Here is a 144,179-nt window from a genome sequence, read left to right as displayed (position 1 = left end):
GAAAGAGACATCGTTCCCCTCACAGCTGAGTCACAGAAAAATCACCCAACTCTCAGCAGCTTCTTGTCAGTCTCACCATGCCAACAGACTGTGTGCCCTTCACTTTGTCCCTGCTCCCAGTTAAGTGCACTGGGATTACATACAGAAAGCTGTGCACAGTGCAGGAGCTCATACCTAACCCCACAAGTGTGATTCCCTCTGAGAAGCCTGTAACACAACACCTGCTGAGCCAGATAAGCCCTCAGTCCTCCCTTTTTAATTCTACCGCTATTATTTGAATGTGTAATATTACATGAGCGGAGGAAAGAAAAAGTCACCATGAAAGAAAAGCTGCAAGCAAATGGAAATGCTATTATCCATACATATGTAATATTCTGCATGTTGCATGCACTGCAGGATGTGCAGCAGGTTAGTTGTCTCTAAAAGTTTACGAGTAAAAAGCTAAGCGATTATTCCTCTGACAGCTGTTCTTTTCAGTTTTTTTTTTTGCTATCAAGGCGGCTGTGATGTGATGGTGAGAGGAAATTTGACAGCACAAAAAATAAAAATGGGGGTTTGTTGAATGATGGCTACTAATGGATTTTTCTTTGTTCGTTCTCATGATTGCGTCCAGAGGTTTCTTCGAACAAGCTAACCTAAAAGTCAGTCATCCTGTGGATTCGTCCATTGACAAAACAGCTCAGACCTTTCAGCTAACCAGGCAAAAATAAAAATGCATTGCTGAGTTCTCAGTGAAAAAAAAAAAAAAAGTTTAAGGTACAGAGCTACATTTCATTTAACTGTGAGTCCAGGGCCTGATCCCTGACTGACTGACATGATATGATACGGTTTAATCTCCTGACTGCACCTACTAATGTTCATTGCTCTGCATCTGTCCTACTTGATTAACCACCTAGACCTATTAACAAACCATGAGAGTGTTTGATACAGCAAAGAGACGCATACATTTTAAAGCAGCATGGTGCTATATTCCAGCTTTGAACTTTGACTTTGGGAGCAGGCATTGCTAATAGTCAGGAAATGTTCGCTCATCACAATCCTGTGCTTCCAGAGCTCCTGTTGAGAGGGTTCAGTGGAGACTGAGCACAGAAAGCTTCTCTGACCTGAAATCCAATAAGCTAACCATGGCATAATTTAATCACATTTTAAATGTGAAAGGACCCCTGGCGTGTACAACATAAGGATGAAAGTGGTAGTGATTAGCTTCACAGACCTGAGGTTTATAGAAGCAGATCTGACCGAAGGTGCAGATGGTGGACAAATTGAGCAGAGCATACATGTTTTTAAGATCAATGGATGAACTTGAGACAAGTAACGTGTTTGATGCAACAAGCTTCAACCAGGCTGCAGCTTTGAGAAGACAAGGTTCCATCAGTATGATGGAAAGCAAGCAGTCCAGTTCGCTGTCTGTTTTCAGTATAACTTACTTATTAAGCATTTTTTTTTAAATATTTGCTTCCTCAATTTACTCAAGGATAATTAGGTTGTGTTTTAACTGCAAGTACTTTTCCTGCTAATTTTAAAGCAGGAAACAGGGTCGAAATAAAGGTGTGTGGGACTTATTTTACTCTGCAATAGATGCCAACTCCAGGTGTGATACGTTCACAAAACAACAAAGACTTTGGGGACCTTGCAGCACAATTTTCTGATCTCTCGTTCTTGTAGCATTCAAAAAACTGCAGTAATAATCCAAACCATCCCTATGCAAATTAACATGCTGAAGGGAAGTAGTGGCTGTCCATTTTTCCATCATACACCAGTCAGCTAAGGATTTCAAACTGGTACAAAACTGAGTTCATGGATTAGATATGAAAACGTATTAATGTGGAATTTCTGGTGATGTATTAAAGAGTGAACATAGAGTTATCCCCAGCTGTGACATGTTTTATTCAGAGAAAAAAAATGGCATGGTATAACCACTCGAAGCTGTTCTCAAGAGGTGTGCAGATCAGCAGAAAAAATTGCCTTATGGGTCTTTGGAACAAGTTGGAAACTCAGGCAGTGTTTGACTGGAAAAACTCATAGTCCTTAGTTTGATATGGCAGAGTAGGAAAGAGAGAGTGGGGGATGAAATGTGGGAAAGGAGCCATTGGCTAAACCCAAACAAGGGTCACTTACTTGGAAAACCATATCCTTCCAAAATGGGGTGCAAGCTAACTGCTAGTCCTTTTAAACAAATGTTTGGGGAGTACAGGTCCCTGTTACTTTTGGTGGAAAAGCAGTTTTTACCACTTTTTTCCCAAAGATGTTTTCAAGCCATAGAAAGGTAAAACATGTCTTATTGGTTCAAGGTTCAAGGTTGTTTATTGTCAAATATGCTCCATGTTAAACATACAGCACAGATGAAATTGCAATCCCCCCCCAGCCCCAGTGCAAACCTGCAGTGCAAAAGAAGAGCACTAAAAACTAGCAATAAAAAAAACAATACTATAAAACAGATAACTTAACTAAAGACATTTGGACAACAAATAACGAACGACAGACAATCGACAGACAAGGGCACTTGTGAGTATTTCACCATGAGGTAGTATGTATGTAGATAAATTAAAATATTAACAATATAAACAGAGTGCAGATTAAGCTAAAAAGTGAGGTAGTGCGTTGAAAGGTGCAATAGCATAAACAGTATAAACAGTAAACGGCTGTGCAGAGTTTTTTTAGGGTGCGTGAATTAGTGGAGCACGCGGGGGGTGGAGGTGGAGGGGGGGTGATGACCGATGCAGTAGGGGCTGACTGTGGCAGGGTGCAGGGGGGGAGAGGCAGAGGGTGGGAGGAGGGCTGAGGGGACGAATGGGGGGGAGAGCAGGGAGGGAGTTAAGTCTCCTGACAGCCTGGTGGAAAAGACTGTTCTTGAGCCTGCTGGTACGGGCACGGAGACTCTGCAGTCTCATCCCAGATGGCAGCAGGCTGAGGAGGCTGTGAGACGGGTGGGTGGGGTCACCTGCAATCCTGGTGGCTTTGCGGGTGAGACGTGTGTTGTAGATGTCCAGAAGGGGGGGAAGAGAGACACCAATGATCTTCTCAGCTACTCTCACGATGCGCTGCAGAGACTTACGGCAGGCCACGGTGCAGGAGCCGTACCACACGGTGATGCAGCTGGACATGATGCTCTCAATGGTGTCTCTGTAGAATGTGTGCATGATGGAGGATGGGGCTCTTGCTCTCCTCAGTTTGCGGAGGAAGTAAAGGCGCTGGTGAGCTTTTTTGGCCAGTGATGCAGAGTTCAGGCTCCAGGACAGGTCTTCGGAGATGTGCACACCCAGGAACTTGGTGCTGCTCACCCTCTCCACTGCAGCACCGTCGATGGTCAGAGGAGCATGCTGGGTGTGCGTTCTCCTGAAGTCCACAACAATCTCCTTCGTCTTCTCCACGTTCAGATGGAGATTATTGTCCTTGCACCACAAGGCCAGCCTGTTCAACTCACTCCTGTAGATTGTCTCGTCGTTGTTGTTGATGAGACCCACCACAGTCGTGTCGCCTGCAAACTTAACGAAGAGGTTGGAGCTGGAAGATGGGGTGCAGTCATGGGTCAGCAGAGTGAAGAGGAGGGGGCTCAGCACACATACTTGGGGGGCCCCCGTGTTCATCATGATGGTGCTGGAGCTGTTGCTGCCGACCCGAACTGCCTGTGGTCACCCTGTCAGGAAGTCCAGCAGCCAGTTGCACATGGAGGTGCTTAGGCCCAGGTTGTCCAGTTTGTGGATGAGCTGCTGCGGGATGATGGTGTTGAATGCTGAGCTGAAGTCGATGAACAGCATTCTGACGTGGGCGTCCTTGGTCTCCAGGTGGGTGAGGGCTGAGTGGAGGGCAGTGGAGATGGCGTCGTCGGTCGATCGGTTAGGCCGATATGCAAACTGGTAGGGGTCCAGAGTGGAGGTGAGGGCAGACTTGATGTGCTGCATGACCAGCCGCTCGAAGCACTTCATGAGGATGGGGGTAAGCGCGACCGGGCGGTAGTCATTGTAGCAGGATGGAGACGGCTTCTTGGGGACCGGGATGATGGTGGTGGCTTTGAAGCATGTGGGGACAACAGTTTGGCTCAGTGAAGTGTTGAAGATGTCGGTGAGGACATCTGTGAGCTCCTCAGCACAGTCTCTCAGGACACGTCCTGGGATGTTGTCAGGACCTGGCGCTTTCCGTGCATTTGTTGAGGGATCTCTTGAGGGATCGCTTCACGCTATCCCGGGAAAGCGTCAGTACCTGGTCGCCAGGGGAAGGTGGCGTCTTCTGTGCTGGAGTGCTGTTGTCTGCTTCAAAACGAGCAAAGAAATTGTTAAGGTTGTTTGGCAGAGAGGTGGAGCTGTCACAGGTCTGCGGAGGGGGCTTGTAGTCCGTGATGGTCTGGACCCCCCCGCCACAGGTTCCTGGTGTCTCTGCTGTCGGTGAAACGGTCTGCGATCCTCCTGGAGTATTGCCTCTTGGCCAGTCTGATGCCACGTGACAGGTTGGCCCTGGCAGTCCTTAGGCCCACCGCGTCCCCAGCTTTGAAGGCAGTGTTCCTGGCCTTCAGGAGCCTGTGGTGCTTCAAACATCAGGCAATCAACCAATAAATAGATTGAAAGCAGGAAAAGTAAAGGTAAACTGCAAAATGAGACAACTTTCTTTCTTATCAGGGATTATGTCAAAGTGGTGCATTTAGCTAAAGGCTTTGAAACTTCCATACTGTTCATCATCTCATCCATGTTTTTCAACAAGAGTAGCCGGCTGACTGGCTGACAGACAGACAATGGCAGACAAACAGCCACGCTGCTGGACTGAAAACAAATACAGGAGCAAATAATTTTGAACATTTTAGATTCTTCCATAGGAGGTTATGTCTTTTCTGTCGATTCAAAGTGCAGCACTACCTGTTTTGCTTCAAAAAATCCTGCCACTTTTCTCAATGTCTCCCCAAAGTTTTCTATTGTTGCATATCTCTGCTGATACTGAGTCAATATCTGCCTCTTAAGTCTGTTGAGTTTCGAACAAAATCAATTCAGTTATCGCAGACAAACAAGTTATACAACCTACAATTACTGCATAGAGAAACACTTTTTCTGATCCTGCATGCCAAATGTAGACCAAATATGACATTGCAATACCAAGAAAAATATGTAGCTTTCTTAGCTGTCAGATCCTGTTTACTGAATGTCAATATACCATACACTTTCTAAAACTTTCTAGGTCCTGAGGCTATTAGAGAGTTACACTACGGAGTCTCATGACTTAAGCAATTAGAGACATGACAGCTTGTCAAGCGAATTTAAGCTCATATGCCAGACATGTCCAGATTTCTTCCTCTGCATTCCTTTCTTCTTGTTCCAGAAACAATTTTTGTTTAATTTCCGCCTGTGATACTTAAAGCATTTCTGTGTTTGGTTTCATTTCTGCTTTTGCAGTCGAACCTCAGTCCACACTCAACCTCAGCAAGTCCAAGACACTCCAGAAGTCCACCATGCCAAAAAGTCTGGTTTGTAACCTCTGTGTTATCTGCAGCATGTAATTTAAAACTGGATTGTTAGAGGTAGCTGATTTGGGACCGAAGGGCAGATCCAGGCTACAGCTGTTATTTTGTTGTGGTTTCTTGGCATGATGCTAAGCTAATTGGCTCCTTCTGGTAACTGTTGTGGTTACTCTTCAGAAAAAAAAGACGAACATGTGGAAGAGAAGGGAGGATAGCTGGAGGAAGAAGCAGGGGAAAGATGAGGAGGAAAACAAGGACAATTTGATAGGATTATAACGAAGACAGACCATATATGCGAGTCTCTGATTATTGTTAATGGCGGGCCAAACCAAAATTGAGAATCTATATTTTGTCCTGACACTGCTGATGCACACACACGCATGCACACAAACCAAAGTTGATGCTGAAACATTTTTTCTCCCATTTCAGGACATCTGTTTCACCGCTGCACAGATTACAATTTACTGACCTAATAGGACTGACCAACCAGCCATCCACACATTTAATGGTCACAACAAATTGACCAGTAACATTGTATTGGGGGTGCTCATAAATTTCACGTTAAGTCTGGTCAGGCCCAAGGCCCGATCAATAACTTTGTCTCGTTCTTGTGGACAATACATCACAAGACCAAAAGAACAATACACATTTACCTACAAGCAATGGAACGTCATTGACCATGCCTGACTCTGTAGGCTTCTTCGACACAAAGCAATACGATATTAAAATGTCTTAAAGCAAAGTGTACTATGAATAATTAATACAAAACAAGTTGTCGGTGCATTAGTTGGCATAATCCAACAGAGATAAAATCTCAATTTGCTTCTGAAACAAATTATAGACACAAAGTTGTGAAATTCAAAATTTGGAGTCTATGCTGATTTATTTACCTTATTGAAGCGTTCTAAGCTTCCCTTGGTTTACTGCATGAAAGTATAACACAGATACACATACAGGTCTTGGAAGATGGAATTTTCTTTTTTTTTTTTATGGCTGTCGCTCTCAGCAATGTTTACCTCTCTTGAGGCAGCCTTGCTGAAAATTGGTAGGGGGAATTTAGTCTTGGTTTGAGACCCTCATTCCTAAAGGTGTGAAATAGTTTCCCCTCAGATTTCAATTTAAGTGTCTATCAAGTTTAGAATTAAAAAACTTTCCAGATGTTTAGTTTCACATCTTTATCATCTGATAAACCTGATGGTAAATCACTCGGTGAGAAATGGCTCTTAACCTAAGGTAGGTGCTGAAATAAATGACGAAAATAATACTGATAGTATATAATACAGGCAGCCAAAAAAAAGTTTGTAGACTGTGTGTGTGGAGAAAACAGAAACGGAAAAAGACTAACCTGCTGTGCGGCCCATCAGGACTATTTCCACTGTAATCAGTCATGTTGGAAAAGAAACACAAAAACAATATCTTTCGGCTCTGACCTCAGAAGATAGTTCCCCAACACTCTCCCATCAACTCTACCATCAGGCCGACCTCCTGCAGCATCCACTTAGAGAAACTGTCACAAAATGATACAACCCTGTTCAAGAAAACAAAAAAAGAAATACAGTTTGGCAGAACACTTTGGAAACTTTTTCTCTGTTCTTTCGTGAAATGATGCAATGTCAGGCCACCTCATGATAGGGTTGAAGCCCGAGCGAGAACACATTCTGTACCTTCGCTGTCTTGTGGGACCAAAGACGATGATGCGAAATATCTGATCTCTCTCTGTCAATCTCTAAGGAGGTGGGGGAAAAAAAATGCTGTAAACATTCTCTCTCAGCTCTGACTGCGTAGGATCTTGTTTTATTTCTCATTTCTGATTTTCTTGGTGTGAGCATTCTGTTATGTCTCCTGTTATTCTAATTGTCTCTGGCCCTCCTACAGAGTGTGAGGCGTTCACAGTTGGATGGCTGTGAAGTTGTTTGCCCAAGATGAGTCTCTGTGTGGCTCAGTGTGTGTTTATAGTGTGTCACAGAAGTGCGAGAGAGAGCATTGTGAGCGTATGATAAAACTGTGTGTCGGGATGCATCAATACGGATCTTTGTGCGCCAGCAGCCATCAAACATATTCCCAATCGTCCAAACATTCAGAGTGAAGAAGGAAAGGGAGGTGATGATTCATCTTAATGCTGTCATATACTGATTATTCTCCTTTTACATCTTCTCTGTCCTTGAACCTAGTAGTACAGCAAAACCTGTGGGAACAGACAAACACATTTTGCCTTTTTTTTTTTCTCAGGGGAATACATTATATGGATTCCTGGGAAAGCAAATGGCAATACCCAATGACTGAAGAAACAGTTCATGAAGTAAAAGTCCCTTACCTGCCATGCCTTGTAAAATAGATTTTTTTTAATTTTTCTTTTAATCGAAGGTAGGCTGCCCCAACAGCAACAAGCAGGACTGGAATGTCCTTGTTTAGTACACTCACTGTTTCACATAGTGTAGTAAGTTTATGATGTTAGCTAAAGCCATTATCAAACTAATGATGAAAAGAAAACCTTCAGTGTCAATTTCAGTTAGCTCTATGACATTTTCTATTGAGTATTTTTTTTTCACTATGTTCTCTCTGTACAACAGAAAAAGTTGTTACAACCTGACTCAATTATTTTTACAATATGAAAAGATAGAATATATAGACAGAATATACAAAATGTGTTTTTCAAACGTTTTTTTATGCGTACAGCTCCTCCCAAACAACTGGACATTCAACACTGCGCTCACAGATCTACTTATTATCCATGAGAATAGTTACAACCCTGCATTGGTTGACTTTGCAGCTAACTAAAACTGTTAGTGCTTCTGTTGACTGTTCCCCCCCCCCCAAAGGCTATGAAATGTTGCATGTCCAAACTACTTCACACCCAACATTGCATATTCTCAGGTACACCGCAATCCATCTGCCAAGTGTGAAGTTGCTGGAAGGGACAGCTGTCAAAAGAAAACAGCACTAAACAGAGACACTGTATGTTTCTTCTGTGCATCTGTGCCATATTGGAGAGATAAAGATCCAGCAGTATACAAATGAATCGCCATGTATAACAAGTTATGTTAGTATTTTAATGACCATATGGAGAGGTCGAGAGCTGCTGAATGTTTTCTGTAAATGATATCTACATTTTGTCATCCAAACAAATTCACAATCTTTGAATTTGAATCCGCAGGGGGGCATAGACTCTGAATCTTTTAAAATGTGTTTATTGGCAAAAAATATGCTTGTGAAAATGCTTTTATGGGTCATCTGTCATTATACAATATGCTGTGTGAATTAAAGCATTCCAAATGACTGTGTGTCACCAACTTCAAAAAGAAGAACAACAAAAGTCAGCAACAAGCTGGAGAAGATTATCATTGTTCTCATAGGTTGGTGGAAACCAAAATAGAGCTAAACTGAAAGTCAAGGGACTCAAAAAAAAACAGAGCAAACAGAAATTCAACACTTTAGCAGATGCTTCTGTCCGAAGTGACGTGCAGTATATCACAGAGTAGGTTCAAAACAGACAAGGATTTGGAAAGGCGGAAACAATGTCAGTAAGTGCAAAACAGACAGCTTTATCGGACACGTGCTGACAGGCATTGCACAGAGGCAAAGCAGAACTGCTGTTTTTTACTTAATATATCAACATAAACAACGACGGCTGCTTTTGAGGTTTCTAATCAGCATTAAAAGCATCATATATACATGGTCATATAGTTGTAAGTAGTCAGTAGTTTTCAATGAAAGACCATGGGTCTTCAGTGTTTCTCTTAGAGATGCAAAGGAACTCTGCAGGTCGAATGGATTTTGCTTCATTTCATCACCAGAGGGCAAGAGAGAAGAAGAGTCAAGTTAGAGACTCTGGGGTCCTTTTCTACAGATTTTGACCAGGCACCATCATTGGCAGAGCCTAGTGGGTGGGAGGGAGGGTAGAACTGGATGGGAGTTTTCTAAGGGAGCAGCAGATCAATTTTAGATTTGATGTGAGCAGTAACTGGGAGCCAGTCGTTAATTGAACAGCGTAGTGAAGTGTGTGTGCTCTTTTGGGTATCGTATAATACAGTATAGGTACAGTATAAGACCTGTTTTAGATCATCTGCAGGGGTTTGATAGTGCATGCAGGAAGACCTGCCAGTATGGAGTTCTATTACTCAACGCGTGATGTCACAGGAGCCTAAACCTGCGCTATAGCATGCTCTGACAGATAAGGTCTGATCTTCCAGATGTTGTACAGGGCAAATCGGCATGACAGAGGGTTCAGGGCAGACCTTTTGGACATGAACTAGGTTGCACCAAGCCTGATTTTAATCTATGGTTGCATAGAGGGACTGGCTGGGATTTGGTATACTTGGTTTATTTGCCCCCTAACAGCCCCATTAAGAGAGACTTAACAGTTATCTGGGAAACTGTAGTTGGCTTTAACTCTATTATTTAATCACCAAATCCCAGCTCCATTAATGCTCAGAATGATGATACATGTGTTCACGACAAGTGGCTGAGTATTTTCAGACCACGAAACAAAGAATCCAAGGTTGTCCTACACATTCTACCCGACACAGTTCTTCACATATTGTTCTTTATGACTTACGTCTCTGTGCTATGATTTTTTTTTTTGCCTTGATGCAGTCTGATAAAGCAACACCAAGAGAGAGTGGTTATTAAATTAAGGCTTAATTTCTTCAGTTACATAACTTTTTTAACTATCCATCCCAATCCACTCTGCTCAGGCCCACACATACAGACAAGAGCAGCAACACTTCAAAGGGGAATCCTCCCACTCTAGTTAGGAACAGTGTGCTCTATAGAAGCCCTTCAAGTCCTTTTTAGAACAAGAGATGAACATCTGTTTTTCTGTCTTATACTGTTTTGCTGTTTTTAACTGTACATTGTGATTTTTACATGTAAAGTGCCTTTGAGCTCTTGTAAAAGCGCTTACAAATAAAATGTGTTATTATTTATTATTAACATGTCAATGTAATTGAACAATTATGGATTTAAAGAGGAATATTTATCCGATGGTATTCACTTTATGTTTAATGTGTTTTGTTTATACATCAATGAATAAAAACAAATGATTCAGCCATTTTCATCAATGCCAAAGTGACCTTTAATGTGAAGAATTGTGACACATTATTCACTTTGGGTGTACACGTTCCAATCTTTCAATTTGTTCAATTTACTTCCACGGTTTTCATTCATTAATTGTGCGCAATAGAAAGGTTTGAATAATGATTCAGCAAGAGAGAGAGAGAGAGAGAGAGTGATAGATACATCGCCCATGAGGAGAGATGTTTGTTTCCACACACTTTCGGCTGGTCTGGTTGTTCCACACATCTTTCAAAGTAAACATTGAAATTCTGAATATCTGAAAAGGTACAGAAACCCAAAAATACATTTTCCTGCTGTCCAGGCACTCACTCTTTCTCCTCATTGAGAGTGGTGAGATAATCAACTAGCTGCAGTCAGGTGTGTTTGTGGCTGATTGGCTTTGATTAAAACCAGGTGTGTGGAGCTTATATACGCTCTGGGTCTCCAGTGTTCTTGCTGACTCATTATTTCACCTTCAGAGGTAGTGAGAGGTTCGCTCTGTGTTTTCTATCTAAACACCAACAAAGAACTATATAAGTTTTCAACTGATAGGCTCCCAGAGTATAACTGGGGCGTGGGGTGTTTTTCTTTTTTTTTTCCATTGGCTTCTAAAGTATTTTCTCTTACCTGTTAAGGCCTCCCCAGTGTCAAGGAAACTATTGGGACTTGACTTCACACAACAAGACAACTTAGACTCGGATGTCAACAGTATTTTATACATCAGATGAATACTCAAGGAGACGATTCATTTTCATTAAAGCCAAAGTGACCTTTAATAAGACGAATTCAAATAAATTCTACCCTTTTGTCACTTTGGATGTACACGCCCAAATCTTGAATTGAAATGATGAATCCCTCAGATTGATGCAAAATTAATTCATAAAGTCAATTTGTAACTTTTTTTTTTTTTTTTTTTCCACTTTCTGTTTAGTGATGACGCAGCACTATAAAACCCCTGACACTTTCCCGTGTGACTGGAGGATTGTCATAGCTTAATCTGTATTGATTAAAAACCTCATGTATCACATCCTAAAGCATGCCAGCTGGTGTGGACCATTTCCAAATGCCCTAATGGTCAGTTGTTGTGTGCATATATTCTGCGTTTAAAGATTTATGGGTAAAGATTCTGGGCTTTTTGTCTTTATCTATCTACCTCCATTAAAAAAAGACAACATGCTGTTATCCTACCTCCAAGCAGTATGACAGAAGGATATTTGATTTGACCCTTCCAGAACACTGAAGGTGAAATGATTAAAAATAAATAAATAAAAACACAAGTGAGCTTGCCAGGGTTTTTTCCTGCATATAATAATGAGCCATCGTAAAGTCTGACAGGTGTTTCATTTCAATATGGGTTTCAAATGACAGCACTGCACAGCAATCAAAAGAGGATGGGACAAAGGACCCAACTAGTAGTAAGAACGTTTCATTTTTTTTGCTTTATCTACACAAAGACATTGAGAGATGTGAAAGCCCCTACAGATCACAGTGATGAGTCTAGACTGACTGGTCCTTTCTTAGCTGGAAAAAAAAGCAGGCATTAGAACTGTGAAGATGAAGGTTGAGGTGTCCATAAGAGTGTGCACTGCAAAGTAACATGGTTTGACTTTTGCAACAAGCGAGATAAGGGCACATTTTCAACTCCTAAATGCATCTTCAGTCACATGTTGATGGAAAGGATTTCTTGTTTAGATGGTTGGTAATCCAATCCAATCCAACATTATTTAATTAAGCACTTTAAAACAACCACAGCTGACCAAAGTGCTGTACAATAAGTTAACAAAAAGTTAAACAAAAAAAGGTGTAATACACAATAATTTAAGATATATAAAAACATGACTCATGGTATGCTGTGAAATAAATAAAATACATAAAATATAAAATAAATAAAATCATCATCTTACTCAGTGTCAACGGCCAGGGAGAAAAGATGGGTTTTAAGAAGTGATTTAAAAACAGACAGAAGGAGACTGCTGCAGATTATTCCAAAGTTTAGGAGCTGCAACAGAAGGCGCACGCATAGTAAAGCATATAAGGAGAATATGACTGTATATTATTAAAATGTAAAACAGGATTTTGCTTGTATAATTTTCTGCTGATTTAGCTGGTCATATAGCCATATGAAAAGTTAATTTTCAAAAACGAGTTCTTTGTCTTTTCACTTTTTTTAATTCCTTTTTTTTTAACATTAGCTGTGCAATGTTGAGTCCAACGAGCGAACAGAAACACGCCACAGAAAAAAAGCTGCACTTCTCTTCCAGCTCTCTTGCTTTTCATGGCTGTCATTTTTTCCACAGTTTTGTGCACAAAAGAGAAGTTCGAAGGACGCTTCTGAGATAGAGAGACATAGCCCATGGGGAGAGATGTTTGTTGCCATACACTTTCAACTGGTCTGGTTGTTCATAGGTTTAGGTTGATCGGCAGAAGCTCACACATCTTTCAAAATGAACATCGAAATTCTCACATGCAAATATGTTCACTGAGCATCTCAATGGGTACAGAAACCAAAAAACACATTTTCCTGTGATTTAACTGTGAGGGCACTCACTCTTTCTACTCTGTGAGATAATCAACTAGCTGCTGTCAGGTGTGTTTGTGGCTGATTGGCTTTGATTAAGCCCAGGTGTGTGGAGCTTACATAAACTCTGTGTCTACAGTGATCTTGCTGACTCATTATCTCACCTTCAGAGGTAGTGAGAGGTTCTCTCTGTGTTTCTGCCTATCTAATCACCAACGAAGAACTGTATAAGTTTTCAATTGATAGGCTTCCATAGTGGTGCTGGATTTTTTTTTTTTTTTTTTGTTGGCTACTAAAGTATTTTATCTTAACTGTTAAGGCCTAACTATCAAGACTTCACACAATAAGACTCCTTAAACTCGGGTAGCTTACTTCGATGAGTTTATACACCAGATGAATACTCGCTGAGATGTGATTCAACATCACTCTTGTGGTTCAGTGTCACGCTAAAACACAACTGCCAGACACTTCCAAAGGCTCTCCATATATCCCAAAAGATATTATCATTAGACCCAGCTAGGTTAATCTGTGACATCAAGGAGCTTGGAGCAAACACATTTTTACAAACATCCTTACAGATACAAGGAAGAGCTTTTGAGACTCTCAAAGCTGTCCTTGGTTTCTAGACGATGCCTGACTGTATCAGGTCTGACTGACATTAGGACCAGTGAATTAACATAATGATTTTAGACATTTTAAGTAATTTCTGAAATTCCTCCACATCCGAGAGCCTTTGCTTTTTGATAAGTGTTTTCTGGGTCTCCTAGACAATTTATTTTGCTCGGCAGCAGTGGATTAGCTGATAGTTCTCAGTGCATTGTTTTGTTTAAAAAGCTTGTTCTGGCTCTTTTCCATTGCTTGTAATGTTTGTAATTATCTTTGTATGATAACTTTGAGACACCCCGGGCTCTGCACCTGCGTCCCACTCCACCCACCTCCTGACCTTTTATAATTCATTTTCATACAGAACTGCTTAAAGTTACTAAAAGCATGCAAACTTTTCACTACAATACTGTACATTTCAAAACTTAAACCCACACATTTGGTGACTGTCACAGTTCATTGTTTATATTCCAAGTCATTTTGAATTCTACCACGGCAGCTTATGCCTCATCAATCATGTCTGCTTAACTTAGAGGACATAAGCATTTAATTTAGTGCCCAGGACTGAACAAAATGACAGTAATAACTTTATTTACAATGCCTTTTATTAGAATCCCACATACTTATTTCTCATTCTTTTCCGTCTGTGTAAATTCAAGTGATTGCTTTTCATTCAAAGTGTCTGTGTGGACTTATTGTGCACAAGAGGATTGGCCTCCCAATGTCTTAAAACTTGGTTAAAATCAATGTAGTTACACACTGTGACCGCATTAAGACTGTAGTTTAGATACAAGCAGAAACGGCTAGTTGGCTAGTAGTGCGAAGTCCTCCATTTTTATACGATAAAGATAGAAAAAGAAAAGTTATTGAATACCTTACAACAGATTATTGCACATTTTGGTTAAACCTGGCATAGATGCTAAACCCGATTTTTAGTTACAACAAAAACAGGCAATATCTCTAAATGGGCTCATTATTTTATTCTAAATGATGTTGCATCCCTTCCCATTCGGGTAGGTACCTCAGTTTATTGACACTTGAGTTGGGCATCAGGTGGTCGCTGGAATAAGTCCCAGTACTGTCCAAACACACCCACTTAAATTGCTGATCATTTGGGCTAAATACAACCCATATAATCTCTAAACCTAAGACACTCTTCTTGTTCTTTCCATTGGCAAGTAAAAAGGATTATTTCATATAACAAAATAACCATGATTAAGCTGCTAATTTCATTTTCCTAATTCATTTTCCATTTTGCGATAGCATCAAGCTAACAAATGAAGATCCTGGTCCATGTAAGAAAGCAGAAAGTGGACCAGAAGGGAATAATAAATGGCTACAAAATTATACCTCAGTGATCACATACTTAATGGAGACTTGTAGGTGAAAATTACATTTTAATTAATGATAACAATAATCAGTTTGGGAGGGATGGCCAACTATACAGCTGTGATGTCATATGTATGTGTATATATATATCACCTCAGCCCAGGACCAATCACAGAATGAAACAACGACACAAGTGAATACATGAACACATTTTATAGGGCTGAGCTTTTATCAGTTTTGGGTTTTTTTCTATTATGCTTAATGTTCTAAGTTAGCTGGACATCCAGGAATGATGTTAAATATTTCACAACAAAGCATTTTAAAGTTGATGTGTTTTCTTCATCAAAAATGACATACTGAATGCAAATGCTTCAAGACAAAAACTGATGGCAGAGAAAGGAATCAATAAAAGCACCAATGATATCATAAATCTTTATTTCCCTTCCAATTCTGCCACACGCACAAACACATACTCAAACTTTAAGTAAGAGCCATTACCAGATGCCAACCTGGTAAGCGATTTCAAAAGGGAAATTGGCTGATGCCCTTCTAATAGCAGGGTAACATAAAGAAAACAATATCCTAATGTGCTGATGAATGAGAGGTGAAAGGCAGACACTCAATGACAGCGAGGGACGTGACGTGAATGCAAGATCAGATGCCGCTGTGAAACAAGACTCCCCTCAAAATGTGATACACTTTTTAGAGACTCTTCAATGCATATTAAGGACCAAAAGTTCAGGGACGGGAGTGGACAGAATGTGTTGAATTGGAGAGAACATGTTGCTCAACACCTCAGTACACAACATTTGCAACATTTTTGTCACACAGTAGTATAAATGGAAGGCAGGTCTGTTAACAATGGGTTTTCAAGTCATGTTTTTTACAAATCAGTCTTTATTTGTATGGATCTTATTTGTGAGTAATGTTATCTCGTGACACTTTACAAAAAGCAGGTAAAAGATCTCTCTCATCGCTATATTACAAATACCTGACCTTAATCCATCATAAGTACAACACTAAGAAACATTTAGCAAGTTATAGGGGCTAGAAAAAAAACGTCCCTTTTTTAACGAGGCAGACATCTTGGGCTACAGTAGACTCGGTCATCTGCTGAATTTGTGCCAGTTTTGGGGGGGAAAAAGGGATGTATGGGAGGGAGATATAGGAACAGGGGATAGGGACAAACGGAAGGATCCAGATCATCAGGCCGTCCCCACCAACAACCAAGAGGAGCCTACGAGACGACAGAGCTCGGAGGAGTACTGTGTAGTTTTACAACAATGCTAAATAAAAATGTCACTTTAAAGATGGATGACGTTTACAATAAGTCTTTCTTCCAGTGCAATGGTTGCCTTCAACAAACATGAAGTTCAAGACTACCTTTGATCACCTTTTGAGCAAATCCTCTTTGTTTAATGAAGGATGACTTTCATGAGAATTGATTGATGGCTAAAAAAGAAGCTACAATTCATTAAACTTCACTTATAAAGTACAGTTGCTCTCTATAGCATTATTTGCAAAGACCAAACCTTATAACAAACATTAGAATGCAGTTGGCAACAGCAGGAGTGAAAACTACTTTTGAGCAGACAGGCACATTAAGTAGCACCTGCAGGAAAAAAAAGGCATGCTGTTGTGTATGACTTATACACTACATGAATACCATGATAAGAACGTGGTGACCTTATACGCATTGTAATAAATTTCATTTGAACCTCAAATTCACTGTCACTAACTCATGCCATCATTTTAGCCTTGATGGATTTTCTTATCAACATTCAAAAATGTCTCCTGAAAATTATGACCTTTTTCTCTGTGTAAGAAATAGTGCGGATGCGTCGGCTTGTGAGATAATTGAAGGAAAACGGTTCTCCTCTTGTGGTTTCGGCTTATCTGACATTAGTATTCGTCAACTGGTTCACACACAGACCGTGTGTATTTCTTCCAGGCAAAATCACTGAAGTATTGATCAGCTGCTTTACATGCTCGCTGTTGTTCTTGGGCAGATTCGGAGCGAGACACTTAGCGGATCTATATCGAGCAAAAAAATAAATACTTCTTTTGTTCTCTTAGTCCCATTTACTTCATTTTTAAAACTGTTGAGTTGTTTGGGTTTTGCACTGAATGTCCTTACACAAAAAAATCCTGCTTCTAATAAGAAAACCAGAATTGGTTTAAAACACACAAGCAAGTCATTTTGTTGTTCAAAATAATTCAATGGACTCTTATTTCCTCCACAGGCAGAATCCACTAGAGCGCACAAATCACAACTCTATGAAGTTAAGGTGCAAAGGACTTACGTTTTGATTCCATGTCTTCCTGAGTGAAAACAAAAAAGTAAATTCGTCTTTTGATGCGTTTTTAACCAAAAAAGGATCCAAATACAAAATGCGATAAACACATTCATAATCGACAGACATCAGTGCAAAACCAGGCTGGTTATCGTCAGTGATTCCTCCTTCTGCATCACGTTTTACAGCAGAAGCTTCATTCCCCTGGCTGATGTCAGGGTGGAGTAATTAACATTTGTCAATCTCAAAGTGAGACCTTTACTCCACGAGGGGAGAACGATGTGGTAACCTGCTGTGGCCTTTTACTCTCCCACTGCTGTGCTCCTTCAGACATTAACCAACAACAGGCAGTCCGGTAAAGAGCTCAGATCAAGGTTCAACTACCATCATGCTGTTATACGCTGCAGAGCAGCTAACACTGAGAGACTGCAGTTTCATTTGGCAGCTCGCTAAGTGCAAAGTTCATGACCAGAAATGCAGCCATTGGATCTACTATCTGCAGACTTTAGTAATGTTGTATTGTGAATACAAATAAAATTATAATTCCCTGAACATTAAGATACATGTATTAAAAAGTAGGCTGAACAGACTAATCTTTGCCAATTCATGATTTCCTTTTTCTTTAGTGTTTATTCCTTGTTGTCGCTTGGTTGTGATTTAGTTCTTTTAGTTTATCTTTGTTGTATTTTGTAGATATTTCCCTTATATCGTTTCTAGTCTTACGTCTCTACCTCTGAGTCTGTCCCTAACTTTTTGATTGCTTTCATACCTGTCTTGTCCCTCACCTCTGTTTGCATGCTCCTCTGTTAGTCTCTGTTTCATTCCTTCTGTGCTAGTTCATTGTCAGATTTTCCTCGTGAGCCAATGTTTGTCATTGTTGCTCATTCTGTTTTCTCAATTGTTTCATGGCCGTTTTTATTTGTTGTTGGAATTTTTAAGTCAGATTTTTTGCTTTCTCCTTTTTGTTAAATAACTTATTTTACGTTTGTCTGCACAATAGGCCATGACAATAATGGTCTATAATCAACTGTCCAGAATGAACCCAGCAAAAAGATTATTTTATGTTGATTTACATGAGGTTATTTATACTTTCACATGCCTTTTTTAGAAATGACTTAAGTGTCTTTTGTTGTATTGAGGGTGAGGCAGCCATTATCACGGCTCAAAGGGAAATCCTTTGAACATCATGGCTCAGACACGTACTACCTGAGTGGACAAGATATTTTTTAACTTCCCCTGCTTATCCAGTTGTGTCTCAGCATGCTCCTTCATTATTTTAAAGACATTGGCTTTAATCACACTTAACTAGTAAATGCTGAAAGCTAGATGTTTAGACACTGCTTTTACTGTATCATCTGTTGCAAGTCCTGTCAAATATGGTTCAGAGTGGCCTTATATAAAATCTGGAATCGTGTTCAAGGGATTGATGGTGATAAAAGCTAATTTCCATTTCCACTTGTTTTGTTTTCATAGCAGGCTTCTACATATCATCCAAATCTGTATTAGCTAGTTGATAACCAAGATCAATTGAGTTTCACTTGTATTGCTTAGTCTACTTTTAAAAGCTTCAATGTGTCAATGCAAGCAAAAACACAAGTAGTTAATCAGACCTGAAATGCTTCTACCTGCAAACGATGGAGAACAAATTTTCTTATCATGTTTATAAAAAGGATGGACTATTTTCAAGACTTTTCCAAAAGCTAAGAGAGGGAATGTGTTTGCAGACGGTGAAAGCCCAGTGAGTGTCTGGGTAATCCTTCCCTCTGCAGCCCCAGCCCAACATCATTCCCCACTGTATTCTTGGCTAAGTGGTACAGACAGCAACAGATTGCCTTACAGCCCATTTACCCGCAGACGCAAAGGCCTCGGTGATCCACTCAGAGCTGTTTAGAAGGCCAACAGCAGCACCCTCTACCTGTAACCTCAATCGCAAATCAGGGATTAAATTCAGTGTGTTCATATTGTTGTTATCCAGTCAAGAAGATGTTTTAGAAATATTTAGAAACCAGGACTGACAATGTCTATCAACACATGTTCAACTTTGAGGGACAAGATGGATGGATAGATAGATAGATAGATAGATAGATAGATAGATAGATAGATAAATACATGGATACTTTATTGATCCCTAATCAGAAAATTAGATGAAACAGTGGAAGAAAGGGCGTACCAAAGTGTTTACCATCCAGTCCCCCATGTAATACAGTATGTCACTAACATATGAAGGTGCTGCCGTGGAAGACGTTTCCTCTTTGATCTACCCATGTGTTGTACTAAATGAAATAGCTACTAATAATCGGTGGATAGCCTCGTTGTTTGGTGGAGACGCTAATCTTCTCCCCTGGATTAATTGTAATAACTTTTGTGATCCTCTTGACTCTACTCTTTCAGATTTAAGCCAACATTTCATAAATATGTTTATTAAATTTACAGTGACAAGTGGAAGCCCTTGGGTGCAACATCTACACAGAGTATCCAGATAGGGTTTGACATCAAATCCAACAAGTGAAAGTGGTGAAAATAGATGTTTGCCACATGCACGAAGAGATGCCTTTAGCATTGAATTAATGGCTTCTTATGGGAGGTTTGGGTTTTTCTGTAGGATCAGTAAAGGTGAAATTCATCTTAGTAATGAATGGTAAGGGCATCATAGTCGGTCTCAGGTGGGGAAAATGTATGCATCAGGAAGGGTTACACCTTCTATCCTGCAAGGCATATCATTATAACATATCATAATTAAATCTTTCTTCAAAAATGGACTGAACAAACTGGATAAATGGAATGGGTCCACAGCCTTAACATTTTCAAACAATAAAAGAATAGAATAATGAAGACAATCTTTATTTGACCACAACCTTTTTGTTCAACAGAAATCTTTCAAGTAGAAGCTTGACATGAAGGAGAAAGTGACCCAGACAGTATTTAAATGAAAGTTTCAGGATTTGAGCAGGAGACAGTCAAAGGTACAAATAATAATTGGGGGCATGAAGGAGTCAAAGCCACCTGGCTAGTTAAGTCTTACAACTCAGGGCTTCTGGGTACATTCTATATAACTACTTTGATTTAAGAGACATTTTACTCCCTGACTAATCTGAAGGTGCAGCAACAGAATGAGAAAATAGTCATACTTAGAAAGAAAAGTTGTCATTTTTTTGCATGGAAAATTATATATAAAACCATCTCTACATTATTACCAACCAAAAAATAACTACAAGAAAACACGATTGATCTTGACAGTTGTCTAATAAGGTATTGGTTACTTTTTAATGAGACTAATCAGAAAAATTTGAAAACATTTATTCAGTTTAACTGTTCGTTTTATTACATAGAGTGACAAGATTAAATGAATAATTAATCATTCCTATTTTGTTTTCATTATTGGCCAGTTTTGAATTTTAAAGCTGCAGGGATTTAAAGTTTAGCTATAGAAAGGGGTCGTTTATGAATCGATATTTAAACCCTTGACGTCATGTTTTTGATTTATCTCTCATCATGTTCAATATAGATGAACTTGAGCTTGAATACTTATTTTCTAGTCTTCTGACTGCTCAAAGTGCTTTTAAACTGCATGTCACATCTACCCATTCACACACAGATGGCAAAGGTTGCTGTGTAGAGGGACCAGAAGTAATGTCCCGTTTCTACACAGGCATACACCGCTGAGGAGCTGGAGCAATTCAAAGTTAAGAGTCTTGCCCAAGGTCACATTGGACATGTTGCTGCAGGAGCTGAGGCTTCAACTTTACCGTTGAGAGATGAAAGACTATTAACTGAACCAAAGCTGGACCAGTATAATCTCATTTACAATATGGTTTGTTTAATTTCATAGATTAATCTCTTGTAATGCAATAATAGACAATGGTATCAAGTTGTTAAAAGCGCAAGCTGGCACAGTGGAAAAACATCGACTCCTTTTTTAAGGAGTACAGTCTGCTGTGAGGACCGTCTATGCTTAGATAATAAGAAGGAAGAAATATACATGTAGGAGATAAAAGCAAGGCTATACAGAGGAACTGATGCCAAATGACGCACAAACATCTGAGTTGTCTAAGTTCAAATGAGAACAATAGACGGACAGTATTTTTATTTTTAAGTATGTGCGTGCTGTGTTAGAAAGGGAGAGGAAAAGAACCAGCGTGCCTGAAGAGGCTGGGTCACAGTCTGAAATTCGCGCACAACACAGGAATAATTAACTTCTATACCAGAAGCCAGTGGCCAGATTTAGGTTAGACGGTGTTTACACTGGTCTTCCTGATCATGAATATATTACCCCGGCTGTAACACTGGGGTTCATAGAGAAACACGCACGAGTTGCAGCAAAGAGGTTTTAACCAGTAAAACCCTGGATGCGACGGCCCAAAAACAAGCAAATACAGTGGTATGCAGATGTTTGGGCACCCCTGTAATTTTCATGATTTTCCTTTATAAATCATTGGTTGTTTGGATAAGAAATGTATTCTTGCACACTTTCTGTAAATCATATGAACTTTATTTCACTTCTCAAATATCACTGTTTGTCTCCTATATGATATATTTAACTGAAATTTCTTATCCAAACAACCAATGATTTATAAAGGAAAATCGTGAAACTTACAGGGGTGCCCAAACTTCTGCATACCACTGTATCATGGTTTCACATTATTTAACACACTCTCTAAAGCTAACTGCCCAGACCTAATTGGGCCTTACAGGTAAAACCATTATGTCCATGGTTGAGTGGAGAGGTCCAACAATGAAACCAGATCTCCAGTCTGTTCCCATGCAGATGAGTTGTAATGGCGGTAGCGATTCCCAGAGAATGAGCACATGAAAATTATTGGTGTGTTCTCTGTCGAGCGAGGTCATCTCCGTTGCAGGATGGAACAAGATGGTATCTTTACAATCTCTAGGTCAGCTGTTTTTAATGCAGTCTATGAATAAGACACTCTATCGAAGTACGTTCAATGGATGATCTGAACTCAGGATTCGGAAAACTGTGCTTGCTTTAGGCCTAGGATTACCTGTGCACCAAAACATTTAAACAAAGAGAAGCATACTGTAAAGTGTGAGGTAGAAGTGTATCTGTGGGACGTGTGACGACAGAATGATCAGTGGGTGTCTTTATTAGTATAGAGTGTCTAGATATTTGTGACCTGGAGCTTCATTTTGGGGGATGTACCTTCGGTCTCCTCCAATGCGAGGAGAGAGATTTCGGGTCATCTCTTCACTTGACACGTAGGTATGAAGTATTGCAAAGGCTTCTGGGGGTACGAATCCTTTAGGCCTCTTTGTGATCCCAGTGAATAACTATAGTCAGGCTTCTCAGCTAGATTCAGGCCCAAGTCCTTTGTTTGCCTGTGTTCAGCCTGGATGGCCCAACACTTACATTATAGTTACAAGTTGCAGCATATGAAGCAGCAACTATAAATGAAAAGGAATGTGGACAACATGGATTGGCTGCATTAGGTGACGAAATACAGGTTAGTTTGAAAGTGATGTTCACATCATTGACATATCACCTCACCTCACACAGAACAAGTTGTCTGTATTCATCTATAAACATGCTTTTCCATCTGATACATGTCCCTGGATAACTTTTGTCAGTGCTTCAACAATATCTCCTGCTCTGCATCCTCTCTGTTTTTCCACATTAAGCCCCTCTGTGACTGGCTTTGACAGCATCTATGTTTGAGCTGATGCAACATCCTTCCGTTTGATCAATGATACCACTAATAATAACCGCTATGCTGTCACCTCTGCCTCATCATCCCAACCGGCAAAGCTCGGGGCAGCTCCCTGCAGTAGCCTCCGTGATTAGGACTCCATTAGAAAAGCTATTTACCCTCCTTTTTCCCCCTCAGGCTTCTCCTCACTTTGTTTGCCCACCAAAAGACACCATGGAGGGAACTCAAACAGAAATGTCTGCTGTATGTGTCAGACTTAACGTTGAAGAAATGTTGAAAAGTAATATAGACAAAGTATATTTTTAATGTATGAATGTGTGCATTTTCTTCAGATATTATTGGCTTAAATCTCTGGTACAACCCTCCAGCCTGCATTGAAAGCATGAACCTAGGAGGCGGTTCTGCCAATGATGCCCATGACACCTCACCCCATTACAGCATTCACTATAACCACTCACGACAGAATAACCATTGCATCACTGACCTCCTTCATTATAACCACTTCCTGCCTGCTACCACTATCCCACCAAGGCTTTATATGCTATTGCATTAAATGCCTCAGATGTCAGGTCTCTGAGCTGCCACCTTCTCACCTCAGCTAAAGCTGGTCGCTCCATTAGCCTAAATTAAGCACAAAAGTAGTTGCAGGCGATTGGGCTGGTATGAATCATTTTATTTGGTCTAAATTTAGCCAACAAATTGTTGTTCTAATTTGGCATTGTTTGGACCTTCTCATTCCGTCCAAATATAGCCAATGAATAGTCTTTTGTAATTGGGCTGTGTATTGTATGTCTCATGTGGCCCAAATTAAGCCCAAAATTGGTCATTAAAAGTTATCTTTTTTTCAAATTCTTGAACAGTTCAAAACAAAAACTGGACTTCTAGTTGTATGGTGCACTGAGCAATCGTATCCCTTTTCAGCTATTCAACCTTTAACAATGGAAGAAAATAACAAACTCCTGTGACCTTAGAAACGTTTGAGTTGTACTCTGTATCCTGTTCCTATTTTTCACTGCACAATAGTCCTGATAAAACCTGACATAGCCTTCTTTATTAATCACAATGGAAAGTTCAGTAAAAAAAGATGACTTTGGATACCCAAATCTTTGGAAATTAGTAAAAAGATTATTCATAATAACATTGAGAAAAAGAGACATGACACTGTTTACAAAGATGTGTGTTACAAAGCTTCCCTGCCCTGCATAATCCATATCCACTTTTTTTTCAAGGTCATAAAGAAATGTACACACTAAATTTAGTATTTTATTTGAATGAATAAACATACGTACAGATTTTATTTCAATACGTACGGAGAAAGAGATTTGTTCAAAACGTGTGAATTGGAGTTGGAAACACTGTTTCTGTAATGTACATTCTAAGTTATACAATTTAGCGCAATGAACTCTGTAAATTCAATATTCTTTGAACAGGGGATGATTTGTGCAGGTTTCTATAATGTATTGGGGAAAACGTAAGACTGAGTTTAAGATATTTTCCAGAATCTCTCTCATTCAGTGATTCAAGAAATTTATATGAAATCACAAAAAATAAATAAATGTATGCTTCACAATATATAATTTTCAATGATAATGTTACTCCTGACTGCCATATTATATTTTCTCCAATGCCAATTAGTCCTGAAGAACACAGATAAATTCTCTTGTCCCTAGCTGGCTGTTATCTGAGGAGCTTCTCTCCTGGTAATTTTACTGCAGCAAGTGTTCCCGGAAGACAGAGTCAGCAGAGAGAAATGAGAGAGAAATGTCATATTCCCTCCACCACTCTTTAATTCATGAGTCCTCTGCCTTATCAGACCACTAGAGTCCTGACCTGTTTTACTTTCTGCAGGCATCCATTGTGTGAGTGGGTGTTCTTCACCCTGAATACTTCTTATTTTCCCTTTGCCAACTCGCAGCTGGTCGAGGTTTCTGAGCCTCCCCTGAGGGACTGATAACGCCTCACACATATGAAGTCAAGGAGTTAGGGTGGGATGTTAGAATTGGTGAGTGATTGACTGTTAAGGGCCACATCAAACACATGTTGGAATGTGCAATCACTCCTGCAAGCCCTCTTCACAAAATACCTTTAACTAAAAAGTCAGACCATTAGATTAAAACACACAAACCTAAAGTAGAACACATTAATAAAGTATCAGGTGTAAATATAAGCATAATCAAAATCCTTTATATTGTGCATGTCAAAACATTCCTTTATACCAGGTGATCAAACCTTATCTGATTTTTTTTAAACAACACTTGAGTAAAAGTTCAAAAAAGGCCTATTATTCTAACACTGACTAAGAGGCAGAATCAAACGCATTATTATTTTCAAGCAGGTTTCATTTCACAGGACATCTGTCAGCATCATAGAGGTACTCAAAAAGATAACCAAAAACATAACCATGTCAGATCACAAAACTCACTGGGAACTTGTACAAAAGCAAAGGCAGGGAAGCAAGCACAAGGGATCCGAACTAACTGGCACAGAAGGTGGGGGAACACAGAGACTTTGTACTCTATGGAAGGTGAGACAAAAATGTGTTTTTACAGAGTGTTACAGGTAATCACAGAGGCATAAAACACAGGAGGGCAGGAAGTGCAGGATCTAAAACAACACAAATGTGAGTACCAACATGAAGCAGGATGTGGGCGTCATAAGCTACAAGGACAACAAAAAAAGAGAAAACTTGTAAAGACCTGAAACATGACACCATCAGAGAACTGAAACAGTGTTAAATAGTAATATGAGACCATTGTTCATTTGACCAATTTTAACTTATATGCTCTACTTTGTCTTTCTTGGTGTTGTTTTGCAAATGAAAATGATCACTGTCAGACTTATTAATCCCTCTTTGTTAGATTTTCCAGATCTATTATGTTTACAAGCTCTCTCATGTTCTAACTTTCATGTATCTTTAATGTGTAGCCTTGAGATAATTGGTTAATTTTGTGAATACAGCTTCTTTTATTCCTGATAAAAAAGTTTATGGTTTATGGTAATGATCTACCCATATCATAATCATGTCTCTGCTTTTAGTCTAATCAAATAAAACGGAGCCCTAAAATTTATAATTTAGAGGAGAATTAGATTGAAGCTGAGCTTTTATTTAAATTCAGGAGTTATAAAACTGATCAGAGCAAGAACAAAAGTTTGCAGCTGTCTGTGAAGGAAGCCAGATGGATTGATGGCTAGCTTTCATAAGCACTTCTGCAGTAAATTTAGTTTTAAAGGATTACTAAGTTTTTTTGTTTTGATGGATGCATGAGGTACTTTTCAATAGCTAGTGTACTACCATCAGGAGATGGCAGTCAGCTTGGACCTTTCGTTGAGAAACCAGTTATAGTGCTTGCACGGACACTAGGCTCGACGGAGCCATTTGTACCATCTAATATAGTTGGTAAAAAGTGTACACTGCTTCAGTGCTTCACTTTTGATTTGTGTTAATGTAACTTTTTATTCTCTACTTTTGCACACCATACATATCTTCTTCTGCCGACAGCACATCGATAAGCAGCTCGGTTTTGCAGGCTTTGAAAGACAAGAAATATAACTTAGCTTAGTGTAGAAAACCAGTAAAGCTAAATGGTATCCAAAGTACATTTTCAGCAGGTGTTGTCATAGCTTGTGTGACTGTATGTGTATCAAACTGCACTAATGAGCTAATATCCAACACCTGTGTGTTCAACGCAGCAATTAAAGGTTGCCCCGGTGATGGTAACAGCTGTTTGACTCCTGGGTCAGACAGTTGGCCTGTGACTGAATTCATTGCCTACGAGATACTTAAAGAAGTATACTGTGGCCCTTTCCAAATAGCCACAGTTCAATATGCAGTTCAGACTGTTCAATCGGGAGTTTTAAAAGAGTGAACCGTCGTGGCTATTTAGTGGGCATTTTTTCTGTGATGCCAAGTTTTATTTTCAGGCTGATTTTCCTGCTGATTTTCAGGAGGATGGGGTCGGAGAGTGGGGAGAAACATGCCGGAGGGACCGCCACAGGCCGGACACGAACCTGGATGTCTGCGTGAGGACAGTGCCTTGATACCTGGGGACGCGCGCAGTGCCACTGCGCCACCCCCAGATTCCTTTTACAACATTAAATAGGTGTCTTTCTCTCACAACCTCTATTATTGTCTTTTGTCACTTTGTGCCTTTTATATTTGTATTGTATTTGTCTTTCTCTGTTACCTGCCTAGGCACACAAGATGGAAACTAGCACTTCTGCTATAATGTGGCATTATTTATAGCTATCTATCTAGCTATTTATCGCTTATGTTGTTGGTTCTTCATTCCTGTCTGATCATGAGGACACAAATTCTTCAAATCATTAAATATCTGTGAATAAACGTCTGTTTCAAAAATGACCATGCTGTTTTAAACAATAGCCCACAGTCCAATATCAAGCACATCAAACAATTTCAAAGATTTAATTGCTGTCTGGTTCCTATCAATCCCTCTTTAGCTCCCACTGCTAAAATTCTCACATCCTCAAAATCTATCCCTTCTGAGCTCCTCTGTCAGGCCAAATGTGAGGAATTTGCTGCATTCATTTAAGAAATACTTTCCAATATAAGAGATAATGTATTAATTTCCCTCAAGAACTCGTCTGATCCTCCCACACATTTGGGGAACTATACTGCCAAGAACTCAATGTCTAAAATTTCCCCTTATTACCTCATCCAATCTGGAGGAAATAATTAAGCACTTGAAACCAAGCACCTGCTCTCTAGATCCTATCCCCACCAAACGTTTTCAAACTCTAATACTAAAGCACATTGAGCTTACCTGTAAAGAAAAGTGCTTTATAAATAAACTTTCTATATCTCTTCAGCGTTACTGCTGGAATACTATGAGGACAAAAGCTAAAGGGCCAATCCACTGTCTGCAGCAACATCAAGAGCCTGAGCCACCCATCTTTGACTCCAGACATTGGCTTTATGGCAAGAAGCAGATGAAATTGCGGAAACTATGGTCCAAACATGTAGCTACATATTTAACATCTCTCTTGTTAACACTCAGTCCAATCCAGCCAACATACTTCTTTCAATGCACCTTAATCGAGTCTATTGATTTCTATATATTAAATACGTAATTGCTTTTGGAGCGATTATTTTTTAGAGGAAAAGAGTGTGCGCTAATGATCAAACAGTCCTAAGGCTATGTCATAACAAAAGCAATTACACTCCAGCTCTGTTTTTACTGTTGCCCACTCTGCATTATGTGTCTTCTTTTCCTCCAGCCTTGTTTTGTGTGGATTGAGAGGAGGACAACATAAATGCGACTACTGCTTTGTCATCCCGTATGGCCCCAAGGCAAACTTGACCTTTTCAAACAGGGCTTGAATGTATCACTCTAAAGACAGATATTGAAATTGCCCCACTGGCCACAAATCAGTTCAATGGATCGGCCTTTATCTCACACAAGGCTGTCATCACTCTGTCGTAGCTGGAAGGGGAACCAGGCCATTTAAGAGCCAATCCTGAGTTTCTTGCTTGACCGCCCGGTGACCAGGAGCAGCTTGACGAGGGCCAAACCTGTATACCAGATTGACTGTTTTTTTGGGGGGGGGTTTTTGAATTTCCCAAATCTCTTACATCACACAAAAATGACAAAATGCTTAAGGTAATGTCACAATGGTTTTGTCAGAAATCACACACTCACACCGTACTCACTTCATAGGGAGTAACATGTGGTGTACTCTACTGTATAGTGCACTCTTTCTGAAAGAATAGAAAACATTTTGGATACTACTTTGCTGACAGTGACTTCTTTACTGTCACACAACTAAAACCCATGCACTAAAAATATTAAAAACAATACACAATATAAAACATGTTTTATATGTTATGAAGCATATTTAGTTTTGTTGGATGGACCCAGACGTTGGAAGATGAGGCCCAGTTAAAGGACTATTGGACGGGTTTGGAGCAGGTGTGGAACAGTCCCAAACCTTAGGGCTAGCACAGAGCCTGGGCCAATCCTAGTCATCCTTGTGGCTGGATTGCACGATTAACGATGCCGGCTCAGCAAAAACGGAGGGACCAAGCCAGGGGATTGTTGTGTTATTGTCGAGGAAGCTTGTGCAGCCATCGAGTCAATAAGCTGTTCTCCCTTGTGGATTTCATAGAGACTGAATATCCGGCACTTAAGTTCAGCTAAGGTGTAGGCTACAGTAACCGGCTTAAGGTGAGAGTTCCGCTCTACACGCAAAGTCTCTTAATTGACTTCAGTTAAGCAGACTTGCTATGTGTAAATGTTGTATTACACAATCAGTGACCCAAATTTTAGGGGTGGCAAAAAATCAGAAACATTAAAATGGTTAAAAAGAGCACTAAATCTAGCGCAATCTGGTAGAAGCCAACCTTACAGCGTCTGGCATCATCTTCAGGGATAAGAAATGGCTGATGCGTGTCTTGAATCTAGGAATGACTTAAGATTGTGTGGCCATGTGCCTATGATGTCATCTAGTAACTTGAAGTAGAATGATGAGTGTGCTTTTGGCTAAGGCCTTTTGCTCCCACTCCCTCATATAGATGAAGGCATATAGCGGTGCATATTGATGTCCCATGGCTGTCCCCTGTACCTGTAAATAGAATTTATTATTAAATGTGAAATCATCGAGCCATCCAGGAACCTATCCATATCTTTCTTCACTGATTGTAGTCCTGCTACCGTGTTAATATTGGTATGTAGACTCTCTATTTCGATAGTAAAGATGCTGGCCTGCTCTGGGATCTCGAGTGAACAAACTTTGTTTAAGCAAGCATAAGTTTCCCTAAGATAGCTATTATTTCTGCTGGAGAGAGGTCCCAAATGTGAATATGTAATTTGAGATAGAGGAGAAGTGCTGCTGTTGCAGTCTGAAATAATAGGCCTGCTGGACAGGATTATGTTTGGGGCAGTCCAGTTTTGTGGTTCTTTGTGTATTTTTGGAAGTACATAAAATCATCTAGGGTAGGTTGGACCATACAGTTAAACGCTCTGTTTTGCTTTAATGTAACCCTGCGAGTATAATGATCTTGTTTAATCTATGAGTGTACCTTGGGTTGTACGCTTTCTTGTATAGGTATTGCATGTAGTACCAATGCACCAAGACAAATTATTTGTATATGTCAATGTACTTAACGATAAAAGCTGATTCTGATTTGAGTGTTGTTTGATGAGAAGTTGATGGTATGCTTCAAAGTTGTATTATTGTTTGTCCATTATTATTAATTTTAAACCATTGTTTGCAGGTTGTATAATGTAATAAAATTCACATTTGACAATAGTTGTTTAATAGCTTGTCATTCTGCCATAGAGAGATTATCTGTGCGATCCATCTGTGGAGGGAGTCGTGAATGGGATGTAACTTTCTCTTTGGATTAACTTGAGAGCATTGTGGGAAGCACGAAAATCATTTGAGTTCTATTGAAATGTAAGAGGCTGACTTGTGCATCTGTTGGATCAAATAAGGTGGACAGGTTCAAGACATTGGCTCCTGACTCCCAGGACCCAGTGCAGGGCCCTGAGGTAAATTAAAGGAGGGTATGGGGGGAGGGTTAGGATTAGGAAAGGGAGGGTGCGTGGTTAAATTGGGAAGGGTGAAATGGGTGGAGGAAGATGGGAGATGACTTTACTGGATGAGTTTCAGTATGTATGGTATGGTGTCCTTAGACAATTTAAGCAACAAGTCCTCCAAACTATACGACCGTAGAGGTCATCTGTCATGTAAAACCACCCATAGGAGCGTTTCCTAAATTAGCGTCCCTAACCCTAACCGGCGAATGGAGAAATGTCAGTATATTGTAACCCTGCACCGTCACACTGCTTGATGCACTTACCAAGGTAAGTGGTAATTAACTATTCTTTTGGGAAAAAAAGTTAGCTAGCTTGGACTTGGGTTAGGTTTAGGCAAAAGCGCAGCATCCTCTGGGGGACGCTATGGGGAGCAAGGGCTCTCAGGGGACCATCGGTTTTAATAAATATTTAAGAATTTACAATTAAAACCCTCCTTAAAAACCAACAAGGTGTTGACTAAAACCCCTTTGAGACAATCTTACATTTTTTTGGATAAAAGGGTAATTGGACCACCGTGCAGGAGAGGTAGGTGGAGCTCGGTATCTGATTAAAAGCCTCGCATGTCCCAGGGCCTCTGATAAACCCACCTGAGGAGCTAAATGACTTTTATTGTCCTAAAAGAAGGTGAAAACTAAATAATAACAATATAAATAGATAGATATAAAAGGCCTGATATGAATCAAATATATATATTAAGTGCTAAAAATGATGAAAGGTTAATTTATAAATATATAAAGAGCATAACTCCAATAAAATGTCATCAAGCAGGACAAGGTGTCTCTGAAAAGGTTGTTTTTATTACTTATTAAAGGTGTTTTAAGGCGCGCCCTCTAGTAATTGTAATAATTTATAAATAAATTGTAAGTTAAAATAGATTTTAAAAGTCCAAATCCTCCTCATAGAGGTCTTAAAGTGCTGAAATGTCATGCAAGAGAAAAGTGCTAAAATGTATTTTTAAATCATCAATAATTGGATATAATTAAAAGGTGTGTGTGTGTGTGTGTGTGTGGGGGGGGGGGGGGGGTGTTAAGAACATGCATGAGACAAAATGGAATTAAATAATAGTAAAACATAAATAAATTATGATCCAATAGAGGAGGAGTAGAGTATAAAATCAATATTTAAAAGATAAAAACCGAAGTTAAAAGAAGAAGGGTAGCCCAGCCCACAGAAAGTCGACCTGTTAAAACCTACAGGAGAGGCCCTGTGAGGTCAGGAGGTCAGCCTTTCTAAGGAAATGGATCCACCCCAGTATTTTTCATTTAGACCTGTGGGTTCTACTGTTTTCAAGAGGTGGATCCATTTCCTCTTCGCCGCTCGTCTCTGGACAGTGGTCCACTTCCTGTTGCTCTCCAGGCCCATGCTTTGAACATTTTGTTGGCCGTGGAGTTTAAAATGTGCATACAAGACAGTGGTGCCGTTCCCAATATTTATTTGATAAAAATGCTGTCTTATTTATGCTGTAATGTCATTTCTGGTCTCCCCCACATAGTCTGTGGCAGGCCTTGCATCTTATAGCATAGACTTCATTAGTTGTCGTGGGTTTTAAGGCCTGCCACAGGTTGGTACTGACTCTGGCATATGGGTTAAAAATATGGGGGAGACGGATAAAACCAATGTCTGAGCCTCGAGACGCTAACCCTATCCTGTTCATTTTTATTTAAATTTGTGTGCACCGGGATGTGTTTAAGATTTTTGTTCCTGCTGAAGGCGGAGGTCAGCCGGCAGTTGCCCAGCACATCACAGCCCTCCCTCGCCCCCTCAAAATTGTTTTTTATAGTTGATAACAACGTTTGTAAATTCTCACAATAGGTTGCTACCATGGGGACGAGAGTAGGACCGGGCGGCCGGGCGCTGGGATTGTCATACCTATTGTTAAAGGTCCGGCCAACCTCCGCCTTGAGGGTTCTGAGGAAGCGTCTCGAGTAACCCCTGGGCCTGAGCGCACTAAAGAGGGTGCTGGTGGCCTCCTCCACATGCTCCGGGAAGGTGCAGATTCTATGGAAATGTATCGGCTGGGATTTGATCAGACCTCTGTATGTGTGCCTAGGGTGATAACTCGTGGCGGTCCGTGTCTTTAAAGTATACTTTTGTGGCCAGTGTTTTGGACTTGTCACTGGAGGCACGGAAGAAGACACAGGTGTCCAAGAACTCTACTACTGATGTATGAATGTTGTGTTTGAGTGTTATTTTGGGGTGGTGTGTGTTGAGGGTGTCCAGGAAAGTCGTAAAAGTCCTGCTGAGTGCCGTCCCAGAAGCCGAAGATGTCCAGGTACCGGAAATACAGGAGGGGTTTGGTGGGGAGTTTGGTAAAAGCTGTTTCCTCCCAGTGGGCCAGGTAGATATGTGTTCGCTGAGTCATATTTCCGGCCCATCGCACAGCTGGAGATAGTGCTGGTTGTTAAATGTGAAGTCATTGCGGGTGAGGGTGATGTGCAGTAGCTGTAGAAGGTGGCTGTCGGGTCTGGATGAGTCTGGGCGTTTATTGAAGAAGTGTTGTATTGCAGCTAATCTGAGTGGTGTTTCTCTATTAGTGTAAAGTGACTCTGTCTATTGAAAAAAGGTGTGACCGTATACCTGAAGGTGTTATTTTATTAATAAAATCGTAGGAGTCCTTTTATATAGCTGGGGTGCAGTTTGGCAAGTAGGTTGATGAAGTGATCTCTGTATTCCGTGATGGCGTATGTCTCTGAGTTGCAGTCGCTAACAATGGGGCAGCCAACCGGAACCACAGAGGGGACTGTCCAGGTGTCAGGAGGCTTGTGGATTTTGAGGAGCAGGTAGAAGAGACGGGGCCTCGGCTCACTGGGACCGTCCAGATATTGTTTTTGTTTGAAGGTGAAGAATTTTTGTCTGTACAGTGTTTCTGTAATCTTTCTAATGTTTGTCTCTACGGCTGTGAGGGAGAGGGTTATGGTTAGGGTTCAAATATCAATATCATCCAATGACGAACACACATTCAACGGATCAAAGTTATTTCTATGTCTTCTAGAGGTCGCTTGAATCTAAAACGTAAATATGGGTTTAATTTGGTGGAGGACAGGCTCAATTTAAGTTGTTGAGTTGATTTCTAATGACATTGCATTGAAGTTTTGGTCAGTTAAATATTGTTGAATTGTTATTTTTGGGGGGCTTTTTAATACCTTTTATTGGAGTAAAAGGGACAGTATATAAAGTTGGAAATCAGGGAGAATTAAAAAGTGGGACTGACATGCAGTAAAAGAGCTACAGATTGAATTTCAGTTTCAGTTATAATACATCCTGCAAATTAATGAAACAAAGGCAATATCCTCATGTACTGTACTTACAGCATTTGTTGATGTTTGGTTGTGTATGTTGTCTTCTCTCTAATGTCTCGTTACTGTCTTGTGTAGCTTGTTACCGGTACTTTAGAAAGAAAAATACTCAGACTACCTATTAATAACAAGGAAAACAAATCCTTCAAATAAGTTGTTACAAGGAAGTTCATCATAAAACTCACAGTTAACAGTTTATATAGTTAATAGACACTAATACTCATTTTTTAGGCTTCTACAATCAGATTTCTATTATCGTATTCCTATTTCAACTTAAACGTTTACACCCCTTAGACCTTCCTGGTGGGGTCTAATGCACAGGTCCTTTGCTTTGACTCAATAAGGATTCAGATTACATCTGACTTGAATCACAGGTACTGTAAGGGGGCTATACCAGAAAGGCCACATTCACATGTCATAAAACCAAACTAAGATTACAGAAAAATATTATATAGGGAAAAGGTCAGGGATTTAGTGGAAGAATACTAATAGTCTGGGAGGTATGGAGAATGTTTAGGGTTCTGGTCTGTTGACCCAGAATATTTCAGAGAGCTGATAATGGTACACAGATGACAGTCGCAGGTATAATTAAAGTGTGTTTAAGTTTGTTTAATGGAGATGATGGGGAGGGTCACTTTGCTTACCTTTATCCTTGCCTCTTCTGAAACAGCAATACAAAATGTGTTTTAAAAAAATCTTTTTTCTCTTACTGTTAGTTCTCATAATACTGGTTTTATCTGAAATGATTTTATCTGAAATCAAATGACACCTATAAGAAGCCATTTTTTGCAAAGCTCTTCATCAAAATACTTCTTTTTTTTCAACTATTTTTTACATAAATGTGTTGGGATGATAGCCGTAGAATCGATTTTCTTACTGGCTTTAGATGACAGCTTTAACAACTGTCAACAACAGGAGAGTCATTTTGATATTTGATAAGGCCACTGTCTCTGCATACTCACTTAAACCTGTGAAATGATCACAACAACACAAACAAAGAGAACAGAGTCAGCCCAATGAATCACACAACCACATGAAAGAGAAGAGTCACTTTCAGTTTTAATTAGCCCAGCAGCCAACTGTAAAACAGAAATAGAAAATGATGGATTCAACTAATACTGACATATGACTAAAGGAGGGAGGAGTTCAGACAGTTTGTGAGATTGTTATCTCACTCTATTGACTCCTTTGGATGCAAAAAATGGATGGTAAAAATAATATGTGCCATCTATTTTCCATTTAATTCAGAATTTCAAACTTGATTCATGTAAACATAATCCAAACATTGGGCTAATACAGTGATTGTCTATTATTTCCTCGATGGTAATTAGTGTTTTCTGTTGAATAGGATGCATTTTTTAACAGTTAGAACAGACCATAGCAGCACTTTAAATAGTGAACCTCCATGTGAATTCTGCAACTGAATCAAAATCAAAAAGGGGTTACTTAAATAATGACATAAATAAAATGGGTTGGATCTGGGGGGTTGTGTATTGACTAAAAAACCCTTTTGACCAATAATGAAATATACCAAAACGGGCTAAAAAAATGAACTCCATGATGATTGAATGCAAAAATATGAAACCAACATGTCTCCAGAGATATTGGTTTTAGATATCTACACACCTTCATTTCAAGTAATTTCAAGTAAGATCACACATGTGAGTCCTCTTTCATGTCATCATGCATGAATCTGGTTTTTGGAGACAAAACTTGAAAACTAAACGACAAACCAAACCATAAAACTAAACCAAACATCACTTTACAAAATCGTACTATACATACAAAACCTCCAAATCAAACTCTGTAGATATATATACAATACAAAACTGCCTTAAACCCATCTCTTATATAATCTATATTTGCTGACATGTTATACACACCATCTCTTGAAAAGTCAACAAAACACCAAAAAGTACAACAAATAAAATGTGATGATTTAAAAAAAAAAGGAAACTTAAAATAAACTACATGGCACATAGAAAAGGAAACTCAACATTGATAAAAGACAAACAACATACATTTCATTTAATAAACAATATCAAGTGTACTTTTCTCCTCTTTATCACTTTGCTGTGGTGTCATTTCATGTTGTGGTCCATTGCTCTAACCATTCTGAGAACTGTGGTGGAAACGGCAAAGGCTGAACTCACTCTTCTGTTGTTATGATAAAGTTCAGGTTAACAAGTCCCAGTCTGCTTTATGCACCTCCATTATTATTATCCTGTCCTTCCTCCAACCCTTTTTCCCTCCTTATTCTGAAGGCATTCAGGTGAGTGTCTCTTTAGTCCATTCAAAACCCGAAGTACCATCTATGCAATGTTCTTAATTGCATTTTCGTTAAGCTTTTCCATGTAGTTCCTCAGATCCTTTGAGTCCCCAAGCTCGATGTCTGGACAAACCCATTTTATCTCACTGGTCTGCACTAGTGCTAATGGGCTGATCACAGGACATCCATTACTGGACTTGACATTGGAAAAGGTGGTGAACTTCACCCTCTTTCTTTTGGTGGTTGGTGAGTTTAGTGACTCATTCCTGTGATCCCTCCCACTGCAGCCACCAACACCAGTATTACCACGCTGTATGCCTCCATTTAGTAGTTGACTACCTTCCTCCAAGGTACAGCCTAGCTCATCCTGCTGTTGCTGCAGGCAAAGACCCTCCTCTTGACCCAGCCAAACCCAGTCGTGGGCATGGGGCATTGCCTCCGGGGCTTCCAAGGATATGTGCTTGCTGCGGTACTTGTATGCATAAGAGATACAGTTAATGAGAAAAACCAGGATGGCCAGGCAGAAGACTCCCAGCAGGGCGTACATACCAATTTCCAAGTCAGTCAGACCTCGTCGAGATGGTGAGAAGTCCTCATTAGTGCTGTGGCTACGAGGGAGCTCTGACTGGTTTGGATATTCAGAGAATTCACTTGGGGCTCTAGCCCCACTATCCACCGTTTGACGGCCCCCATTGGGTCTCACAGGAACATGACCCCTGATGGTAGTAACTCCACGGTTTAATATTCCTGTCTCCATGTCGGAGATAGATCCACCATAATATGGAGGATCAGGACGTGTTCGCCGGTCTGCTGGCTGTCTGTATTGGTCCTCCATCTGACCAAACCTTACCTGTATGTTTGCCTTTCCAGTGGCTAAAATTGTTTGTCGTTTTGCCTTTTGGCACACATCTGATTGGCTCATTTCAACACGCAGAAGTACGCCCTGACCTTTACCTTTGGCAACAACGACAGGCCACTTCCATGTTGCACTCCGCCGCACTACCACCACCTTTTCATCCAATGAGGTGGCTGTTAGCGTGAAATGGGCAGGGTTGTAGTTGTCTAGTGGAGTCATGGAACCATCACTGAACTGGAGCCAAGCACTGATGAGTGACTCCTAAGAATGCACACATGCAAACTGCAATCAGTACCAAAACCAAAGTCAATGCTAACATTAATTCCAAAGACAGAAATATGCACATTTCCAGCTTATGCATGAGGAGACTACAAAACAAAGGAATAGGGATGCTCATGAAAAATAATTACATAGATTTGATATGAAACTATTCTTGTTAAAGACAAATATTCCATACTCTCAAAGGAAAGAAACAGTAGCCCTTTTCTTTGAAATTATAATTACAAGAACAACAGAACTCTTGATATGCAAATCAAAGACATGGCTTCACTATTTCAAGTGCAAATACATTAACAAAGGAAAAATTGTACCCCATAACATAGAGTCCATAATAACCCTGATCGATGTCTGGGACGATACTATACTGCACAGAACAGTTAACAGAGTAAAGGCGAGACTTATCTCACACATGTTGAAAGATGTTTTCGATTTCTTGAATCTTTACCTGAGTGAGTGATTGAATGACTTCTTGTGTGGTTGCGGTGGCAACGATGGCCTTGTTGCTTCCTGGGCTGAGCTGCAGAGACAGAGAGAGTCCAGACACCAACTGCACCCCGAGCTCCGTCACACTCACTTTATCCTCCAGTACCTTGATGCTCCTCTCAGCCAGGATTGAAGATGTGAGAGGGGACACCACCTGAATCACACACAAACACCTGTTAATCATGATACACCGATAAAATCCAAGAAGACATTGTTGGCCTCACGGCTCTCAGAGAGAAAAAAAATATTGTCCGTGGTTAAACAAATATCTGAAGTTTGATCACTGTTGTCTTGTTTCTATTTTTAACTAATTTGTCAGCAACAAGTGTGCTGCATACTCTCCTTGCCTGCATGCATTCTTATGAAGTAATTAGGCTGAATGAATAAACTGCTGAGCTCTGGTGTCTCTAATAGTCCACCAGCAGCCTGTTGGGCTTAAAATAAAAGAAAAGAAGAAATGACCTGTGAACACATTTTAATGTATCCACTAGTTTGTGAATTGAAACAAATAGAAAAGAGAACTGAGGGGCGATGCAGCGTAGATTGGATCATAGCAGTTAATAGCACCATAAAATGTGCATCATTTGCTCCTGCTATCTGTTCCATCTTAAGTTCCATTTTACAACATTTATTGCACCAATGATAATCAGCCAAAGACATGCCCGTAAAGTTAAGTGGCTCCATGAAATTTGCTCTGGTTTTGTGTTTGATTGTGAAGAAAGGTCTGCAGCGTGTCTCCTCTCTTACCAGGGGTGGATAAAAGGAGGAAATCACGTGTGGCCAGGAGCCAGTCCAGAAGTATGATTGGCTATCCCATTGTTTCCCCCCAAAACCTTCAACTATGAGTTGTCTTGTGAGATTAGATAATAATGTTACACTTAACTTATGTTACACACTTTGTGTTGCCTTGAAGAGTGATTTCTGTTCTATACTGATGCTGTAGATTGTATGGTAGACTTCTTTCAAAAGGACTCTATATACATTACTAACAATAAGTTAGGGATATTGAGAGGTCCTCAGTGGGTTTCATACATAAGGTGTTTGTTTCACTTAAGTGACTTTTGGAATAGGGAGGCAGTTGTATTAGGGTGATAGACACCTATGGAGGAGTGGAACGCATTGCCTCAGAACAACATCGTGATGCTAGTTAGGAGCATGAGAGCTGTCATTGTGGCAATTCAATTCAAAAAACTGTATTTGTCCCCTGGGGGCCATTCAAGGGCACACAGAGCAGCAGATAACAACAGTGCAACTGTTCTAAAACATAAAAGCTTACTTTCTATACAATGAAAATCTAACATATGAAAGATGCTACATCCAAATCCCAATACCATAGCTAAAGGTTTAGATTTAAGCACCAACTTTCAACCATGGAAACCAAATGGAGTTGAGTAATTTGTTCCACTAACGTTTGTTAATGTCTCTAAATCATCATATTGAAAGTTTGGCAAAAGTTCAAAGGAACATCTGTCAAATCCACAAGGATTTCTTGCATGTTCTACTGACAGGCCTTTGTCTGTCATCTTCTTTGTTGCTGTTTTCAGTTAGTGTGACTAAGACGATTACACAAAGAAAGACAAGAGGTTTGTTCAGCTTTTCCTCAAAAACAACGTGAATTCAGCAGTAAAAGGAAGTAAAGGTCAGCGGAGAGGTTGATAATGAAATGGTGTTTCGATGATTTTAGGAACATTAACAACACATAACTGGTGTTTCTTTGAGCTGATTTGAGTGTTTAGCTGACTGCTCTGGATTAAGCTTGAAAGCTTTCTCCCAAACCAAGCACAGTTTTTTTTTTTTTTTTTTTTTGACAAACTGAAAAATCATGTAACATAAAAGGGTGTGCTGAAAAATATATTTAAGTATCCAATCCAACTTTATTTGATTAAGCACTGTAAAACAACCAGGCTGACCAAAGCGCAGTACAATAAAATAGCAAAGCAAGTTAAAAGGCAAGTAAAATAAGGCTACCCCCCACGCCCACCATACTGTTTACATATATTTATTATATTGAATTCTTCTCCTCTTCATGATCAGCTTGTTCATTGGATGTCTGCTGCAGACAGATACTGTGGTACACATGGAGGTTTATCAGATCATTTTTACTGCAAAGTGAGGGCGTCGAGAGCTCTGTTTACATGCATTAATTTAATATTTCGAATTTATTCTCGTTGGCGTTTTGCACTTTCAAACACACAAACTGCGATTCAAGCCACTGAAAACACACTATTTGAAAAACTCCTTCCACGGTGAAGATTTCCAGAAACTCTGGTGTTTATGTGTAGAGGGAAAAACAGAGTTCTGGACTTGTAATATCTTACTGTGTGCCGGTTTATCTTCCATTTGACATTATTGTGTATCACTGCTACTTTCATTGACATGATATAAGTGCGATCGCTAACTCCTGCTATGTGGACGGGCAGAGGCACCTGTGTGGACTACTTTGTAAATGAAATGGCCATTGAAAAAGGAAGGGAGAGAACGTTTTTTTCATGTCAAAGTCATTGTTTTTCACTTGGCATACAGTGGGTTTTATGTTTTCATGGACAAAGATGCTCTTTAACAACTTAGCATTTGTGGACAGGATTCTGTTTTTCAACACAGGAGAAAAACCTCCTTTGTGTGGACTCGGTATTAGCAATCAAATTATAAAGCCAATCAAGCGAAACCCTCTCTGCCAAAGGCCCACACATAAAGAAATGAACAAATTATCAAGTAAACTTGGTCACAGGTTTCCTTAGTCGTCAGGAGCTATTGATTGCACCTGTGATGTTCTCCCTCAGCTGACGGCTGATGACAATCAGCTGGGCAGGAAGGCTTTATAGGGACGTGGAAGTTCCCCTGCTCAGATGATTGTATGTAACCAGAGAGTCAACACCATCAGTTGGCTGTCTGTTTTTATTTTTTATTATTAGACTGAAGAAGTCAGTTGTTTGTATGTTTTTTTAGTGATTCTGTGACTCCTCCATTACCTATCTTTTTTTTTTTTGACTTACACTTATCTTTTGTTTGGGATTCCAATTTTATTTTTGTCGATCATTTTGATAGTTAATAAATGGTTTTGGAAGGCTATGTACGTCTGCCCTCCTAAAGAAACCCAAGGCCCACTTAAGTGGAATCTTTTTATAGAAGGTTCAAGTGTTTTGTTAGTTCCCCAAAATTTCTTTTCCAAGTGGAACCCGATGATGTCCTCTGGAAAACTGATCTTCAGCATTACAAATCTCTTGCAAAGATATTATTTTGTAATGCATTGTCTAGTAAAGTTATACATTAACAACATGCTGATCATTTATTATACACAGTTAATTTAAACTGAACTATCATTTGCTGACTTTGCCAACCAAGGCTGGATTCTTATATGATATAGTGAAAATGCAGCATTAGCTGTTCACGAAACCATTGATGCTTCTCTACGAGTGTGACTGTTAGAGTTTTAGTTTAAATACTTTTTCTTTTTTCTTTTTTTGTTAAGGGCCAGGCTCCATTCATACCATCTGCAACAATCTAAAGAATTAGCATTGAGGAAGTGTCTGATAACAAAGGGAACAATATTTTCAGACTTGGAGTGTTTTTTTCTTCCCTTTTTGATAAAAAGGCAGGCTCACACATCTTTACAGCCACTTTTTCTTCCATTCAAACAATATCCTGACTAGCAGTAAAGCAGTGATGGATTTCTTACACACACTCACTAAATTGATCGCTCACAGCTCTTTAATGAATAACAAAGAAATGGAGATTATTTTTTCCAGCCGGCTGCTTAAACAATGTGTTTTCATGTTTTATGCCATCATGTAAATTGATGTTCATTGAGATTGACACACAGGGCAAGCCATCCTGAGCTCAAACCAGATTGTATCATTGGATAATATTCTAGTGTTTTTTTTTATTGACTATAATCAGTTGTCTACCCGTGGTCTGTGCAGCCTTAAAGTTCTATGTTGGGGATTCATTAACTGTATGTTGGTGAGATTGCATGCATGTTTGTTTTGGGGACATAAAGAGTGAGACAAGTGAGGTTTTAGATGTGAAGTCTTTAAGATGACATGCCACAGAAGCATGTTTGTCTATCAGCTCCCGACAGGTCAAAGTTTCTGTGCCGTGCAGCAATGAAGTCAGCTCATTTCTGACTTCACTCCCACTTCACACTACCAGACTTTTTGTCTCATACTTTCCATTCATGCAACAGTTCTAATAAATGTTTGTGTTTCAACTTGTTTTAGTGTCTAAAAAGGCAAATGTATTCCCATAATTCAAGTTATCTTTCTTTTTGGGCACTTGGAGGCAGGATAGCTCTATAAAGACCTAAAAAAATTATAATTTAAGATTCTTTTTACCCAATAAAACTTTAAAAGATTGACTTTCAAATCAACCCTTCTTTGAGCGTTTTGTCCCAACTAATGTCTGGGTTTTATCTCCTGGTTTCTGCTACATTGTCAGCTTGTTCATTGTCTGTCTGCTGCTGACAGATAGTGCTCATGGAGGATTATCAGAGCATTTTTTTGCGACAAAGTGATGCTGGTCGCTTCACTCCTAATTGAAGTGGAAAAGAGCTTTGAGAGAAAAAGAGGGTTGGGTGATCGTTCTCATGCATCTACAAGAGTCAATAGGGACCACTTTCACATTCGCACATTGATGCAGGAAATATAGATTTTTTTTTAAAAATTCCACTCTTTTAGACTCTTTATTTATATATATATATATATATATATATATATATATATATATATATATCTTAAGTTGGACAAAAAAGAGGACACATCTGTCAGTATTGACTTTCAGGTTATAAGATACATCTTTCTCAGCTGTTTCCAAAATATTACTCTTGCTCATGATATCTGCATTGCAACTGTTAAATCAGATTTCCATTTATAAACATTCCAGTAGGTCAGGGTTTTTTTCCCCTCTAGCTGGTTAGATAATCAACCCAATTGGAGTTTTTCAGGCAGCACTTTAAAAAGTGATGTTTTTGTACTTTGTAGTAGAGTCAGAAGACAACACGTGAAGGGAAATGCAAACAGAAACTGCAACATTCATGAATTTGATCCTTCTTAGTATAGATGGCCCCATCCCTCCTTACAAACCTGCTGCAACATGGGGGAAAGAGACAGAAACCCCTGTTAATATAAAAAGTAATGAATGTTGTTTTAATGTATCCACTACATCCTGTAATTTGTCTTTTTAATGTTAATTTTATTGATGTAATAGTTACTTTATAAGATCTCAAGAGTTTTAAAAGGTTCCTTTTTAAATAATATGCATTATATCAGAATGTCTTTCGTTGTTTGAAGCTTATTTTACCACATTTAATGTTTGCTTCAAGCAGTGGTTCCAATGCACTATGGTTGTATGTCTATGTGAAGCCCTGTGTGTACCTTGCATCTTTTCTGGGCAGAAAAGAACAGGCTGTCCGCTTGGGAGTGTGCGTAAGAAGCGTTTGTTGGCTGAGAAGAAAAGCGCCGCATGTCCGATGGGATGGACTTTTATTTAAAATTTTATGGTAGGTATCAACTGGTCAATTATATTCTAACCGGCTAATTTAGCAGTGACATATACTGTATGTAACACTAGTCAAGTGTCAGACTAAAGAATGACTTGAAAGTTCCTATCAAATTACCAAAACAAACATTCATTTAACCTGCAGTTTGGTGCTTCCAGCGCTCACTCCGATCACAACTTGACCATCCAGCAGTTGTGCAACCTTTGGGTCGGCCATCCTCAGAGAATCCTTGACCAGCTGTGTCACCTCCACCTGCCAGTCACTACCCAGGAGGAAGTTCTGCTGGCCCAGCCCGTCCTCCTCCGCTGCTCCTCTAACTTCTCCTGTATCCACCACAAAGTGTGTGAGGACACGCAAGGCGGTGCTCTGATACTGAGCCACACAGCCGTTGTCCATCCTTGCCTCCGCTGCATCTTCTCCATCTTTGTCATCAGTAACCCGCTCATACCTGCAAGAAATGGAAAAATATGTGCTGATGTAGAACCGGAGTAAAAGCCTGGACCAATAACAAAAAACCTAGAGAATTTTACACTGTACTTTACTTCAGGATTTTCCTTAGACGACTATTACTGGTGTAAGTGTACTTTTCATCTCACAATATATGTAATTTACTTTTTTCTTATTACCAAGAATGCCCATGAAGTCTGAAGCCTCTACTGTCGGTTGATCTGCAGTTTTCTCTGACCTCCTGAAAGTCACAGGCTCCCAGTGTTTTAAAAAATCCATTAAAAACAGCTTGCAGAGACAAACTGCTGCTTTGCTTGCTTTTTTTTTCTTTTTTTGAAGAGCAACTGATATTTTGTGTATGCCTGCTATTTATATAACCAATGGCAAACACTGTTTAGATACTGTACAGCCACTCAGGATAAAAAAAGTGATTATCTGCAAACCTGGTAATTATGTGACACATTTGTTCAGTTTGTTTCCTTCAATGTATTATATGGTTCTTTACCACATGAAAAGACGCTTATTAGGGTAAATGAGGAGGAGACAACCTTTCAATTGGGGTAATTGTAGGAATAGTGTTAAGAATGTGTACAGATGTGCTCCAGTGGATCGTACCAGACATCCAGACACTGAAGATTTGCCACCTAAGTGTTCGATACAAGTTCAGCTGAACATTTGATGAACAAAAAAAAAAACAGGAGCAACAGCAAGGCTAAAATGTTGTCAAGACTCTGGGTCTTTCTTTAGGGTCTACTGTGTTAATGGAGAAGAGAAGAAAAATATGGCTACAACACATTTTACAGTAAATTGATCCATGCTCTTTAACTTCCTTAGCCCGCTCTGTGTTGTTCCCCTGAGCTTTGTCATGGTCATTTTTCTGTCTCAGTCCATATTTCTCACATTTCCAGCTTGACTTCTCCTGTAATCCCTTTTTCAACTCCCTCCTGTTCTTCTCTCTCTAACCTTTATTTCCCTACTGTTTTTAGCTCTGCCTTCGGCAGGGGGGAGTGACAGTGACAGTTTCCATTAGGTTTAATGAGGCATGGCCGGTCAGGCTGAAAAACAGGCTGACAGGTTAACATATTGTGGTCCAACGGCTCGGCTTAGTTCCTAGCTTCGCTTCACCCCCCCACTCCTCTTCTCATACTGCACATCAGGGAAGGGACGGCAGTCTGAACCGAGGCGACATTTGTGGCTGGCAGCAGAAACACGAGGTCAGGTCATGTTTGTAACAGTGAGTGACAGGTCAGCCGCGGTTTTGGAGTGTAATGAGGTGGCCTATATAAGCTTTTGGAGAATGTGATTGAGAGCATTCAAGGTTTGAGCACATTGAGAAGCTGATGCCATAAAAAGAAAACCTACTTTACTGATTTAATTTACTCTTTAATAAACATGCCAAAAAACCTCACATATGCTTTCTTTATCGCTACAAACAGGACTTCATCGCCATGTTATCATGCATGGATAACGGGGAGTGTTTATAGTGCCACACTGTGTGTTGGATGATAGGGCGAAATTACACTCAATTACATTTTTTGTAGGAGTTAATTTAAAAAAAAAAAATATGGACGTTTAGAGAAATTAGCATGTAAATCACCTTTACACCTTTACTACTGATGCTAACATTAGCTTAGCCTCCTCAAGTGTCCAATCATTAGAGCATGTGGGAAATTTAGCTCATTTTCACATTGTACTTTGTTATTGGCTTTACAGACTACATTACAGTAACTAAAATAGCTATAATTGTATGTCAATCAGCTTACATTGATGCGTGCATTTTACATTTGTATAAGCATATTTGTGTCTTCATAAGCAGAAGAATATTGTTTGTACATTTCTCACAGATACTGTAATTGGACTCAGTGTCACTTCCCAGACTCGTCAGCCTTGGGGGAATTTTCTCCACGCTCAAAATTATTACCCATTTCTTATTCTGCATTAAGTACATAGTCATATTGGGGGAATAGTTAAATGAAATATGAGACTCTCATTATAATTCTTCAGCAGCTGCACCTACACTGTGTGCCTCATACAGTATGGCTGCTTCAACTCTATAAAGCCAATTTATTAGGCCTCCATTTGTTATACCAAGTGAAGAATGGGTTTCAAAGTCTCTCACAAGGATTGTTAAAAACCCAAGAGGTTAATAACTAAAATGAAGAATAAAGAAACTTAAACATATCCTAGAACTATTCTAAAAGGGCTAACTTGTCCTGTAATGGCAACATTTGCATGTGGATTCACTGTTTTATTCTAGTTTAAGAAATATTTACTTTTGTGTGCTTTAAATAGTGTCCTCCCTTGTGCCAGGGTAATAAATTAAAGCTAGGCACAATTTTAACAATGACACATCGCAGAAATATGCAGTGATAGAAATACCTTCTGTTGCCCACATTAACAGGGACTCTCCAGCCCTTTATCTGGCTGAGCTCGGGGTCGGCTACGTCGATTAACAATGGCAGGAGAGGCATCCATACGCTCATCTCCAACTGAGCACTCAGAAAACTGTACGTAAAGTTGAGCATCACTCGGCTTTTCCCTCTCGACTCCTTTCCATTGACGTACACGTAGTCGCATCGCTCTGACACCTGGAGAAAAAAGGAAAACCCAAGAGATGGACCAGGATTAGAGCAGAGAGTGATACAAAAAGAAGAAACTGAGTCTTCGAGATTAAATGTTTAAGACAAGGAAACTGCAACTACGAATGTTAATTTCAGTTAATTTTGAGGCAATATTTTAAAGCCTTTCCCAAAATGCTGGTGGGTAGAAACACTTGGTAGTCCTTCACCGAATCTTCTGGTGTTAGTTCTTCTGTGTGTGTCTATTGTGTGATGAGGCAGGATAATTGGTGCATAAGTAGAGTGACTTTGGAGTTGAGTAACAACTCGCTGAATAGAGTACCGATCCAATCCGTGACTGAGGTTCCTCTGAAGCCTTTCTAAATGACTATGAACATCAGAAGTGTGTTTCATTCTAGTCTAAGAATCATAATCTCTTCATCAAATGGTTGATCTCCCTGAGAGACTACAACTTTCAACAATCTCATGAAGTTTCGTTTGTATTAATTTCAATTCATTTTAGTCTCAAACACCAAGAAGATTGGCACGAGCAGTAATTTCAGCTAACGTTCTCCGTACTGTCAGCTGCTACTTCAGAACAAACCAGCCACATGAAGACTGTCATCTGTCTCCATGTCTTTGCATAGAACTTGGCAGCATACTCCCATATGATGTCAAAACCAGCTCCGATCTCTAAAAAACTAAACTGACAGCTTGGTGTCTGTCAATTCTTTCCCCCTCCTCCTCCTCCTCCCTTTCACTCTCCTTTTCCTCTTACACTCCTCACTCTCTCAGCCTCGGTCTACTAAATTATTACCGTTCCCCCTTACATGTTCAGTCTTCCTCTAATGAGACGATAGAAGATAGATAGAAGATTTAACTTTTTGTTCAAATTATCATGCAGTTCTAGAGATCAAATGGCAATCTATGATCGAGCTGCTGTTAATAAAATCGAGAGAAACTTAAATCCACCCATCATTATTAAAGTCATTTTGAGAGCTCGACAGGATCAATATCATCCTTGTTGTCTAAAATGTAAAAAGTCCGTACAAATATTTTTTCGGGGTTCGAATAGTTTATGTAAACGTTTCCAGGCCTCTCGACCGCTCTGAAAACTAAGATGGACTTTAGCCCCCGTGACCCAGAAGGCGTGTAAAATGAAAGATAATGGATGGATAGTAGGTGGACGGTAAGGTGCTGCAGAATGGACCTTACCATCATGTGTCATTTCAAGATCGAGGGGAAAAAAAGGATATCTCTCCTAGCAGTTCCTGCAGCAGACCACTGTCATAAAGCCACAGGTGGAGATGTGTGTGACACTGCCAGGCAGACAGCAGGATGATCAGGTGTGTATCATAGAAGCAGAGTACGGCTGTAATGATGCCAAGCGTCAGAGTTAATGATATTCTGGCCGAGAGACCAGAGAAGGTCGGGCGTTTTAAGGCAACTCCACACAGCTCTATTTGGACACCCCTGTGTTTGCCATGCAAATGGCAAACCAACAGATCTTGCAGGCAAGCGAATGGGTTCAGATGTAACCGATTCTTGCTGAAAATGTTTGCATAAGTTCAACAACGTAGAAACATGGGAAAACTAGGATAAATGTTGGGGAACATTTAGAAAAAATGTAAAAGTTCGAACACGGAAAGATTTGAAGACGGATGCGGAGCTAGCTAAACACTGAAGGTTCTGTGTCCCCTTGGCATCAACGCTAGAAAGTGTGGAGGGAAAGCTCTGTCTAATGTAATACATTTGGACTATTGATATGTGTAGTTATGTATTTGGAGCATGCTAGAGCTGTTCGGGTGTTCCATATTTTTGTCTGCACTGGGACTCGAACCGACAACACTCCAGTACCCAAGCCAAGTCACTACAAATTGAGCCAAACACATGGATGCTGTACAACAATTCTACGTTCGAACGATTTTGAGCCAAAAATTCCTGAGCCAGATTTTCTGCCCAGTCCAGTGGTGCTTCATCTTTTATTTTTTTCCCCTCAAACCAGACGTACGGGTGTGCCACAGAGGTCAGCGTCACACTGTGTGGCGCTACTTCAGCGGATAATTAAACCCTTTGAGAGATCTCCCTCTTCTTTTCTCTCTGATATTCATGTTCATAACAGGAAAACAAACTATCTGGCTGCTCTGTATAATACACACTGGCATCTATAATATTTTCTCTCATACATACAATTAGGAAGAGTCTATTAAATCAGTCACTTTTTCTCTTGCTTCTTTTTTTTTGGGGGGGGGGACATGTTGAAGGGCAAACACTCTTAAAATGATTATGCCTCATCATTTTTGGAGTAGCAACAAACTGTGTAACATCATTCAATAAGGTTGGAGATAAATCACCAGAAAGTCGAGTGAAATCACCTCCGAGAAAGTTGATATATGTTAAGGATTTGGAATCAGTTAAATTGGACCACGTGGCACCTTTTTGGTTTTTCAGATTTCTTCTATTAGTAAGTGCTATGAAAGTTTCAAAATCACTGTTGAGAATTGACCGACACCGTAAATGACCTTGTAATATAAAACCAAAACAAAGGCAGGCACTTAACAATTAGCATGCAAAAACACGCCGTCTCTGAGATTGCTAATCTTTGTGCGTCAAACATTATCAGGAATATTTTCTTTTTTCAATCAGGCACGTTTGCACCACCGGACACACAGTATACCTTACAACAATAAGCAAAGTAAGGCAAAATGCTGAGGGGAATGTTCTCTTCCTGCTGCATGAAGCTTGAATAAATCCTCCCCCCCTCCCTCCTACATTAGGCGAACTTGGCTATAGATTTGAGATTTGTGACCTGAGAAAAGGTTCTCACTTTCTCTCTCACTCTTTAACAAAAACAAATATGCCATGCTCTATCTTGCTGGAGGAAATGTAGCACCTGCTTTCTACATGAATGGTTACAAACCACTTCCACACTACAATCACCGTTTGTACATTCTGTTCATCCACCCACACACCACTAGAAAGCTGACCATGAAGCAGACTACAATAAAGACCAAGCTAAAGTAAAAAGCAGCTGCTCAAAACACCTCCTACTGACCTTGATAACCTGTTCATCTGTTGACCTGCACTCCACTGACTCGGTTACATCAGAGACCGCTCCATCTGTTCCCACGGTGACCACTTTTACTGGAACAGCAACAGTACGCCCAGTGAGGACGGCTGTGTTGAGGATTTCTGTGTCCTACAAGAGAAAACACAAAGACAAAAAGCAGTATTAGTTGATTGTTGGGAAAAATGAAAAATGTTTTTTTGTGAAATTTTGGGTTTCATTTCAATATCCACACAATGTTATATTAGGCCCAGAGTCTACCTAGCATTTTTTTTTTTCAGGCAGAAAAGCTTGGAAGCGCTTTTCCGAAGTGTTACTGCACTAAGAATAAAACACTGCTGCAGCTCTGTGGCTTTTTACTGTAAGGTTTTTATTTAAGATTTTAAGTTTAAGTTTTTCTTTCTCCCAGATCAGACAGGGAACTCAGAGGATGAGGGTACAAGCAACAATCTGTAAGATCCAAACATTCACATGACATTCAAATAAGCAGTGAGCACAGCATGTTATTCCTCTTTTTCCCCAGACTCAATTAAACCACTTTTATATGCAAGGCGATGAGCCATCCCGCCTGCCTGAACACAATGCTGATACGGCTCAGGCAGAGAAACAGACAGCGGGACTCGGGTGCCACACTCATTGTAGACAGTCATGACTCTCGTATATACTTTCTCAAGTTCTTAGAAAGACTTGGACGGTAATATTGTGTGACAAAATATAAAGATTCAAGATATTTCACAAGGAACACTTGTGAACAAAAGGCTACAGGAACAGGAAGAAGATTAAAAAATCAATTAGGACAACGTCTGGTAATCCTTGAGCGCTCACAAAAGCTGCTTCTCCAGACGAGATGTGATAGCAGAGGATCCTGCACATCACAGCTTGGTTCAATAAAAGACTGTGAAGAGGCCTAAACCTTTGAAAGACAAAGGGAAGTTTGTCTCCAGACAGCTCTTTGTTCATCACCACTATTGCCCCTCTGTTTGCTTAGTTTCTTCATCCTTGTGCTCCTTGTATTAAAAGCGATGCATCATACAGCTCAAAAGTACATGAAGAATTCAAAGCCTGTTAAGAGGTCTCCTCTGCCTCGTCCCTCTCACACATCATGTTCTTCAGTTTTCTGAAAGCTGTCTTTGACATCTGCAGGGGGGAGATTTTACCAAGAATGGTTACACTGTGTTACTCTTATAAAAATTTGTCTTAATCCCTGTGTCGCCAGTGACACAGCAGAGTGATGACAGACAACAGCAGGGTCTATAGGCTCTTTTCTTTGCTTGTAAAAAAAGACGTAAAAAAGAAAGTGGACACAGAGCAGAACAGAATCAATGTGAGAGGACTAAATCAAACCGTTGCCATGCTCTGACACAGGCAGTGTTACTATCTAAATCTATGACTTTAATTCAGGGTTCTTTTTTGCAAATTCATCTGATAAATTTCAGATAGTCTAACTTGAAAAAGACAATGAATTTACACATTGACCTTGAAAGCTGGCATGTGATTCCACTCAACAAGCGTTTTTTTTTTGTTTTTTTTAAGGTTTATTTTGGTGTTTTTTATGCTTTTGTTACAGATTTGTTGTTTAAACATTCTTATTTACGTTGCTTTCACTCAAATGATCACAATGTTTATCATTGTTTTTATATATATATATATATATATATATATATAAACAATGCTAAACTTTGTCTGCAACACTTCTTTTCCACTTAGATATGAACGCTTTTTTATTTTTTTTAAGAACATTAAAACAAGTATTTTGCTAAAAAGCCAATGCTGAAAGTCCTCTAAGAGCTTCATATCAACTGTTTTACCCTTTCTTTGTGAACAACAATAGATTTTTCCTCTGCATAATCTAAAGTCTCTAGTGGCCTATAAGCACCTTTAAAAAATGTTTTTTGTTGTTTCCGCTAAGGAGTCATTAATACTGGATGATTAGAGAGGAATTCATGAGCTTCACCAGACATTAAGGAAAATGTTTGTTCCACAAAAAACATGATTTTTTTTTTAACAAGCTTAGATATAATGCACTATTACAAGTACACAGACTACTGACCGTAACTAAGACAAATTTAGCGAGCTAGCTGGAGTGAGGAACAAAGCACACAAAATGTGAGTCCTTTTTTTCCCCATGAACTCTTCCTACTCTACCTACATCCTCCTGACTAATACCCTCCTGGTGTTATGAAGGGCTCAGTGTTCTATTAATGGGGCCTATTTGTACACAGCTGTAGATAAACACATTTCAAAAGGCTCTTAGCACACACACTCACTAATATGGTTCATATGCACTGAGACAAACCAACTGTGATACACACCCCTTTTGTCCAGCAAAAACAAAAAAAAAGGTTTCTCTCCTCCCATAGCAACAACCTCTCATTTCAGTGCAGTGTATAGAGAGCAAAAGAATAGGAGGGATCGATAAAAGGCCATTATGCTTCTCTGTGTGTAGTCTTGGTACGGCGGCGGAGTACGTTTGTGCTGATATGGTTGTGGATGAATGATAAGGTAGAGCAGACATCCGGAGGAAGCACAATTTAGAGAAAAGTTAGTTCATTTCAATGTCTCCATCCCAAGGATGGACACAAACCTCTGACCGCCCTGAGTATACTGTCTTTTAACTATGCCAGCCTTCCATCCGCTATTATCTGCACCATGATGTGTCATTGCCGTTGCATAGCAACAAACGTGCTAATAGACAGACAGATCATCTCTACTTGTGTCTTTTACGCCGTCTCATTTATGCAATGCTTCATTATCACGTGATTCTAAATTAGTGATTGGATGCACCTATGGAGCTGACCACATGTATAGGCACTCAACTAAATGTTTCACTTTGCTCTGAAAACAGTTGGAGATGGATTGAAAAGTCTGCATGAATAGTTTTTGTCTTTTCAGACCAACTATGATTCAATAAGAATATTCTTCATATAATGTTTGAAGAACAGTTTTTTTTGTTTCTCCTCAGCTTGAGAGAGCCTGTGAGAAGTCCTACTTCTCCTAACAGTGTTACACCTTACCAGCTCGAAGAAGCCTTGTGATATAACTTTTATCTTTACAAACTATGTTATGATTCTAAAAATGTTCTTGTATGAATAGGGGCAACTCTTAGTATTCAGGCTTTGTGAATTAGCCAAGACTCTTAGTGGCTTATTGCTGGATCCTTTGGTAACAGGATGTGTCACAGGATGAGATGAAAATGAAAATGATTGAAACTTTGATCATGGTGGAGTTAACTAGAGTATAATGTCAACCCTATTTTATAATTTTATCTAATTGAATGTATGACTGATATCCAGGCACAAAGCGCACAGCCAAAGGCACATCATGATCTGTGTATAATAGGCCCATTACTACAGTGCATATTGAACCAGATAGAAGGTACAGTACTCCAGCTTCTATTCAAAGAGTGAAAAGAAGAAGGCAAAGAACATACCTGCAATAAGCTTAGATCAAGCCCCTTGACACGTTTTAACCCTGGTCAGCAATTTATAATTCACTGACCCAAAAGCTGTCAGTGAACCACAGAGAGCCACAGCTCAACTCTTCACTAACCAGCTCTGACTGACAGTAAACTCACAGGTCCTTTGCTGTGTTCTAGCTTACAGCACTTCTGTGAGTGGTTTATATTGCCACTGAAGCACTTGCAGCTTTTCAGTTCATATCAATTATCAATAAAAAAAAATGTTTTCCTCCTACAGGACTTACACTCTCCATCCACCATTCACCAAAATGTGAACATCTCTCAGCCTCGGTGATCAAATGCAAGCGAGGGCAGCAGAATACATATTTTCTTTCTTTCTTTTTATTTTCTTTCTCTTTTTTTTTTCTCAGACATACTAAAACAACAGCAGGGGAGAGCTATGTTCATGGGATTCATTCATTTTACTTTATTTTATTTTTTTTTTACTTTAGATAAAGAATTAGATGAAGATATCAGTCCTTTAAGGAAGAGACACTGCACCACTGAACATATGATTTGCAGAGATGCTGTTTTTTATTTTGCACCCATGCTTAAGCGTTCTAAAAAATAGAGTATTATATCAACCTATTATGAATCAAATAAGCTGAAAAAGTTAGTGTCTCTACTTTTTTATTTTTTTTTTAAATTAGCAAAGCAAGTACAATTGCATTATTAGCAAATAAAGAGTCGTGGGTAGTTTGGTGGAACGCTACAATGACCAGGAGTAAGAAATACCATTATTGATTCTTGAATTGAGAGCAGCAGTGATTTATTCTTTCCTCATTAATTAGATATCGATCTATTACATACGCTGGTTTCCCTATATATATTTGGATTGTTTTGTTGAATTTGTGGACTGTGATCTTTGAAATCGTTTAGAGATTAAATATTAACCCTCTGTTACTTTTCCACTCTTAAACATTGGGCGAATAAATGCTAAAGTCAGCGGAGGTGAATCGGTCTGCTTGGACGAGGACACAGAACAATATCCCCCTCTGCTCTGAGAGGCCATTTAATTAGAACAAGCCAGCTTAGCTGCTCTGTGCTGGACTCTGACCCTCAATGCCAAAATAAAAATTAAAAAAAATCCTGAACCAGGCTGATTGAGTGGAGTTGGAGGGAAGGAAAGCTAGCAAAAAATAACAAACAACAATTTACCGAATGGACAGGCTTAGCATCAAAGTAAAGCCTGACTGACATGCATAGACGCAGCGTCCCAGATTCTGAGTCAGCAGAGAGAGATGTTGGACATGCATACAGTATGTGTGTTATTATTTTCAGACAGTGTTGCACTTTCTTTGCAACACTGAACTTAAGACGTGAAGAGACTCCTATGCGTCACGACCTGCAGAGCAACTGCAGTGGATGAAATGTTCACTTCTACTGAATGAAAGCTAGAATTTGTTCCATTTTAACTATATTTATCTATAGAGAGAGAGAGATGCAGATGAGATGAATAACTAATTATACTAATTAAAGAAACAAAAATATTTTGATATATGATGTTGGGTAAACATGCCCCCAGAAAAGCTTAAACACACCTAGGCTTTGGTTCTAATGGTGATGAATACTGTCTAAAAAGTAAGTCCACACAACTTTTTGAGAACTATCATTCTCAAAATAGGACTATTCCATCTGGACAGAAATCATTTATATGGAATAAAAATTATCCATACAGGGACAAGTGGACCGAAACCACACTAGCAAACTGTCCCCCACAGTAAAACAGACACTCAACCCCACTTACTGTAGAGGCACTTTGGCCTGTACACTCACCTTGGCACACATTAAATAGACTTAGAAAGTGGTGGATGATGTAATGAAGGATGAGTCATTTGACCTTGTCACTTTTTTTTTCCAAACATCTACATACAAGTTACATCCATTTCTCTTTTGCAACCCAATTGTAATATCAGTCTATGTAATTGTAGGTGGACTGTTTCTATTGACATAGCCCCTCAATGAAGGTAACCTATGGCTACAGCATCACCAGAAAACCTCTGAGCCCTATTCTGAAGTCCCTTCTAAGGATCAACACATGTATAGTACTTTAGTCACGGTTCTTTCTGAAACACAAACCTGGGGAGTGGACTTTGAGACTGAGACACTTTACTCTCTGCTCTTCATTGTATCTAACTTTGTCATTTTGTATTCTAAATTTGTACTAACACTCTTGACACTTATTCTTCTTTGACACTTTGTTCTTTGTTGACTCTTATCTTGGTTAAATGCTTTAGCATAGTTGCACTGTCGTTCATTTGCTGCTCTGTGTGCCCTTGAATTGCCTCCCGGGGACAAATATATATTTTTTAATTGAATCTAATTGAATTGAGGTTGCTGCCCTAAAAAAGCTACCCTTTTTCAGAGTCACTCACTGATTCAACAAAAGGAATCTTTTAAGTTGTTCCTTCTTAGCATTTGTTTTTTCAAACGACTGGATGAAAATTGCTTTATTGTAACAATGGAGTGCATCTGAGTTGAATCAGATGCATTTTTTTTATGTATGTACACAATCCTGGGACTTCAAAATTAGTCCTGCATTACTATCTTCATGATCATGTCCATCTACTCAAAAACACGTTTTAAGAGCGTGGTGCCCCATGACAATCGTTTGACATTATTTCGGTATACTGTCCATCTCCAGCACATATTAAAGGAGTTATAATAAACAACAAATAATTGATTGGTTGAGACAGTAATTTATATCGCAATTTGTCGCAACTGGCAGGATGCAAGATATATATCAAAGTGGTTGAGATCATTTAGAAAACAGCATTTCCTTGAATTGATTGGTCCAAAGGGACTCATCAAAACTGAAGACACAGGCTGGCTTTGATGCAGGCATACGCTTCGGCTAAGAAAGTTGGACAAAATAAATAAGCGTTTTGGGTTTAAATACATTTTATTCAATTGCTCCCTTATTTTCTCGCTGTAGGAAACAAGACAAACAACAGTGGTGCAAAGTAAATTAGAAGCCTGTCAGTAGATTGCTCTTTTTTTTAGCTATAAAGGGCATTGTGGCTACATGATGCAGATGTCTGATGCTGCCTTGAGGGCACTTAGCATGCTGGTGGATACCCTTCCTGCACAGCCTATTAATGCTCTGCCAGGACATTTTGCAAATACAGTTTCTGACAGGGTGAACGTGTGATTGATGGCAGCCTGTTTGGTTACAGCTAGCCAAGTGCTAAGGCTATGATGGTGCTGTGTAAAATAACAGATATGAGGAGCGCTCTCTCTTTTTTTTCTCCTACCCATAGAGGACACATATCTGACTTATTCTGCTATCTTTGGGACTTCAATCTATCAAGAGAAACAATAAGCTAACATTTTCTTGCACCATGAGAAGAAGCTAATGTTGAGTTTTGCAATGGTTTTAGTTTTAGGGGCAATAAATATAATCCTATTGACAGCTTTTGGGATGTTTTGTATAGAGCTTTGGGGGTCACGCTGACTTTCTTTTTCTAATAAGCCAACAGATGGGTGCAGCACAACCAGAGTGTGTGTGTGCTAACTTCCCCTTAGAATTTCTCACCAGTTGGTATGTTCTTTTCATGTGCTGTTTTTAAAACTTACTAATGAATCCCTTTTCAAAGTCTTTCTTTTGTCTACCTTGTTGGGAACAGGTAGCAGTTTTCTCTTTCTATTCCTTAGTAGTCCTTCTCAAGCACATCCCAACAAATTCATTGAAACGAGGTTTCAGCCTGTTTCCAATACAAATTCTACTTGTTCTCAAATAATATTGCATAATTTGCCTTCCCTGATAAGGGCAGCAATCTCTTTCAATGTCTTCTGTCTGAATCTGAGGATGCATTAAATATTTCAGAAGAAAGGGAAATTTCAAAGAGAACAAGTGTAATTAACTCATCCCAATGCAAGTATTCTACTTTTAAATGCAAGAAAATGAAGCCGTAAGCTGAATTTTGAATTACTAATTAAGAAAATTGGTATCTGCAGCATGTTAAGAAATGAACCAATATCATGAAATGGTCCATCCACAAAATATGCATTCTTGCGTGTGTGACTGCCAGTTCTCAAAAATAATATTAATTTATTTGTTTTATAATTAATGCATTCGCTGAAAAACTGCTGTTTTTAGAAAACCATAAGGAGTTTAGAAATATTTTCCAAAACCTCTACTGGCCAGACACGATAAATCAATGCCTAATTACTGCCTCCACAAACTCCCTTATGAAAATGTATGAAGTGCTGGCAATTATCAGCAAGAAATATTCAAACTATTTTTATCTCTTTGCAGCATGCTGAATGTTTTTCTTTAATTTTATAATAACAATACACAATAGTCATTATCATAATACAATTAGAGTCATGAAGCCAATAAAACTAAGTTTGGGCTGTTTAAATCCAAACTCTATTAGCTCAGTCAGTGACCTCCGAAAGCCAATTCAAAGATTGTTGACGGTTAAAAAGGTAAAGCTGGGTGTTGAATATTCTTGTGCCTGGCTATTTAACAGATTAAAATAGCTCATTTGGAGGGAGAGGTCAGGCTTCCCCAATCAAAATTCTCATTAGTGTGGTATGCTTAGGTTAAAAAATGTTTAAAAAAAAAAAAGGTAGTATTCTTAAATTCAAACCCCTAACATTTCACAAGTTTTATTTGGTATAAATCTTTGTGGTTTGCATTCTGTTTTTTTTGTGTTTTTTTTTTACATACTTCTCACACTTAGGCCTGAATCACACACATGCACAAGTAGAACCTGAAGAAATGCAGCAAGATTTGGTGCCTTTGATGCCTTGCTCAAGGGCATCTCAGCATTGCTCGAGACGTGGTCTGGCACCTCCCCAGCTACTAGACCAACTTCCATATCTTGAACCTGCGACCCTCCGGTTCCCAACCCAAGTCCCTAAGTTCCAATAAGTCACAACTAAGTTAAGTACAGTAATAGCGTAATAATGAGTTCTTAATAGTACTTGGGATTATACATTAAAGGGTACCAAAAGTTAATCATATATGTTGCAAAAAACCCACAGACATTTCAAGCTGAAATAACCATGAAGTCCATTTGGTGTCATTGCGTTGAAAGTATGAATCCAAAACATGTTGGATTTATCAAAGCTTTTTCCTTTCATATGCTTCCATCACTGAGTCCTCTCAGAGAACAGTCTGTTCTATAAAATAAAGTTTCTTACAGGCTCACTGACCATAACACTAGATCAGACCTCAGCTTTGTGCAAACAATTTCCAGTGGAACCAAAAGTTACTCCATTCATCTTCCAATCATCAGCTACCTTTTTGTGTCCTGGGCCATGCCTGTACCTCCTTGACATGTGTTCTTGCTGCCATGAATGCCAGCTTTGTGACAGACTAAACTCAAAGTCTGTTTCCCCAAAATAATTGTGCGCTTTGTGTGGTTGGCGAAGATTTTCAATTGCCTATTCATCTTAGGTCCAAAAAGGCTTAAACTTCATCGTAAAATGCACATTTGTGAGTAACAATGGCAACATTAAAAATTGATATTCCTTCTGCAGGTCAGAAAATGACTTCATGTCAGACCATGCAGACTCTGTTTCATGGTGTCATATTACCTTATTTTATATTCATAGTATGGTAGGCCTACTTGTAGCACCTTAAGATTTTCTTTTAAATGTAAGGTGCGCTACAAATAAAATGCATTATTATTCTTATTATCATAGAGACTTTACATCTCCACAATGGCTGTTTTAACATACAGCAGAAGCTGCATAAAAGCCTGACTTACCATGGCTAATGGCACGATTCCACCCAGGTCTTGCGGTGCCAGACGGATGAGTATCGGCACTTCACTAGTCAGGGACCGGGTCAGCGGATACTCCACCTGCCACGTCACCTCCCGTCCCCCCTGATTCATCATCAGCCCATTCACCTCCAGGTCCACCTGCAACACTCGCTGGTATCCTGCTGCCTCCACTCTGTAAAGAGAGAGAGGGAGACGTGTGATGTCAAGAGAGGATTAAGATCAAAGAGGTGGGGAAAAAAGAGACAAAAGTAAGATAGGAGGCAATAGAAAAGCAGGAAAGATCACAATAGGAATTAAGTGCAAGTCAAAGAGATGAAAGAAAAAGCAGAGAGAAAATAAAGAAGTTCAAATAACGTAAAATAAGTAAGAAATCAGACCATCGATTATTACAAAAAGTCACAAAGACAGGCTGGCATGGAAAATGTAAAAGGACAATTGATCATCTTGAATATGAGTGTTTGGCGTTTGTAGTACTAAAGAACAGCAGATGAGAATGAATCGTATATTTCAGCCAACCATGAAAACAAATAATTTAATCGGATGGTTGAGCTGTTGCTGTAACTCCACTATTTGCTGTAACGAGGAATAAATTAATTGTAAAACTTGCATAATAAACTTGCATTAATTGTCCAGATTCAGTAACAGCGTTACAATTACTTATATTTAAAAGCACTCTTTAGTCATTACTTTTTTGTGAAAAAAAGTTCATTCTCACATCCACACTGAACCACCATGTTGGCCTAAAATAATTTGTTTTTCATATTGCGATATGTAGTTTCTCTTCCAGAGAGTGTTGGGCCCGAGCAAGTGATTTATTTTTTTTTCTCAGCTGATGGGGATGTAAACAAAGCCAAAAAAAACAATGAATTTAAAGAAGATCATCCAAATGTGTTTAATGTGCTGGAGTGCTGTGTGGTCTGATTAAGCTGCTGCTGCCTCTCCCTCAGGTGAATTTTTTTTTTTTTTTTGTCACAGTAAGATCTGCATTCAACACCTTTTTTAAGCCACCGCACACGGGCACTATTTTCTCAAAAAATATAATTCACACTCACAGGTCTAAAATTTGCTCACATATTGTGCGACATATTTCAATAACAGTAAACACAAAAGTTTAAGGCAACTGAAAAAGGAGATAAATGCATGTGTTAGGCTTTAGTTTAAAGTTCTCTTGTGCCAAGTTACTCTGTATACTGTATATCTACATTTCTTAGTGCAGCATGTTTAATTTGTAGCTGTCACATAATTTCAAGATGTCTGGAGAGAGCCCAAACTGAACATAAGGAGGGGGTGTTTAGAGGGGAAGAGCCAAGATTTCCCTTGAACATCTATTGACTAAGTCTGTATTTAAAGCTCCCCCTCTTTATGAGTTCTCACTTCAGAGGCCAGCCTCACTTTAAAGCTGAGATGTAAAGATCCTCTCTGGAAGAAAAGTTGAAGGGATAAAAGCTTAAAGGATGAAAATCAGTGTGGATAAAAATTGCTTGGATGGAAAGTCTGGCTCAAGCTGAAAAAGCTTTTTAGTTTCAGTGGGTAATGTTCTGAATTATACTTAATGTGTTTCCCAATACCAAGAGGAGCGCTGGCTCTGGGTGATCGAGGTGAATGTTGGGTGTGAATGTGGCCGCGAGATAAAACTCTGTCTGAAAACAAAGAAGGGAAAGTTAACATTTATCTTAATAATAATTGTAATTAATTTTGTTCCAAAGTTGCACTGCATTATCTTTTTTGTAAAAAACAAAACAAAACATGGGAGCTCAGTACAACTCATGGCTACAAATCTGCCTGTGTTCAAGTGGCTTAGAAATGCCCCGGCCTTGTACAACATCAGCAAGATCCTACCTTTCAGATCGTACACAGCTCAGGTTCAGGCTCTTGTGATATCATGTATTGACTATTGTAACTCCCTACATGCACTCAAACAATTGCAGATGATCCAAAATACAGCAGCACTGGTCTTCAACCTACCCAAAAAAGAGCATGTCACTCCACTGCTCATCTATCTGCACCATTTATAGCTCCATTGCTCGCTTACAAAACAGCGAAAAATTAACCTAAACTTCCTTATCCAGGTCTAAATCCCGTCCACTGGCTACGCTCTGCCAATGAAGGGAATCTAATCAAACCTTCACAATAAGACTCTGAGTCTTGAACTCGACCATTCTCCTCTGTCGCCCCCCGGGGGTGAAATGAATTACCAAACTCCATTCGATCTACAGTGTCTTTGCATCTTTAAAAAAAAAAAGAAGAAAAAGACATGGCTCTTTCATGAATACCTAGTTTACTATTGTATACCCACTTTATGATGTTAAAGCATGATTTTGATGATGATGATGATGTTTTTGTTTGATTATAAAAATTAAGATTTAGGATGGTTTTGTTGCTGATGAGAACTCTCAAGAACAGCTGTCGGTGTCACTTACTGTCAACACTTCTTCTAGGGTTATAAACAAGGGAGTTCAAATACTGCTTCGGTATTTATTCCATTGAAAAAACAATTTGTAAAATGTGCTTAGTTGACATAAACAAAGAAAAAAAAACTAATGCAGCTTTAAGGTTAGAAACGTCATGTTTACGCTTTTTAAAGATCCTTTCATGTAGGGGCTGAAAATATGTGAGCTCATTTCCCCTTCATCAAAGTTAGACATTCAAAGCCAAACAGAAAAACCACAGAGCTCGCATTGAACTCTTCAAGTCAATTGAAGTTTTTAACTCATCCTGAGATAACTGAGTGTTAAAAATATCTTGTTTTAGGTACATCATTCACTTTACTTCATTTGTTTACTCATTGCCACATTGTGATATCCCCTCCTCCCTGACTACGTGCTGTGCTCAGCAGTAGTGACTGCAGAGATTATATCTTTAAAGCTTATTGTGAACAATTACAAACTAATCAATGATCTTCAGCAGAGAGTTCAGTTGTGTTTTACACCAAAGCCAAAGCTTCAAACAATCAGAGCTTTAGTGCTGAACACTACAATACAACTCTGCTTCTCTCCCTTATTCAATCTCTTGTTTCTCTCTTTTCTTTATGTGTCCTTTTTCTTCCCCTCTTTATATCCTGTGGCTCACCTGCAGTGTTATGTTGCGTCAAAAAAGCTCAGTTCTCTCTTTCATCCCTCATCCTGTCAGCCAGCGTGTGTTTGAGATGACAAATGTCGTCAGCCTACTTCCTGCTCGTCTCATCTGAATCGTAAGTGCACTGTGTGCCCTTTTCTCACTGTGATGCACATACAATTAAACATACTCAAAGGAGACTGTTTCTGTGTGTGACTCTTCCTCTTCAGGAAAATAAAGTATGGAAACAAGGTAAAAAAAAAAAAAAGAAAAAGAAAAGACAGCTGTCTTCAGAGATGAAAGAAATGAATATAAACGCCAAAAGAAAAACAATCCAGGATCACAGTTGTAGGTAAAATGAGGTGGAAAATTGGTCATGTCATTCTGACACAACTTTTGAGCTTTCTCAAATTGTCAGTCTTATTGTTGTGTGTGAAAGCACTAACAGAATAAGGCGGACAAAAAAAAAAGCTGACTTTCTGTTCTTTAAGATGCATTTCAAACACAAACCATGTCGTAACTAAGCGGCTCGAAGCAGAAAGAAGTGGCATAACAACAACAAAAAGACGACCAGAATAAAATGTATTTCATTGAAAAAGCAGGGACATAAAAGTGGCGCTAAGGAACACAAAAGCTGTGTTAAACACATCGCCATGTTTTCCTTTTTATACTCTGAATACCTCGGTGGATATCTGGCTCTGTGAAAGGTAGAGAAGGAAAAGTCTGCTGTGTCTTTCCTGGAGACCTGAGGGGCTTACTTTCATGCACAGCAGTGATGTTACTCTGACAACAATGATGCATCACAAAGCTGAATACACGGAGAAGTGACAGAGTCCAACAATAGAGCGAGGGAAGCAGTTTGAATGTCTGTGTACAGTTTAAGGTATTCATTGGATGATTCAGGTAAATATATAAAGTGTATATATAACAAAATCTTGATGACAAAAACATTGAATAGCCGCAATGGAAAGTATTGTGTACTTCATTGTGAAGACATGCTAAAAATCCTAAGAAATCCTACAAAGGCTCAATATACAGTAGAAAGATTTTAAATGCAAAAAAGCCGATATTACTCACATGTTAAGGGCAATATCTGTGGATGTATACATACAGACCTGTCTGAACTTTAAACAGATGGTAAAATTGTATGGAAACAGTATGCCGTTGCTTTATTTATAATTGAATCTTGACGAGAGAGTTGTAGAAATTCAGTGAGACAGCTGTGACAGCAGGTGGGATGAGAAACTACTGCTGGCCATCTGGCTTCACATAAAGATAAAAATGCATTTCCTGCGTTCATGTCTCCTGTGTGAGCTACAACTTATTTTTTCAAGTGTTAGGTTTGGGAAAAACAGAGAAAAAAGGAACCAGAAGTCTTGTATGGTGTCATTCACATGTTTTATTTGGTAGTAACTGATCATGTGAGACTCCATGACTGGACTGGACAGGGGGAGGAGTTACTGCCCCTTGTGATGTCATGAAGGGAACATCTCCAGAACGGCCTGTCTGAGCACACATTTTCTGAAAAGTGGTGCAGTTAAAGACAGAGCATGAACCTTTTTAAAATTATCTTCTAAAATTATGAAAAACACAGTGATGTGAAAATTCCTTTTGCATGGAGTTACTTATGGTATGGTATCTCTTGAACATCCACTAAAGGGTTTCATTGACATCTGCTGATCACCTTAAAAAAACTATAGCTTCTTTATGTTTTGTCCTCGAAAAGCCTTTTAATTTTCTATACTTTACTTGGCCAATTGACCTTTGATTTAAGCTCCACGTGTACAGACAGGTATTGATTCTAATCAAGCTTTTTTTTGACTTTTCTAATGTGTTATGCAGATGATTTGCTTTTGAAAATTTTATAATTATCTCTGGTCCAACTCCTCTTCAGCTGTGCTGCTCATGTCTCTCCAAACAGAAATAAGTTTGATTCTAATTGGTTTAAAGAACATTCAGGGAAAATTGGATGATATTTCCAGTGAATGAAACCTGATGAGAGTTGTAGCTACAGTTTAGTTATCGAGTTCATTACACGTTAATAGTGAAGATTACCCCTCACGGTTTTGGTTCAGGAGAAACTAACAAGAGTGTGCATGTAATGAGGCCATTAAGGCTGGTGTAGTATAATTTTAGTAGAATATAATGATTATTGTCTTGGGGCGGCAGTCGCTCAGTCTGTAGGGTCTTGGGTTGGTACAAGTCCCTGTAAGTACAGTATGGAAATTAGGGACGTTGGTGGAGATAGCCAGATCAGATCACAGCTCTGGAGCGCTCCCTGTGACGCTGCCCCACTCTGACATGTCTCCTTTTAATGCAGTGTCTATAAATCCTGTGTATACATGTGTGTATTTTGTTTGTGTGTAGCAATAGTGTGAACTTGAATTTCCCCTTGGGAATCATAAAGGTTATTTAAAAACATCTTTAACTGAGGACCTGATGCAGAAGAAACCGTTTTGTGTTTGTGTGCGTGTGTGTGTGACATACACATCCCAAGGGAGTCCTGGCTCTTCTCTAATGAGTGTCACTATCTCAGGTCTAATGTCTTTCTCTTCTCTCCGATGACGCTAATGAGATCAGATTGAAACTGGGAGGACTCGCTCTAACACGGTTCCTCTACAGCTACAAGATGGTTTAGATAATATTGATGTGGGGGAACTTGGAGCTTGGTGAGGATGGTTGATGAGCAAAAGAAGTTGGCCAGACTAAAACACATAATAAATGTAAAAAGGCACAACAACAAAAAATGGAACAAACAGCTCAACATTTTGCAAGCAAGTGTATTTTAATAAATTGTATTTTGAAAAATTATTTGAACATGTGCCTCATGAGTGACTTACAATAGTGAATATTAGATGTACAGCTCACGTAAAAAACACTTGCACAACAGTTGTAACCTGGTCATAACATGGACATGTTTTTTTTTTTTTTTAAAGATTTGTTTTTGGCCTTTTGCCTTTATTGTAGAGGGAGGACAGTGGATAGAGTCGGAAAGGGGGAGAGAGAGTGGGGAGAGACATGCGGGAAATGGGCCACAGGCCGGACGCGAACCCGGGCCGCCCGCGCGCGAGGACTGAGCCTCAATACGTGGGGTCGCGCGCACTGCCGCTGCGCCACCGGCGACCCCAAAATGGACATGTTTTGATTTGGATATATTCTCAAATCTTCTCTGGAGCCTCCGAGTGACATCATCATTATCACCTTTAAACTGTTGGCCACTAAACTGCTCTCAATGTGATATTTGGTTACGAGCCATGCTTAAGTCGTCACGATCAGTCTTTGACAGCTCACAGGAATCAATAAGGGGATGGAAGATGTGGTTTATACAGAGTGTTAGTGAAACTCTCCAGAGAGCTCTCTGCTGCTCATCCTCTTATCCTGGACAATACGATCAACTCAGTGTGACTAATCTCTCCTCAGAGTGTAAACCACATATCACTCTTCTTCTTTCTTTTCTCGTTACACACACACACACACACACACACACACACACACACACACACACACACACACACACACACACACACACACACACACACACACACACACACACACACACACAGATGACAAGGGATTATATCAAGTTCTCTATTTCATTATTAGCCTCTCAGTTTCTGCCTGTCACCACTGGACCTCGTGTTTCAGGCTTTTTGTACTGTAGCCTTCGAGGTATTGGTTTTGATCACACATGCTGGATTTTTTATTTTTTATTATTATTTTTATGTTTCTATCATCGGTTTTTTAGTTTGGTCTCACTACTATTTCTCCCATCCTGGTGTATATATTAATCTTATTCTTGCTCTTATATTGTGTACATTTTTCTACTTTGTATTCCATGCTATATTGTATTGTTACTAATATTGTGTCTGTGTTTGATGTCCTGCTGCTGTAACAATTTCCCAGCTTGGGATCGGTCAGTTGGCATTTTCCAACCTGTGGCGTGTCCCGACAGACCTGCAGCTACACAGCCACAGTGATAATAATAGCACCTGATCACTGTGTTTTCCTCAACCCTAAGTGGAAAATATTTTATGGTATGCTTTACTGTACTGCACATACAAAGAATTTACCCAAATATGGCAACATGATTAGAAAATCTGAGAATACAGCTGGAGGCCAGGTAGTGTGCACACCCAGACACCACCACACACCTTATCTGGATTATCAGTGATGACTACGACACAAAACTTTAGAATGGGTCATTATCCGTTACATTACTCTTAACAGTATTTAAATGAACAGCAAACCTTTGTGAACCATCATTAACTGCAGGTTGTTCATATTTGTGTTTTACCAGGGCTTATATTTTTGTTGCCATGGGATCAGATACAAGTATTGATATAGTTTCTTCTTTTTTTTCAGTTTCATATTAAACCTAATGTAACACAATCTTATAGTCAAAGTATTCCCCATTAAGTAATTACTTATTCGCGTGCTAATTAGTAGCATACTGGCTGCTTATTGGTCATTATTAAGCACATTTTAGTATATTACTCTACTTGACTGTAATGACTTATTAGCTAAAGACTTCAGTTTGTTCTCGATACCCTCCTAATTACTGCTTAGTTATAGTAGCTAGGACATAGTTGAACATGAAATATGATCTTATGCGCTTTGCTTAGTAAAGCCATTATAGGTTCACAATTTGTTTAAATCAACTCCTTAGGGGGTGCAATAGTGATTCACTGACTTAAAAAAAATCAACTAAAATACAGGCTGACATGTGGCATCCCTGACTGAGTGTTAGAGTGGATGAGATGCAGATCCTCAGGCCAAGAGCATCAAAGTGTGATTTTCTTTTTTACTGTGTTAACGCTGAAGTGAAATCTTGGCAGCAGTTTTGAAACAGATTTCTCTAAATTGGATGTTTGGGGATCAGTTTGGATTTACTGAGAGTTCTCCCAACCAAGGGGACATGAGATGTTTGATTACCCCAGCTCTACCGGGGTATCGACTCACATCATGACGCTATTTTTTTTTATATGTATATCTATATACTTTATTTATCCCAGTGGGGGAAATTGTGGTTCACACTCTGTTATTGTAGAGACATGCTTCTCACACACACACAGACCTAAATCATGCACAAGCAGCACCTGTGGACATGCCTTCATGGAGAGATGTCAGAGTGCAGCGGCTGCCCCACTGGAAGGATTGAGCTGGTGGGAGTTAAATGTCTTGCTCAAAGACACCTTGGCAGTGCTCGAGAAGTGGTCTGTCCCCTCTCTAGCTACCATACCAACTTCCATATTTTGGTCCTCAGGCTCCCAACCCAAGTCTCTACGGACTGAGCTACTGCCGCCCCTTAAAATGCTGTGAGTGGTTCTTCAAAGGCAGATCTTCTCAAACACTTGACCAGTGTTACATTCACCTTTCTGTCCTTATGTTGGAATAAACTATATGTTTAACAACACATTCAGTTCCAGTACGCTAAAGTGCACTATAGCACGTGTGGGATCTGTGATGTCTTGAGATCATCTCCCATGGCTAGCAGAGCATGTGATCCACAGATTGATGGAACATTTATTGCGCAAATAACACCCTCAGAACATCAAAGTATCCGTCTCATGTATAATCATAGAAAACAACGTGAGCAGAACTATTTCAATTGGCCCAGTTACTCTTTTTTTGCCTACAGCATTAAAGAAGAAATTACATATTTAACAGTTTATTTCATAATTCTAACTTTATTTACAATCTTGCTAGGGTGCAGCTATTTATCTATGCAATTCTTTTTTTTACATGCAACAGCATGTCACCTGGAAAATAATCATGTTTTTTTTTTTAGAGTCACCTTCAAACTTCTGTCCAAAATGTCTCCCTCTCTGTCTGTCTCTCACAAATAAAGACATAAAAACAGACCACCTGAATGAACCCACACAGCCCAAACAAACCAACACTCTGCTCCCTAGTTTAATTAATTAAATGAGTTTGTGCACAGGGTTAATAAGAATGCTGACCCCACTATGACCCCTCTCTGGCCTGAACCCTTACTTCTGCTCCCACGCCTCATTAATCTGTCAAGTAAACAAAACACTCTCCTCATCCGCCTTACCTGCTTGATGTGAGAGGGATGTGAGGAGACAGGGAAAAGCATACAGACCCGTATTTTTTTTTTCAACCATAACAAAAGAAAATCTTTTTTATTTACAATATGAAAAAGGAGCGAGGTTTGCTGTGCTTCATACAAGACATCAAAACCACCATGACAGGCGACAGAAAAGAAACATTAACATCGAACATTTAAAAAGGACTGAAATTATTAAATCTGAAAATATGCTCAAGTAAAAATAATTCAAATAAAATCTATTCCAGGAAACAAACAAAAAGAATTCAAAGTAAAAAGGAGCATAGAAATTGAAGGCTGCTTCTCTGTGTTGGGTTCTGACTCTGGGGACAGAGAGCAGACCTGCACCAGACGACCTGAGCGGATGGACGGTTCATAGTTAATCAGGAGGTCACTCATGTACAGTATGTTGGCCCTAAACAGCAGCAGGATTTTTAAATCTATTCTCTGACTGACTGGCAGCCAGTGTAAAGACCTCAGAACTGGACTGATGATCTCTATTTTCTTGGTTTTGGTGAGGACTCCAGCAGCAGCGTTCTGGATCAGCTGCAGTTGTCTGACTGATGTTTGAGGCAGAGCTGTAAAGACACTGTTACAGTAATCAAGATGACTGAAGATAAAAGCTTGGACAAGCTTTTCCAGGTCCTGCTGGGACATAAGTCCTCTAATTCTTGATACCTTCTTCAGGTGATAGTTGGCTGATTTTGTAAATGTCTTGATGTGGATTTTAAAATCTAGGTTTGAGTCTATCACTACGCCCAGATTTCTTGCCTGGTCTGCGGTTTTGAGTTTTACTGACTGAAGCTGCGTGCTGACTCTTCGTCGCTTCTCCTTTGCTCCAAAACAACATCAACAGCTGAAGAACATGTTTGCACATCCACTCATTGATTTGCTCGATGCATTTACCCATTGCTTTGATAGGACCAGGATCTCTCTGCGTAGTTATGATAACTTATTTGTTAACGTGTTTGCTCAGATTTGAAGTTACCGAGACACAAAGAAGTCCCTGTTCTTTAGGTAGGATTCAAACCAGTTTAGTGCTGTGCCAGAAACTCCAACCAAGTTTTCCAGTCCGTTGCCTAATATTAAAGTCTCACGCAACACTGAGATCAGGTGAAACTAAGACTGAGGTTTAAATGGATGTCATTGAACACCTTGACCAGAGCTGTCTCAGTGCTGTGATTTCGTCAAAACCTGACCGGAAGACATGGCTCAATGTGAACAAGGTATTTTGAAAAATGGCTAGCTTGATTGATAAATGGAAACTGCACATATCCTGATCCTGATGTTGAGTTAATGACATTTTGTCTAATTTTCTGAATTTTGTCAGTAAAGCAGTTGGAAAATGTATTACAGGCCTTGGTGGAATAACATTCAGGTGCTACTGACACAGGGGGGTTTGTTAGCATGTCCAAAGTATCTAACAGGGCACAAGCATTATTATTGTTTCTGGTGATGACGTCAGAGAAGGAAGATTGCCTTGCATTCATGAAGTCTCTCTTTGTAGATAGTCTGTAAATTATTTTCACGCCATTTCTTACCAGTGTAAGAAGAGAAAACCAGAGAAAACCATCACCTTCGTGGGAGCAATTGCCGTTGTTGGCTTTTTTGGGAGAGAAAAAGAGTGAAGGGTGTGGGGTACTTTTTAATCCAACATTGATCAGCTCCTTCATCGTGTCAGTGAACTCCAAGTGGGGGGAGGAGGGAGATAGGATGATAAGGAAGGAAGATGATGATCTGATCGGGTTCAAGAGGTGGTCAAGAGCGGTGAGACCTAACATGTGTTAATGAGGGGTTGAAGGTGGTTGGATACCCCTCCTCTTGGTTCCGATGTCTCTCCTCTGTAGGTCTATCCTCAGATGCTGTTAGATGTGATTCTTGGATGAAGGTTTTCACCTCTGAGTGTTTTGTCTTTCTTTAAAGCTGTTTTCTTTTGTGTCCTGTCCTTGGCAGAGAGAACTAATGTTTGAGGCAGCGAGTAAAACAAGTTTGAGGTGAACAGTTTCACCACTAAGATGTTCAGGCAAAAACCACCTACGTTAAAAAGATGTCTGCGTTCCCAGAAGAAGTTACAATTCTTAATAAAATTCATTAAATGGGCAATACATGCAGTTGTGAGCCAGTTATTCAGTGCCAGCACCCTGCTGAATCTCTCCTTTGTTCTTGTTACTGCTGGTATAGAGCCGCTGATCCACATCCAAGAGATCTTCAGTGACCAGTGAAGTCCTGTTTCAAGACTTCAGACTGTTGTTTTGTTATCATTGACCCAATGTGCAGTATGACCTTCTTCACAGTCGGACGTTCAGCTACGTTCAGGATCCTTTCTGCTAAATCATAGACCATGTGTCTGGGGAGACACAGTACTTCTTCTGTGTTTTTACTGCACATCCTTTGTACATCTTTAACAACAAAGTCACCCACAATCAGAGTCTCAAGTCCAGGTTTTAGCTTTCCCTGCAGCCTTTTACTTATAGACATGCTTTTAGTCCTTACCCTGGTGTCTGAGATGGAGGACCAGATGAAGATCCAGGGTTCTGCAACAGAGCTGTTCTGTTATGTGGTTCAACATTCAGTTGTAGGAGAGGTTTGTTCCTCTCCTACAACCGAATTCTTTGGCTTCACACCAATACAGTTCCAAGAAGGACTACCATTCATAGATTTATCAGACAATACAGAGCACACCTTTGTCTTTGTAGAGGTGTCTATACTCCTTAGCTGTATGTTAGCTTGCTCTTGCTCTTGCCACTTAGTGGTAATGTGGTGTCATTTGCGCACAGTCCGTTTACTTCCACAGTCACTTAAGCGGTTCATCTTGTCTCCAGCACTGCAATTTTCTAAAGAAGTTTGTAGTAATCACCCTTGGAGAAGGTAGGCATCTTGTTGCCAATGACCTTTAGCTTTGTGCTGTGCTACCACAGTCATGTAGCAATGCAGAGGTTAAAAAATAATAATAATAATATGGCTTAAGACCTGCTGAATCCATCAAAAAATACAGTCCTAGTGATTTATTAATGTCAGGACCGGATCTCGGTTAAATCAGTTTTTGAAAAAAGAAGATATCAGCAAAAGAAAGTAAGCAAAGCAGAGAGCAAGAATATAGCACCTGCACTTGAAGGATAAGGGACATACTGTAATGTTCCTCAGTAGTACCATATCCATTCATACACAATCACACATGCTGGTGAAGCAGGGGAAGCAGTTTGGGGTTGCCCTAAGGACACATCAAAAAGTGGCTGTAAGAGCTGGGGATTAAAAAGGTCAAACAGCTAAATAGAAATGGAATGGTAATAAAGCCGATTTAGACCAATTTCTTTTGTAGGCAGAATGGGCTCCACATACATGAAGAGTTTCTAGCATGTAAGAAATGGAGGTGTTCGATCTACAAATACATTCGTAATATTTCATTTGAATATGTTGGTGGTGTTAAAAACTGTAGGACAGATTTATGGATGTGGAGTGATTTTTCTGAGCTAGAGGTTCAAGCAATGGGCAAATAAAAGAGGACTGAAAGGGCAGCCTATTGAAGCCGATCAAAGGCTATCTCAGCATCTACAGAGAAGAAGCAATAATCAAAGATCCTTCACTGATAAAATGCAAGTCAAGGACAAAAATGTAAAAATATGTAATTCATAAATGGAGTTGTTAAGCGAGAAGACAAGATGGAGGAGTGTATTTCTAGTAGGAGGATATGCTTTAAATCAAACCCATGAGATTAAATTAATCAAAGCTCATTAGTGGCAGCACATCCATTTTGATTTTCATTAATGACGACAGGATCATCTGGGGAATAAATAAGACTTTTTTTTTTTTTTTTTTTTGCGAGAATACTCTTTTAGCCTCCAGAGGCTGTATCCTCTATGGAGCCTGAATGATTGCTTAAAGCATTTAAATGCTCAGCAACAAATACGGCTCAAACGCCACTCATGCAAATTAAATTACATGCAATATTGATCGTGGATCCATCCAACCATCACATCTTAGCCTTCCCTTAACTGCTCTTAGAAGATATTTTAATCTAAGGGATGCAGTGAGAGGTGAGTGTTTCGCTAATGGATGAGAAGCCTGAATTACGCACAAGAAAACAATATGTTCCTTCAAATGAATACATTCAAATATTTTTCTGAGAAAATTATTAGAGGGTAAAAATTTCTACTCCCCCCTGTCATTGACAATGTTTTATTTTAAAAAGACTGTTTACACACTCGAGGACATGCAGGTTAATGCACGCACACAACACAAACTTTCCTACACGTATACATGTGTTATTTCTGTCTTACTCTGCTTTATTTGATCTCCTCCTTCTGCACACGACACGCTGTAAATCTCTACATTGTGTGTACTACAAGTACACTATACTGAACCAGCTTTAATTAAAGAAATTACAACACAGAACTAATCAGAGCTGCCACGTTCTGCAGGCCCCAAACTAATGCTCGTCTGTTCTTTAATTTCCAACCTAATCAAATCCACAGTTCAAGGCTCATGTGAACACACACTTGCACGCTCAACCTCAGCAGACAGGTGATTAACATCCCTGCATCTCACTGATGCATGGAGAGTTCCTCTGACCTCTCTGCCCCCTAACTTAAGAGGACTGAATATCGATCTCCTGTCTCCTCCAATCGTCACTCACCATTGTTCTGTCAATGACTCTGACTCCTAACGGCTCCCCAGCATCAAGTAAAGCTGACTTATAGACACAAATTCACTAACTAAAACAATGGAGATTTGCATAGGTTGACTGCTGTAATGTACACACTGTTTCAAACCACTCTGCCAGACTTCACAAATAACACATTAACATGTATCCATCCATTTGATGATATATTGTGACACTAATAATAACTGCATGTGAGTGACAAATGGCTCCTGTTTTTCTGATGACAGCTTTTCCATAACAGAAGCCACATATGTGTTACATTTCATATGGCGGGGTGGAGACAGTGAGAGAAGCTGTCATGAAGACAGGGGGGAGAAGTGATGAGAGCATGGAGAAGATTGCACCTCGCACAAGGCCTCATGCAGGTTATTACCACATCATGAGCTAAATCAATCAAATGGGGTTTAAATGTACACGCTGTTTCAGGGCCACTTTAACATGCAGGATGAGATCATGAATAAGGTACAGCTCCAATATGTGGCTCAGAGTGGAGTTTTCACACTCCGAGGACCCAATGTAACCTGCAAATGATAGAACACAATTTCTAATATAGAGCGCTCCATACGTGTTTTAATCCATGATTAAGTTGGTTGACTGCGAACCCTCAGCTGGTTGAATAAAACTCTATTTTCCTTCATCATAATTTTCTTTCTCGCCCTTTATTACCTGAGCAATGTAAATAAGATCATCAACCCATTCTTAAGAAAACGCCCTATATGGACAAATATTTTTGAACACATATGCTCTTTCAAACATGTAGCAAACAGCTTTAGATCATATGTGTCAGCCCTCTTTTCTTCACTACCGGAAATAATCCATTTGGTTCACAACACCCACAAACTGACTGTGAATGGGGCCAGAAAATTACCAACTGCATTCACACGTCTGAGTGAGCACATTATGCTTACTCAAACAGCAAACCAGCTTCATACTGGGCGACTGACTAGCCCGTTTCAAGTCCAGGTCAATGCTTCTGACATTTGAATTCTTACATGATTTAAATTGTACTTTAGATTCACTCTGTAACCAAAACTGGAAACCGAAAATATGGTTGATGAAATCTTTGGAAATATGACTTTTGGAACAAAATGGCTTGGCATGACATTCCAATTAATCATAATGTAGATTCATTGACAAGCTCAGCTTCCTTTACATCTCAGCGAGAAACCTCTCATTCCAATGAGATGATATGTAGTGTTCTTACATACGAGAATCCGAAACAACTACACTATTTACATGTGAATGTTGTCTCTCTGGTCCCCCTGGCACTCTGCAGAGTATGTTAATCATTCCAGTCTAAAACAAGCTCAGGGTTTTCATTCCCCTCATTGATGCTTGTCTCCTCTGTGTCACAGAAAGACCCTCAGAGGCTCATGTCAGCTCCCTCTGCAGATGGCAGGGGTAAACTCACAATGACGAGCCTCAACTTCACTGAAGCTTTAAACATGATTTCGCCAACAATCATTTGAACAATCCTTTGACCTGTTTTCAGAGTGTACACACTGAGCGTAGTTTCCTCATCAAATGATCATCAGAGCTCTTAGACTTTTCATCGAATCTTCCCAGCGAGATTCTTCTACAAATTCTAACCCTAAAATACATTTCACTACAGCTGCAAGTAAGTGCAAACATGACGAAACCATACAGCACACACTTCTACCTTATTTATTTGTGCTGGTGTCTTGTGGAGTTGTCACTCAGACTAAGAACTTGTCTACAGGCTTGCATCAGCATAGGTGTTGTGAGTCTGTCGTGACAGTTCTTTGGAGTGAGTCGTTCTCTCACTCACACACACAGCAGGAGTCCTCTCAGCCGCAGCACACAAACTCAACGTGGTGACATGTTTCATGATAGCGTGAGGTTTGAAGGGGAACAGATGCTGGAGGCCTCCATTTGTTCTCTAGTTTGTATGTTTGTTTCTTTGAGTATAGTTGCGCTTGTATAAGACTTCAAATGTCCATTGTATGTATAGACAGGAAACAGCTAATATTAACAGTGAGGAAAGAAAAACACCTTGAAGACTACAGCTTGTTTCAAACTACACACTATTACGAAATATAATGTCAGCCATGTTGATACACTTTTTTTTCGTGAAAGGGAAATTAGGTTGGCGAGGAGAACATTTTTGTTACAAAAACAGCTCTGAAAAAGTCTGATTTGAAAGCCGTCGGTCATTAAAGAAACGGTGACAATGGCACAGGCTCCAGTAAAAGACCTAATGTTAACAGTCTTGCTTTGCAATAAATGTGAAGTAGATGGAGGACCCACCAATATACTGACATGTACATGACTCCTGAATGAATGTGCATCCACAAACAGTATTATTCCAGCAGCTGAGTTTTCGGCAGCAGAAAGAATAAAGTATTATCTTGATGGTAGGGGGAAGCAGTAGCTCTTTTTCAATTAATTACCGAAGAGAGGCTGCTGAAGGACAACTCTTAGCTTTCCATTATCTAATACATCTTCTTAAGACGGCAGCCAGTATTCTCTTGTGAATTGTAATTGGAAGTATATTCCAGGCTGTGGCCACTTGTATTTCTTGAGAGTCAAATAAACCCCCTTTCAGCTCTGTGTCCTCCTAAACTTGTTTTCACCTCTTTTCCTCTTCTCTTTCACCACTCCTGAGATGATAACTGTCATGGTTCCTCCTTTTCTCACGGAAGATCTGAACCTTGACTGTATTTTAAGTAAGACTGGAAGAGTACAGTGCTAAAGTTGAATCTACACAATAGCCCCGTTTCCATTATAAGCAGTCCGGTATGGATCAGGACAGTTTGATATGGTTTGGTTCGGTAAAGCCTGATCCTTTTTGAGTTTCCACAGCCAACCGTGCCCTATTTGGTAGGCGGCGTCTAAGCCGGATGCTGATAGCTGCGTCAGCTACGTAAGAGCATAACATTATAGCAGTACGACACAGTGTACACCGTTAATAAATTAAACAAAGAAGCAAAACGCGACACAGTAAACAAACATCTACATTGTCATTGCAATGTTTCCCCTATATGCATTTAGCAGCAGCGGTGTAACCCTCCAGAAATTTTGTGCTGTGCTTTTTTTTTTTTCTTTTTGAGAGAGGAACAAGGAAACGAAAGGAGAGGAGAGCTTCTTTGTTACAAAACGCAATCCAACTTTGTTTCATCTGAGAAATACAGCAGAACACATCAACCGGCGGGGTTGTGTTTGTCTTTCAATGCTGCTGTCGCATGGGACCAATCAACGGACTGCAGTGTTTAGCTCCACCTTTTGGGATCGGATCGATATTCTTGGCATCCCAACAGAAGGGTCCCAATAATATCCCGATGTATGTGTACTCATCCATTGTGTTTTCTGACCTCGCCACAGGGGTGATTTTGTGAAAGGAGATGGTGTCTGTATGCAGAGTTCCATTCAGGGTTACATAATAAAAACAATGTGAGTGACTCAGTCCCCTGAAGATCACACTATTGGCTGTAATGTCACACCTCAAGCCAGAGAAAATACTTCCTGTTCACAGTAATAGCAGGAGTACTTTTTTAAAAGGTCAGCTGAAGATCGCTTTTGCACTTATCTTTACTGACGTTATGTCTACAAAAAGGACAGTGGTAACCAAAACGTGTCAATGAGCAGGACCTGATCTGTTAACTGACTAGTATGAGAAAAGAAATCTTTGCAGGTACCAGAGACTTAATACAAGGACATTTAAATAAATAATTTGAGTGCTTTCATATTGATTCTACAAATCTTCAGTTGTGTCCTATAAATCAGCCTGTGAACTTAGTTTTTTCTGTAGACCAACAATAACGACAAAAATCAATAGAGCTACCTTGTTGGCAGCCTGGCCAATCAGTGAGCTGTACAATTCTACAATTCATTAAGCAGAAGCTTTTATCCAAAGCGACAGACATCAGAGAGTAAGTACGACATAAGCAAGGATCAAGAGAGGCGGAAACAACGTCAATAGGTGCAAACAAACTCGTCCGATCGAAAACAGATGATGATGACGGGCATTGAAAAGAGGACCTTAAAGGGGCCTATTGGGATTGTTGGAACAAACACCTTTAATGCCAAAGCATAGTAGGCGGGAGGGGTTGTAAACCTGGAGAGTTTAAGGAGGAGCCTTTTTTTTTTTTTTTCTCCACGTTTTGGTTTTAAATTTGGACACCTCTCCCTTCCAAGAACCTCTAAAAGATTTAGTTAGCAGGTAGGACACAAACCAGCAGAGGCCAGATCCTGACGAATGACCAGCAGCTCTAGCCAAATGTAGCGATTGTTACTTAGAGTATGGAAATCTCAGTAGTCTCCACTTAAAACCTGACTTATTTTCGTCAAAAACATCAACTCTAGACAGGAACTCAGAGACTTTATTAAAGAGCTTGGGTATTTTTGCAGAAAGGACAGAAGGCAGAAATCTGTCTCGTTTTCAACCAGGTCTGGGTTAAGTGTGTGTGTTTTTGAGCAGAAAGGCTGACCCAAGCTTTCTTGAACACAGTGTGGAAGACACCTGTTGGCAGTAGATGATGCGTTTCCCTCCAGTGTGATTGCCCTCATAGTCTCACCTGTGTTTCATTACCCGTCTGTCTATTTCGCCTCAGTGTTCTTTCCCTCTTGTCGGCAGTTCATTGACATATTTCAGTCCATGTCGTATGTTGAGTGTTAGTAGTTGTTATCTGTATCTCCTTGTCTTTTTTCACCTTTGACGTTTTTAAATTAGTTTGGCTCTTTTTTCAAAGAAATCCTTATTTTGCCTTTTGCATTTTCTTTTAAAATAAATAGTTTATCACATCTGCATTTTGGTGTCAGTCCTTCTGTTTCATGACAATACGGGGGGATGGTGTTAACTCCCTTGTCTGCCCATTGCGTCCTTGAGCAAGGTGTTTAACGCCAAATTGTTCCATAGTTTCAATTGGCGCGGCCTTTATGCGTAGTTTGACTTTAGGGGCTTCTGTAGAACAATATTTTCTTTTAAGTGTTTTGCTGTTTTCGTCAGCCTCCATTGGCCTGAAAGTGACTGGGACCCTCAGCTCCTAAACCTCGATTTAGTCTCATAAATTAATCAGGATTGTGTAACTGCAAAGTCAATTTCCTTTGAGGAAGTTATTTAAAAAATTATCTGCGGGGATACAATTCGGGTCCAAAGAGGGTTTTTTTTTTTTTTTTTTTCTTCCCCACAGGTTAGAAAGCTTATTAGATGAGAATGCCCATCTAGCAGTGAGTGTGTCTAATCAGGGGAACACATGCTTCCAAGGAGAAAATGCAGAGCAGTGTTCCTAAAAGGCTGCACGAAGACAATTCAATACTTTTTTTTTTTCCAAATCCAGCAATTGAAAAAACCCCCACTGCTGCTTTTCTTTAACTGTTCGTTTATCAAAGAGATTTAAATGTTTATTCTTCTTCTAACCTGCACATTTTGCAAAGACTTTAATTTCTGCTTTAAAGTCTCTGACACGCTAGAGTTATTCGATTTGGTATGTAAGCAACAGAATCTGAAGAGCAGGAGGTCACTGCAGGTGTAACATTATTCCAATACTTCCAGGTAGTCTTTTGTGAAGCCCAAAATTACAGAGCATAATACCCAACATGTATGACCTTGATTTTGGCAGTCCTGTATAATTCAATGTCTTCTCCTCAGCGGGGAAGTGAAAGAGATGCATGTAAATGATAGACGACTCGTCAGTCATCACTATCGTCACCTTGAAACCCAGGAGGTAAGAACAGCACAGCCAAGGTGTCACTTCCTGTGTCCATCCGATTTTATTGTTGCTTTAAAACAACACATCCAATGGCACACTCAAACACAAAAGCCTTACTAAGATAATTACATCCCAGCTAAACCAGATTGGGGACACCCAATTACATGAGCACAAAACAGATTTCAGATAAGTTCCCAATAAACAGAGGACTGGCCGGAGGAAAACAACTTGTCAAGAGAAAATCAAGGCCCTGAATGCACTTTGGAATGAGATCAGCAAATCTGTAAGGGCAGGAAACAGAAGTAGAAAGACAGAGCCAACTTCTTCAGGGACCCTTGAAAGCATGCCAGACAGCTGCTGGAGGGAGAGTAAGACCAGAGTCAGATGTCCAGAGAACATCTCGGACAACATCAGTGCAGCAGACCACCAAGGACCACTCCATTAGAAACACTGGGTACTGCAAATCACCCTGCCCTACCATTATCTAAGTTTTAATTTGTAAGACATCCAGAGCGCCAAGCTTGAAATACAATGGAGCTGAATGACATCTAATTCAACTTCACAAAGTGTTTAAGTTAAGTTCCACACCAACTGATAAATGTAATGGAGACCCTTTAAATGACCTATAGGAATAAACTACCTGGCAGATTGTTATGGGTTGTGGTATGCTGTCTCCCCCCTCCCTCTCTGTAGCAGGTTTGGTGCTCCACCCAACTCCCTCAATGAGTGGATAATTGCTCTCACGTGTGTTTCAGGCCCTGCAGGAGAATTTGTGCAGTGTGGCTGGTGTTTGTGAGTGGATTCATCTTGTGCGCTGGATCTTCAAGCTACAAGAGGATTCCTATTGTGTGCTGGAGCTTGAGGCTCCAGGAGTGAAAGCTGTTCTTTATGAAAGCACTCGTCAGTGATTTATATAGAGTTCAGTTGTTTTTGTTTTGGAGAACAGATTCTCAGTTCATTTTTCAGTTGTTTTTTTGTCAGTGATTTATTATGTAAATAAATCCTTCATTTATTTCACAAATGTCTTTATTGATCCTGATTTATTTATTATTGTTGCTCCCCTCATCCCCTAGAAATCTGGGAAATGTAAAACAGATAAATAGGTTTCCCAGGCATGTTCCTTTTCTTCATTAGGGGCTGAGCGGCGAAGCTGCAGGACTCGTTTGTTCTTGCCAGTATTATTCTTCTTTCAAAAGAAATCAATATTCCTATACAATGTGCCAAACTTTGCACAAGTCCAAACCAATGTCAAACTGCATCAATCTGCTTTGCAAGCTTATTGTCCTGATGGTGGCACTACAGCAACCATTTAAAAATAAATCGTATCAAATGAACCATACGTGCTAAAATGTTACACCTTACATTACTTTGGCAGCGATTTTGAAGTCCTTAACTTAATTTTATCAAAAACTGCAAAACTCGCGGAACTTCATCTCAAGACATTTCGCCACTAACGCATAATTTAACATTTATAATTGTTAAATGCAGCCTTCTTTCAGCGTGCATTAACATATTTTACCCTATACAGTAGTATAAACAAATGCTGAACATTCTTGCAAAAAAAATCTCACGTTCATGACAAATGTGTTTCCCTCCAGTGTGATTGCCCTCATCGTCTTCACCTGTGTCATTAGTCTCGCCTGTGTTTCATTACCCATCTGTCTATTTAGTCTCAGTGTTCTTTCCCTCTTGTCGTCAGTTCATTGTCATATTTCAGTCCATGACGTGGACATGACGTTTCACCTTTGGTGTTTTTAAATTAGTTTGGATATTATTCCAAAGTAATCCTTGTTTTGCCTTTTGCCTTTTTCTTTCAAAATAAATAGTTTACTGTCACATCTGCATTTTGGTGTCAGTCTTCCTGTCTCATGACAATACGGGGGGATGGTGTTACATACTGTATATGGTGCCCTTGTCTGCCCAATGTGTCCTTAAGCAAGGTATTTAACACCAAATTGTTCCATAGTTTCAATTGGCGTGGCCTTTATGCATAGTTTGACTTGTGGGGCTTCTGTAGAACAATATTTTATTCTAAGTGTTTCGCTGTTTTCGTCAGCCTCCATTGTCCATTGTCTATGTCCATTAAGGACCTCAGTGGGTGATGATACGACGCTCTTTTGCCAGAAGCATGTACCTTCAGATTGCTAAGAATGATATGTAAGCAGATATCCTGGGCAAAAAAAAGAGGTTAGAACCCTTCAGAACATAAAGCCAACATATCCAAAGCCTTTGATTTCCACTCAAGGCTTAATTATAGTATTTTCGAAATGTAACATTTTCTGCGCAAATAAGAACTGTGCAATAGTTTGAGATTATAATCAGATGCACATTTGCTACCATACCAATAATTGTATATGAAAGGGATTAACTGAAAATTAAATATAAAGCTTCATTTGAGAACTTATTCTTTGAGTGAAAGCAACACTCTGCACTCTTTTCATGATAAACTTTGGACAGACTGCAAAACCTGTTTTCATGTCAGTTCCAATGAGCTAATGGTTGAGATGCTGAGTGATGTCCTCTTTGAATGTCACTTTTTGTTATTTCCCTTTGACAGCTGTCAAAGAAATTAATAAGTATGCTACTCTCTCGTTGATTGAGTGGTTTTTAATTTCATATTTCATTCACACAATTATAAAAAGAGGGAGTTGGACGTACCTTTGACTGAAACTGTTCTCCTTCCTCCGACAGTGGAGGGTAACAACCCTGTGACCTTCACTTCTGATATCCTGGCTAACTGTCCACACAACAGGGTTACTTGCTCTGGCTCCAAGGAAAGCCATGCCGTCCTTGAGCTTGACCCTGAAAACAGGAAAAAAACAAAATAGAACAAAAAGAATAAATAAGATGATAGTTGAATTCTCCCCACAACAGCTCACAAATTAAATGTCACAGCTTCAGTGAAAACAAACATGGCCGGTTTTGTTCTCTTTTTCTGTTTGTGAAACGCGCAACCATGTCAGAAGAAAGACAATTAGCTTAAAAGGTCACAAAACAAACTCTTCAAACGCTCGTGGTCTCGCAAACCTTCTAACACAAACATGAAGGAAAACAAAAGCAACCGAGTAGATTGTTTTGGACGATGAATTAAAAGAGAGATCAAAAACATATTTTTTTTATATAACCCCGCTACATCTGGTGATTGCCAGTTCTTGAGAATAGCATGCTTTTCTCCCAAAATGGCCTGTCTTTGAAAATTCTTTCTTTGGACCTTATCCATTTCGATAATTATTTCATTAGCATTTTTGAACATACACAGCATAGTGACAACAGATGGCAGTTGGCTTCTGTGAAATAGTCCCATGTCATAATTAAAGGGCTGGAACTAACCTCGGTAAAAGTGGGTTACTGATCATGGGAATGCATTAGATTAAAAAAAGGGGGGAGGGGGGGAGGGGGGAATCTTGCATGCTCAATCCGCTTTTCCACATTAAGCCCGAAGTACCCTGTATGATTTTAGGCAGATTTTTTTTTAAGTATGGGAGAAATATCTGTGGACCTCCAGTTGACCGGGGATATATGATTAAACTGCTACAGTGGTTAGTGGCTGTAAACTGTAAAGCAGATTGTGTGCAGCAGAATCTGTGTGTGTAGCAAGAGACAAAGAACACAACATTTTGCAGGTGTGTCGCTAGCTTAAGCCAAGCATATGTGACAACTGAAATTATCCCCCGTCTGTGGGAGTTTTTAGTATTAAAAATTGTGAACGCTCCATCCCGATTTCCCTCGTAGGTTGTGCACATAAATTATGAGCTCTGGTTGGGCGTCTTAAATAATTTAGAAATACATTTTGAGCTGACATTGTGCCACGACTTCTATACAATTGTACAGGCGTTAGTATCCCAACACACAACAAGAAATTTCTCTGTGGAAAACTCGACTTCCTCCAATTTTCTGTCATTAACCCCACACCTGCAGCTTAAGAATAACTCCACTCTCTTCAGCTGCCATGCCCTCTCTGCTCCATCGTTTTGTGTGTCCCTTTTATCTCTTCCATTACTGGTGGTCACAGTCTGTAGAAGGCTCTTCAGGTGCAGGAGAACCGTGATCTTCTCTTCCTCGTCTAGTAATCTGACACACTGTTGCTCTTCTCCTTCTCCTTTGTCAAATGAAATTCCCATGAAGAACATGAGCATCTTTCAGTTCTTACTTGTCTTTCATGACATGAAACCGCTCCTATTCAACCCACTGTGACAAAAGAGGTAGAATATATATGACTGACGGCTGCAAGGATAGCAACAGTGCGTTGTTCTAAAGTAAAACCCCTGCAGCACAACAACGGTAAGGAGTAAGACATAGGTGTTCAATTATAGGAGAATGCTGGGTAATCGTTCTTCCATTATAATAATCAGAGAATGTTCTTGTTCTGAAACAGTCAATGACTTGTAAAGGAGGAAGGAAAGAAAGTAAGCATCAACAGGAGGATAATGACATGACAACCGTGCAGCAGTCCTTAGAAGAGCACAGTCTTTACATCTTCTGTGTTCAGTCGGCCTTCTTTGATCTGATCCGGCCTGCTGAGGCGGTAATAACTGCACTTGTCTATGACTCTGCTCCTGACGGGCAGAGATAAAGGCAGCCGGTGTGGAAGACGACAACAAGGAGGAGAGCACAGATCACTGTATGACCTCCTGTGAACACCTCAGCCACTGTGCAGTAATTAACACATCTCACAGGCAGATTTAGCTCTGATAGTGGACCATGTTAGAAATAATCATCAATTAATACGGACTAAATTCCTAAACTATGAACAATACATTAATATATCAAATTCTTATGTGATGGTAGATGTACTGTACTTTCAGAAGGTGATGGACAGCACTGACACGTCTCACATCCCAGACAAAGTGCAAGTGAACATGGAGCCTCAGTCAACTGATGATGTGATGCAGACTCACAGCAGAGAGAAATAATGAACTTGTGAATATCGTGTGTTGACTGGATTTCACTCCTTCTGTCAATATTTGCAGGATTGACAAATTATGACTATCTGAACAGGAAGTCAGACAAGGAATTGCAAACGCAGAACATCTTGTCATTTTCAAAATAAAACACAACATAAGGACTTGCTATCGTATTTTTCAGCACTTTATCAACATTACGGCAAAACAGACACCACACAAACAACAAATCCTCCTCAGAAAGACTAAGAGACGTGTTGTTTGCATGTTTATCTCTTTATTCCTGCCTTATCTTGTAGTTAAAACATGGGCGCCCTCGGCTGCGCTGAGTGGGGAGAGGCATGCGCCATCCAATGGAGCAAAACCATGGTGCTGACGGACCGCGGCGAATCAAGGACTATGTGTGAATTGGGGGTAATGGATATGGGTTTTCTCTCCTGGTATACTTTAGGTATCAGATCATTTAAAGTTTTGTATACAGGGAATGTACTGGTGTCATTTGAACAATTATCTGGAAAAGAATACAGTTTTCTGAATTTCACAATTTTCCTGATCCCACTCCTATTTTTCTCACTCCTAAAAACTGTACCTTGTACAAGGGGAACTATTTCTGCATTATATGGTGTACCTGCCCTCTTGCCTAATGACCGCTGGGATCGTCTGCAGCCCCCCTGCGATCCCAAACAGGAAAATAGTGTAAAGATAATGAGAGGGATCTACCCTCTCAATGCGCCTGTCTCTTCTTTGTACAATATTTACAAGGGAGGTGAAGAGGACCTTTTTGAGTGGATCAGAGATGACAGTGACTGCAAGTGGTAATCCTATGTCTAGTCACATCTCTTCAATCTCCACAAGACATGTACTAATCCAAAGTTCAATGATTCATACTGACACACCTTACAAAAGTTAGATTGGCCACATACTGATAATGCCTGTGACAGGCACCACGAAGCCCCAGCATCAACATTCAATCGTGATATAGCAACTGCTATAACATGTTGGTACGTTGGTTTGGCAGTTTTTTTTTTTTGGTCTTATCTCTCTCCTTCTGTCTCACTCTGTCTGTTGATTTATCTTGGATACACATACATTATGTTGTGTTCTAGCTGTTTTCTTGTCTCACACTTAATTCTATATTTATATTGTAAAACCCAATGCAATTTTTGTATGTTGAAAAACTCAGTCATTCAGAAAACATTACTTGCTCGATGCCTTCATTGGCTTTCCCTGTTCTATTGACAATCCCCAATAAGGGTTTGGGCTGTATTAAAAAAGAGCGCCTGTGTTTGAGTAGGGTCGTGTTGGTCTTGAGGCTGTGTAAAGGTATTTGTGAAGAGAGTGGGGGATGTATGGAATGGATGTTTTTGATGATGTTTGAGCAGCAAGAGAGAATGGTGTTTTACAGAGTGCAGCCAGGCAGAACAGGAGAGACAGGTGTTGTTTGGTGGATGAAAATGGACAGATGAGGAAAAAGTCCAAGGAGATGAGAAGGGTTGAAGATTTGTTCAGACTGCCGCCCAAATCTGATTAAAATCCGATCTAACTGACTGACTGTCCACAATACAAATTGCAAGTGACTAGATCCGATCTGCCTGTTCATATTGACGTGGTCTGATCCACTGTGATTTCTATGGTAACAAGGTATGCCCTGCAAAAATAATAATGTTTTAATTCTTGCTGTTCTCATTCACTGACCAAAGTTGACTTCCGGCCTGCCAACTCTGCATCATAGTTATTTTTCGATGGTGTCGCGTTGAGAGTGACACAAAAGACCCATTGAAGCAAATGAGTTGTTCAGATTAAGTCGGATCTGTAGGAGTCAGATTTGAATCAGATCTGGAAAAATCTGATCTTGTGTGGCTTTTTGTGTTCAGACTGGCAAAAAAATCTAACCACATACAATCTGGATGTGCTAAAAATCAGATTCAGAGGTAAAATGTGAACAAGGCCAGATTGGGCTTTACTGGTTGAGAGGATAATACATTGTCCTCATCACTCTAGGCTGGCAAAACTAGCTCTAATAATGTCAAAGTACAGAAGCTATATACGTTCTGGTCATTTGGATTCTGTGGTGGATGGTCCATGACATGGTTATTTTAAACATGGTTGCCTGTATAGTATTGCCTATTCATTAGTCACACAATACCTTCACAAACACATACATTGGACTCTGTCTGTCAGCATTAACACATTATCAGATAGCCGTTGGAGATGAATTTAAAGTGTGAACAATCCTCAAAATATCCGCTCAGAAACAAAAGATAACACCTTCAGTTCTAACGAAGCTGTAACACAGAAGAGACACAGCACTTTCAAACACAGCCTGAAACCAGCTTCTGAAGCGTCATTAATGAAACCCTGTTTGTGAAATGTTTAAAGCCATGAAACGACCAAACCCCACAGACAGGACAAATTGCTCTGGTGATGTGTGAGATGAAGCAAGGACACAGAATAATTCGTGGTCAAGCAAGCTTTCCCAATTAATTTTGCGAAAGTTATGTAGCATGATTATACGACAGGCAGCAGGAGACACTGGACAAATCACAGCGAGCCTGTTTAGTTGGCTTAATTCTCAAACAGCTGCAGCTAAATCCACGTATTGACTTAACACTCAAACTGCACTTTATGTTCCCTCTCTCTCTCTCTCTCTCTCTCTCTCTCTCTCTCTACCTATGTCTCTCTTACTCACAAACAAAATAATCTCCATCACCTTTGGGTAAAATCAAATGAGATGACAGGCTGAAGCGGGCTGAAAGCTGGTTCAATAAATGAGTAGGGTGAAACGGGGAGCTGCTCAGAGTCATCTGAGTGCACAAGGGGCATATACAAAAATAAAGAGAATGTAAATCAAATGTGTTTGATGCTGTCTTTCCCTTTATCAGCCCTAGTTAAAAAGTGCTGGTGCATGGAAATTCAGCAAACCAGGAAAAGATTAACACAATCCGATAAAAAAAGAACTAGACAAAGCGCACTCAGATGGGGTTCTAACTGTCTCTTTTTTCTCACTTTCACATCTCTCACTCTCTGTCTGTGTCTTTTGGTTTCCTCTCAGACGTTCTGCCCTCCTCACTGAATGTAGTCATGACTGCACAACAGGCTTTTTGACTTTTCAGATAATCAGGATGTTGATTAGTCTAATTAATGTTTCACGATTTTTTTTTCTCTGTAAAACATTATCTGAAAGGATTGATGCTTAATTACTTTTTTTGCAGAATACACCCTATAAGTAAAAGGCTATGGTGTGAAGAGCTCTGCTAACCTTTAAACTTTCTTCAAAAGGTTAGGGTAATTTGGAGAGGGTTGGTGCATAGCACATATAATCAAGCTGAAGCAACGTAGGTGTATACGTAGGAGATCCGTTAAAACCAACATGCTATGTTAAATCATACTCCGTAGTATAAATGTTGACAAATTGTTTGAAGAGTAAGACATAGTAAAGGAAGAGCTCTTTCTAATAAAGCAATAGAAATTGTATATAAAATCAGTCTCTGTGGACAGCTATTAGTCACAATGGGTTTGAGGTCAGCCTGGGCTGAAAAAGGATCAAACTATTGTTTAACGCTTTTTATTTACAACCATGCCTATAATTATTTTCTTTTTTTTGACATTCTTAGTCTTAACTAATTCCACTAAAAGTATCTCTTTTCTTTCTGACATCATTCTTTTTCCTCAGTACTATACTTGCATAGCCACGCATGGATGAACAAATCCATGACTTTTAAAACTTTAGACCAAACTAAAAATGCACAGTATGGGAACACTATTAACCGGTGCAATCCAGCTCAACAATTCCAATAATCTCGCAAAACGGTCAACGAACTTGAGCTTGTATAGCGCTTTTCTAGTCTTTAGACTACTCAAAGCTCTTTACACTGCAGGTTACACCGACCAATTAATACACTGATGGCAGAGGTTGCTCCGTGAAGTGACCATCAGAAGTAATTGATCCCATTAATACACACTACGCCGTGGACAAAGCCGCAGGAGCCAAAGGACTGAGGATCAAACCCTCGACCTTACAGCTGAGAGTCGACTCTCTTCAAACTCTACCTTGTCTTCAAACTGTTGTAAGTTTTTCCAAAAGGAATCTGAGTTGTATGTTTCATTCGAAAAAAGGAAGTTTAAATGTTTTCTAGATTAGAAATACATCGGCCATCATCACCTTAACTTCGTCCACAATTGATCATTTCGTCTTGAGATGCTGGAAAATGGAAAATGATGCCTCGGTTAAGGCTTACCTAGTTCTTAACTTTAACCACATGAAATGGTAATTGCACCTCTCGAGGACAATGCCTGCCCATTCCTCAGAGATCGACTGTCTGAAACAACCCAGGTGGTGGTGCTTTCACGGAGGAGCTGTGAAAGGTTAAAAGCTCTTCATAGATGGCTAGATAGATATTGATATTGATCGTTAATGATCCCGAGGAAAATTCAAGAATCAGTCAGTACATGTTAAAGTCCTACTCAGTAATTTTACCTCAATTTGGATAGTGTGGCTTTCTACTTGAAAGAGGAGATGCTGACTGTCACGTAATCCTAGAGGAGTTTAGGATCAGGTGGCTATGGAATAACTGTGCTGACCAAGAAAAGCACAGCATATTTGCTTTTCACTCAAGGAGGAGAGGATCCTGCCAAATTCTCTGCTCATCCATTTGTGGACGCCTTGAAGAAAACCGCAACAGGTGTGCGATGCCTCAACTGACATCTCTTTCTTGCTCTCTTGTTCTTACTTTCTGTTTAAGGGAAAAGCATCCAGATAGTGACATGTGAAACTTGGAACTGAGGTCAGTGCACAAACTCTTGCTTTCAAGAAAAGAACAAGGAATAACTGTCAGAGGAGAGACTCCAATGGAGATAAGGTTCAATATGTGAGCTGGCCATAGTCTCATGACACGAACGAATCCATGACAAATACAAGTAATGAGCTCAGAGGAATTTGAGAAGCTCCCATGCTTATGGGGGAAATTAACTTTAATTTCAAAACCTGGACAGGTTATCCTAAATCACACCTAAGTAGTTGAAAAAAGTTGCATTTGGGTGCTGGATTGCCTCGTGGTTATATCTTGCGTCCAAAGCTATTGGTAAATACTACATCATCTCTGCACTGTTTTGAGTGGCAGCAAGTCTGTGTGTTGCTGGTATGGTAGTTGGCACACAGGGGGCTCCTCAGGGGACTGTTGTAGCTTAATGTCTGTTCACATTGTACACAGCAGACTTCCAACATAAATCTGAATTCTGCCACATTCAGAAATACACTGATGACACAGCTATTATGGTGTGCATTAGGAATGGGCAAGGAAGGTGGTGTATATATATATATATATATATATATATATATATAAAGAAATCATATAAACAGAAGGATAAAGTGTTATGCTAACTGCTATAAAGGTATGTCATATCCTACGAAAGCTCTGAAATTATGAATATCATTTCATTGCTCGCAAGGGCCTCAAGAGTGCACTGATAAATATAATATGATGAGAGAGCATGGATATGGAGCCCATTTCTGCATAATGTACATCTGCTTTTTAAAACCAGAATGCAACCGAACAACAGCAATTATAGGGAGAGATGAGATGCAGTTGAAGCATTATTTACTCATAATAGGAAGCAGAGAAAGAGATGAGGATGGAAAATAAATTGCAGCTCATATTTAGGGAAATATATATCAGTAAACAGAGGGAGATAATGAGAGGTTGGGGCAGCTTTAAAAATAAATATCTACTCAATGCTAAAAGCTGTTTGCATTCAAATTCAGCCTCTTAAAAAACAGTCAAAGATGACAAAGAAAACACGATACTCTGAATAAATACACAGGGTGGGTGTGGGTGGGTATTGGCTGAACTAATAAACAGCTCTGTGAATGTGTGCAGAAACTTTATGTAAGCAGGCCAACATGATGATGACACTGAGGGGCGTGACAGCGCAACATCCAGTATGGCCCAAAGCAATCGCCTCAACTAAATCACAGCCTGCCGTGACTCGTGACTCAACGTTTAAAAACTCAAGAACATTACCAGTTTGATACTTGGAACCTCATTTGTCACTGGATTTGTGGATTAATATAGATCTGAAATGTCATGTTGGTTTTTATTTTCCTAATTGCAGAATTGTATCCCTAACAGTGTACAAAAATCTTCCAATTTTCCATTTGCTCTAATGCTGGATTTTGGGAACTTACTACTGCTGCTGCTGTAGACTAGCTGAAGGAAATGAGGTCATGTTGTGGCAGACAGCAGCTTGATCCCTACGGCAGCCATTTAAATGGAAGCCAAGCCAGTTCAACAAGGCTTAAAGCGCACACATAGGGACAACGCTTCCAGTGAAATCTATTTGACAAACAGTATAAGGTTGCATCCATGGGATAAAAAATATAACTCTGCATTGAATTTCTTTGGAGCAGACAGATGATCCAGGACTGATCCAATATTTGGATGCATGCAGAAGGGGGCTAAGTGGTATAATCTCAGGATGTAGTGGGATAGATTAGGTCATGTCGGTAAACCTAGCATAGGGAGGGATACACAGATTAACAAGTATGCCGTCAACTGCAGGGAAGAGGCACATGCAGAAGCAGCATGGGATCATCCAAATACCAAACACCAAGGATAGAGGCCAAATCCTGTAACCCATTTGGTTGAGCAAAATGTTGAAAAGACGTTCATTGTTTATAGATTTGATCACAATTGCTCGACAGGTAGATGGCCAAGGCCCTAAATCTGAAATACAACCCACCTTGAGAAAAACATTCCTGTTCCAGTTGCTGTTCAAAACAGAACACTCTGGGAAAATAACTTAGCCACACTTCAGCACTGAATGCTGACAGAACGCAACACACTCAGAAACATCAGTAAACTGCCAGTTAGTTGTAACCAAAATGTGTGTCTTGTACAGTTACAGATATAATGACACACAAGCTTCAATATGATTGGCTGGGCATTCAATTCAGTCACATGATATCTATGACCTGCTCTTCATTTTGAAACCAAGTAGAATTACAATACTATTACTGCTACACCGGTAGACACAAATAAAACAGACAAATACACTAAAACATTAGTTACCATATTCCTGTTTTCACTGCCTTTTCAGAATTATCATGATACAACAAATAAACACAAGACCAACATTTAACGTGATGCGGCATAGAATACAAAAAGTCCCTTTCTGCCCTCAAGATGGACCTTGAAGAGCACAAATGTATCAAACTCGATCCCAACAATCCAGGTCCGGCTGTTGCTTGCACATTTATTTTGCCATATTAAAAATATTGTCCATTAATAAAATCCTCAGGAAGCGTTGTATGGGCAAGGCTTTGATCACAAAATGGATAGATAACACATGTACCATAAAAAAAACTGAACAAAAGAAGCTGAGATACATTTCTACATGAAGCAAATGTACTCATAAAAAGTCAATATAATGGCAGCTAAGGAGAAGGAATATAATCACAATCTACTTGAGCAGTAGAGGAGCAACATTCAAGAAGCATGGAGAGTTTTAAACGCCGTCATTAAAAATGGATACTGGATAAGATGATCACCCAAGTGTTTTTTTAAAGATTAGAATATTCATAATATTATATATATTGAAAATTAAGGTTCTGTTGAATTGAATGGTTGTGTGGTGTTGTGTTGCTGAAGTTATTGTAATTAAAAACGTGCCCTCAATGTGTGTTAATGATGAATGAATAAAGAGAAATACTTGACAAAATCAAGTATAATAAATATCAAGATCAAGGATGTCGGAATATAAAGATTGTAGGAGGATGAATTACATAGATGTGATCATTAATATATTGTTTTAGAGGCCACATGCTAATAATGTTAAACCTAAGATAATATTGATATTGTTCTCATATGGTTCCATATATTGTTTGGAGATATGAGGTAACACTTCATTACAAATTCCATTGTAAAGATACTAAAGAAGTGAGCTTTAGGAATAGTAAATGTTGATACTATGAACCAATCAATGGATTTTTTTATAAATTTTAATGTTCATAAATATGATGAGTTAAAATTTAAAACTGCACAGATAATGTACAGTGCAAACAAAACTGTATTCAGAGGTTGTTTGAAATCAAATAGAGCAGGTATAAACTGATGGGAAGAGGTATTTTGACCTTGATGCCCGGGACAAAAGAAGCAATATTTCATGTCTAATGGATTACACGCTTTTTGTTTGTTTTATTGAGTGAGCTGAAACAGTAGTCGCCAGCCTTGGTCTGAATGTCACATTTTGTTTTTGAGTTTGGCAATGCTGGGACATTTGATCGGAGCAGTGCAGGAAAGCAGAACAGTGTGCTGGAATTGCAATGTGACACAAAGAAAAGATGACAGCCACCATGTTAACAAAACCCCTCAGTGTCCGTCTGAAAGCTGTCAAAGTGGTGTTACAAAATGTTTTCAAAAGTGGAAAAGGATCAGCTCCACCTGAACAAAGCACTCGAGACAAGAAAAACAAATCAATGTTGGTTTCATTCAAAGTTCCAAAGATTTTGTGCACAAACTAACTCATTCTAAAGGGTCGGAATAAAGCTGGTGCATATTAATGAAAAATGCTAAGCTAAAATTGGAATTAAATCAATACAGGCCTAAACCTAGAGATTTGTAGATTTGCACATTAACCAATGTGTACTGTTGGAAAGTCATCATTAACAGGCTCCAGTACATACTTGAGACAAGGAAAAGACCCAAGCTACAACAGAGTCATTTAGCAAGGTGTAAAATATGTTTGGCGCAAGTCTGTGTGTCTCTTAAAGAAAATCAGGAACTTGAAGGATGAGATCACGACCCAGAGAAAATCACAGAGATGATAGAGGGATGATTTAGAGACTGAATGGTTGATGAAGGGCTGAAATGAGAAACAACAGAAAATATCTGCTTTGCTGCTGTGCTCAAAAACAGATAAACACAAATAAGGAGGATGTTTGTTGGATGTTGTTTGACTTTTAAACTAAATCCTACTCTTCCACTCTCTTTACACCCCCCCAAAAAAGTCCATCTTGACAACCATTTGGTTGAACAAATACAGATATTTTTTTTGAATATATTTAAAAAATAATCAAATCTCTCTTTCCTCCCAGTTTTCCTCTCAGGGCTCTTATCAGAGATCCGACTCTTAGCATTTATCAATTGTTTATAAGGAATTTTCAAAACCTCCAAAAAAGGGTAATGTTTTTTGTTTATTTTTTTAACCTTTATTCAACCAGGTTGATCCCATTGAGATTAGGAACCTCTTTTTCAACGGAGACCTGGACAGACAGACAGCAGCAGTAGCAGCAAAAAAAAAAAACATGTATACGTTCTTGGGCACCAATGGAGTAGCAGTTATGACGCAAACCCCATGTACAGAGTCCTTGTCACAGCAAACATTGGTTTGCATCCAACCTCCAACCTTGGACCTTTTCTTCATGTCACCCCGACTCTTCTCCCAATATGTCACGTGTCTCTTCAGCTATCCTTTTTAATCAAGGTAAAAAAGCCCCCACCAAAAAAAAAAAAAACCTACCAAAAAATACTTTACCCTCAACTGCATGCATCATATTTGCGTGTCACTTTGATCAAGTCTAAAATCTTGGTGAAATGCCTGCAAATCTAATACACTGTGGAGGTTCTGTTACGAACAGCCACAGCATGAAAGGACTTGATCAACATAAACGTTTTTGCAATCTCATACAGCTCCTGGTTTGCCTTGCTGGACATTTAAAGTTAACTTGAGTGGGTAAACTGAACAGAAAAGGAAAAAGTCTGACATGAAACAACTCGTGTTGAAAGTAAACCCGAAAACTAGAGTTAACTGGAATCGCTAATCTTTACTGTATTAACAACTACAAAGACACCTTTATGCTTACAGAAGTGTTTCATCATGCTCTGTTCATGGTGTGTATTTCAGAGATGCTGCAGTGGCTCTTTTGCTCTCCCAGTACATAACTTGCATCATTGCATCACCACAGAAGAAAGCCAGGCTGACATACAGGTTATACATAACTCAATAGCTAACTCAAAAAAAAAAAAAAAAAGAAGCTATTTCTGCATGGATATTGCACAGTCCGGCTGTTTCACACTGACTTTGAACCACAATGTCTCCTGCACTCCGCAGTTCAGCACATACAGTATCAGGTTCATTTTCACGTATTTGTCCATGTGGCTTTTGGTTTGTGGCAAGACAAGTACAGCTTCAATTTGTGTTGATTTCAATCCAGCCTCACTTTACTGTCTTTGAGCATCATCAGGGAAATGGGTGTCGGCTGCTGTATAGACAGGGATGACCGTCTCACTTCTCCCCTATTGGGTGCTTACCGGCCAAGCACCCTGATCTCTGCCTCCACTTCACATGGACACCGACACCTCCGCTGCCACTCGATATTTACAGTGATCCCTTCATAGACCACTTCCTTGGGTTATTGTGTCTGTTTTGGTTTTGGTGTGTGCACGAATCCCTTGGGCAAATCACAGCTTGTCTGCTCTGCGCCTGGTGGAGTGACAATGCTGAGTCTGTTCCTCTGGTCCTCAGTCCACACACTGGGAGCCAGGGGACGAGCCATGAAAGAGTGAACAAGGACAAGTGGCTATTCAGGCCTGAACTACCTTTATGTGAGGCAAAAACTATAAAGCAATAAAAAAAAACCCCATACCATACTCTGATATGGTGTAATCATTAGCACACATGAGTATAACTCAGCTAAAATTACACATAAACATCCAAAGGGTTCAGTACAGAGCAGCACGACTTTCTGTCCCTGTAATAACATGTTTAGTTTATCCCTTGGGTCTATATGGCACTGATGATGCTGGATCTCAAGGCGGCCTAATAATTTACTTATAGGGCTGTGAAAACACAGCATGAACATTTCCTGGTCCAACCGACTGAGTCACATTTGTACAGACACTGATGTCTGTACAAATGTGACTCAGTCCATAGTACAGATTTAGCTCTGGTAGAAGTCAAACTGTTAAATCACCACCTTTTTTGTAGGCAACATGCAAAATTGCACAAAAAAACCCAACCTCCACAGCTTCTTTAAGATATTGTTCTTTTAGTATGAATGTTAGGGAAAAGAAAGCTGCCTATAATGTCATATAATAAAGGTTATGAAGAAAAAGCAAAGGTAAAGGGTTAATTCTATCCGGGAGAAATTAATGACAGTTTGGGGATGATCTCTTAGTATCATCACAAAGCATCGCTCAACATAATCAGGATCGATGGGTGCCTTACGTGCTAGTCATCCAGGGTGCAGCTAGAGCAGGAGCACACAACTTTCACAATCAGAGAAATCCAGCGCATTCAACCAGATTCGCTCTCAGCAGCTCAAACCTGAGGTATGAATTTGTCTAGTGTGCGCTGGATTACTCTGATCTTGAAAGCAACACTTGACTTGTCTTTTGAGTGTTTTTTTTATCCTTTTGTTGTTGTTCAACTGGCTTTAAAGTTTGAGTAGTGCGCTGGGGCTCTTTGAAAAATAAATAAATAAATATAAAAAAACACTTATCAATCAAAACACTTCAGCCAGTGTTTGTTTGGTTTTTTTACATTTCACAAAAAATACTTTTAGTTTATTTCAGAAGAAGTAGGCAGTTCCCACAGATGGCTGTCTTGCCCCTCTCCTCTTGATCTGCCTGGAAAACAGCAAACATACACATGTTGCGGTGATGAAAGTGGACAAGAGGACTGCTCCACCAATAGAAACTTGCTAAAGATAGGATAAATATTGGAGATACTTTTATCAAATGGAGAGAGGTTAGAGCGCAGAAAGGGAGGGGGAGACAGCTCCACTGTTTCAAATTTGGACTACAGTGCCCATCTTACATGCTAGGTGTCAGAGTTACATATTGGACCATAAAGTGTTTAGCATAGTTTAATGACACAAAGTGATGGAGTGTACTTATATAAACTGTGGTCTCCTTGGTATTATTCAGACTTCAAAAACAGTGCAACCCAGCATGTAAACATCCTTCTTAACTTGTGTTTGAGGTTGACAGGAGAAACTCAATGTCAATAAATCATATCTCTTTTTAAATACTTTCTTCTCATGTTGTTATTTGTTGTTAAGTTATTATTTGGGTTTAAGTCTCTCTAAGGCAATAGCAAAGTCTGGGGTTTATTTTAGACTGCCACACATAAGCTCAAAGTGTTGACCAATGTGTTCTGCAGGACATGCATGGTCAGCTTCACAATGCTCCTTCTTTTATTTCTCCCACTCTGCTCATGAGCGCTGTGACTGACAAAATGATGTCACAGAACGAATGCATCATGCACAAACACAATGTAGCTACATCTGTAGATATACATGGAGACCCACAACCATTCTCATTCATTTCCTTCAACCAGCATATACACAGTGACACACACACACACACACACACACACACACACGCACAGAGGCAAATCCCTGTGCAGATCAAAGCTTATCCTCTCGCAGTGGTGTCTGCCTAGCACGATGATGAAGGCTTAGATCCAAAGTAGCAGCTTATATCTGCAGATCAATGGCTGACCTCCCAAGCAGCTACAGCACGACTGACCAGAACTACTACACAGCTTAAAACACAGCCAAAAGCTCCACTCCAAGCTACAAGCTGAATATTAGATCAGTCTTATTCTCCCCAGAAGCCCTCTCTCTGTCAGCTTGTCACTCGTGTTTTCTCTCTTGCTCTCACTTACTCATTCCTTTTCACTAATTCTGATTCCTTCATTGTTGTTGTTGTTGTTGTTGTTGTTGTTGTTGTTGTCACAGTCTCAGACTGTGTATGTCTGCATAAAAGTGCAATATTTTTGGAGGAACAGAATGGGGAATATATTTTTTTATGTAAGAAAACTTTCACAAAGATCAGCAAGTTCTTTGAAATGTATGAAACCAGGAGCAGCACTTCCATTATTACAGAAAAAAAAAAGAATTTCCTCTAAGAAATACGATGCCTCTCAGTTTTGTAAGTTGGGTTAATCAAACATTCATGATTGAATTAAATATCTGAAAATGACTGGTTTCAGAAAAAAAACAACATTATTTGGTTTAAATCGATGGATAAGAATCAACAAATGGATAATCGAATCAACAAACTCTTCATTAGAAATTCATAATGAGGTTTCATCCCACTAAAGATGTCTCAGCTCCACATGTAAAGTCATACAGGTCAAGCAGGTTAATGGATAGATTGATCAAACTTTAATACATACCGATGCACCAATGAGTCGCCCATATTTTAAAAAGAAATGAGAGAACATCTTCGACACATTGTTGACACGTGAGAGCCCAGAACTTAACTGAACCCTCATACACAAAGACCAAACAATTCCACCACAACAAAGTTCTTGGCCACAGTTGCATGGAAAATGTCAGGAACCTCGAGTAAATCCAGACTCAGAATCAGAATGACCTTTTCCCATACACCTTTTACACATACAAGGACTTTGTCTTGGTGTATCGGTACAGAAACAGTTAACTTGGGAAATAAAGCCTGGTTGACTCTTGCCTGACTGGATGGACCAATGAGGTTTGTTTGGCTTGAGTCCTTCATGGAGAATCCCATCAACTAGAATTACATTTGAAACACAAACTAAATATTTTTGCCCTAGCTTGGGAGTTCCAAAACTGTTTGACCCATGACCCCTATAAAAAGGCGCTTCAGACTGGGGACCCCCCACGGGCCATGTAAGTGGTTAAAACATTTAGCCTGATAAACGAGGCCTGTCCAAACACTGGGAGTACAACAATACAACAACCTGAACGTGTTTCATTATTCTAGTAATTTATTGTAAGTATAACAAGTCATCTTTTGGACTACTTTTTTGTGCTATTATTTTTACAATAATGGTTCAAGTATGCAATCCTATGTTGTTTCTCATGTTAAAATGTTTTGGAAGAATTCTCGCAACACCAGTCCTTACTCTCTTTCTTAGTTATTCTTACTGTATTCTGTACAAACTGTACAAATACTAAAGTGATTTTCCAAGGACATTTTAATTTGGTCGGACAAACCACAAACATTTTTAGTTTAACTTCACTAAAAGCAAAGTCATGCTGTTAGTCATGCTTCCAGTCTCTGAGCCTGACTCCTTGATTACTGTCTATGTCACTGTTTCTTATGCCTCTTTCTAACCCCTTCTGAAGGTGAAGCTTTATCTTATAAAGCAAGGAGTTTGTTCATTTTTTTTCTACAAAAATCCACCAATGTATGACAACTCTGTATACAGAGGGGAGGGGGGACAGCGGGTGTGTATTGTAACTAATGTCTTGTGTCCTGCCTGTCTGTATACTGCTACTGGATGCCTTGAATTTCCCTCGGGATCAATAAAGTATCTATCTATCTATCTATCTAACCATTTCAAAATGTCTCTACCTCTCTCTTTATTCCTTTGTCTCAAATTCAGATTAAAATGTGCAAAACGTTGACTAGTTTGATCTCAGACTTCACAACTGTAACACAAAGTAAATGTGTAGACAAAACCTCTGAAATAAACAAGTGATAACGTATCTAAGTTAGTGATTGTCTGTGTGTGAGAGGCACACCAACCCAGTTAACCAGCAGAGCTCATGCAGTAAGTGTTCATTACACCCATCCCCATGTTTGACACATTAGTCAGTGCATAAACTAAATCAAATATCTGAAATAAAAAATTCAGCAGATTAATTAAGATTGAGCAAGTAGCCTTCAAAGTTTTGAAACTCCTGTCACACATCCCAAACGAAGTCCTTTAACACGTTTATTTGCTGAGTTCAGTCTAATAATAACAAATTGGGGCCCACAGAAGCTCAGTCCGCAGGGACTTGAGTCCCAATTTATGGTTCAAGACCAAAAATATTTCATAAAAATACATATGGAAATACATTCTCGAGCACTGCCAAGTTGCCCTTGAGCAAGATACCGGTTCCTCACCAGCCAAGGAGGCCGCCTCCTGGGGGCTGACTTCTCACCAATAATGCATGTCCCCAGGTCGTACTTGTGCATGTGTGTGAGTCAGGCCTATGTGTATGAGAGAAGTGTGTCTCTACAATAACACATAACATAACCAGAATTTCCCCACACATTGGTCAGCACTGCCTTAAAAACAAACAGATTTTGTTATGCTGGAATGTTTAATGGTCTTTGTTAGGAAGTTATGCCTGAGTTTTGCTCTAAATGCATTTTGCAAAGAAGAGAAAAAAATTCATAAAAGTTTGTATACCATCTGCCCTGTTCTCGCCCTGTTTCTCTCTTTTCTGTACCTTCTTCACCTGCTCTCTCTCCTTTATTCTTCCTGCCTCTTCACCTGCTGCACACCTGAGTTCAATCTGTGCTCAGGGAGGAGGGTGGTATTTAGAGCTGCCAGGTTGGAGAGACTCGGCTAATTAGACACTGGGCAGCAATGTGGAGAGGAGTTTTTTTTTTCTGTTTTAATGGGTTTCCTCAAGTAAATCAAGATCACAGGGTTTTTTTAAAGTTATTTTTATTTGTGCTGGAGATCACTGGTAATCCTTTTTTTTTTTTTTTATCACTTTTGGTTTGTTTCGGTCTCCAGAGTCTGCTTGTTTCTTATTCGGTTTACTTTGAAATGGGAATATTTAAATTGAATAAACCTTGGGTTGAACTTCATTGGTTGTATGAAGCCTCTTTTAGAACTGACAAAATTCTTACAATTATGACATTTTTTTTTTTCAGAATTTCCCCTCAAAGTTCAGACTAGATCTTTGTAAAGATGAAATTGTTCACAAAATGTCTTCGCCCTTAAAATAGCTCCTTAGGTGTCAAACTGTTAGGAGTAGTGAGGAGGACTTTGAAGAGGCTAAAGAGTTTATCAAGATGAGGAGAAAGTGAATAAATGTTTATCAAAAAACTTCCAGAAGACTATTCTCAGAGGCATAGTTGGGCCTCACAGATGATTTCTGTAGACATTTGAATCCATCTATGACTTTTCAGGACACAGAGGGTGTGTTCTTGCACTGCTGCTGTAACAATCAGCAGGCGAAGAAGCTGCTGCGCAAGTGGGCACGTCATTTCAAACATCTTGTAGGCTATATGCTTTTAAAGTACTTCTTACAAATTATCACACAGATGCTAATTTCAAAGTGTTCATAATTACACAAAGTCTGACTGGATCCTATAGTTTACTTTTCATCTCAGTTTTTGAATTGGTTCTGCTTGTGTCAAAAGACAATGTTCAAAGAAAACAGAAAAAAAACTATTCACAATCCAATCCATGTTTGGAAAGGAGTGTGGAGAAGAATAAATACATTTCATTTTTTTGGATTAACCAATCCCAGTTTCTGAAAAAAAATGTGTCAAACCGAGCAGTGGGGTCAACCATGCCTCCTCATTAAGTTAAGTTTCTGTCTCTTCCTCACTCAGAGTTACTCTGAGAAGGTTCCTAAATTGCTCCGAGGCTAAAAAAAAATCCTTGCTATTTGTTCTTTTGAGCTAAATTAGGAGCTCTCAAACTGTTTGTGAATATGGGCCCAGATCAGTGTTTTAAGCCTTGGTATAATAATTTTGGTAAAGGAGGCCGTAAACCAGCCCATTTGAATATGATCATAATTTATACAAATCCTCTGTCATCCCGGATAATCTCTATTTCACAGTAACAGCTGTCTGGTTCCGCATTAAACTGTTTTTAATGATTTTATTTATTTAACATGGTGGCACATTAATCACATGTCTTTTTCAGTGCGCTAAATATTAAATTGAATTAACAGTTGAATTTTTTTCATGCATGTGAAGCCTTAGAAGACAGCACCGCAAGTCATTGGTTGGAAAAAAAGGTAGCTAGAAATTGTTGTTGGGTGCATTACATCATTACACAATTATCTGTTTTTAATGCAGTTAGTCAATTATGCATATAGACACAAATTGACAAATGTTGAAAGTGTAGATACAGCTCTTTACCTAACACACACCAGCAATCCTCCAAAAGAAGATATAGCGCATCGATCTCTTGGGGAAAGCAGCTTCTTTCTGCCGCCCGTTACCCACACAAGTTAAAAGCACCCAGATAGAGAAAGTGATGCAGCCTTTGACCCCAAGTACACACAGTGTAACGTTTTGGAGGCATGTGTCTCTCAGAAAGCCTCTGCTAAGCTGCAGCATCACAAAAACCCCTCGGGGACGTGCAGCCTTTCCAAAGGCACATTGACAAGAGCAAAGGCGTAAGAATAAATCAGGCTGCAGGAAAGAGGAGAGCAATGCAATCATTGTTCAATCTATTTCTCAGTTTGGATAAAAACACAGGAGGAGGAAAGTGATGGTAAAAAAACACATTGTTTCAAATTAGTAGCCTTGTAATTGTGTTTAATTAAATGTAAAAGTAAGCATACTTGTCGCTTGGAATTATATTCAGGTTTGAATTAGAACTGGCTTTACCGCTCTGTCTGCTACTGCTGAAATAGTATTTATAAAGCTGTCATACACAACACAATAAACAAATCAGAGCAACAAAAGTCAACTGAAGTTATTTAAGTCGGATCTCATGTGCATTAAGACCTTTTAAAGGGAGCCTTTAACAAGCCATCAGAAGGGACATCACTTTTGACAATTTCTTATTTTATGCCAGATTTTAGTCTGTCTTGAGTAATTCTTCTACATTACATTGGCTGATGGCAGACTTGTTCATGATTGTGATAGGTTCAGTCAACCTAACGCCGATCCTTTCCTGTGAATGCACTCACAGTGAATAAAAAATCAGGATTGATAAATCAAATTGATATACAGCTTCAGGTCACTGTTACAACGTGACCTCTCATGTCAGGGTTATTGAAGCCAGGACGCCTTCTTAGGTCTTATGCACAGATGTTTGCCTGGGCAATGATAATTTCCGATGTTTTTGGGAAGCTTCACTGAAATATAACCTTAATCTGCCTGTACCATATTTCGTGGTGTGCCGTGTGTTTTCTGTTTGTTCGTGGAAGGAGGAAGTTAAATGAGCCAGAAGGAGTTCGGAATGTTTAGAAATAAAGATTTTAATTTGCCATGTAAATATACTGTAAATGTGCAAATCCCGGTGTATAATCAAGGCACCCAATTAAACCTCCACTGAGATTACTGGATCATAACTAGCTAACTTTAGTCGGATATGCCCCTAATCGTAAGGCCCTTAATTTGAAGCAAGAGACTTAACGTCGATACAAAAAAAAATAAAGTTTTTCAACACAAAGAGCAGGAGCAAGAGCATACCAATTTATTGATGTTGTTATTATTACTGCCATTGTTACTACCTGTTATCGCCATCAATCTATTTGCCTGTGTTTATTTCTGAAATGGTCTCTGTTAAAATTGTCAGTAGTAGTATTATTTGTATTTCTGTTATAGTTGTGAGAACTGTTATTTATATTTACTATAACCATTTATTTATTATTATAATTGTATTTTTTTTAATACAATAATTTTTTTCTCTCCTTCTCTCACTCTGGTTATATGGATTTCAAACCATCCCCCCTCACCCCATAAAACACATAAAGAGGCACATGCACACACAAACACAGTACACAGTATGAGGAAAACAGAAAAAAGGAGACGTTAAATAATACAAGGATGAGAAAAAAAAAACTAAGGACAGAGAGACTGATGTAAAAAAAAGTTCAGATAAATACAGAAGGGAAAGTGGAAAAAGACCAACCTATCATTAGGAACCTTTTAAAAAAGTGAATCACTGAGAAGAGCTGAGAGGATGAGGCTGATCAAGCTGTAAACCTGAGCTACAGTATGTCGAGGATTACAACCAGCTGAAGCGAAGGCCTCAGCTGCCCCCTTATTTATTCATAAGCAGACCTCACCTGCTATAACAACTCCTGCAGACTGTGTGAATCTCACACTTCTACCTTCACACTCTCACATATTAGAAATTCATTTGCATTCATCAGCAGCTCCGCCCCCCAGAGGGGATCTGTAGGAATTTGTTGCATTGTTTAGTCAAAATTACAATACAGCTGGGGCAATTTATCTTTTGAAAAGGCTGTTAATTTGTTCAGGAGGAAACCGTGTTTTCATTTGCATGTTGAGTGAGGAGAAGCTGGAGCTGGCATCTTCCAACCTGTTACACCTCTCTCTTCATGGCTAATGAGGCAGTGGGCAGAGATGACTGATTCCACAGGGATCCTTTTGCATGACAAACACACCATGACTTTAAAGTGAGCACACACCACATCCATGCATACAAATGTGAGTGTTAGTACACCTGTATTTATGAATATGCATGGCCGTGCATGCATAATGTTCTGCTTCGATTTAATAAAAGGGAGGTTTATCATTTTTTGCATTATCACCAACAGCACTCAATGGAGCCATAAAATCTACACACAAACATGATTATATTCCAGAAAAAAAAGAACAGTTGACCAGACTTTACAAATACGAGTACAGATCACAGCAGGATTACAAGGTATGCACTTTAAGGGACACATCAAACTTTAGAAAGTTACTTTCCAGCCACAGGTCTTGATTCACAAAAGAATTGTGGGGCTTCCGTGTCCACTTAGCCTGTAACTTCGAAAGACACTATCGAAAGAAATGCAACAGGTTATATGCACCCATAAGTGAGCTGCGGAGGAGCATCGGTGCTGGTTGCACATAATAACTAATCCATTATGCAGTCATTTAGGGAACATTGGCCCTTTTCTATGTATAAAGGTATGATGGCAAAAAAGTGTCTATTTGTCAAACAATGGAGCAATTAGCCACACACGAGTGAAGGCAAAAACTTTCAAAAGACCAGGTGGTAATTGCACCGCAGTTTTAATAACAGATGAAAAGTCAGTAAATATTACTCTGACATTACTATTATCTATGTAATCAGGGGTTAAATAAGTTCAAATCTTTAGCGACAGTCTGGAACTATTACGCACAAGAATGCAGGATTTTGTCCTTGCTTGTTCCATTCAGAGATAAAGCTTTGTTTTGCAACAGTGAAACTCAAGTTACATTTTTTTAAGTCTGGCATCAGAAAAGTCCCCATCCCCTTGCTCATCATCTTTATGAGGACAAAACGGCATGAGTCACAGCTTGGCAAATGGTACAGTGCAGATGACTTTTCTCAACATTTAGACTATAAACAAGGGCAAACTGAACAGAGCAAGAAGCCCTGAATATCATAAGTAAAATGTACATTGGCAATTAGACCTTCAGACAGAGCAGAAAGTAGGAGAAAATGATGCACATTGTTTGGAGCTATTAGTGTACGCAATCCATTCTTAGTAAATGATGACCTTCGTGTTTTGGAAACAGTTGGGAAAAAAACTGTAAAAAAAAACCCAATGTAAAACGTAATCAAAACTCTAGAGTTGTTTCCAGGCACATGTTGGTCATTTTCTTTTCTTTCTTTTTTTTTTTTTGGGGGGGGGGGGGGGTTGACAGTGCTTTATGAGCTTTCACACTTTCAAGTGTATTTGCACAGAATATGGAATATGGTATTCCAGACATTTAAACAAATTAAGATGATTAGACACCACATTAATACTTTACAGTAGAGATTAAAGGTCCCATATATGCAAAATGTTTTTCCTGAATCTGGTAATAAACCCTCGAAGTATAAGAAGAACCCGTCCCCTCCATCTTTTACCTGCTCCACTTTTTAGAAAATGTGTGCTCAAACAGGCTGTTTGTGACATCACAAAGGGCAGTGACCCCTCCCCCAGGTGTGTGACACACTCACAACAAGGTGTTTGTTCTGCCTTCTCACAGTAAACAATATGGCATGGGGCGAGAAAGCCCAAGCCACATCCCCTTCCAGATATGACACAGCTTAATTTAAAGCTATAGACACAGAAACAGCCCGTTGTGAACAGGACTAAAATAAAGGATCAGAATGGATTTTGAGCAAGAAACTTTAAACTCATGTTTAGGGAACTTGGAGACTTATTTTTACTTTTAACTGAAAAAAGATTACAATATGTGACCTTTAAGACTCATAATACAAACCTGAGAAACCATTAAATGATTGAAATGTAAATTACAATCTACTGCTTCCATCTGATAACAGAACACGTAGCAGGGAAAAAAAGATGGCCAGAGAGATTCTCCGGTCACAAATTGCAGCAACTGTCATGGATGAATAGAAACAGATGAGTAAGCTTTGGGGAAAAGATACAGGGAAGAAGAGAGGAGCAACTCCAGAGAACATAAATAGTTAATGATGTCTTAGCCGCTTTGAGAAACACACCAGACCGACTTGTAAAGAAAGTTCTCCATAAACACGCTTACACTGAAAGCACAAGCAAACATTGTGAGACAGAATGCAAATACCCACAGCAGGAGAGCCAAGCTGAACATTTCACACTATCCTGCGGTGATCAGAGTTTAAATTGTCTTATCATGAAGATTGTAAGAGCTAAAAGTGTTTTATATCTGGAAAATCCAATACCTGAAAGCTATTGTTATGGCCCTCATGGAATGCAACAACAAAAAGCAGCCAAAAGCTAATGTAGCGTTCAGATGTTTAATTAGAGAAATCGGTACAGCACTTGAGTACTGTGAAGAAGCCTGTGATTTTCAAGCTCTTTGAGGTTTAATCTTTTGGAAACTAATGAGGCATTTTGGTTGAATTTTAACGTATATCCTTACAGGACAAAAAAACTTTTGATCACTGAAGGAAAAATGCTGTCTTTAAAGTTTCGGAGTACACACACACACACTGACTTGTGTGACAAACACACACTGTGAGAACTACTTCACAGGAGTTCATCATCACTGGAGTGAGAGAAAAAGCAATGAGACTTTTTGGCAGATTTCCTGCTCAGCTGGGGGTGACAAATTGCCAAAGCGCTCTGTCACAGCTCTACTTAAAGGCCGCTAACGGTTTCATCTGCTGTGATTTTGATCTAAGGCAGCCCGCTGGAAATGCATATTTCGAGCAACTTTACTTTCATCATGCAACACGGAGCAATTAGGTTGACTTTGAATTGTTCTTTCGACAAGACAAAGCTCTATGAATCAAAGTTATGCTGATGTAATTCTGATGAACCAACACATATTTCCTTAGAGAAGCAACTTTGAAGATGAGTATGTGAAACCAATCTTCATAGAAACAGCACAGAGGTGTCATGAAGGTGTTATTCTGTCAGAATAATCTTCTTTCTCAGGCTGTCAAACAGGCAGTTGAAGGGGGCAGGCAGCAACTCAAATTCACATTTAAAATGAGTTGAAAGATTACAGCCACAAACTTTCTCTGCACACACTGTATGCACTTTTGATTGGTCTAAAAATCTTAATCCTACTATAAAATGTGATGTAGTGGTGGTGATGATAACGGGTCACGTGGTAAAGCAAGTGAACATTTCTCAATAAGCAGACAAGCCGACAACATCACATTTCAACTCTTTTCAAGTTTGTTTTTTTTAACTTTCCACTTCCATTTCAGCTTCCACTTTGAAAACATTGAAATGACAATCTAAAGTTGGTCTAAATTGGATAACTGGTGAGTCAAGCTCATTCTAATTCAAGCTTAATCTCATTCAACACGTAGTTGAATTATTTGACCACACACCTGTGAACCATGTTTTTGCATTTGGATTGCCATGGCAACATTTTCTGCGGACTTTATTTTAATTTGAATAATTAAAAGCTTCCCACCTATCACATTTATTTGATCTCTGACATCAACAATTAATTCTTGTTGAGCTATTTCCAAAGCACAAACAAACCTACAGTATTTAAACTGTAGAAGAGGACTGTAAGCATGTGGCCTACAAACTCTGTGAACTTAAAGAAGTTACATTGACATGATACTTATAATACAGTGTTCTTAAACAAACTGGCATCATCCAAAAGTAGGTTAAAACCTACATTAATTTCAAGTTATGATTTAGAAAAACAACAACTGATTATGTTTCGAGAATATTCTTAATATACCATCATTTTGGTCTTACAGCTTGTCCTAACACCATGCGAGCGAGCTTCAGCGGCAAAATCAGCCTGATTCTATTGCTTCCAATTCGTGTTCCTATCTGCCCTCGAGCAATGCAACGCTGCACAACGCAGCACATTGTTGCCCTTCTCCTCTCTGTTCCTTGAGACGAGGAACGAGGTGGCTCTACAAGGCACTGACACTTGCTTTAGCTTGTTAGCTTGATGTACAAAGTGGTGAGTCCGTCATTGAAATGTTGAGCTTTGACTTGTCGGCAACACCGGAAAAAAAGTTTTTTGCTCGATGCAATGTGATATATAACGCTTGCATGATGTTAGGACACTGTTAGTGACAGTTTGCTGAAATTTAAGTGTTGCCGTGTATTGTGTGGTTTGTGGCAGGAATGATAGTTTTATCAATCGCTCACATTTCAGACACACATTGTTATAAAATAATTCTGTCTGTACAACTTTCTAAAGTAAGATGATCAATGTGATTAAAATGTGTTCTCCCAGGAGGAGGCTGACTCACCTGAGGGTGAAAATTTGAACTGTAGAAAGTGTGGACAGGGCCAAAAAAGTGGAAAGTGTTTCTCTCTGCCGGATGGGTTTGGATGGAGCCATCACCACAAAGTTATTGTCCAGCTTCAGCTCAGACAACGGCTGAAACAGTCGAACACTTCCAATGCGCTGCATCGGTGTGTGCCCTGCAAAATATCCCATCGGCCTTGGCTGGTCTGTGTGAACCGAGCTGCCTTTTCTGGAATCCTCTGAGCTGCAGTCTCCGCTATCTGTGGTTTGAACCATGTAGTAGAGCTCCACTGGAGTGCCCTGGGCCTGCTCCGAGACCCTCTGCCTGCCAGGCCTGACAGTAGGTGGGCTGAACCAGCTGGCCAGTGGCTCCAGCTCAGCCACACATATCCCTAACTCACCTTTAAGTCTGCACGTTCCACGCACTTCTTGAGTCTCGTGGAAGGCAAACATCCTGACGCAGGGAAGCTTGTGGATGGCGCTATAATCATCCCAGTCCCTCCCTGCGATGTAGAACAACACCTGAACCTTTGGCCAACTGGGATAAATCCTCTCACTGATAATATAGGTGTGGACCTTCCAGTTGAACGTAAACAGAGGTGGTGAAGATGATGGTGGCGATGTTGGCTCTGATGATGAAGAGAAGGATTGAGTGTTAAACGGCCCTGGCAGCGTCTGCAGCAGCTCTAGAGGAACGGGCTGCTGGACTGACAGCGGCCCGTAGCTGGCGTTGACAAAGGGCATCTGTCTGGCCTGGTGGATGAAGAAGGACTCTGTGCGAGCCTGCAGGCTGGAGTTCCTCATTATGTCCTGATTGGCCTCCTGTAAGAAGAACGCCGACTCTGCATTAAGGATCTTGTAGCTGACAGGCAGATACATCGGAGTTGGGCCTAACCTCTGTAGGCCCTCCAGGATCACTTTGCAATCCAACACTGAAATAGAGAAGAGAGAAAGAAGACATAGAAGAGGTTATAAAAGTGTTCACCTTTGCTTCAACAACTAGGTAACAACACCAGGAGTCATTCAGGACACTTGTGGTTGTGTGTCATACTTCCTCTATGGAGACGATATTACTTGATGAGCTTCTTCTGAAAAAGAATTTGGTAGACTCAAGTCAAAACAATTGTGTATTCTGTTCTTGAGATTTCTCATTATGACATACTAACTTCATCTGTTTTTCTTTTTTTTCACTTTATACCTTATCACTGTCTCATTCCTGCTTCCTTCCCTCTTCTATGCCAACTTCATCTCATAATTCCCTCCAATCAAGTTAAAGATAAATGCATGGTACCCGTCCTTTGTTAATATGCATCATACCCAATTTTTGTAATCTGCAACCTTTTCTTTTTAACTGGTTTTACACTCACACTTCTTTCTTAACCCAGCAGACCCTTCAGGGTGCTGAAACACGTTTCCTTCCCTTCCTTTCTCCACCCTGGAAAGCATCCCAACCCCCTGTTTTTTTTCCCATCATTCTCTCGATAGCCCATAAAAGGATATGGATTTTCTCTCTTGAACCGTCCATGCTGTTGAAGCCGTGGCATGGCAGTGATTTGTGACAGTTCAAGGCAGCAGAGCATTGACCGGCTTTCTCGATGGACAGAAGCTGCTTCAGGCAAAGCACTTCAGAAATGACAGACCGAGAAGAGGAGAACGTGAGCATGTGTTTAAGGTTTACACCCCCTTCTACACTCCAGCTCTACCACAAAGTTTAGGATAGAAATGTCATGAAATAAGAGGATTAAATTTGATATAAAACATTAAAACATAGGTAGACTGGTGTGAACATGCCCTGACTCACAGAGGCGTAAGTTTTCGAAAGCAGGCAGGCTGGGTTGAAATCCGACCTCTGCCCCGTATATTATTCCACACTATGTCTCTCAACCTGTTCCCCCCAAACCAAATTGTGTAGACTGATGGGCAGCAAGCCCAAGGACATCACAGAAGTTGTCAACATCCCATCACAAGTATTACATCCACTTTGAACACTTTGGGGAGTATGAACAGGTTAACTCATGCATCCCAGAGCCACCCACCTCTATGCCATCTTCATTTTCAAGAGGGGAGAGAAGAGAGAAATAGAGGGAGATTACTGATTTTTCTCTACAGGCATTATTTATCGTCAATCATGAGGAGATAGTCCAAACTGCAGACAACGCAACTTCAACGCGCCTGGCAGCCCTGACTTATCTATCCTTCCAACTGCTCTACAACTAAATTGTCATATTTCTTCAGAATCATTCAGGTGATTGTCTCATTATACCACCAACTCAAACTCTTTTCTCTCATGGATGGAATTTGTTTTTGACAACAAAACAAAAACACTTTTTATTAATATTCCTCCAGACACAGAAATGCTTCTTAAATTACCAGGCTAAATATGTAGCGTAGTCCATTTGAGATTCTGATGTATCCTCTCACGTAATCCTGTTGTGCATGGCACTGTCGTGGTGACCGATTTCATTGTATCCATGTTGGCCCAAAGGTCCATCCACCTCACCTATTTTGAAGCTCTGATTACTTCCATCACCATCACGCCTGCTATTGTGGAAGTAGCACACCCTGCCATAATGTCTACTTCTAGTCTTTGACCTACTAATGTGAAGCCTGGTACTTATATGCATTCTAATATCTTGAAAAAGGGATTTACCAAGTTAATCCATGATACTTTTAGTCAATCTTAATTCAAAATTTTAAGTTGTCTTGAAAGAGTGGAAATAAGTCTCTTTTTGAAAATGACATGTTTTCATGTCTATATCCTAAAAACATTGTAGTATGCATTGACCAACAACCATCCTAAGTGTCTTAAGATGTATTTGAAATCCTTTAACTGCATCACACTTCAGTGTTTTCTGATCTCTACTCTCTTGCCTCTATCTTGAACAGTCTGGGATTCACACAATTCAATCCCTGAACTTTACTTATTTCATCGACTCTGTCATAGTTATCTGCACAGACACCATTATTTTCTTTCTTAAAATGGGGGTCTGCCTTGTTTAATTTATTCCATTACTGTTATTGTCATGTGATTTTCATTTTGTTGTTGTCCTTTGTGTCATGTTTTGTCACTGTTATTAACAAAATACTTCTCAATAAAATGTATTAAAAATAATAACAACAATATATACAGCTGTGATTTTGTAGTTTATTATCTTACTGCAAAAATTGGCTGCCCAAATAAAAAACAACCACAGACCTGATTAAAGACCTCTGTTCTATATAATCAAATGCATTAAAACGAAAATGATGCTGATGTGGAAGACAAAGTCATAACATAATGATGAACTCTTCAAACTCCAGGGTGAAACTAAATCTTTATTTTCCACCACCTACCTGATGGGGAGGAATACCATAAAGGCCTCCACTGAGACAGTTTTTTTTGTTTTTTTTGTTTTTGTGAACAACTTTTGATCGTTTATAAAACACAGATACAGCAATCAGACATCAGCATTGGCATATTGTAGTAAAAAAAAAAATACAGAGACAAAACAAAAACGGATACATAAAATACCAAAATAACTGAAGAAAAAGGACGAAAACCCAGTGGCAGTAACCCCCTATTCCCCACACCACCCGTCCTTCCACTGAGACAGTTCACAGTTAGTGACTGTTGGAACAAGTCTTGACCATGGGAAGGATGTTTACTTTAAAAAAAAAGGACAAAACAGAGAGCGAGGTCATGTGGGGAGCAGGTCATTAGCTGCTGCTGGATCAGGCTTGTGGTACAGTGAGAGGATTTTCCTGTCTGGATCGGTTTCTCTGAGGGATGTGACACACTGTCCTAGTTTCCACTTTCCATGGCACAGATAAAGCTAAATGCCACATACAGCCCAAAAATATTCAGTTACAATTGCAACTCAAGGTTTAGAAAATCTCCCTTCCTAAGGCACCAGCTGGTTATCATATGCAGAGAAGCAAGTCGATCTAATCTTTAGCCCTAAGCTGCCTTTAGATTTCATGTCTGCAGCTAAATGTACATTTTAATCATGTCTGCAGCAATGTTTTTGCAAATGAAAAAGGGAATAATTAGTGCAGAGAACTTCACCAAGTGTGCTAACTATCCACTGTAAACTCTTGTGGAGGATTTCTGAGCGCCGCCAACAAATCAGGGGTCACATATCAGTCAAGTTATCCGGATCACAGGTCTCCTTATAAGATGGATTTTGTTTATGCCTTAATGTTATAATTATGTACAGTGAGCTAGCAGGCCCACAAGAAAAAAAGGATTCTAAAATATAACGTATTTAGATTATTTTTCATCGTATCTGTAGCTCTTCAAATCTAACTGTGTCACTTTACATTAGTCAGTTTTGATAAATATAATCCCTTCATCTCACCTCCCTCCTCCGACTCATTTTCTTACCATTATTTTAAAGGCCATCATCTGTGTATTTTACCAGGGCCCATGGATCAAATCCCCTGACATACCTTTTGACTGAAATCTGTTGCTTCCACTATTATCTCTAATGTTGCAACACAGACATCCCCTTACTGCTTCTTGGTCTATGGTAGGCACATCTGGTCTAATGTCGTCTAATGTTGACATTTTAAAAGCTTTTGAAATACTAAATGTCCAAACGTCCACAGGGTAAAACCTTGTGAAAGACGTGATGTCTTTCTTATCTGGGTAGTAGATTGTGGAGAACATGCCAACATGCCAAGAACATTGACAAAAGTTACAGTCAGTCTGTGGCTACAGTCTTTGCTAGATGCAGGTGGCTGTGTTGCAGATTGACGATAACATTTAAGCAAAATATTCATCATTTCTTAAAATAAGTAGTAATCCTGGTGCCGAATGATAATGACCTTTATCCATTTATTGAATTAGCATCTCTAATAATCATATCACTGTGGATATAACAGGATAATACTTTTTAGAATAAGTACTGTATTTAGAAAATGTAACTATAGTCAGTTACTGGCTGCACAACCTGTCCATTAAAGCACGGAGATGCAAGGAAAATTAAACACAAACGGTGAACAAGGGAGCTCTCTCTTCCTGCTGAGATGGAGACAAAGAGGCTAATTAGACATTACAAGGTACAAACATCATAAACAACTTCATATTTTTTTTCCAAGCTGCCACTTCTCGAAGAGCCTGTACGTTGTAACGCAAGCTGCTTCAATTAGCTCTAAAAGGTAACGGCTGCAAGCATGACATTTTAAATACATCCTCTGTCTCTGCTCAATTGGAAATAATGGGTTTTTTTTAGCATTAAAAGGAATCTTAAAGAAACACTAATGAACATAAAAAAGACAGACCTCCCGTTTAATCCTTGTTTATGTGCGACTCGGGAAAACTTCCAGCAGCTTCAGAACATTTCTTTGTCTGCATAAGAAACATTTTTCCTACTCATTCTGCTCGGCAGTATGTTTCCCTGGTGGGACTTGTGAGCTCGAGCAAAGAACAGCAATCTGCCGGTTGTGCAGGAAAACAACCGCAGAGCTTTCTGCCTCGAAGACACGTGGGACATGAATAGGCTTTTTATGACACTTGAATTCTGCCAGTTGCACAATGAGAATGTTAGAGCAGGGAGTCACTGAGGAGCCAGAGGTTGTTTAGATGAGATGAACCAGGACACCATAGCACTTGAAGGAACAGGGTAAAAATGTGCAGAGCAGAACAGAGCAGCAGTTAGCCTGTCTACGAGGGACCCACAGAGCTAAGCAAAGGCCTCACTTTAAACTGTCTGGCCAGTGTCATTTAAGACCCACGATTGCAGCTGTGAGATTCTGAATGTGTCATTCATGGAAGTACGCAACACTTTGAATGTGAGTCAAATAAAAGAAAGTGACAGCAGATGAGCTGGTGGGCTTGGACAAAAGGAATGATGTATCACAAATGACTGTAAGCACAAAGTACTGTATTCATATCCAAGTGAATCCATTTCACTTGTACTGTAGTCATATTATTCACTGGGGATGTTTACTGTGTGTGCAGTCAGGAGGGTTAGGATAATACAGTGAGTTGGCAAAAATGAGCATAGTGAGTAATGCTCTGGCATTTCAAGTAAGCTTACATGTAATAAAGAAAGTGAATGGACCTTATACATCAAACAATGTGGCCGCGCTAGTGAGTCACAATAATGTAGAATGCAGTTTAGTGTTGCTGAAAAGTAAAAATGGATGGAGAACTTCAGTAATTTGTAAATGTCCTTTACAATATTGTTTGGAGAAGTACTGATACAGTTTGATTAATGTTTGTGCAGACCTTGTCATGTTTGTTTTTTTTAAATAATTATTTATTTAAAAAAAAAGGTAACTTACAACGTACATACTTACACATGGTCATTAAATTATCAGTGAGAGTATTTGAAGTGTCTAAATCTTGATTTGGATTGTGATACATTTATGAAATGTAGGTGGAGATATGAGCAGAGCATCCAGGATTATAATGGATTATATTATACCATTATAATCCAGTGTGTTATTCCAAGTAATAGATAAAAAAACATTAGAAAAATTGTTGTTGAGAAACACTTCCTAATTCTTTGAGATGATGTTATAAGAGTAAAAAATGAACATAAATGTGCTGACATTTGTGTATGAACGCACGTAGGCATGATCCTCAATAGTTGGCAAGATTTAAAAAATAGGTTTTTATCATCACATTGTGTGATCTGAGGACATAGGATGAGGATATTTGAGTTAACATATCAACCAGAGAGAAAGACGGCTTAATTGGGCCGTCTATTATAATATGTGATGTATATTATAATAAAAAGGGCCATTAAGGGAAGGGAATGCATCTTCAGTTAGTGACACAGTTAGTACGGTGAGACTGAAAAAGAGATGTCAGGCTTTTAATGGAGATACTTGAGAACTTGAGATGACATTTATTGAAAAGAAAATTGAAGTTTGCGTTTCGTGGTTGAATGCAATTGCAAATAGCTCCAGCAGATGTTGTGTTTTAAAGTGCAGTGAACGTTTCCGCATCTTTGTGGAGGGGGGTTTAAAGAAGAGCCGAGGGGTTGTGTGCTACAGTATGATGAGAGCTCTATATGTGGCGGCATATGTGTCAAGACACAATGCAGAAACTCAACACACAGTCCTGTTTGTACATTAACGTGTGTGTGTGTACAGTATGATTAGTTATTGTGCTGTAAATGGATGTGAAGGTGAACTATTTGATACTTCAGTTCAGCTGACTACTTCAATTAACCCGCAAAAGGCTGTAATTTTACAAAAACCTTGAGTAATGGTGTACAGTTTTGGTGTCACCATAATATCATGATCCATTGGCAATGAGGAAAGCAAAAGGAAGTCAAACGTTTGGCTGGAGTTCAGTTTTGTTATAGTTTCTGGATTTTTGGAAGCTCACTCTTTGCTTTTGTGTATCACGGTGAAAAGTTCCAGTTGCCAATTTTAAGATTCCATAATAACTCAGAGGAAACACATAAGGGTTTTTCCACTGTTTAAACGGAAATACAAAAAAAGAACCAAACTTTTAACTCCACTTTAATGTAAATCAACGCCTCTCTTTAATCGACGTGATTATTTTGACTGTAAAGGAAGCGTCTTAGGAAATGAATCTAATTTGATCAGGACAAACGGCTCATGAGGCTAAATGATATTAACAATTGAAAATTATCATTTGCCTAATTATTGTTAAAGATTGGCAAAAGTTTACCAAGAATAAGAAATGCTCCCTCAGTTGTGCACAAGTGACTGTTGTGAAGAATAATTGTGTTGTTTTGACATATTTTGTGTCTTTAAAGAATTTGGTACATTGTGTTTAGCCAATGCAACCAAGGAAAACAGTATGAAGTATTTATTTGTCTGATGGCGCGTGTGTGTGTGTGTGTGTGTGTGTGTGTGTGTGTGTGTGTGTGTGTGTGTGTGTGTGTGTGTGTGTGTGTCTGACTGACTATGAAGTTGTTTGAAAGTTCACAGAGAAGACCGTTATGCAGCCTCAGGCAAAAAACAAAATTTAGGTTTTTACCCAGAATGCACCCCACCGGTAAGGCTATAGATGATCAAACTTTAGTCTCGGAGACCCAGACTGTATCATCTGTATGTGTAGCCCAAATGCATTGAGGACTGTGTGTAGTGCAGATGCCTCTGGCATAGGTACAGTGGACAGCAGTGAGGGGGAAAACAGCATGGAAGAGAGGCGCCGGCTTTCCGTGGCTCTGAGGAAACTGTACGGTACGCTCCGGCACAAGCCGAGGGAGAGAACAGACTGTCATTTCACTGGTGCTCACAAACTCTGAAATGAGATGAACTCAGAAGTCTCTCCCTGAAGCAAAACACGCTTGCGTCTTTTGAGTGAGCTCAGTAGTTTGGGGAATACATGGGAACTCGAAATAAAGATGCAGAGAGAAAGGGTGTCTGTCATTTTCCCTAAATGCTCAGTATTTTATAAATCAGAATCATTCTGACTACCACAGTGAATGGTTTAGTAAGATGATAATAATAATAATAATGATAATACATTAATATAAACATAGCTTCCAGGCACAAAAAGCACAATTACACACAGGTCATATCATATGCAACATCAACAACGTTTAAAAAGGACAATCCCATTCTTGTTGAGTCTTGAGCAATGATTTAAGTATGGATAGATCTGTGCAGTCTGACGTGTCCTCGGGCAAGAGACTTGGTGCTGACGGCGCATGAATGCTTATAAACTGGAATTAGTTTTTTTATGATGGTCTCTTTATATGGCAGCCTCTGCCATCAGTGTGTATATGGGTGTGAATGAGTAGGTGTGATCTGCGGTGTATAAGCGCTTTGAGTTTTCAGGAGACTATACTTTCGCTAAACAAGCTGTGGTCCATTTACCATTTAGATTGAGGGAAAAATCTGGCAAATCAGTGAGACCCCATCAGCACAGGGTTTACCAATTTATAGCCTATTAATCCAATGTTTGTGGTCTAGTGAAGTTACAAATAAGTCAAGGGTTTATGCAATGTTTCAGTGAGACAAAAGAAGTCCAGGTTGGTGTCCATTATAAAGTTTTAGTTGGCTGTGGTGGAACCGTACAGGGATCCTACCTGAGTGGATGATCAGTGACAATAGAGAGCCAACTTTTTGGGGGTAAAGTCTTTCCATCTCTATAATAAACCAGCAATTACAGAGCAGATTACAACTGTCACGAAAAAGCCATGTTGTTAGCCCTGCAAAGGGAATACAGCCAGTTATGGAGGTAGAGAGCTCTGGACGAGGTGGTTGAAGTGGACCTTGGTTCGTTCTGACTTTTAACAGGCAGTGCCGTTGTTAATACCCAGATGAGGCTAGTAATGTTGGTCAGGAGTGAAGGCGGAATGTTCTGGAGTTTTTCCAAGATGAAGGAGACAGTTGTGCCAGAAAAGCAGAGCCTCTTAAAAAAAAAAAACCCTGATGCTTCCAATTATGGAGTTGCCGATTCTCAGAGTGGTGGGAAAGAAAAGTGAGCGAGGGGATGATGAAGGCTTTGCGCTGACGGAAGACATCCATGTGCATGTTCAGTGGCGACACAGCAGACTGAACTAGCTGAGGAGAGGCGGTCTGGATGGGTGAATGTAACTCCCTGGCCGTGGGCTTGGGGGTCCACCAAGGCTTGCTCATAGCCCTTCATCAGTAGCCTGCAGCAGCGGGAGGAGGAGGAGGGCCTACCCCGTTGTTTTGCTCTGCTATCACCTCACGCGTGCCTTTGGGTTTTTGCTGAGGACAAGCTTTTTAAAGTTGCTTCATTTTTTATATCCAGTCATAAAATAAGGTGCTGTGCATTGTAAAATGCCTTGAGCTGACACTCTTTGATGCATCACTTATGACTGAAATATATGTAGTACAGAGGCCTAAGGTTACCCAATCTATCAGCAAGTATAGTAAATCAAGAATAAATCCAAGGCAGAGATCCATCTATCTCCTTCTACATAACAAGTTGGAGTGAATCATCATTTTTTGCTCCTTTACCCAGACACAGCAAACCAATTACTCCATAAGCCCTCTTCTCTCCGTTTAAGCTTTTGTTTCCAAATCCTCAGCCCCCTGTATATATATGCTTTCATGACATATAACACTTCATGTCACAGGATGACACTTACACATCGATTTGTGTCTTTGAAAACAGAAAGAAGCATGTACAGACAAGCATCCTTTTAAATCATTCTCACACTGCTGATCATCCACACACCATCAAGCTCACATACTAGTATACTCAGTATTAACCTTGACCCGTTTAGTGGAGGAATCAAAGAGGTTAGCTCTTTTGTTAAGAACACAACTGCTATTAAAATGAGCAAGTTAGTAAGAAGAGCATTAAACGGCTTGGATTGCCTTTGGATCATGTAGTTCTCTGTTGAGTACACTTCTACTTCCTCTTTAATTTTCTTGCTAAGCATGAGCATGGGCTCATTTTGTGCTTGCATTCATTGGTATTCATATCACGCCTTGGTGTCCAAAAGCAGCGCAGGCTGTTCGAGAAAAGCAATCTGTTGACGAGAGCAGATCACTATCTTAGCCTGCTGTATTCATCTGTAACCAAACAGAGAACCCCCAGATATTATCCATTCACTGTTAACAACTGTTTTCTACATACTAGCACCAAAGTTCGCTTTTTTTGGTTAGTTTGCATCAATCTGACCTGGTGTTTGTGTGTCATGGTGTTATCTATCTAGCAGTGGAGACAAAACTAGTTCCTAAGGGAAACCTGAATCTAATTCTGGAGTCGGCGTCTTAATGGATTGATTGGGTGTGATGATGCGTCTCATGAGATATGATAAAGCACTGCTGTTTTATTAACTGTAGGATATCCCCTCTAATAGATTAACCAATAATGTTGGTTACTACTGTGGAAGTAATGATGGCTAAAGTAAATAACTTCCTATAATCTCTTTAAAACAGGAAAATGAATTTCACGTTTGTAAAAGCATGTGACCATGTGTTAATCATTTGCATGATGCATGAGTTTTTAAAATTTTATGGTTGATTAATCTTAAAAGGAAAGTTGGTAATTTTCAAAAACTAGCCAGATTTATAAAGTAGTCCTGTATGCATATTTACTTAAACAAAAAAGAATAGATCAATTAATGAAGTAAATACACAAATAATGGTAATAATAAAATAATTAATTTATGAAATCACCCGAATGTTAAAGCCTCTAGTCCTCCCTAGAATAAGAATGTGTCCATGTGTGTTTACATTCAGGAAAAATGTAAATGTCATGTGTTTTTCTTTAAGGGGTCTGAAAATCTTTAACCAGCTGTTAGATTGTTTTTGGCCTTATTAATTATTTGAAGATTTACATTTTAAATATAGCAAAGATAGTCGATTGTCCATTGATTACAAGAATACCCTAACCCTTATTTTTAAACAAAATAAATCTGAAAATGAGTCAGATTTGGCACCTAAATATGAAGTTGTTTAAGATTAATCAACAAGACAAAAAGCCAGTATACAAAGAAGAAAAGTTTACAAAGCAACAACACAAGTTTATTTTTTTGTATTTTCAAAATCCTGCAGAGGTTTTGCAGTGTGCTTACCTTTAGAAGCACCCATCTGTGACAGCACATTACAGTCTGTCAGGGGAAACTCAACTCTGGCCTCAAATCTCCAGGACTCTCATTCTCAACTCAGCATCACTGTGAACCCATTTGTGAGCCACACAGGATGTTTCGCACTCATCATTCAGTCACAGATGAGATGGCTTCAGAGGTCGAGGGGGGTATGAGGAAAATCTCGATGTTTACATCAGCTTCATTGAAAAAGACCAAAGCAGACAGAGAAAGAAGGACACAGATCTGGTGTCTTTAAGTAGCAGTAAACATTCTTGGCACATTAGCTAACACCTGATGGTTGAAAAAAACGAAGGAACAGGGCAAATTGAACCTTAAATTCTTAATAAATAACCTTATCTCATTTTGTCATCCAGACCTATTAAGCATTGTATGATTTTAATTGTAAATCAATACCACACTCAGTGACATGTTTTTTTCTTCTTAAAATGCAAAGCAGAGAGCGAAAAGGAGGAGACATGTTTTCAGAGACATTGGACATCCTTTCCTCGACAGCGTCACGTTGTCAGTCGGCTTTAACAGCTGCATACGTCCTCGCAAAGAGGCACAGTATTTTTTCAAATAAAATACACGCAGTGACAGCGTGTCGTCTCTTTATGTTAAACACGGTTTCAGCCTGTCATTCTCATCATAATGAACTGTAAAGGGCAAACAGTCTGGGTGATTCAGAAAAGACAACAGTCAAGAAGGAATCATTTTTGAACTTTTCATTTGAACGCTTCAGACTAACTTTTTGTCTGACAGTGAATTAGAAAACTAATCAAATAAAAAGTGGGAATGATCAGCCTGCACTCCATTATATTGATTTTATAAATCTTCATAACACTTCATATTCCGTTGTTATTCTTCATGTCAAACACTTTTTTAATCCCTCATTACAGACCAACTTAAGTCTCTCCTGATGTTGACAAGTTTTATTAAAGTCTGCTCCACTGCAGAATCCAATCAATGAGTGATATTTGAGAAGGGGGCGTGTCTGTCAGTAAAAGACTTCTCTTGTGTAACCTCCTTTCCTTTCAGTTATAAGGGCTTTGGGACGCTCCCTAACATGTTGGGTCTAGAAACACTTCTGGTTCAGCAGAGGAACGAGGAGACAACATTAAAGGGTGTATTCACACCTAACTTGTTTGGTTCGCTTGAAACGAACTAAAACCCTGGTGCGGACCTTTTGAGTAGGTGTGAATACAAACCATCGAACTCAGGTGCGCACCAAACAGCCGGACCGAGACCCAGCCAAAGAGGTGGTCTCGGTTCGCTTCCAAACGAACGCTGGTACGGTTCGTTTGAGGTGTGAAAGCAACCAGACCTCAGTCCGGCCCAGCTCTAAAAATCTTACGGCTTTTTGGACATAACAGGCTCCCGTTGCCTCGCGCATTAAGGGAAATAATTGTTTGGTTAGCAGAGCAGTGTTCTTGTTTGTTTCTATTGCCTACTTCTTTGATATAAGACACGGAGGTAATCTTTAGTCTATCTTTCAGACACTTTCACTAGTGTTTCATCGCTCTGTTCTTTTATTATCCAATACTTTTAAATCACACAGACTATGAACAGAACAGCAGCTGCAGCAGAGTTTTCCTGGCGCTTTTCCCCCGCGGCAGTCTGATCCTCCTCCTTTCCCCTGCGCCACATACGTCATTTATAACCTCGGCCACATTCATCATAACACCGGTTGATTGCCCACACATAGATGTACATTTTTTACACAATTAAATATTTTCGTACTTGTACTAAATGGATGAAATTGTTGCTAAAATGTTTAATATCAGTGCAGCATGCAAGTTCTCCATGATCATTTACTTTCATCTTGCGATTACCGCTTTACCCCGCCCTAAACCTTTTTATCCAATGATAGAACGATCTTTGCACACATGTGGTTTCGTTTATGAATTCTGGACCTCTTGCGAAAAGTGCAATGTGAAAACAAACCAATACACCAAACATTGTATTTGGTCCGAACCAAAGAAAGCGGACTAAAGGACTTTTCTGGTGTGAATACACCCTGGCGTGTCACAGGTTTCCTTTGCTCGTCAGAAGCTATTGATTGCACCTGTGGAGTTCTCCCTCAGCTGATGGCTGTTAACAATCAGCCGGGCTGAGAGGCTTTATAGGGAGGTGGAATGCTTCTTTGCTCAGTTGGTCATGCGTCTCCAGAGAGTCAACACCATCAGTTGGCTCTCTGTGTTTTTGAATATATATTTTTCTTTCAGCCATTTAGTGAATCCCTTTATTACTCCTCTGAAAACAGACAATGCTCTTTTTGTCCCAGAAGCTGCCTGCTGCGCTTTACTCGTTGAAAATAAGATACTGGGGATCAGAAAATGAAAACACGAGGTGTACACGGGCCTTAAAGATAATTAATTAGCTGTCAAAAGTGCTGAATAAACACTTTAATTTAGATTATTGTAACTTTAGGTCCCATTACTCAATGCCCACAGGTTTAATATTAATCATTAAAGACACTGCACATAGTGTTTTTAGACTTCAAGGAAAGAACAAGAACAGTCTCACTATTCAGAACGATTATGTGCTTCTCCGTTTTCTCTCTCCCTGGTATTCTGGTCTACCTCCTCCCCTTGCCTGTTGTGCACGTGAGTGCAATTTGTCCACAAGGGACGAAGGGGGGATTTAGAGGATCAGGGAGATAAGAGAGTGGGCACGCACACTCTCCTGGCAGCGACGGGCGAGAAGAGATTCTTTCACCCTTAGCCTTTACATTCCCTCAGCAGGAATTTCCCCGATGCATGTTTGAGATTGCAGGGTTTTGTCACTGTTGTTGGTCATTTCAGTTTGGGTTGGAGACATTTGGTAGTCTGATTTTTCAGGTTAGTCTGTACAATTGGTAGGTTAGAGGGAGGTACTTTGAGTGCGGGTAGTCCAGCATCCTCCAATCTTTTCTTCATTTCGGCCTCCTGCCCCTTTTTTAACTGCAAGTGCCTTGCCCAACGACGCATCGCACATCATTATTTGAATGGCGCTTTTTAAAACAAGTTACAAAGCACTGTCCAAACGATTTAGAAGCCAATAGGCAACAGTTGTTAGGAAATAACACATACTACTAAAACAACAATAAAACTGTAAAATCGATTTTAAGAGCTTGTCTAAAATTTGCTTCACTGATCTCCAGCATATCATTCCACATCCTAAGGACCTGGACAAAGGAAGCTCGGTCAATATCTCAGGTTGCATGACATGTGGCTGCAAGAGCTAGGGATCTAACCCCTGACCGTCTCTACCAACTAAGCCACAGCCAACTCTACGGGATGTAGGGTTCATATTTGGGAGTTCATTCAGTTTAAAAAAAAAAAAAAAAAAAAAAAAAAAAAAACAGCTCTTGATCAAAAAGCTTTTTCTGAGCTCATATCTCCCTGTGATTTTTATTTTTTTTTTTCCTTTCCAATCTTTAATATACACCTTAACCTGCAGATAAATCATGGACAAAAAGCAGTCAAGTCATCCCTTTCATTTGCATCCCGACAGAGGCTAAGGTCATCCTTACTGTGCAGCCTGCCATCCTGTTAGTTATACGTACACAACAAAAACACACAGACTTGGGTATATAATCTGTGAGGCATCATGCATAGAATAAATGATAAAAAACAAAAAAAGTCCCCTCCACACAAACCCCTACTTAAAGCAAAACACGTCCTCATGAAGCCACTCAGTGACATACAACCACAAAGAGAGGCATATAAAGGCACACGCATCAACGTGCGCCAAAGAACGGCGAGTCTTCAATTAACACTACTGACTTTGTCTACCGAGCTTAAAGTGTACAGCGGCTGTCACATCCATTGTCACAAGTTTTGCAGAACACAGCGGGGAAAGCAATGGTTTTATCCTGCTGTGATCTACAACAGTGAATGTTTACAGGCTGCCAGAGGAGACGCCTCCCCTCTGCGACACCCGACCATTTTACTGCACCTGCTACCTGGATAATTAGACGCATTTGTCTTTCATGAAGCCAAGCTTAATGAAAGCTTGAAGCGCAGTAAAGGCGTGAAAAGGGGGGCCTGCAGCGTCCTCCATGTTTGTCGCCTGCATTAAAATGTCACAATATCTGATTTACCTTGTTTTATTTAACATTTAAGTGGTTGTTTGACTCACAGACCCCACTCTGTTATCTATGAAGTATGCAGATACCTTGGGTTTGTGTTTCACGCCACAATGCACATCACAATCTAATTAAATATTTAATTTGGTATCTGCACGAGTGACCTTGTAGTTTTCCTCTTTCCGAGTCTAAACGACGATTACGTGTTGTCAAGGCTACGTTTAGATTCAATCAGTGTGTTTGGCAACGCTACGTAAGCAGAAACTAATCTGTGGTGACACAGTGCCACCCACTGCATTCCTGAGGCTGCTCACACTGCAGAGTAATCTACCTGGGATGCTGGGACGGTCCAGGTTCAAGAGTAAATGTTGAAATTGTCTGCTGTGCCCTTGGCTCTAAACATAAAAAGTAGGTTCTCAGGCTGAGACTGCAGATGCTGCAGTTTCCCCGCCTCCCCTATTATTTTGACCTTCTTTTCTTACCTCGGCTAACACTACAGTATCCCCCCAGAAAACCATGTTTTTTATGCATTCATTTCAACTTGACAAACCTGAGCTTCTTCTAATTGAGGGGAGCGCTTTGGGCAAGTTCTTTATTAGATGCTGGAGAGAAAACGTTCCCTTTATCACTTAAGCAAAATGATCCCTGTGTATTGGTTTTATGGATGAGGCCAAAAAACAAAAAAATTTAAATTAAATTCCTCATTATTATGAGACTCTATAATGGCGTAATTATCCTTTGGAAATATAATGGCTCAAAGCAATTACACCAGTAATTTATTCTGTTCAAACAGTGTCAGGCAGTGGGATCAGTCAGGAAACATGATCCAGTTTCATTGTTCCTTTTTATTGACTAAATCAATTTTCAGATTCTCACAGTTATCACTCACTCAGTAAAGCTGTGTTGGAGGTGAGGAGGAGGCTCGCTTTTTTTTTTTTTATTCCACCAACCGTTTCCCTCTCCATACATAATATACACTCAACAAAAATATAAACGCAACACTTTTGTTTTTGCTCCCATTTGTCATGAGATGGACTCAAAGATCTAAAATTCATTCCAGATACACAATATTACCATTTCTCTCAAACATTGTTCACAAATCTGTCTAAATGTGTGATAGTGAGCACTTTTGCTTTGCTGAGATAATCCATCCCACCTCACAGGTGTGCCACATCAAGATGCTCATCAGACACCATGATTAGTGCATAGGTGTACCTTAGACTGTCCACAATAAAAGGCCACCCTGAAATGTGCAGTTTTTGCTTTATTGAGGGTCTGGGGACTCAGAACCAGTCAGTATCTGGTGTGACCACCATTTGCCTCATGCAGTGCAACACATCTTCTTCGCATAGAGTTTATCAGATTGTCAATTGTGGCCTGTGGAATGTTGGTCCACTCCTCTTCAATGGCTGTGCGAAGTTGCTGGATATTAGTGGGAACTGGTACGCGCTGTCGTATACGCCGGTCAAGCACATCCCAAACATGCTCAATGGGTGACATGTCCGGTGAGTATGCTGGCCATGCAAGAACTGGGACATTTTCAGCTTCCAAGAATTGTGTACAGATCCTTGCAACATGGGGCCGTGCATTATCTTGCTGAAACATGAGGTGATGTTCATGGATGTATGGCACAACAATGGGCCTCAGGATCTCATCACGGTATCTCTGTGCATTCAAAATGCCATCAATAAAATGCACCTGTGTTCTTCGTCCATAACAGATGCCTGCCCATACCATAACCCCACCACCACCATGGGCCACTCGATCCACAACATTGACATCAGCAAAGCGCTCACCCACACGACGCCACACACGCTGTCTGCCATCTGCCCTGAACAATGTAAACCGAGATTCATCCGTGAAGAGAACACCTCTCCAACGTGCCAGACGCCATCGAATGTGAGCATTTGCCCACTCAAGTCTGTTACGGCGACGATCTGGAGTCAGGTTAAGACCCCGATGAGGACGACGAGCATGCAGTTGAGCTTCCCTGAGACGGTTTCTGACAGTTTGTGCAGAAATTCTTTGGTTATGCAAACCAATTGTTTCAGCAGCTGTCTGAGTAGCTGGTCTCAGACGATCTTGGAGGTGAACCTGCTGGATGTGGAGGTCCTGGGCTGGTGTGGTTACACGTGGTCTGCGGTTGTGAGGCCGGTTGGATGTACTGCCATATTCTCTGAAACGCCTTTGGAGACGGCTTATGGTGGAGAAATGAACATTCAATGCCCGAGCAACAGATCTGGTTGACATTCCTGCTGTCAGCATGCCAATTGCACGCTCCCTCAATGCTTGCGCCATCTGTGGCATTTTGCTGTGAGACAAAACTGCACATTTCAGAGTGGCCTTTTATTGTGGGCAGTATAAGGTACACCTGTGCACTAATCATGGTGTCTGATGAGCATCTTGATGTGGCACACCTGTGAGGTGGGATGGATTATCTCAGCAAAGCAAAAGTGCTCACTATCACACATTTAGACAGATTTGTGAACAATGTTTGAGAGAAATGGTAATATTGTGTATCTGGAATGAATTTTAGATCTTTGAGTCCATCTCATGACAAATGGGAGCAAAAACAAAAGTGTTGCGTTTATATTTTTGTTGAGTATATATATATATTCTAACAGCACATCTGGCTGTAAAAGATGCAGAAGGTCACAGTGGGATCTGTGCTGGTAAAGACTTCTGACTATGAAAATGCAAATCTCACACACAATCCTGTAGCTGTGAAATCCCACTGATGGGGGCGATTTTGAAGTGAAGTGAGGCAGTGTGTTTGATCGATTGAAAACAAAAGCAGATGATGCCAAGGAGTTGGAAAGAAATTCCCTCCCGATGTGATTTGAGAAAAGTTTTCATTTGTTTATTCATTTACTAAACTCGTCTATGATTGTCTCACATTTCCTGAGAGGGTGCAATCTTTTGCATTTTCAATTACACACTCCAACAGCGCTCAAACTACCAAAACCAAGCTCATTTGCATGATTTAAATATAATTACACTGCAAAAAAACCCAGTTTAGTTTTGGTTATATTTAAAATCCTTCACAACCTCTCCAATTTTTGTTTTCATTTAGCTGAATCCATCTACTGAGAGAGGTCCAGCAAAGACATGAAGAAAAAAGTTTGACAAAGTTTACAATGAAGTTTGTATCTGAGAACAGAGAAGACATCAACCATAGGTGGAACCCAGTCCGATTTTTTAGAACCAGGTTTAATTTTATGAGCTTTTCTATTTTAAACTGCGCGTCCTTTCTGGCAACAATTTCAGCAGCCAGGAAAGGCACTGCAAGTGAACATGGTAATTACAACACAGAAACAAATGGAGGAGTTATCAGACAGGAAAATTCCAGAATCACAGTAGGAGAAAGTACAAGAGTATGGGAAAAGTAGCTGCTGTGTGCCCTAAATTAGAAGTGAAAGAGCTTTTAATCAAGACAGACTTTTATATTCTATGCAAATGGGCCAATTAAAAAGCAGAAAGCCTCCAATGTCTCAATAACCGTGTGATCATTAAATGCAGTATTGTGGAGCATATGAGATTAAGCACACTAAGTGGTCATACCAACTCAAATATGATCCGAGGACACTTGAAATAAAATTAACGACGAACCTGGATGATCCCTGGTCAACAATCCTGACACACTTGTCCACTGCCTGACAACATACCAATAATGTTCCCTTAAAATTGCTTGGGTTTCGGGTCGACATTGGGTCTATTTCTTGGACAGACTCGGAGGTTTCTGGATGCATCCCTATCTCAGATTTTCAGATCAGATCAAAGGTTTTACCAAGTGAGTCTGAGAGTGGGAGCCTGCATCTCCTTTCCGATATGCCATGATGGTATTTTTGCCGGATGCCAGGGCACGGCGCATCCATTTACCACAAAAAAAAAGTAACTTAGACTCCGAAACAACAATAAAACATTGTTTATTTTCAGAATAAAACACCTTAGTTTTGACGGTTCAGAATGATGACACACTGGCCTTGTTCACGCTGCACCTCCAAATCTGATTTTTAGCACATCCAGATTGTATGTAATTTAAAAAAAAAAAAATTGACAATCTGGACACAAAAAGCCACGAGAGTTGATGTTTCCAAATCTGATTGGTTTCTAAAGCGATTTTAAATCGGATTCCTACAGATCTGACTCAGTCTGAAGGTCTCGGTCACTTTCATGCGTCTCCTGCGTCACTCTTGACACGACATCATCGACAATAACAACAATGACACAGTTCCAGCAAGCCGGAAGTTGATTTTGGTCAGTGGAAGAAAACGGCAAGGATAAAAAGTCATAAAACAAGCCAATGGATGAACTGCTCAACAAACTATTTCCATCAGAAATAATCACTGTCAATCTCTGTCATCCATTTTGCTGCTCATCTCAATAGGGATAGGTGGATCAGATTTGGTCACTTGCAATTTGTAATGCATTACATTGGATTCTGATAGGATTTGGGTAAAACCGGATTTTTTTCTGAACAAGGTATGTAGGTTTGTGTTTTTAAATGGTTTAATACGGTTGTATATCTCATTCATCAAAAAATCCTTTGCTGCTGCGATTCAATCTGTAAATTGGATAAATCGCAAAAATATTACGAGCATCAGCAGCTGTAGCAACATTTTGAAATTGAGGACCCATAACCGTCACTTAAACCAGAGGTGTGAAAGCATTTTGGCTTTCCCAAAAGAGAAAACGAATGAGGTGAGAAGATAACGGACAAGACTGTATGAAAATATTGCAAGAAAACGGGGAACTACACAAATAGCACGAGCAACATGATGCAGCATTTAATCGACACCACCATGAGAAGCCCCTAATTTAATCTGTTTTAGTTATCATTTTCCTACAGTCTAATTTTGAAAAATAAATCGCATCGTACATTTCGTAAGTGAATTGTTACATCCCTGGTTGTCACTATTTTTTTTCGCCTCAGAAGTAAAGACAGTTCAATCCTTAAAATAGTGACTAACCTTCATTCTTCCTAAGCCATTTATTGAATGTTTTAAATGTGGTATAGTCTGTGAGGCTTCAGAGATCCAGAGGCCGGCTAACTTAAGGCAGGACTTACAAACAATAGAAACATGAGTTAAGCTTTAACTATAGGAAGACATAGCCTTTGTTACATTGTGGTAGAATTAGCTTTTTTGGTGAGTTTCATTGATTTCATCACCTGCTGTTGAAATAAAAGATGACGAGCCTCTTTAGTGTTATTCCCTCACATTTCAAATGGAAGTCAGAAGCTAACTCTGTCCTCGCTCCTCTGTCCTCGTGGCTGAGCTCTACTGGTCTCATTTCTTTTAATCAATTCACAAAATGAAGGTGCCAATGTTTTACTGATGTAGAAATAACTAAATGCAGCAGTTTAAAGTTGCCTCTGTTTTTTAAAGTTTTAGTTCCTGCTCACAGATATCCGGGACAAACATGAGCCGTGTTTGTCTCTTTAACCATGAGGGTTCGCAAAGGTATTCAACATTCAAATCAAAACATCTGAGCAACTTTTGAATGCACATGATGCACACGTTTATAAAGCAAAAGTGTGAGCAAACCACATCCAAACACACCATCAATCATTAACTGCTTTGAGCAAGCTTTTTTTTTTTTTTTTTTTTTTCACGATGGAACGATTATCCATTCAGGAGCAGCAGAACCTGCCAGAGGCGTTTTTAAATCTCCCCCCTCCTCATCATTCATCATTGTTCTTCATTAAAATCCTGCAAAATCAACATGACCCGCACCAATAAAATGCTCTACTTATTTCCTCACAGCACAAAATACATTTTCTGCAGTCCTTGTGCTGAGGCAGGGATTCAGCACAATGCGATGTACTGTAGCTGGTGTAAATTATAATAAAAAGTAATAAAGAGAATAATTCCTTTTATTTAATGCAGCCGCTCATGAGACACTCGTGCTCCTGATACAGCTGCATCAAAGCGAGAAATCTATTTATTCTCTGCTCTGCCTTGTTCAGTCCCCTCATGCAGTCCCCAAGTTTATGAAGACAAACATTATAATTAGTCTACAAAGACTCACTGAATATTCAGCGGTCCAGATCCTCAGTCTCATTTTAACACAATATGGAATAAAAATAGTTGAGTACATGAGACAAGTTTGGGACTGACTTTTGATTAGCTGAGCTGCACACTGTGTATTGCAATACACTTGAAATAAATGGGGGGGGGGGGGGAGAGAATCTCTATCCATTGGTATTACGTCACGAATTGGATAGCCTGTAATGACCTTTTTCAAGAAAAGAGTATCATATTTACAATGTCAGCTACTGTACATTGAACCCATTTCTCTGTACATCAGCCTGTTCTACTTGTAATATCATTATTACCCCAGTTGTTTTTGTCCCTCTTGTGTGGACATACTGTAAGTCAACCGTTTTTTTTTATTCATTTTTTATGTAGGATTGGGAAAACAACTTTTTCCACCAGAGCTGAGCTACAGAAACATCACAACAAGCACTCTTGTTCCCCTCTTAACGACCACTTGTCAGTGTTATGCTGCCAACAGACTGTTTGCATTTCTATTTGTCCCTTCTCCCAGTAGAGGGAAAGAGCACTGGGATTATGTACATAAAGCTGTGTACAGTATAGGTGCTTATGGATCTCACCACACATCTGTCTCTGTTTACTGTAAAAGCCAGTTACACCAGACATGTAGAGCCTGAATAGCCCTCAATCCTCCATTTTTTTTTTTTTTTTTTTTTTTTTTCAAGAAGTATGATAAGATTTATACATTTCCATTTATACATCAAAGTTTACATTGTCTTTGATTTCAGGTAACTGTATGTGGACTGTAGGAGCTTGATTCAAACTGCCAACCTTTCAATTTAAAATTTTACAAATGAGCAGGGGCATGTCCAGACTTATAACTGGTAGGCACATAATAATAATAATAATAATACTTTAGATTTATATAGCACTTTAATTGGCTCAATGCGCTTGAACAGAGAAAATAAAAGTAAGATGAAAACAAAATGTAAACATAAAAACAAATAAATAAATGAAGAAGAAACGGAGAAAACCACAGAAAAGCACCGGGAGGGGAGGGGGTAGAGTAGTTAAGGGTAGGGGAGGTTGTAGGCTTGGGCATACAGGTAGGTTTACTCGACAGGATTTAAAAAGGGGTTAGGAGGGTAAGTCACGGATAGGCTGAGGAAGGGAGTTCCAAAGACGGAGAGCTGCATGGGAGAAAGCCCGGTCCCCGTAGGTTTTTAAACATGATGGGGGCAGGGTGGAGGATGATCACAGGACACGAGAGAGCCGGATGTGGATAAGGAGGTCAGGGGGGGAAGGAGTGATGGTTGTGTTGTCAATGGTGAGGGAGATGGGTCCAAGCTTAGTGAGGGTGGATTTTGTGCCATTGAGGAGGAGTTAAGTTTTGTCGGAGTTTAGTTTAAGAAATTTGTGGGATAGCCAGGATTTTTATTGCAGAGATGCAGTTTAAAATGTGGGTGAGGGGAGGGTTGTGAGTGGGTTTGGTGCTGAGGTAGATCTGTGTGTCGTCAGGTCCAAGTTGAAACTGCGTACGATGTGGCCAAAGGGGGGAGAGGGAGCAGATGAAGAGCAGGGGGCCAAGAACAGAGCCTTGGTGCACCCCCTGACTGACGGAGGAAAGAGTGGAGGTGAAGCCAGAGAGGGAATTGAAGTGCTTGCGGTCAGTGAAGTATGAGGTGAGCCAGTCTAGAGCGGTGCCCTCAACACCCAGCTGCTGGAACCTTGCGAGGAGGATGGAGTGGTCGACAGTGTCGAAAGCCGCACTGAGGTCCAGGAGAAGGAGGATGTTGAGGGCGCCAGAGTCTGCAATATTAACTAACCCTAACCTTGACCAGGGCTTTGGTGCTATGGAGGGGACGGAAACGTGACTGGAGGGGTTCAAAGAGGTGATTCGACAGAAGGTAGTGATGCTGGGGCACTGATTTATGTAGGGGGGGCATGGCATTTGTGGACACACGTATGCAAATAATTTGATATGTATTTTTTTTTTTTTTTTAAAGATTTATTTTTGGGCATTTTTTAGCCTTTATTATAGAGCACAGGTGTCAAACTCCAGTCCTCAAGGGCCAGCTTCCTCAGACTTTTAGATGTCTCCCTGCTCTAACACGCCTGCTTTAAAACAATGTGTTGTCATCAAGCTCTGCAGAAGCCTGAAAAACAAAATGTTTTAAATAAACATCTTCATAGCTGGATTCCTGAGCAAGCCAAAATGTCTGTGCAAATTAAAAATTTGAAGCAACAAGAAAGTTGCATGCAAACACGTGCATGCTGTCTCACTTGCAAGAATACATTTATTCACTTTCAAATGCATTGCAAGTCAGACAAGTAGTTACAGTTCTGCTTGGAAATGTTTATGGAAAGGGTTGCACTTTTTTTTTTCTCCAAATTAAAAATTTTAGCCTGTTGAAAACCGCCAGAATAGTTGATTGTAGTTTCCTCAGGTTAGGCAGATAGCCAATCAAAGATTTGGATTTTGGGCGGCACCTGGGCGGGCCAATCAGATTCCAAAGGGGGTCCATGCCCGCTGCACACGCCCCTGCCACTGAGCCATACCCAACCCAATGATGATGCTAATCTTCACCCTTAACCCTTCATACACACGTTTTTTTTTTTGTTTTTTTATTATTTGATTTGTAAATTTGATTTGATACTTTATTAATCCCAGAGGGGGAAGTTGTGGTTTACAAAATGTTATTTTACTGACATGCTTCTCACACACGCGCCTGAATCACACACATGCACAAGCAGGACTTGTGGACATGCATTAATGGAGAGATGTCAGAGTGTGGCGGCTGAAAGCATCCCCTGAGCTGGTGGGGGTTTGATGCCTTGCTCAAGAGCACTTCAGCAGTTCTCGAAGCGGTCTGGCACTTCTCCAGCTACCAAACCAATTTCTATATTTTTGTGACTTGAACCGGCCCAACCCAAGTCCCTTCAGACTGAGCTACTGCCGCCTCCTTTTATCGAGGCTCAGGTACAAGGCTAAACCTGCCAAAAATAATTTGAACTCAATAGTGTTCCTCTCCATGGAAGTCTTTAGTATTTGATTTAGTTTTTCCAATCAAGCAATCAGGTTTGCTGTGATGTTGCCAAGGTTTGCCAGCGGGAACATGTGTTTTTTATGACGAGTGGGAACTTGGTGTTTTTTTTTGTTTTGTTTTTTTTATTCCTTGAAATGAGATCCAGAGCTTTCTTTGAACAAGCCAACTTTAAACAGCTAGTCATCTATCCATTTCAAAACACTAAAACCAATCTATATTGGGATGTAATGGCGAGGGTTCTGGATGACAAAAGTAAAAGAATTCATGTGAAAGATCTTACATTTCAGCACCACAGATTTTTAAAGGTTATTCTCTGATAATGGTCAACAATTCTCTTTCTCTTCCACTTCATCAACCAACTAAACGCATGAAAAAAAACAAAGAGTGTGAGGCATGATCTTTGTCACAGCATGGTGTCATTTCCCAGCTCTGTTGTGCGGACAGATTGCAAGAGGGGGGTGCTGCTGGCCAGGAAATGTCAGGTCATCACATTTCTGTAATTGCAGAGCTCCTGTTGAGAGCCATACTTGAAAAAAGTCTACACATGAAAAGACCTCTATTGTGTACAGCATTCAGATAGAAGTGGTAGTAACAAGCTTTCCAAAGCGGAGATTCCTCTTTGCATTTGAGCAGATCTGACATGACAACGGAGAGATAAACCATTGGCAGTTTTTGGTCAGAATCCTTCAGTCTTCATCCCTTGAATTGGACAGAAAAGCCAACTTGTAAAGTAGAATTACTTGTTTGCTCAAATAAAAGCAAAGGAGGGCAAATTGCACTCAGCTGATGGTGCAGTATTTGATGAGAGAAGGCAAAGTGACCAGGAAAAAAAATCAGCCTTTGTATGACATCAATATAAATGCTATGTTAAATTCTGGAAATATTTTCACATTACTTTTATGGGCTTTAAATCCGTATGGCTGGGATGTAAAACTCAACACTTCATCTACATACATGGAGCGGTTGGGAGCCTTTTACGCAAGGCTTCGAGATGTTCAGTCTGACTTGCCCTTTCTTGCTCCGTTGAGAGAGGGAGCCTTGTCCTAATTGAAAACTGGTGTCTAAATGAAAACTGAATATGTGTTTCCCTAACCTCCAAGCTCATCATCACACTGATCGATCTGCATAGAGTAGAACTTTGATTATTACTTGCAGTGTTTGTAAAACTGCAATGCAGCATAAGATACTCCAACCATCCAGATGCATTAGAAGCTTATTTTTTATTTAATACACCAGGGACATAATGTCTGTCAGTTTAGCCATTTTACACTAGCAGCTCAATATTAAAAACTGTGAAGAGTTCTGAATAGAGTTGAGCAGCTTTGAGATTATTATTGATTGAAAGAGCTGGACGGTATAACCTCTCTCCCCTCTATACCTGTGAAAAACAATTGTCTTTTTAATTCAACTAATCCCTAATTAGTTTTTAAACCTTTATGGAAACTCAGACGATGGTGGACAGGAGGAACTTTAAGTACTCATGAGGGAAGCTTCACGACTATGGTCTTTGGAAGCCCATCAGTGGCGGTCGCCATGCTGGAAATGCTTAATTTTAACTCAACCTAACCACAGGCCAAGAGCTGGAGCTGAGATGGGGCTTAAACCACCTGACAAACGCCTACAATGCGCCCATCCATTAGTTGGCTCGCTTACTTTACTTACTTACTTGAATTGCCCCCCGGGGACAAATAGTGTTGTTTTTTTCTGAATTGAATTTAGGTTTTGGGCGGTTGCAATGACTAAATTAGAAATGTGAAGTCTCAATATTCTAACATTCTTAAGGTAGGTAATTTTGGAAAACTTGAATGGTTTTGAAAGTAGCAACCTTGCCTTTAAGTCGAGAAGATTCAATTGAAATGAAAAAAATATTCCACAGAAATGAATAATTGCAGCCATACTCTATTCTCATAAAAAATGTCTGCCACTTTTCAAAGCATCTGCAGTGTTTTCTGTTTATGTACTGTATCTGATGTTGATTCAGCAAAAGCTGTCTCATCTGACAGTCTGTTTAGGCTTACTCGAAAACAGATTGGCTGTAGCAGACAACACGTCAACAGACAGTTAAATGCACAGAGAAAATCTTTCTGCTCCGGCACCCTGCATGAAAGATGTAAAACAGAGATTACAACCAAGTTTAAAGACATGTACAGTATGTAGCCTACTTGACTGTCACATCTTGTTTACTGAGTGTCAATATACCGTCAAATTGTTCAACTTTGTATGCTGAGGCTATAGGGCATATGCTCTTCTGAAAAAATATTCACCTGACCGATCACAGGAAACACAGCTTGAAAAATTGGAATTCAGCTCATCAATTTTTCTGTTGTGTCCAGTGATTACAAAGACATGTAGATAGCAGGAAAAAAATCCACCTGTTTTACATTAATAGTAAATTAGCATTCTTGAATTTTCAGGGAATCAATAAAGCGAACCCTCAAGGAGACCAAACCAAAAGGAACGAGAACTAAAGAAAATGAAAGTGGTGATTAAAATCGAACCCAGTTTGCGTACAACTAACACAACATTGAAATGTCATGCAATGCATATGCCAAATTGAAATTTTGCACGCATAATGATACGCCAATCCCTAACTTTCATCAGGAGGAGTCAAGAGGTTACCCATAGACAACTATTCTAACCTTTCCCAATCCCATTTCCTGACCTTAACCAGTCGGTCGGGGTTAAAATCATGTATGTACAAAGACCCACCACCTTAGTCCAGCTATCACATCAGTCACCTGGGAAAAAAAAAAAAAACTGACATTCTTCCAATCATACTGCTGGAAGTGAGGGCCCCGCAATACATGAGTGTATTCATGAATTATACACAGAAACACTGCCTCCAGAGGGGACCAATTACAATTGCAATTCTGGCATCCAACTGGTCTCTGACCAGTAACAAGAGCCTCGCTCAGCGTCAGGACCCCCGGAAAGCAAATGTGATTTTATGTCTCTGTTTAAATCCTTCAGTTTTGAAAATGTATAGGCTCCCCTTTATTTGTACCTTTTTTGAGGAAGGGATTCATCCAACATTATTGGGACTATGGCCTGCACTGGCTCTGAGTGTATGGCCCATTTGGGAAATGGGGACAGAATGGTTCCATAAGAGACATCATAAAATCCTTGTTACTGCCTTGGATAGAGTGCAGAAATGTGCCAAGCATAGATTAAAGCAGTACACATTAAGGCACATCAGTGATCCGATATTTAAAGTAAGCTGATCAGCCAGTGTGCCAAAGCCTTTTCAATCTCCAGCAGCAAAAAAGAAACATGTAAGCACCTCCCCTGTTCTTGTTCCCCCTAATAAAATACCAAGGGATGATAATGCCAGTGCCATTTTCAACTTTTTATCAGACATTATTGTTATCTCAATTAGAAGTACTCATATTATGAGTGGTGAGAATAAAGTATTCTTGTAACACTACAAAGGTTTATTTATGCACATTCTTCCTTTTCCTACCCCGGTTCCACCTTTTTTTGGAATTACAATTACAGGCGACCGCCGCCTGACGGCACGGAGAGTCTTTGCCTCTCACGCATGCGCAGAGCCTACGTGGTGGTTGGCTGTTGGTTGTAGTCTTTGCGAAGTGTTTTAGTTTAACTTTTTGGCCAAGAGGCGACCCCAAAGGCGGCATTTATTGCCACTAGTCCTTTGCCGTCTGCTTGGTGTGTCAGGGACTATAGCTTCCCATATTATTGAGTCTTACAACTAGGTGACCCAACTCTAAAGTTTCCGACATTAACTTTAATCTTAACTCATCTGACCCTGGGAACTCAATGCATTTTGAGTGGTAAATAACCTAATAATCCTAAATTTCCTTGAGGGAGTCATCCCAAAAGGATCAATAAAGTTCTGTCTAAGTCTAATAAAAACTAGACGAATTAAACCACAGTCAACACAGTTTTTGTTTGATTTTAAGTTTTTGGAATTTGCAGTGTTTTAATCGTATTTTCTGCTTATATGGTGACTACATAGCTACAGAAAGTCACCATGCCCAGCTAAGAAATGGTCTGGTGTTTACAGTGATCCTCTTTTTGGCTGAGTGATGTAAAAACATTAACATGTTAATCAAGTAGCTTTAAAGGTCATTAGTAGCACATTTTTTACAAGCAGGCATGAGTCAGGATAGTATTTAAATAATTATTTTTAGACCACATTCTAAGCTAATGTGGTTGATCTTTAGAAAAAACATCAACATATGAAGGTTTGGTGAGGATGTTTGTCAGAAAGACAAGAGACGGGAAAAGACCAAGGGAATGAGAGAACTACAATTTTGGAAGGCCATATGGGATTATTTCAGATTATTGTGGATCTAATTATAATTTTGTTTTGCTATGGCAGGCCATGCCAAAATGGAGAAGCTGACATTTTGTATCCTAATACTGCTTATACACAGCAACGCAGTTGATGCTGATTTTTTTATTTATTTTTTATTTTATTTTTTAAAATTTATTTTCAACAGATTATAATTTACAGAGACCAACACGCCATCAGGACATGTAGTGGCAACTAGAAATTAAACAGTTTGTTCAAATAAGCTTACAATTCTCAGCTCAGGTAGCCTGAAGCCCAAAGATCAATCAATAACTGATTTATTTTTTCCTTGTCAATGTATCACACAACCAAGGAAACAATACATGAACATACTAGCATCCATCCATCAATTTTCTGCAGTTTATCCGGGGCCGGGTCGCGGAGGCAGCAGTCTAAGCAGAGATGCCCAGACTTCCCTCACACCAGACACCTCCTCCAGCTCTTCCGGTGGGACCCCGAAGCGTTCCCAAGCCAGCTGAGAGACATAGTCTCTCCAGCGTGTCCTGGGTTGACCCCAAGGCCTCCTCCCCAAGGGACATGCCCGGAACACCTCCCTCGGGAGGCGTCCAAGGGGCATCCGGACAGTGGCCAAACCACCTCAACTGACTCCTCTTGATGTGAAGAAGTAGCGGCTCTACTCCGAGCTCCCTGCCCTATCTCTAAGGGTGCACCCAGCCATACGGAGGAAGCCCATTTTGGCTGTTGTATCCGGGATGTCGTTCTTTCGGTCATGACCATAGGTGAGGGTAGGAACGAAGATCGACGCTGCACCGATCCGTCTGTCGATCTCACGCTCCATCTTCCCCCCACTCGTGAACAAGACCCCGAGATACTTAAACTCCTCCACCTGGGGCAAGGACTCCCCACCGACCCAGAAAGGGCAAGCCACCTTTTTCCGGTCGAGAACCATGGCCTCAGATTTAGAGGTGCTGATCCTTATCCCAGCCACTCCGAACCGCCCTTACCAAAGGGCCCCGAACCCCATACTATTGGAGCATCCCCCACAGGACGCCACAGGGGACACGGTTGAATGCCTTCTCCAGATCCACAAAGCACGTGGACTGGTTGGGCGAACTCCCGTGAACCCTCGAGCACCCACTGGAGAGTGTAGAGCTGGTCCAGTGTTCCGCGGCCAGGACGAAAACCGCATTGTTCCTCTTGGATCAGAAGTTTGACTAACGACCGGATCTTCCTCTCCAGTCCCCTGGAATAGACTCTCCCAGGGAGGCTGAGGAGTGTGGTTACCCGGTAGTTGGAACACACCCTCCAATCCTCCCCCACAAGCTCAGGCTCCTTCCCCCCCAGTGAAGTGACATTCCACGTCCCAAAAGCCAGAAGCTGCGTCCGGGGATCGGGTTGCTGAGGCCCCCGTCAGCGACTGCCACCCGATACACAATGCACCCGACCCCTATGGCTTCCTCTGTGGGCGGTGACTCCACAGGAGTGTGGGCCCGCGTCGTCCTTTCAACATACTAGCACTGAAAAGTAATTCACAACACCTGACCCTAATGTTTGTTGAATTTCCACTTTCCACAAAACAAACTGTCAGTCCTTTCTATAATAATCTATCATAAGTAAAAAATCTTAAACACAATGCATTTTTTAATTGCAGGCACTCTCAGCGATGTTTACCCCTCAAATTGGTGAGGGATTTGAGTCTTGATTTGGGGAACCTTGTTTCTTAAGCTTTTAAAACCTTGTTTCTAAAACTAGCTTTGCCTCAGGTTTCAATTCCAAATTGTCAGTTTGGAATTACAATTTAACTCAGCATCTTAGTCTTGTTCAGCCAGGCTGAGCTCTCCAACTGGTAAGTTTAAAATGCCTTTAAAAATGATTAACTTGATGAAGAGAAGTTGTTGGAAAAGACAGTGAAGGACACAAACAGAAAAATGTTGCAAATGTTGGTTGTGGAGAGCAACAGACGCAGAAGACTGCTTTACAGCAGTGTTGCCTATCTATACCTGCACTGTTATGAGTCATGTTGGAAAAAAACAGACAAAAAGGTAATATCCTTCTGCCCTGACCTTGGAAGAACCACAATTCCCAAAACCTATCCCATCAACTCTGCCATCGATTCTACCTCCTACAGCATAGACACAAAAACTGGAACAAAACGATTTCAGGTACAAAAAAGAAGGACAAATCCTTGGCAAACTTGTGAAACTGTAACTCCTACTCTTCTATAAAGTGATGCAGTGTGAGGCTACCTCATGAGGGGGCTTAAGCTCGAGAGAGAGATGGTGTTGTGTGTCTTCACTGTCTTGTGGGACCGAAGCTGTTGATGTGAGAGAAATTTCTGGTGTCTCCGTCAATCTTTTATTCACTCTCCACTGTCTGTTTAGGTTTTGTTTTTTTTCCTGCTTTTCTTGGTGTGAGATCTGAGTATTCTGTTAGTTATGCTAATTGTCTCTGGACCTCCCGCAGAGTGTGAGCCGTTCGCAGTTGGATGGCTCTGAAGTTGTTTGCCCAAGCAGATGAGTGTCTGTGTGGCTCAGTGTGTTTACAGTGCATATCTACAGTGTGTCACAGAGGCTTTAGAGATGCTGCACACGTGCGATTGTATGTGATTATGTGTGTCCGGGTGCATCAGCGTGGATCTTCGTGCGCCAGCCGGCATCAATTGTATTCCCAATCGCCAAAACATTCAGAGTGAATAAATAAAACGAAGTGATGTTTCATCTTAATGCTGTCATATACTACTTATTCTCCTTTTCATCCTCTTTGTCTTTGATCCTATTAGTAACGCAGTAAACCTGCGGAAACAGAGAGTCACTTTTTGTCTCTTTTTCCCTCAGGGCATTGCAGTTCCTGGTAAAGAAAATTAACATCGCAAAGGGAGACGGCACAAAAGTCCCTCTCCTGTCATGGAAATGGCTTAACATTTACTTCATAACTCTTAGATTAAACTATAGGTCTGCTTTTTAGTTTTTAGATAAGCTGCCCAAAAAAGACACTCATTTAGTGTTCTTTTGATTTCCTGCCCGACAAGAAGGGCTGAACTGTTCTTGAACAGTACACTGAAAGCACTAGAACAAAGTCAATTCCTGTCAATAACTTTCTCGTAATTCTATTAGTTAAAGAAAAACTAAAACATTAACCAACAATTTCAGTTACGTCTCTCCTTACCTGGTGATGTTTATGAATTGATATACACACTTTCACATTAAATATTTAGTTCTTTGCTCAATGAATTTTAGATTCCCCTTGCAAACAATGTTACTTGTAGTGCTCTTGTATTGAATGTGGACTAACAGATGTGTGGTGCTTCGCATCGAGGAGCTGTTGACTTGAATCATAACACTCAGAGGCTCGCCAAAAAACATCTTACAGTGATGAGAAGAAAAAAGTTTCTCTGGTGTTGACAACAGTGTTGATATGAGTAAGGCAGGGTTATCTTGACTTTGTAAACAAGTCAACAAGCACTGAGTTAGAGCAGTGAGAGCCGGTGGCTTGGAGAGTCCCCTCCTCTCTTGATTCTTGGTCCGTCTACACAAGCGGCAGAGTAGGAAAATTGAAAGGTAGCGTCAGGGAAAAAATGCGTCACCTTGCACTTGCGGGGAAATAAAAAGCTGATTTTGACTGTGACGCACGCATGCTGTTAGTACAGGCTGAAAGGAAGAAAGTGCTAATGAACATTTAAATTTAGTTAATCGTTTGAGCCTCCACATTTTCAAGAGTAGGCCACTGTGGGCATTTATAATTACACTCTCGTGTCATCAGCAATTATCCACAAGAAGATGAATGGTTGTTTAAGATAATCCAATATATAATATACTGCTTTTAAAAGTCTATGTATATCTAAGTTAACCAGCAGAAGCAGTTCACAACCCAATACAAGATCAGTTGTATCAACCCACATATTGCCATTGTTTATGCCCTATCAGCACCTTACTGTGATGTGACAGGGGTTACAGTATATCAAACAGTTTTCAGACACAGAACATTAGCATACTGTTCCCTTTTGATTTGTGTTTTTAAGTTTATGGACTTAACGTCTGGTGAGATAAAAACACTGCATAAAAAGCTGTATGTTGCAGCTGGACATCTGCACATGCAGCGCCATATTGGAGAGTTGAAGATCAAGTAGTAAACAAATGCTTCACCAGTATTTATATTAGTACTGGCAAGCAACATATGGAGTGTTAAAGCTCTGCTGAAGAATTTCTACATCTCTCATTCTAATAAATTCAGTTTTAAACTTTTCACTGTCGGTTCCTTGGCAACACACCCTGATCAGCTGAACATTGTCCAGAAGGTGAGGTCCTTCTTATCTTCGCACTTGGTGCTTATCTTAATTTCTCCTAAAAGCACAAGATGTGCCAGTTAGTAGAAAAGAGTGAATCAGCAGGGGGCAAAACATCCTCTGAATCAGCTAAAAAGTGTTAATTGCCAAAAAAGTAATTTAGTGCAGCACCCTCAGTATCTGGGTCGTCTACTATCTGATACTCCCACTTTTGTTAGAAATGAAACACTTTCCTGGTCAATATTTCACTTATGGTATAGGCTACACATTTGAGGACGATTTTTAAAAAAAATAAAAAATGAAGCGCCTAGTTTTTCTCCCTCACCAGCTGCAATACTGCACACCCACAGCTGCAAGGCTAAAGCTCTTCACATAATAAGGGACACAATATTTTCATACCAATGCTGTCACCTACAAATTACATTTGCATAAATTGACAGAACTTTACCATTTATGGAAATGAAGCATGATTGTGGCATCGCTGTATTACTGTAAACAAAGTTACAGCACAGCACCTATTTACATCAATATTTAAAAATATTTTTTTTGCCAGAATTCAACTAAAGATTTCAACAAGGAATCATGATCATATCACCAACCCCAATCAATGACTAAAAAAACCAGCTAAAACAAACCAAATCACACAAAAAAGTCGGAAACAAGCTGGTGTTAGTCAATCAAATGTAATCCAAGCTCTCAAGGGTTGTCAGACACCAAAACGAAGCAAAAGAGAGTTCATATTTGATCTACAAACAACAGGTAGATGTACGTATTCAACTGCTATGAACATGTAATTACTTGCTAAAATGACTACATATTTTCTGTGTTGCTTTAACAATGTGTCCCACAAACAAAACAACAATTTATTTTATACAAGACCAAAATACATAGTATTTCAAGCGTTCAACAAATGGCAGGGTTGTCCTTCAGAGTGAACACAATTCTGTTCATCACATGACCTTTTACTTTAAGACTTGTGTCTCTGTGTTATTAACCCTGGAATGCAATCTATTGCAGCCTGGCATTCCCTCCTGCCGCTCACAGTCCAAGCCATTTCATCTCACACTTCTTCATGCTCCTCCTAACAGTGAAATGAGGTGAACAGTTTTTAGTCTCTTAGCTTGTTTGTGGTTTAATTATTGGATTGCCAAATACTATACAGTTCCGTTTAAGGTTGCACAGTCTGCATAATCACTTCATACCTGGAAAAAACCTTGAAGAATCTAAAAGGATGCAGATGTCTGCCACAGAAGCACGGGAAATTGAAAACCCTTTTTAACTTATTCATGTGAAAAACAGGTCTCAACTGTCACCTCTCACTGTCTCAAGAATATATTGTATGAGTAAGATTATGATTGTAAAGTGATAAAAATGTTTAAAAAGGACTTATCAGTGCAACCATTGGAAAGTATTCGTCTCAGTTAAAGGAATAATTAAAAAAGAAGCAGATATGCAAGGGGAAAGGGCATTAGAAACAATAATAAGATGGTTTATTAGAGCCAGTGCCAGACTCGGATTGGAACATTTAACAGTAAATCAAAATGTTAACCAAATGTGATCCAAACCCTGCTTGCTTGTTACAGTATCACATGGTTGGCTTTTGGTTTTGCACGATTCAAAACAATGAAAACGTGTGTTGAGTCATCCATCTACTATCTTGCCAGCCACCCTAAGTTGACATTATTTGTGTTCTTGTGCTGTGACGAGGAGGAAGACGAACTTTTGGCAAATTTTAGGACATAGAAGCTATAGCTACCTCACCTACAGCACTGGTTTCTGGTTTTGTATCAGATTCCTTTTTGGGGGGTTTTTGACTTTCATTTGCACATTTTGGACACAGGTAGATAGACAAATAACCTTTAGGGCAGCAATTTAAGAAAGAATAACTTTCTTTTAGTTTTTAATTTGTTTTGAAGGCTGGTTTGCAAGACCAGTTTTATTTGTTCTATTGTAAGTTATTTTGTTTTGACGTGATTTTCATTAGGAATAAGACCAAAAAGGGCCAGCAAATAAATGTTACTTTTTTTCTTTTTAAAATACAAAGAATCATACAACCACTGATATTCACTAAAAGATAAACACGCTGTGATACTAGTTAGGCCTTATAGGCTTTGGCCCATCACTTGTACAACTGGTCCACCCCTAAGTACAGGGAGAACATATTTGATACTTAAATATATATAGTCAATATATTTGGAGTTGTTTGGCCTCAGATATTTTACTTTAATGCTGGATGTTTAAGTAGTTGTGATTATTGGATAAAACATCACTACATGCTATTCATCTGTTTACACACACTTCATACCTCCTCTGTATAATCTGTCTGAGTTGTCCCATCAAGTCCAGAGTGAAAGCAGATTCAGAATGTTCTCCATCCACAGCAGCCATCTTGATGGTTTATGGAAAATGCCTGAACAGCCTTCTATCATTTGCTTTTCAGTATTTCAGGAATAGGTCAAATCAGACCTCTCAAACTACCAAAGGAATAGGGTTAACTTTGAGTAATGTGTAGAAGGAAATGTACTGAATTCCTGTTGCTTTTTGCACTTTGGTACAGGGTGTGTGTGTGTGTGAGTGTGTGTGAAAGAGAGTAAGACCAAGAGAGAGATAAAAAAAATAAAATAAATAAAGGCTTAATGTGTCTGGTTTTGAAACTTTTCAATTTTCCATCCCAATCCACTCTTGTCGGGCCCACACAGAAAAAAAGCGCAGGATTACTCCGAGCAGGAATCCTCCCACTCTAGTGTATAACAGTGCCCTTTATTGCGGCCCCTTTTTCAGAACAAGTGATAAAAATCATATTGTACCGCATAAGTTCGGATAAAGAGAGATGTTAAACTTGTGTATTTTCCTCTAATGTTCAAAAAACTGTTTGTTCATACAGGACAACAAACATGTAAATCAATTGATATGAAACACCCACACATTCCTCCAACATCCAAGAATTTCTAAGTTGAACACTGTTCAAAATCAGTGGGAAAAAGCACTTCTGAGTAAACCTTAACCATCTGCAGTCTGCTGTTACTCCTGGGGCTCTGCAGTGCCATACTCATACACACACTACTTCATATTTCATTGCTGCTACAACCCCCACACCCCTTCTCACTATAGGCAACTGTGGCTCATTCATGTTAATATTACAAGTCATTTTGTATTCTGCCAGAGCGAGTTACAGCCAATTAGGCATTTCATAAATCATATATGTCCCCTTGGCTGAGATGAAATAATTAGCATAATGTCCCACACTGAAAAAAAAATCACTATATAAAAGTTGATGTATGTATGAGTTGCATTGAGGCGATCCTGCATCTGGACTTTCATACCCACAGCTCTTCTGTCTTACCTGTGCACAGGAGCAGCGCGGTGAGTCCCACGCGCTGGAATGGCCCCATTGCGCGCAACGAACTCATATTTATTCTTCAGAATCCCCTCGGCAGAAAGACGCACAACTTAGCCCTCAATTTATCCTGTCCATGCGGTTCTCCATTTAAAGCAAAACAGGTTTATTCCGTGTGACACCGCCTGCAAATCGAGAAGTCCACGTCATTAAAGGCTATCACCACAAATATTTACAGTCCACAGCTCAAAACTGATCCTGTATAGTTTTTAATTCCTAATGGTAGATTTTAAAGGAACACATTTGATGAATTAACTTTAGGAAAGAACCTCATGTAAATAGGAAAAACCTTACATATGTTGATATTTAACAGATAGTTTAATTTCTGGGGATGAAACAGGTGCCTTGGAGTTCTAATGGCATCCATCAGCAAAATGGTATTACTTGTTTAATCTATGAAGATTATTATTATATTTCTTAACTGTATTTAAACATTAAAACATTTGAAACCTGAACCTTGAGGCTGCAAAAAGCGAACTAAAACGCCATGAAATACTTGTGTTAAAATAATGAAGTGTTCTTTTTCTTTCTTTTTTTTGTTTGTTGCGTCTTACCATTTATCCTCTTGCACAGGATTCAGCACCGCGAGCTCCTCCAGTAGCAGCTTATATGCAGTCAGAGACACCCGTGTCTTCAAACCAGGCAATAGAATTTCCCACCAGATTGATGCAAAATAAGTCCTCAAACAATCCCTGCCTTCTGAAAAGATCTGATGTCACGCGCGACGACTCCTCTTACGTGTATTTCACAGGTAAGTGGATCCACAGCGGTAAAAAAAATAAAAAAAAATAAACAAAATCACCTGGACGCTGCGCGTGAAATCCAATAGCATTCAATGTCTAACAAATAGTCCTGAAACTTTCCGCGGTATGAAGAAGCGTGCACATTTCAGAGCTGGTGATGAAGAGGTGCTTCTTGAGCCGTCCACGCGCTGCATCCCTTGTCCGCGTGCTGGATCTGAGGGAGCTTGTGCACAAACTGAGGGGAGAACGGGACGCGCACTCCGGGCTCGATTGGCAAATTAGAGGCTTTGAGGGCGTCACGTCAGCAGCTTTTGTGCCATTCAATTCCCGACTTAAATCGCATGGGATTTGCGAAATCTTTTCTTTTAGTCTCAAAAGGCGGAAAAACTAAGTAAGCACAGCTCACATCAGAGCACATTTAGTTGTGTTGAAGGTGGAAATGTTTGTATCGGGAAGTCAATCATGACAACTTGTGCACCAGCTAAGCACCATTACAAGGTGTCTCCCTTACGTCATCTTCAGCAGCATTATTGACATTTGCTTCAATAAACAAAAAAGAAGTTCTCAGCTTTCAGTACAGTCAATGACAACAATAAAGAGAAAATTTAAAGATTTGCTTTTTAGTTAACTGCACACATGTCGTTTGGGAGAATGTCATCATTTTGATTTTGCTTCACATTCAGAATAAATAGGTTTACAATGGCACACAATACATAGTACAACATGCACTGGGATCACTTCCTTCTCTCATTCCCATGACCTGGACGGCTCATTAGGATCCAGTCAGCAGT

The 144,179-nt window shown here is 39.8% G+C and overlaps 1 protein-coding gene across 1 annotated transcript; it reads right to left on the bottom strand.

Moving 5' to 3' along the window:
* Positions 1 to 34,806: 34,806 nt before the first annotated feature.
* Positions 34,807 to 143,744, bottom strand: LOC306837056 (transmembrane protein 132C). Its single transcript, XM_079364535.1, has 10 exons — positions 143,200 to 143,744; positions 142,592 to 142,770; positions 106,097 to 107,027; positions 80,514 to 80,657; positions 58,388 to 58,577; positions 49,199 to 49,342; positions 45,965 to 46,173; positions 43,277 to 43,586; positions 37,607 to 37,798; positions 34,807 to 37,143 (listed from the first exon to the last, which is right to left on the bottom strand). Exons 2-10 carry the CDS (start codon positions 142,656 to 142,658, stop codon positions 36,070 to 36,072), a joined length of 3,261 nt encoding a protein of 1,086 aa, XP_079220661.1. The 5' UTR covers positions 142,659 to 142,770; positions 143,200 to 143,744; the 3' UTR covers positions 34,807 to 36,069.
* Between the last annotated feature and the right edge of the window lie 435 nt (positions 143,745 to 144,179).

The sequence above is a fragment of the Symphodus melops genome (assembly GCF_947650265.1).
Source record: "Symphodus melops genome assembly, chromosome: 16".
Taxonomy (NCBI): Eukaryota; Metazoa; Chordata; class Actinopteri; order Labriformes; family Labridae; genus Symphodus; species Symphodus melops.
The sequence above is the reverse complement of the archived record's forward strand: the minus strand, read 5'-3'. Positions and strand labels throughout refer to the sequence as shown.

What these genes read in the sequence shown, in the direction of transcription:
- LOC306837056 (XM_079364535.1), bottom strand. Translation starts at nt 142,658, where the DNA reads ATGAGTTCGTTGCGCGCAATGGGGCCATTCCAGCGCGTGGGACTCACC. An exon ending in CAGATGAACAGGTTATCAAG is followed by an intron (nt 46,174 to 49,198) that starts GTCAGTAGGAGG and finishes TTTTTTCTCCAG; the next exon opens with GTGTCAGAGCGATGCGACTA. An exon ending in TCATTCAATCACTCACTCAG is followed by an intron (nt 37,144 to 37,606) that starts GTAAAGATTCAA and finishes GTGCATTCTTAG; the next exon opens with GAGTCACTCATCAGTGCTTG.